Consider the following 110,745-nt stretch of genomic DNA (forward strand, 5'->3'; position numbering starts at 1 on the left):
TTCCTAATCAGGTCTTAGGGGATAGAATTTATTGAGACGTAGTCTCACCCCGTTATGGGACAACATTTCAGGTCCCTAGATGACAGCACCTCCCTCTCCTCCCGTGCATTTTGGTATACTGAAGGAAGTTACAGAAGTAGGTTATCATATTCCGATACACCCTCACCCTGAAGGATTAGAGTATGTAATGATAAAATCCACCGTTTGGGTCGACGTGGGTGAGCCCAAAAGGGTGCCTCATAGGTACCGGTTATGGTATCGTCACTATCATGATGAGCGAAGGGAGGGTCTTGTGTCAGAGTCTGATGTGCCTCAGTATGTTTTAGAGGTTGCGCTTGGGAAGGACACAGCAGATCCTAAGGGTGGATCGGTGATTGATGCAAAGGATCCCAAGTTGGGTGATGATCCCAACTCTCTAGAGTAATCAGCAGTAGACTCCAGCTGGAGCATGGAATCATGTATTGTGTGATCGTTCCACTATCATAGAAATGAGGTGCAAAATTTGAATAGTACTATCAACATGTATCATCATTCACGATGTAATCTGTGAAGCTTTTACATGTTTTTCATATAGCACTAGTGTTTTCCAATAGACTCATTATGTCCATATTTTATAAATGACAATGAATGTCATATGGCATTCATTTAATTTTTGTTTCGTGTGAATCTCTCTTTTCCATCAAAACCTCTCACCCACACCCTTCGACCCCACTCAATCACCCACCTCTACAACTGCTACATGCTCAAGCAACCTCTGACTTCGACCTCATGTCACGAGATGGGTTAGGGCCTAATCAATGAATGACTGGCACATGTCAGAGACGAAAGAGAGAGGAGGCCGACAATGTTGTCTTTATGATGAATGGAAATTGAACATGTAGTGTCGTTTTAGAGCATGTGATGTATTACAAAAGCTCAATCCCCAAATGCAGTAAGAATTTATGCGTTCACTCGATGATAAGACATGAGATGGTGCCTTATGTTCTTCCAAACAAGTATCATATTCCTCCAGACATTGATGTCGATAAGGAACCCGCGATATCCACTTCACTCAGAGATCGCAGAAAGAGAGCCCTGACCTGATGCCAAATTAGCATGGTACTCCCCCAATGAGATTCAAATAATGTCATTCATCAGAACTAAGAAAACTTAGAAAAGCAGTGAAAGCGCATGCTGCTGCTTAAAACTTGGGTTGTCTGGCCAAGTACAAAAGCAATTAACATTTTCTGCAAGGTCTTTTCGATTGCTTCTAATGGTTTTTAAAGTATTTAGAAATGGATAAAGCAGAAAGGACCATCCTAGTACAAGGTCAAAAATTGAAGGCTTTCAATGACTCTGAACGAGTCTTGGTTTGGAGAATACGAAATTGTTCGAGACCACTCCTGAAAGCTAACTCTCGACTCTGGAAATGGCAAACCGTGTATATATGTATAAAGAGATGTACTGAGTGATAAATTGATTGATAGCATATTACTAGCTTTTTTCAGATTTGATGCACCACGAGTCGAATGCACTGATGGGCAAATGAACAGAACCACCATGTCTATGCAAGTATGCCGACTAGTATAATGCCAAGCCAAACCTTTACATGAAGAAATTCGCCAGTAGAAAGTCCAAACCAAGTAAGGGCGACGATGCTGAATATCGAGCTAAAAAGCGTCAAATATCATGAATGCCTACAGAGAAAGTAAAGAAAGGGTTTGAATCCAAGCAGCTCAAGCTTCGAGCCATTAAAAGTCGACAGTTGGAAAGGTCCCCTGAAGTTTGCAGCCTGGGGTTCACCTGCAATGAGGTTCAGAACTAGCGAAATTGGCATATGTGCAGCGTCTAATAGAGCATTTATTCTCATTCCCTGTGCCTCCAGTGAAGGACAAGCAAGATTACCGTCGGTCACAAGATGTGGGGCGGACCCTGCCACCACTCCTGATCCGACAAAGCCGATAGGAATAGCAGGTAGCTTGTCAGATTCAGCTCTGCTCATCATCATCTTAAACCACAGGCGCAAGCACAGTTAGCATCACAACTCGAAGTTGAAACTACGTCGTTCGACTAGAATACACACCGCGACTATCATGTTGTCATTGGCAGTGTGTTCTACCAATGGTAGCGATTATGATCATCTAAACATACAATTACTATCGAAAGAATATTCATGTCCTCTGGAGCAAGACTTGACGAGGCAAATAAAGTTTTTCCATGCCTCGTGCCGTAAGCCGACAAAGGTACCTGCGCTATCAAACAATGCATTTATTTAAACTAGTGCAGATGACAGAATTCACCAAGTAAAATAGTGTGCACAAGCAGGTAATTTGTATTAAGAATCTTATCAAGTTGGTAAGTAGCTTCAGATTGAGATGAATTGTTAAGTTCATCGCCAGAGTAGGTACTATGTTCGACGCAATGGAGAAAAAGTAAACGATATGACACGGAAACATCTCAAGAATCGAGTTTCTTGATGAGAAACTAAAGGTTCCCGTAGTTCGTCACGCTCACTGGAGAATCATCCTGATGAGAAAGACTCTTCTGACAGGAGACTGTGGAGCTGTCTCTTCCTGTTCATTTGACATTTGTTGCTCGGCTACACCATGAATGGAAGGCAAGAACAGTTGAAACCTCACATAACGAAGTGTTCAAAGTACGACAACCAGACTTGTCTAATGGACGGCAAAATTCATAGGCTGAACATCAAGGTCTCCATAAACCGACTTCCAGAAGCAAACAATAATAAACAGATGGCCTCACTTGGAAGAGCCCTCGGTAAGTGGCTCGAGGAGCTGAAGAGATTCATGGAAAAACGTCCCCAAGTGAAAGGTGAGCAGAGGACAATTCGGGCGTAAATTGTGTATCAATTCCGCTTGTGGAGGAACTGATTGTTGACAAGGCGATGCACTTAAGTTGAGGTCATGTGGCACGGATTGCTCCCGGCCATCTGGAACTTCATACAGGTACAAACTCTATCTCCATATTGAGCAAGCTTACAGTGCTGGATACGAAGAATCTCGGCTTATTCTTTAATTCTGCAACATTTTCACATCTGCTCCGAGGACAAAAACCAGCTCTCGGTGGATTTTTCATGGTCATGCCATGTCTAGAGCTTCGGGATTCTCTTCTTGTTCATTGTGTTTTCTTACACAGTCCTGTAGCTATTCAAGTAGAGAGAGTGTTAAATTGATGTTGATTCGACATTTTCCATAATAGCATAATAATAGGCGAAGAACTACGCGAGTGCTTTTTACTGTCGTTGCTCATCCTGACCGTTTACTCATGACCATTACAATTTTCATTTTGCCAGTGAGCTGAGATGAAAACTTTTTTCTACAAAGGCCACTTGAGAATTTATCGAAAGATGATGGAAGGACATGCTCGGCAAAACAATATATAAAGGTTACAAACTAACCTTCTCGGTGGTTTGTTTATGATATCATGTTTACCATATAGAAAGACCAGCTGAAACATGTCTCCAAACAAATCTACTGTAGCAGCGCTACGTGACTGGACGCAAATCGTAAAGTTCATACTAGATATTGAGTTTCATCTCTTTTAGAGATTAAGTTCTTTCAATAAGTTTTCGACTTTGCCCTGTTCAAACTATCATCAAAATCAGGAAGGAAGAGAGATGCTAGTTATTTATGGGAAAAATTATCAAAAAATACTGAACTCATCACATTTTTACCTATTCAGTTGTTAACCTTTCATTTGTGTCAATTGAATTCTAAATCTTTTCACGATGCCAATTGAGTCCATCTAACTAATTTTGTCAGGAAATTACTAACATGGACACCTGTTATTTTACATGGCATAGCCGCGCAAACGTGGAGAATTTTTAATAATATTTTAATGCTTTTTAAAACTTTTTATGAACTTTTTTCCTTTTCCTTTTCCTTTTTTTTTTTTTTTTTTTTTTTTTCTTCTCTTTTCCTCCTTTACCTTTTTTTACTATGGCCGACAAGGCTCACCAAGTCTTCGCTAGCGGCCACGAGGACCCGACGACTCTCATTGACCATGATAAAATAAAATAAAATAAAATAAAATAAAATAAAATAAATCCATTTTAAAAAATTATAAAAATTTATAAAAATTTGTCAATATCAGCACTGACCATCCTACATAAGATGGCTGGCATTCACGTCAACAATTTCTTATTAAAGTTGACTGAATGAACTTAGTTGGCAAAATGTGAAAAGGTTTGGGATTCGATCGGTATAGTTAAAAGATTTATGACGTAATTGGCAAAAGTGCAACATATGTAGGACTTTTTTAGGAAATTTTGCCATTATTCATGATATCTACACACAATGCCTCTAATCTAACACAATTTTAGCGATTAAGAGACTAATTCTTTTTAAGTGTTCACTTAAAAGGGCGTGATGATGATGGTTACTCCTGGTCATTGCTGGTTTTGAAGTCGATTTTCATCTTTGTTGGTCACGCATTGGCTCTGGAAAAGGACAAATACCATCTTGTTGCAAAAGGACACTTATGAGTTATGAAATCGGTAACAAAGAGAGAGCCAATCTTGTACCCTAAAATACGATAACATATGTCGAGAACTTCGACATACACGCTCAAGATAATCCAAGATACTTTTCGTCAAGAGATTTTTCTATTTAATGATTTGACCAATCATCACTGAACATTTTGTTCGTGATATAGAAAGCAATTAAAGGTATCAGCATGTGCTAAATAGATCAATTATTTGGACAAAAAAAATTTGTGCTCATGTTCGTGATTTCTAGAAGGGGAAATTCGCAAGAAAAAGGGAAAAGATACAACATTTTAACAAGTGACCATATTACTATAGGAAAAAAGAAAAAACAAGAAGAACATGTGCAGTTAAAACGTCATTAGATGCCCGTGTGACTACTAGCATAGCCCTTAAACAAACGGCAGAAGTATCAAATATTAATGATTATTTATCTTTCTGACCCATTAAACAAATCATTTATTTTTATTTTTCATGTCATATGTTAGTGAGGCCCCAAGTAGCAAACCTGCAAGATCGCTAGCACCGGGGATTCTTACCAGTCAACGATATTGACACTATGTCTTAACTTCTTTTTTTATTGCTCTTCTTGTTATTTGTGCTTTAGATCCCATGATTTTCTAAATTGATCCCAATCAAAATTGAAATAAATAATTCAATCGATATAGATATACATATATATGTGTATAGATTACATCAAGGAGGATTGAAGAGTATACGCCAACTGAGAGCGTCCTCTACTATGCTGATGCAAGGTGTGCAATTTGACAACCATTATGAGGGAAAAGCAGTTTTTTTATTCATAAGTTAATTAGCATTAATTTGACAACTATTATAAGACAAGCAGTTTTTTTATTCATAAGCTAATTAGCATTAGACATCCGTCAACAACGTCTATTATATAGAAAATCTATTTCTTTCTCTTTTAATTACAGTTTCACTTATAATGCTCATTAGGGCTCCATTTGTTTTGCTGAAAAGATATTTTGATGAAATTTTTTTAAAACTCTATTTGATGTTAAAAATGCTAAAGTCAACCGTTAAATATCTTCAGTAGAAAAGCACTCACCACTTGAAATTTTCATAAAAAAAAACGATTTCTCATTTTGAATAAGAAGAAAACATATTCGTTAGCTTTATCACTCTATTCCATGTCATCGGGACATCAATGGACTTTGACCAAGCTTAGAGCTTCAATAAGAGTCTCTCTCTCTCATCCTTGCTTGCTTCCATAATTGATTTTCTCTATTTATCATCGATAGATCAATCAAAGATCCTCTACTTTATTATAAAATAATTACTTCCTATACTTGATTTCCCCCTTAAAACTATATTTTACAATTGGATAGCACATAAGGTATTTTTTAAAGATATCGAAGTAGATTGTACTTACCACTTCACTTCTTTCCAATACTAATTTCGAAACCGGACGAAAAAGAATGAAGACATTGAATTCTTTCACAAATGTTTAGAATTCATAATCACCAGACTTTACAGCTTCTTCTTCTTCTTCTTCTTCTTCTTCTTCTTCTTCTTCTTCTTCTTCTTCTTCTTCTTCATATTTGCGTTTTAAAGGTATTTCATTTGAAATCTTTTGGCCTTTTATTATTGCTGGATGTCCAGCTTAACAAAAATCATTTCAATTTTTGAAAATTGCAATTTTATTCCAAGGACTTTTAGTTAAATCTAAGATACAACATCACATTCTCTAACCTTAACCTTAGCAAAGTCAACTCAAGATGTCGCCCTCAACAAAAACTTATCTGAATCTTGCAGTTAAGATTACAAGCGAAAGAAGAAAAAAAGCATACAATACTCAAAAAGAACTTGCCAGAACCGTTCAACTCCAATCCCCAGCTGAAAGGTAAGAATTCACTTTTGTTGTGTTGAAATCTATACAGATGTGAGGAAGCCATCACCAAAAAACACTAAAAAGGCTAGTAATAACACCTATAAGGGGGTGAATAGGTGTAAACCAAAATTTTCGCAAAGTTCAATTGAAGCAATTTGCTTATAGAAAATCACAGACTAAGAACGAATTCAGACTTTAGTAATTTGATAAAACTTCAAACAAATAAAAGGAGTTTAAACTTAAACAATTAAATAAAGCTACGAGTGAAAATAAAAGAGTTTAGGGAAGAGAATAAGAACACAAGGTTTATAGTGGTTCGGCTTAGATCAAGCCTACGTCCACTCTGCACATTGACAACCTATTGGCTGGATTCCACTAAGAATAAAAAAAAAAGGTTTTACAACTTGATGTTCTCGACTTCAAGGTGAAAAGATTGTATTGTTCTCTCATGAAGTCTCACAAGGGTTTGCTCTCTTTTTGAGTACGGTTATGAGCTCGGTAAATGAATAGCAAGGAACTAGGAAGCTTCAGGACTTTGAAATTTTTCTTTTACGCAAACTTTCGAACAACTAGAGTCCGTCTTAAATACTCCTTCATGCCTTCACGACCATTGGCACTTTCCAAAGGAATTCTTCCAATCTACCCGTTGGACAGAATCAATCAAGGATATCTCGAGTCGTTAGATGATTGTGATAAAAGCCCGTCAATCATGTTCGTCCATACAATCAAGATCTTGGTTTCCATAAATAGAACTTTCCAAGTTTACTCACCTTCCAAAAGATTTGATTATTGGAATTGATTGAAATAAGGATAATCAATCATGTAGGTGCAATATCCAGCCATAAAAATCATTCATAAGCCATACGAATCCAATCATTGAAGAAATAAAGATAATCTCGTATCTGGATAAGTCTTCATTCTTCAGTCTGGAAATGTTAGTGTGAGCAGACTTTGAACTTAAAGTCTAGCGGTCTCTAGACTTTGATGATAGAGTCTGAAATTCTTCAAACTAGACTTTGGATAAGTTTTGTCAACTTCAAAACTATTAAGGAGTTTTCTCCAACAATCTCCCCATTTTTTATGTTGACAAAACTATCTTGCAGATTTGAAAACTTTTGACTTGCAAAACAACTCTTAGGCAATACATAATATCTTATGAAAATAACTTGATTAGGATATGAATAGTATCGATTCTGCAACCACATAAAATATGTTAATTTTGAAAAGATAAGAGAAATATCAAGACTCAAACAACTATCTATCCATAATCACCATATCACCACAAAATAAGTTGTTGCAAGTGTCAATGTCAAACAGAATCAAACAGAAGAAAAGTTCAAAAGCATCATAAAAGTTAAAATCTGCACATTCTCTCCCCCTTTTTGTCAGCAGCAAAAAAGTGGAGAAAATTAAAGTCAAAAGAACGAATAGAATGAAATCAGGGCTGTCTTAGAATTCGAACAAGCTGGAAATCCTTCATAGACTAAATAGTTTCCTCCAGCTTTCGCACTGTCTCTTTCAGCTTCTCAACATCTTCACTTTTTGCAATCTAAGAAACTTGCTGTTTCAAAGACTGTACATTATCATGGAGAGAAACTGAGGTAGAGTGCAAAATGGATTGAAGGTTCTGGATTTCACATTCTATATTATATTGTTGTGCTTTCAACTCCAAAAGGAGCTCTAGCAGCCTTTGAAAGTTTGCTGTTGGTTTTGTTTATGCACCAGCATTAGCACGTTCAGTTTATGGAGTGTGAAAGGATGAGGGAACGTCAACACGTCGATCACCAAGACTTGGAGAGGATGCCTCAACATCAGCTTTAGGAAAAATGAAAGGCATAGACATCCTCTAGATCTACAGGAGATCTGCTAACATCATCCTTTGGTAAAAAAATGTGAAGAAGTACCTATTTTCTTAGTAGATCCCCCTGTTTCCATGCTTACAGGTGGAGAAAAGAATTCATTCTTCTTGTTCCTTCTCAATATCAGCTCCTAAGTGATGTGCTTTTTCTCTTCCATCTCCTACAATTCCACTTTGAGTCTTCTCAGAATCCTCTGACAAGGAAATTACAAACGTTGGTTCAATAGAGTCATCCTGACCCTCTTTCTCTTCTGCTTCTCTTCCTTCTTTTCTTTCTCTTCTTTCTCTTTCTCTTTCTCTTTCCTCTCCTCTTCTTTCTTCACATTCTTCTCTTCCTTTTCCTTCCTTGTCCTGTGGCTGCTCAAAGCTAATAAAACTTTGAAAAATTTTCAAGGCAAATGCAGAGAGAGTGAGATCATCCTCATCCTCTTCGTCTTGCAGTATCAGGGCTCTTCTCTTCTTGATAGGTGCACTCATAGGCTCCTTGCCTTTCCTTTTTGTTGCAGCATAGTCTTGTTTTTTTTTACTGGGGGACTTCTCCTTCAAGCGATCCAAAGTTTTGTTCAGTTCCTTCAGTCTCATCTTTGATACCATCTTTAGCCCTATGACCATAAGAGCTATGGTTCGAACACAAAGAAATGCTGGAAATTGAATTTGAAAATGTCTAAACAATTTGGTGACCAGCGCTGAGTAAGGGAGTTGTCCCTTATCCTTCACCACAGTCTTGTACATGTGCATCAGGATTATGTGTGGTAGCGAGAACTTCATCCCATTACTAATGGCAAACATCAATTTTGCTTCAAAACAAGAGACATCCGTCTTGGAGATTGATTTGGGTTGGATGTAATTGATCACAACCTTGTGCAGCAAATATTGGAGACAGTCATTCTGGTATAGGTAATGTTGCCTTCAGAAAGTTTTTCCTTCACAAGAAAACTTGTTGCATGATCAATAGACACTTTTATTGATTGGAAACTCCCTCTTTCCACACCAATAACATCCGTCAATGTGTCCACATCCACAAAGTACTCTTTCTCCCTCACAGTAAAGCAAAATCTATTCGCGTCAAGAAATGACAAGTTCGAATAGAAATATGAAGTTAATTCAGGGTAAGCAACAGAAGTCTTGGAACAAAAACTTTCAAGTTGAAGGAGAGTCAGCTTTTCCCTCAAGTTCACCTTTAAAGAATCCAAGAAATCAAAATCCACAAATCGAGGGTTCATCACCCCTCTTTTCAGCAATTTCAAGTAAGTCTTTCCATGGTCTTTAGAATGAAACAAACTTGTTTCATCACCACAAACATCAGCAACAATGCCCATTCTAGGCTGAAAATCCGCATACATTTTCTCATCGTCATCCTTCACCTCTAGCCGATTAAAAGGACTAAAACACGGATCGGTTGGAAAATTAGCAAACGTCTTGTCCGCCGTTTCTTCGGGTGCTATGCCTAATCTTTCCATTGTTCGCAAAAATAGAGTTTCATTCTTGTAACCCCTTTCTTTTAAAAATTCATCAATAAAGGACATGGCAGTACCACCCTGCTTCAACTGATTGTAGAGTTTAAAAAGAAACTGGGGTTTTAATGTCCTTACGGTTTGACGTCTTCCACGACTTCCTCTTCCACCTTTGGTTGGCGCGGAGGATTTTGAGTAGGGCGCTGAGGAGAATCTTGATGTTGTTGTTGTTGAGGAGAATCCTTTTCCTCGATCAAGTGAAAATGAGTAGGACCCTCTGGCATATTCTGTGGTCCCCTGTTTGCGATCCGAGACGACTTCCTTTGGAAAGACATTATTGCAGTTGAGGAGGATTTCTCGAACTCGTTCATTTGAAAAAGGTGAAAACTTTTAGAGCAAACTTGAGAGTAAAAGTGAGAAAGTAGGAATTTTGTATTCTAGGGTTTGTGAAAACGTAAATGGAGAAGAAAGACTCGACGGTATATAAAGCAAATGAAATGGGTTATACGAAGAAAAAATAAATTGCCTTTTTCGAAAATAAAAAATGCCAAAAGTTTGAAAAGGATAATTTCCAAAAATAAAATAGGTAAGTAACGATTCAAAAAATCAATCATACCTGTTCAATTTTTTTTTTCTAAAGTTAAATTACCTGCAATGAGGAGATATTAACTTACTGAAGTTATTTCTGAACTTTCTGAGTCTAACCACCTTCAGACTTTAATCGATAGAGAATATAATATTCAATCTGGTGCGAATAGACTCAAATAGACTTTTCTCCAATGGCTTTGTAAATATATCCGCCAGCTGATTCTTCGAGTCAATGAATTGAATCAAAATCTCTCCATTTTGAACATGATCTCTTATAAAATGGTGTCGAATCTCTATATGTTTTTCCCTTGAATGAAGAATTGGATTCTTTGTGAGATTAATGGCACTGGTGTTGTCGCATTTGATTTCGGTACACTATTCTTCAATTCGAAAGTCTCTTAGATGTTGTCTTATCCACAAGATTTGAGAACAATAGCTCTTAAGAGCCACATACTCTGCTTCAGTTGTTGATAAAGCTACAGTACTCTGCTTCCTTGAGAACCAAGACACTAGCTTTTTGCTCGGCAGTTGACAAGTATCGGAAGTAGTCTTTGTATCAACTTTATAACCTACTAAATCTGCATTTAAATATCCAAGGAGAGTAAAGTCCATTCTTTGGGATACCACAGACCTAGCTTTGGAGTAGTTACAACCTATTTGATGATGTGTTTTACAACACTTAAATGAGATTTTTTGGGATCTGATTGGGATCTAGCACATATACAAATACTAAATAAAAGGTCAAGTCTAGATGCAGTAAGGTAAATAAGCAAACCAATAATGCTCTTGTAAAGCTTCTAGTCTACATTCTTTCCTCTTTCATCTTTGTCCAGCTTCGAAGAACTTGACATTGGTGTTTCTGTCTTTTTGCAATTCTCCAATCCAAATTTCTTGATGAGATCTTTCGCATACTTCTCTTGGTGAATAAAGATTCATTTCTTCGATTGTTTAACTTGCAATCCCAAAAAGAATGTTAACTCACCTATCATACTCATCTTGAATTCATCCTGCATACATCTAAAGAATTTCTTGCATAGATTTTCGTTAGGTGATTCAAAAATTATATCATCGACATAGATTTGAACCAGTAGAAAATCTTTATCTTCTCTTTTTATGAATAAAGTAGTATTTACCTTTCCTTTTGCAAAACCATTTTGGGTTAGGAAATTACTTAACCTTTCATACCAGGCTCGAGGTGCCTGCTTCAGTCCATATAAGGCATTTTTCAATCTGTAGACTAAGTCTGGCTTTCTTTGATCTTCAAATCCAGGTGGTTGTTCCACAGAGACTTCTTCTTGGATAAATCCACTGAGAAATGCACTTTTGACGTCCATTTGGAATAACCTAAATTTTGTATAGCAAACAAAAGCAAGTAATAATCTAATTGCTTCTAACCTTGCTACTGGTGCATAGGTTTCGTCATAGTCTATCCATTCTTTTTGCGTATATCCTTTGGCCACGAGTCTTGCTTTGTTCCTAATCACTTTTCCTTCCTTGTCCACCTTGTTCCTGAAAACCCATTTAGTCCCGATAATAGACTTACCTTTAGGTTTAAGAATTAGCTCCCAAACATCACTGATGCTGAACTATCTGAGTTCTTCTTGCATAGCTTCGATCCAGCTTTCATCAATCAAGGTTTCTTCTATACTTTTGGGTTCATTCTTAGAAACAAGTGCTAAAGCACTAGACTCTTCTCGCCTTTTGGATCTGGTGCGAATTCCTTCATCAATGTTGCCAATGATGAGTTCCTTGGGATGACTTGACTTATGCTTCCAGTTGTTGGTTGGTCTGAGAGTTTGCCGATCTTCTATTTCAGTTTAATCTTCTAGTTCTGCTTGAAGTTGATCTTCAGAAGCTTGAACCTTTCCGGGGGAAATAGACTTTGTAAAGTTTGGAGCATGTTCAGATTCTTCAAGTTGAGTCTGATCCAGTTGATTCTGCATAGAGTCTTGAAACTTGACATTCATAGATTCTTCCACAGATTGAGTCTTCTTGTTAAAGACTCTGTATGCTTTGCTTGATATTGAGTAGCCAAGAAAAATTTCTTCATCTGATCTTTCTTCAAACTTCCTAGTTCGATCATTTGCATTTTTCAAAACATAACACTTACAACCAAACACATGGAAGTAAGAAACATTTGGTTTCTTCCCTTTATACACTTCATAAGGATTTTTCTCTAGAATAGGCCTTAAGAACACCATGTTGATGATGTAGCAAGCTGTAGAAACTGCTTCAGCCCAAAATTAAGATGAAATTTTGCTCTCAATTAAGAGAGTTCTTGCCATCTCCTGCAAGGATTCATTTTTCCTTTCCACAATCCCATTTTATTCTGGAGTGTATGGAGAAGAGAAAACATGCTGGAAACCAAATTCATCACAGAATTTTGCAAAATCTTGATTTTCAAACTCACCTCCATGATCTGTTTGCATGCTTGAAATAGCATATCCTTTTTCATTTTGAACTTTCTTGGCAAACTTTGAGAAGTAAGAAAAGACTTTAGACTTATTTGTCAGAAAGTAAACTCAAATAAAACAAGAGTAATCATCCATGATTACTAGACAATATCTCTTTCCACCAATACTTTGAGTTATGGTTGGTCCAAAGAGGTCCATATGCAGAAGCTGCAAAGCTTGATTAGTAGAAACTTGATTTACAGGTTTAAAGGAACTTCTAACTCGTTTTCCCAAAACACAAGGAGTGCATAATTCAGATTTTTGATAAGCCAGGTTAGGGAGACCACGAATAAGCTTCTTGGATGAAATCTTGGCAATTTGCTTCATGTTAATATGTCCAAGCTTTCGATGCCAAAGATTTACTTCATCTTAAATGGATATAAGATACTGAGAACTTTCTGTTTTGATATCTAGAAGGTAAATATTCCCATGTCTTCGTCTAGTGAAAGATTGAGAGAAGTCTTTACTTGTTCCCGAACATATGCCTTCTTGGAAATTAATTTTAAATTCAGTATCGCAAAGCTGACTTATGCTGAGTAGATTGTAATTTAGTGCTTCCACCAATGAGACATTGTTGATAGTCAGGCTTCCAATCTTCACAGTTCCATATCCAACAATTCTTCCTTTGTTGTTTCCACTAAAGGAGACTTTTCCACCATTTATTTGAACAAGCTTTATAAAGCAACTTAAATCTGCAGTCATGTGTTTCGAACAGCCACTATCCAAATACCATTTGATATTCTTTTTTATAGTGACTGTGATTAAAAGAAGAACTCAAGCTTTCTTTGGTACCCATATTTTCTTGGGTCCAAGAGAGTCGATATTGAAAACAATCTTTGCCCAATTCCTCTTAACAAGTCTTCACACCTTGGGACATTTCTTCTTGAAATGTTCTGAGCTATTACACTTTGAACATTTGAGAGCACTTCGGCACGGGTTTTACTAAAAAATTTTAAAATGATTTTTTTTTAAAATGCCATTGTAGGTCTTTGTTTAATTCTTTTTTAACATTGGGAAAATCAATTAAATGAATAGTTTCTGAAGTCATTCACAAACCAGATTTGTTAAAATAAAGTCTTTGCATAAAAAGAATTTTCTCCAACTTCTCAAATCCGTTTGAAAATCTTTTTATGATATTTGAAATGTCTTCTTTCAAAAAGGCATTTTCTTTCAAAAGAGAATATGAATTTGCTTTCAAATCAACATAACTTTTATCCAAATTTTCAAACTTTTCTTTCCAAGAAGTTTCCTGTTACCTTAGTTTAGAATTCTCCCTCTTTAATTCGGAAATCTTTTTAAGAGATGTTTTGAGACTGAGACTGAGTTCATCTATATACTTCAAGACTTTAACGGGAATTTTTAAATTGCTAACCTCAACTTCTTTGTCTGAGTCTGAGTCAAAGTCTGTTTCAAAGTCTGAGTCTGATTCCGAATTGGCCATTAGACATATGTTGGCATATTCTTCATCACTTTCCTCACATTCGATATCGCTCCATGTTTATGCTTTGAGAGCCTTTTTGTATTTCTCAGTTCTTTCTTTCTTTTTCTTCAACAGAGAACAATTGGGTCTAATATGCCCCTTTTTCTTTCATTCGAACCATATAACATCTTTGCTGATTTCATTGTCCTCAGTTAGTTTGTTCTAGAGTTTTTGAGTGCTCTGCTTTTTCTAGTTGAATCTTTTTCCTTTTCTATTCAACCTACTGAACTTCCTAATCATCAGTGTTAGTTCTTCATCGTCCATGTCATCTTATGAATCTGTAACATTAGAATCACCGTTAGATTTTAAAGTAATTAACTTCTTACATTTGGGATCTTCTTCCTCATTGATTTGCTCCACTTCATATGATTGAAGTGTGCCTACTAGTTCTTCTATTGAAAGAGGCATAATCCTTTGGGTTTCTCTAATTGATGTCTTTATGTGATTCCGGTCTTTAAAGAGTCTATGCAGTAGTTTATTAATCTTCATTGGTCCTGAATTGGTTGTCCTTGATATGCTAGGCCGTTTACAATCTCTGTGAAACGACTAAACATATCAGCGATGGATTCTTCATGCTTTATCTTGAAGGCTTCGTACTATCCGAGTAGAATATTGATTTTTGTTTCCTTTACTCAATCAGTTCCTTCGTAAGTAACATGCAACCTATTCCAAACTTCTTTCGCTGTTTCACAGGAAGAAATTCGATTATACTCAGTAGGAGATAAATCACAGTATAAAGAGTAGATAACTTTAGCATCAAGAGCTTGTCTCTTGGTTAATTCTTCTTGTGTCATTTCGCCAGCATCTACAACTTCCTTTCCTCTTTCTGAGGTTGATGTAGCTTTGGGATTGATCCTTTTTTCTACCACATCCCATTCCAGGGGATCTTTCGATCTTATGAATGCCTTCATCTTGTTTTTCCAAACATTGTACTCCTTCCCATCAAAGTAAGGAGGTCTGGTGTTACTTTGCCCTTCAACCAAACCTAGAGCCAAAATACTAGCCATGGATCTTTAGCTTTAGAAGTAAAAACACTTCAATAGGATAAGCACACAAGCTCTGATACCAATTGAAAGGGCTAGTAATAACATCTAGAATGGGGTGAATAGGTGTAAACAAAAATTTTCGCAAAGTTCAAAAGTTGAAGCAATTTGCTTATAGAAAATCATAGACTAAGAACGAATTCAGACTTTAGTAATTTGATAAAACTTCAAACAAATAAAAGGAGTTTAAATTTAAACAGTTAAATAAAGCTACGAGTGAAAATAAAGGAGTTTAGGGAAGAGAATAAGAACACAAGGTTTATAGTGGTTTGGCTTAGATCAAGCCTACGTCCACTCTGTACGCTGACAGTCTATTGACTGGATTCCACTAAGAATCAAAAGAGGTTTTACAACTTGATGTTCTTGACTTCAAGGTGAAAAGATTGTACTGTTCTCTCACGAAGTCTCGCAAGGGTTTGCTCTCTCTTTTGAGTACAGTTATGAGCTCAGTAAATGAATAGTAAGGAACTAGGAAGCTTCAGACTTTGAAATTTTTCTTTTATGCACACTTTCGAACAACTAGAGAGTCCGCCTTAAATACACCTTCGTGCCTTCATGACCGTTGGCACTTTCCAAAGAAATTCTTCCAATCTACCCATTGGACAGAATCAATCAAAGAGATCTCGAGTCGTTAGATGATGATGATAAAAGTCCGTCAATCATATTCGCCCATACAATCAGGATCCTGGTTTCCATAAGTAGAACTTTCCAAGTTTGCTCACCTTCCAAAAGATTTAATTATTGGAATTGATTCCAATAAGGATAACCAATCATGTAGGTGCAATATCCAGCCATAAAATCATTCATAATCCATACGAATCAAATCTTTGAAGAAATAAAGATAATATGGTATCTGGATAAGTCTTCATTCTTCAGTCTGGAAACTCTCAGTGTGGGCAGACTTTAAACTTAAAGTCTGGCGGTCTTCAGACTTTGACGATAAAAGTCTGAAAGTCTTCAGACTAGACTTTGGATAAGTTTTGTCAACTTCAAAACTATTAAGGAGTTTTCTCCAACAAACACTCCCCTCTTCAACTCTAAATCGAAAAAGAAGAAGAATAAGACAAGATGCACAAAACAATCGAAGATTTACACAGAGATTGACAATGACAGCATGCCAAAGATCACTCAACAGAAACAATAACAGCAGTAGCAGCCAAGAAAAAGGCGGACAAAAAAGGAAGATAGACATGTAATGTCATTCGACTTTGCTTAATGTATTCGTTGTCCAGATACCCTTTGAAGGTGGAGTAGTGCCTGTGATCTTTACGACCGTCTAGTGCTTGCGCTGTCGTCGCCTTTTCTTGATAATTTTATTGTCGTTGCCTTCGCTTTCGTGGGGAGGGTTGTTTGCGCATTTCGTTACGTCAACCTTTACAATGTGGTGATCCGATGTCTCTTTCAATGACAGGATCAAATAAGACCTAGGAACAAACTTATATGGGCATTCTGGTGACGCCAGTATGTAGTCCACTCTCATACCGTATTTGCACGTCCCTTGCACACCTGAAATAGAATAAATAGTTTCGGATTACATATTCGGATAGTAGTCTCTCAAATAATGACTTTGGACTTCAATTTTTATTCCACGGATTTTCACATCAAAGGTTGATATCGACACAGTAATAACAATAACGGGCGTGTAAATGTATGTATTCAACGCAAGCATCATGCTTCAAATGTTATGAATTTCCGTTCATTCAAGCCGATCATGTGATCATCGAGCTAAAGGAGCATCGTGCTCGAAAATCGCCTTAGATTAGCCATTTGACAAAGTGAAAAAGAAAAATTGAAAGATGGGAAAGCGAACGAGTGAGTTCTTACTTTGTCCTTTGGCAATGACAACAACGGACTCTCATTCTCCAGCGAAGTCCTTAGCATCTGTGTGCTGCTTGCTCTTCAGAAACCTCATGACTTCAACCTTTGGGGTTAGTTTTCCTATCTCCTCATAGTACTATAACAAAAAGTGTCCGTGATTACACAAATGCCGTAGCTTAAGCTATCAAGTAATCGAGTTTCGCATGCTAATGGTTAAAAAGGGCATGTGCATACCTTGGCGATGTCAGTCCACCGCTCTTGCGAGTAATCAGTCTCGTCCAGAGAGTTGAGGCCGCCGGCCAAGATGTGGGGGGAGTCGCTCGACTGGATGATGGCGCCAACCTGCTTCATCCGCCAATTCTCGTCAAGATGATCCAGGTGGGTGCACTGGAAGTTCACTTCCCCAACACGAGGCACTTCTATTGTTGCCTTCAGCACATTCCTGTGCAACCAAACACATGAAGTTCACAGCCACTTCGATTCCGTTCAATTTAATACATCGACTGACCATATTACTATCAACTTTTTATATCTTATTTTTGAATTTTCGTGCAACAGAAAAGCATAATCCCTCCACTATTTAAGACGCGGCTTAATTAATCAAACGCAAAACTCTCAGAAATTGATCCATGACGAGCAATTGCTTGTTGTCTCAAGCAAGTTGATTCTATCTGGTCTGTCTCGCTTGAGAAAAATGTACCTTCCTTGAAGATGAGTAGTCCTTGTACAGTCTTCAGGTCAAACATCTGATTTGGCAAATACATAAAATAAAGCAAAGGCAAAATTCTCCCCACGTTACTGTCCTACCTACGTACACCTTACCCTGCCCTCATCTAACGTACGCACAGCTCTCATCCTTCATTTATCTTCCCAACTCCTTATTTAAATACTAAGAGCAAATATATATGATTTAGCAGCTTCCTAAGCATTCTCTTGACTATCTCAGCAATTAATGGAGAATGATCTTCAAAGCTGACTCTCTACCACCCACTAAATGCAACCGGAAATGAAAAAAGAGGAATGATAGATGACAATTGTATGGAGAACCCACATCCAAAATCATAGGAAGGACATTGGGTTTTTTTCTTAATTTTTTTCTATTTTAATTTTTAATTCTGGCTGGCATTGCTCACAGCTGGTGCTGGGATCCTTGGACAGGCCCACACCATCGTTGTTGCAGAGAGCTCTCCGTAAGCTGTCCGAAGGCAAAAGGCTGTAGAAAAAAAGCCTTACAGCCTTGGGCGGTTCTTGAATCTGGTGGTGGGGTTCTCGTGAATAATATTCTAAAATTATTTCCCGATCAATTCTTGGACAACTCCATTCAGATAATTCCAAACAGAGAAGTTAGAAAAGGGAAGGATAAAAAAGAGACGAAATATAAACCAAGTGACGGAAAAATTTTCATCCACAAATTCTGATGGATGGCTAGGCAAAAGCTTACGTTTTTATTTTTATTTTTGGTCTTGCGAATTTTTATTATATCCAACTTACCTTAATTTCAACGAAAATTTTGATTGTCCGAAGTGGATTTGCACTGTTATAGATGGGTCTACCGAAATTAATCTTTTTCACTTAGAAAAATGTAAGAAAAAAATGATATAATATGCCCAGAGGGAATAATAATTATGACATATTACCAAACTTCACTTTCAACGGTGGACGCCTCAAATAAATGAAAATATCTTTTAAAATTCGAAATCGCCCAAGAAGACCACTTGCTCAACGAGAAAGAGAGCATATCATCGTCACCATAATTACGAAAATGATAGCAAGAATAACAGGTAAAAAATATATGAAAAGTAATAAATAAATAAATAAATAAAATAAAACAAAATGACGGACCTGAAATCGGTGTCGTCGAATATCTTTTTGGACCTTCAAGTGCTTGATCGGCCATCGGGAGAGGATGGCGTTGCCGTACTCCAGCGCCTAGCTCTCGACGAACGCGTAGCTCATCCCCAGCGCCGCCGCCCGCTCCGACAGCGGCTTCATCTCCCTCTCCTCCTCTGCCTTCACGTCCTACAGCGCCACTTTGTGACATCTTGAAATTTGATCCCGTTTCGATAAAGTGAAATGGGCATTTCGTCAACGTGCCTATGGTCCTTTTTCTCTGAGCTGATCACTCACGAGTTAACTAACCTATTGGGTGAAGCCGTTAAGGGATATATCCGCGGTAAAATCCCTAAAAGCTATCTAATTGGTTGGATTGGACTAAAATCGCGTCTGATCGATTATAACCAGGAAATTGAATTCGATTTCGGGAATCGAATATTCGAGCGTGTCACAATTCATTTTTAGGATCATGTCTCATCGTCCGTCAAATTATTGACGAGTCCGAAATTTTGGGAAAAAAATTATCGGATGAAAAATTGAAGACCGGAAGAAATTAAAAAGAGAAAGGGAAAATAATAGAAGTAATTTAAATAGTAGGATTTTTACTATTTAATTACTTTTTATTTTCTTTTTTCTCTCCCTTTCTTTTTCTCTCTCTTCTCTCCTCTCCCCTCCCCTTCGTGCGAGCCCCCACCGCCTGCCCTCTCCTCTTAGCTGTCTTCCTCTTTCTTTTTATTTCTTTGACTCGTCAAACCCCTCCTCTCTCTCTTTCCCACTCTCTCTCTCTCTCTCTCTCTCTCTCTCTCTACTCTCTCTGCTCGTGCGAACAAAATCAGAAGCTGAAGAAGAGCGGACGGCGCAGCTCGGCGAAGACCGCCGCCCGCTCGCCGCTCGTCCAGCACGCCCGCACGTCCACCGCTCGCCGCTGTGCACTGCCTGCCCTCTCCTCCGCCCAGGCGTCCTCCCCCATGCGACCTCACCCCTGCTCCACCTCTGTCCAACTCAATCCGGCCACCTCCGACCATTGCCTACCTCCGTCCGGCCACCTCGCAGCCCCCCGGCATCCCCCTCACCCTCCGTCGGCCTCCCCTCGCCGTCTTGGCCACCGGAACAGCTCCGGCCAGCCAAGGGTAGTGACCCAGCGAGTGGGTTTCCAGTAGCTTTAGGCCCACTTTTGGGCCGTTTCCGAGCCCCGAACCCGAGCCGTGCTTTGAGAAGTTTTGTTCCTCGCGTCGCCCCCGTCGGATTGATCTGATTTGCGCACGATTCCGGTGAGTAATCTCACTAATCCTTGCTTAGTGGATTAATTACACTTAAGGTTGTTTAGTTTTAATTAATTAGGTTTAGGTGGTTAGATTAGTATAATTAGTATTTATTAGTCAATTGTGATGCGAATTAGATAAATCGAGTGTGTATTTAGCAAGTAGACGTGGTCTACTATTTATTGAAGGTAGCTAGGGATTTTCCCGACCCCTATTGGGTTTCAATTTGACAATTCGGGCCTATGTGGAATTTTTAGTAATTAAATATTATTTTTCGAAATTAATTTAATTAATTAATTATTTTATGGTAATTCAACCGGGATGGTCGGTGGCCGAATTTTTATGCCGATGATCGTGGTGAAGTCCGTTTATTTAACTGAGCGCCAATTTGAGCTAAATTGGATTTATTGTAATTAACTATTAATTCTCGAAATTAATTAATTATTTATTTATTTTTCGGAAATTCAACTTGGATGGCTAGTGGCCGAATTTTTATGCTGATGATCGTGGTGCAGCCCGTTTATTTAATTGGGCTTTATTTTGAGCTAAATTGGATTTATTGTAATTAATTATTAATTTTCGAAATTAATTTAATTAATTAATTATTTTATGGTAATTCAACCGGGATGGTCGGTGGCCGAATTTTTATGCCGATGATCGTGGTGAAGTCCGTTTATTTAACTGAGCGCCAATTTGAGCTAAATTGGATTTATTGTAATTAACTATTAATTCTCGAAATTAATTAATTATTTATTTATTTTTCGGAAATTCAACTTGGATGGCTAGTGGCCGAATTTTTATGCTGATGATCGTGGTGCATCCCGTTTATTTAATTGGGATTTATTTTGAGCTAAATTGGATTTATTGTAATTAATTATTAATTTTCGAAATTAATTAATTATTTTTTTCGGAAATTAAGGTTGGGTTAGCCGACGACCGAAATTTCGTGATGATCGTCGTGGTGAAGTCCATTTATTTAATGGAGCTTTATTTTGTGTTGAATTGATTATTTGTGAAGGATGGGAATTATTCTTTCATTGGAAAATCATTGGTTATTAATTGAAAAATAACCGGGCATCGGTTGATAATGCCAAAACTATTTGAGCGGACTATAGAAAAGTGGGAGTTATGGAAAGGAAAATATTAGATTTTGGCTAAGGCCAGCCGTGTGCCCACGCATGATATTTTATTGGGTATTTTTAATACGAAGAAATGAGGCCAAGACATTACTTTAATTGGGGAAGTTAAGTGCGAGGCACAATGTCATTGGGCTGTGAGGGATTAATCGTGTGTTGGCTTATAGTTGAAGCAAGATGATTATTAGAAGTTGATGTGATGTGTGTTGTGTTGAGGGAAACCAATGGATCATGAGCAGGTAAAGGACTAAGTACTACACAAGTAGAAGACTTCGCGTGAGTTACCTCTAGTGCCTTATACCACTGCTTATTGTAGTTAAGAGCTAAGTGTTACATGGTGTTGACACCTAAATTTTGGTAACGCATTTAGTCATTTATCGCCTTAAAAAATTACATATTAATTTTATCCCTGAAAAAATATTAATTGCATAGCATATAGATTTAGGTGTATTTGTTTTTAATTTGCATTTTTTTACATTTATTTACTGGACCGGTGGCGGATGTGTCGAATTAGTGGTTTTGGGTTTTAAATTAGCAGGCTGGGCTAGGCCCACGAAAGGAGAAAATTAACCCAAGCCCGTCGTTATGTTTAATCAATTATCTTGTGAAAAATTAAGATTTGATGCGATATTATGATGATTTTTGAAAATTAAAAAAAAAATCGCATTGTAATCTTATCTTTATCAATAGATGATGAAATCGGGGGAGAATATTTTTGAGATAAGGATTTTTGTGATCAAGAGGTTATAAGCAATATTTGTAAGATGAAAACATTAACAAAAAAGATCATGTTTTGTTTCGCCTATAAAAGGATGCGTACGGAGATCAATTAAGGGGGGCTTTTTTTCTAGGGTTTTCTCTTTGTCGAAAAAGAAAACACAAAAGTCAAGTAAAAGAGAGTGAGTTTGAGGGGGAAGCGTAAAGGCCGAAACAGTGAAAGGATTGATTTGACCTTTACTGTTCATTATCTTCCCCAAATTCGCTGCCCCACCTTTGCAATTGACCGGCCGGCTCTTCTTCAAACGCGCTGCACTCGCCTCGCTGTTCGACCCTAGAAACGGAGCCATACCTCACCGCGACTCAGCCGCACCCGCGGTGACCCCGTCGTGTTCACACCCGGCGTCGACGCCGCGCACCCTTCCTCCGGCGACGCCGCAGCCACGCCTAAGCCCTCGCGACGCCGAAGCTGCTATTGCTGCGCTTGCACTGCAAATCCCGAGCCCAGTGTCGACGCCGATCGTCCCCCTGTTTGCTGCTGGAGCACCTAGCGCCTGCATCTGCTCGCCTGCTGTTGCTCTTCCGCCCGAAGCTCTGCCCCGTTGGTCGCCATCCGAGACTGCCCAACACCGACCCGCGCCGCTCGATCCGACCCGACGCTTGAGTCTTCCTCCGCCCGAGCCCACCGTGCCGCGCCGAGCTCTACTCCTACTCCGCCCGTGTTCACTCCGCCCGAGTGCTTGTTGGTTGCCATCCGCAAAGCCGACGCCGGTGGCCGTCTGCCCTCACGTGATCTGTGCTCCGCATCCCTTTGCTACCGCTGGTTCGCTGGCTCTCCTCTGCCGGAGTTCCCTTGCCGGACTGATCAACCGACTGCCCTTGGAGACCCACAGTTACAAGTGGGAAAGGAAAGAAGAAAAAAAAAGGAAAAGGGAATTAGGTAGATTTTTTATTTTAGTATTATTGCTTATCCAGTTATAGTTTTTTTTTTTTTTATTTTCCTTCATATCTAGTTTTGTTTAGTGGAATTGTTCCTCTTAAATGTTTGATCGAGATTCCAACATGAAAGTGTCCCTCAAGTTAGGGATTGACAATCCGATTTTTGCGCCCGAAATCCGACTCGCAATCTCTTACAAAAATCGACAATCCAATCTCAAGCCCGAGATTCGATTCGCGATTTAATTTAAAATTGGCCAACCCGATCTCATGCGCGAGATATGGTTCGTCAATTTTTGGATATCAATCTTATCTTGTTTGATTTGCTGACGTCAAGTTGGTTGAGTCAATCTTATTTTCGTAAAAGAAAAATCCAAAAAATATTTGAGTTAGGATTAGATTTGCTTTAGAATATTCCTTGTTTTAGGGTTAAAATTGCAATCTTATTTCGAATTTTAAATGAGAAAAATCCAAAAAATGTTGAATTAGGATTAGGTTTTTATCTTTTATATTTAGAATAAGAACTTTATTTTGAATCATGGAAAAGAAAACCAAAAAAGAAAGCACATTCATTTAGGATGTTAGTTTTATCATTATTTGAATTGCATGTGAAATTTTAATTTCGAAATTAATATAAAAACACAAAAAATCATCATGCATATAGCATGTTGAATTAGGGCATTCTTTGCACGCCATTGCATGTTAGGATTGCATGTTTATCAATTATAGGTAGATAATCTCTCTAGATAAATTGCATGTTTTGTTAGGAAAATAAAAATGTCCATGTCATATAGAATTAGATTCATGAAATGCACGTCATTTAGTGATTGTTGTTAAGTTCATTTAATTAGAAATTGCCCGTCATTAGATTAGGTCATTTAATATATGTCACGTGACATATAGCTCGCATATTAAATTGCATGTTGCATGTCATTTTAGTTAAAATAATTTTGTGCGTCATTGCATTGCATCACATGTCATTAGAATTAAGTTATTCTGGTTAATTTAGAGTGCATATTTAATTATTGCATGTTCATTAAGAAATCATTAGTTTTTTTTACTCATTCATATAGTTAGGGACATATTGTCATGCCATATCATTTCATATTAGATTAGAAGCATTGCATTGCATATGGACTATATTTTCGTTGGAAAAGAGAAAACAAAAATTGAGTAATTGCTTGTTAATTAGAAACCATATCTAGGATTGTTGATGTGGATTTTAATTTAACACAGCAAATGCTTTCGTTGCTTTGAGGTAAGTCCTGCATTATTTAATTGCTTTCTTGGGTGTTAAATTGATGGTTTGCGCACCCGCATGATCACCTCACATGTTAGGGAATTAGATTTAAAATCAATCCAAACTGCCTGCAAAAAAACATATTTCAAAATAAAAGAGAAAGGTACCGAAAGGGCGTTAGAGAAATCTAACGTAATCAAGTCCCCGTATCCAAAATCTATGGTTCGTAGAAGTAAAATAATTCTCCCGTTATTTTACTTAGGTGTCTAATCGACCTACCATAAATTGATTAGTGGCAACTCATGATTGAAAATCATTTGTATGTTAAGAATTTGAACCTAAGTCATGAATTTGTATGGGCTTGGGAGAGCCCGAGTTAAGTCTAGGTTTAACAATCCATTAGCCAAACCCTAGGTGGTTCACACCCCCGAAAAATTTGGTCGCGACACATGGCGACCTGAGTCGCATGGGAATTACCTCTAGTGCCTTGCAGCATTGTTATGCATAGTGAAGGGCTAAGTGCTACACGATGGCAAAATCTCGTGTAAGTCACCTCTAGCGCCTTACCCTATTGCATTTTGTAGTGAATGACTAAGTACTACAAGATAGCGAGATTTCGTGTGAGTTACCTCTAGCGCCTTCTACTATTGTTATTTGTGGTCAAGGACTAAGTAATGCACGATGACGAGACTTTGTGTTGGGGTCACCTCTAGCGCCTTGAGCCTATATTTGAGTGGGAATGTTGAATTGGTATGTTGAGATTAATTATCGAGTATAGATGGAATCACCGATATGATTTGATTCATTTGTCATGGATTGACTGATTGAACTGAATTGGCCGGGGAAGGGTCATCGTTGACATGTAATCGACTAGGTCAATTGATCATTGTTTTGATATGATGTTGTGAATTGCTTGATTGAATGGAAATGACCGTGAGTGGTCTTGTTGACGTGTAATCGACTGGGTCGATTTGATCGATGCTTCGATCAGTGATGTGATTGCTTGGGTGTCTATTTGAACTGTCCTAATAAGCAGGTGGAATCTAAGGCCAAGGTAAGTCCTCCGTCTCATGTTGTGCATAGGCAGCTGTAAGGTGTATTGGTTTACTAATTGAGTCTTAGTGGGGTAGAACTTGCTGAGACGTAGTCTCATCCCGGTTTGGGGAAATCATTTCAGGCCCTTAGAATGGCAGGACCTCCACCTCCTCGTCCTCGTATGCATTACGGTGTCCCATAACATATTTCAGAATTTGAGACCCATTTCCACGTCCATCCTCACCCAGAAGGATTCGTATACGTATTAGTTCAGTTGACCATCTAGGTTAACGTGGGAGAGGAAGACCAGAGGCCCCACAGGTATCGGTCTTGGTACCGTGATTATTTTGATGGACGTAGAGAAGGTCCTATCCCGGAAGATGACATGCCTTTTGACGTGATGGAAAAGGCGTTCGGAGAGGGAACAGCCGATCGAGTAGATGGGTCAGTAGTGGATGCAAGGGACCCGTAGCAGTAGGTGGAAGGACTGGAGGAGGACGAAGACTAGGGAGTAACTGAAGAGATGCCTGAAGATGAGCCGGTGTCTGAAGCCGAGGACAAAGCTGAAGAAGAGAATGATCTGAGTGAAGAGGAGTCAAAGGAGGATCAGGATGATCCTGAGTATGACCTAGATGAGGATTGAAATCCCATCTCTTGGTGAACCCTAATATATGTGTAGATAGAGTGAGACCTTGAGGTTGTAAATAGTTTGTGATGTGCTATGTCTAATGTCATGTATAAAGGTTTGGTTATAAATTTCAATATGAAAAATATGGCATGCTTTTCTATCTCATTATTTTATTGCCTGGGGATTTATAACTGCTTTCGCATGTGCTTAATGAATGAGAGGGTCGGCGATACATAGTCCTGTGATATCGCATTTTAAAATCGACCAATTAGAAGGATGTGTGCGTGCCCGAGGATCTCTCTTTATTGTCTGGGGATTTTATGATTGTGCCCCTGGCATCCATGTCTTCTGGCTTGATGTTGGGGAAGGTTACAAGAGAACTAACCGCCATCTCCTAAAAGCTGCACAGCAGAAACTATAGAGTTATCCTCAGCTTGACCTCTGGCTCTCTCTTTCTTATCTGAATCATATAAAGAACCTCCACCATCCTTCTCAGCCTCAGTGATCTCGCAATGGGAAAACTCAAATGAATGATAAGCTGAATTCATCACATGAAGACTTTCAGTATTTATACTGGCAGGAGAATCATAAAATTCGAAAGGAAATACAGACTCAAGCTTGCTTGATGTTTGTGAATTGGCAGATGGTGTGCTCTTCCAAATGACAAAGTATTCTAGGACAAGAATGGAAGCAAGCAAAAAGACAATTGCTTGCCATAATTTCCGAATGACATTGCGATTTAGAAGTATGCAGGTAGCGAGAAGTGCAATATATAGCATTGGAATGGCATTTAACAGAACAAAGGAGGCAAGGAGCAAGACCACTATGTTTATTTCGAGGCCAAAGAGATTAAACATGTTCTCCATCCAAAAATTTATATAGACTATGAAGATTGTCTTTTGTGTTTCAAATCTCTCCCTTCTCATGGTGATAATCCTTTTCTTGTTCCATCTGTGGCTTTCGTTGGTGCTTCCCCAAATATATCCAAAGGAATATTTTCTAGCATTGCCACCCCCAGAGCCTCCAGCTTTGGGTACATTATTTGATGCTTGAGAAAAACCAGAGGCTGAGGAAGACAAATTGTTTCTCACGCCTTCTGCTTCACAAGGAATTGCAGGAGAATCTGCAGGTGGTTTGCTTGCCCCGTTTGAATTAAAAGAATCCCTAAACACTTCTTCTCCTGATACAAACAGAGGGCAAGGTTCTTTGGTGTAATATTTGCTCAAAATGTGAGTTGGTACTTTTTGCAACCAACGGAAGACATTGTATTGAAGGATACAAGCAGATATCACCAGCACTTTTCCCCCTTAAACCCAATTCTAGACCCCAAAAGCCTGACTGAAATAACTCAAAACCCAAGAACTTGGCTAAACTAAAGTCATTCTGTCCAGGAAACATTCCTGCCTGGGCACCCCACATCTGAAAGAGATATTCTGTCATCACCAGAATTCCTGTATAAAGAAGGAATAACTTTGATGGGATTCGAGATGCTTTAGGTGAAAGGGAACAAATGACAAGACCGAGCAGATAAAGGAAACCAAAGAGACTAATTGGTGACAATGATGCATAGAACTTTGATATACACACTATCTTGTCACTGTGCCAAATGAGGAAACTCTTAATAAATCCAAGTACTCCAAATTCCATAAGTTTGGAGTCATCAGATTGGATATACTTCCTCTGTCTCCTCTCGTAGGTGTAAAGCTGCATCATAATCAGTATTGCAATAGACTGCCAAATATTCTGCAATAGCGAAGCTTCTGAGTTGTAGGCCATGTAAAAACTGAAGATCAATCAACCCTGACAACCACATCTCAAAGGTGGAGAAATTGCTCAAGCTGTATATGAAGCCAAAGGTATCTTCTCATCCTTTCAATGGGTTGTCTTCCTATGATCCAACATAGGAGGAGCAAAATGTAGCCACACGATATGTAATTGGGTGTCAACAAGTAAAGTGTTAGGAGGATTGTAAAAAAAAAGCAATATACGTGTCACAAGAGCGATATACAAATAGAAAATTCTGCCCCATTGCACCAAGAAACGAAGAGATCCTTCTCTATGGAAATTGAAAGGATATTACATTTTAGAAATGCAAATTACAAATGCCTGTCATATAATTTAGAAAAACAACAAACAAAATCTTCCTCTATAAACCTCTACAAATGAATCTGGCATTCTGAACCGTGCATAACTAGTCAAAAGTCCGCCACCATAACTAAATAGATAAAGGCCAGTCATTACTTGCATGCTATTAAACCAGTGGCTAATCAATTTTCATGCAGAAACTCCATGGGGGGATTTAAAGGGTGTGTTCCTGAAACAAAAGGGAGGAGTCTTGAGCATATTCAAGCAGCCATCGATAGAGAATGAAAATAGCAGTACTCCCAAGTCCTTTACTCAAAAGAGAATAGCAAGTGATGCTCAAAAAGGGACGGCTCGTTCAAACCGAGCATGCTGGTGGTCTAGGGAGTTCACCAGCTATCGTTTCGGTTCGACCAGAAGGTGAGCCCGAAGTGAAACGAGCTATGGTACCGCACGACATTCTTGGGCATACGTCGGGCGCAGCCTCGCGTCCTTGCGTCCTTCGGCCAGCGACCCTCTCTCTTTTTTGTCCTGAAGCTAACGTCCAAGCGAGGGAAGGAGGAAGGAGGAAGAAGAGTGAGCTAGGCCGCACTTGGGAAATAGAAGGAACGAAGCAAGCTAGGCCACGAGGAGGGGGGCACGGAAAGAAAGGGAAAGGAGGGGCCGGGCTAAGGTTGGCCCTAGCCCGGCCCGGCTGCGTTTTTATTTTTGTTAATTTTTTAAAATTTTAATTTTAAATTTTTTTATTTTATTTTTAATACTAGTAATGCAAATGTTCCTAATGTCTATATGCAATGCAATTTAACGAAAACGCGATGCATTTTAGTGAAAATTATTTATTTTACTTTTTAGTTATTTTTAGAGACTAATACCTAATTTTCTATACGACTAAGTCCCAAATAAAAAGGAAAAATTTAGATGTCAAAAACAGACGAGAACATTTTTTTTTTTTTTTTCATTTGATAGAACGACAGTAATCAATCGGTTCATTTATTAAGTGGTTCTATTATGGGAAAGATATGACAATATTGTTCATAAGTCTAACACAATTACAGGAGAGTGATTGTAATATTGAAGTTGATAGTGAATAAGTAAACATAATTTTTTTTTTGTGAACTTGAATACTGCATGTATAGTCTTTGCGCAACGATGAAGTTTGTGAGGTTTTAGTCAATGTGTGTCAGTCCCATCGCTAGAAATTATTGAATTGCTTTCTTTTTTCGATAATGTGTTACACCATCCAAGAAGCACTAACTCTTGTTTGTCCTTTTAATTTTGTTATACAAGTTAATATTCCCTTTAATAGTCTATCTTTGTTACCAATTTTGTTTTTTTTATCAGTAATGAAAAAGCTTATACGGTGAAATACGTCATAATTTTCATCTTCACAATTTATCAAACCGACACTCGTGGAATATTGGCCTTGAAAATAAAATTGAATGCCAATGCCTTACTTGAAAGGATTTAGGTTCAATTTAGAGTACATAACATTCAAATCGATTATTTTCTTTATGAACTAAAATTGATTCCTAAAGAGTCAATTTGCCAAGAAAAGTTAAATCTGAAAACTGCAGAGAAGTTTCTTTTCTAATCAACGTGAAAGCTGCGCCATACATAATTCCAACACCATGTTTTTGTCGCCTTGACTGCAAGGGCTGCAATTTCCACGTGAGACCCACTTTTTCTTCGCTAGACTTTGTGTTCATGGTTGACTTGGAAATTTGCATCTATAGTCTTTGCATGACGACGAAGTTAGCGAGGTTCTAGTCAAGATGCGTCGGTCCATCGCTAGAAACTATCATATTGCTTTCTTTTTTTCATAACATGTTACACCATCCAAGAAGCACTTATTTCTTATTTTCCTTTTACTTTTGCCAAAGGTGGCATTATACAGTTGATATACTTGTCAATAGTCTATTTTTGTTACCAATTTCTATTTTTTTGTCAAAAAAAAAAAAAGCTTAGACGATGAAATACAACATCATTTTTCTTTTCATCTTCACAACTTAACGAAGTGACACTTATGAAATAATAGTCTTGAAAAGAACACTCGAAAGGATTTTGATTCAATCTGGAAAATTTAGAGAAGTTTCTTTTTTAATCAATGTGAAAGCTATGCATAAATAATTCCAATACCGTGTTTTGACACCATGATTGCAAGGACTGCAATTTCCACGCGATATCCACTTTTTCTTCACTAGACTTTGCTTTATTGGTTGACTTGGACATTTGTATGACCGGTGACTCCCAGCTCTTTTCATTCATATTACTGGGCCTCCATCATGTTGCCAATTAGCAAAAACTTTCATTCCATCAAATCAAATGATAGAGAGACGATTAAGTCTCTGAGCTCCATAAGCCTGTTCAGTGTTTTGCTTTTCATATTGTATGTTCTGTTGCTATTAGGACGAGTTATGGTGTGAAGAAGAATCATTTGTGCACCGCTTCATCTTGCAACAATTTTTGCGACATACACTATCACTTTCAATCGAAAGGCGATCCAAAAGGATGCGGCCGCTCTGAACATAAGCTAGCTTATGAAAATAACCGCATTGTTCTATCTATATGCTAGCCAATATTATATGAAAATCGATTTATTACCGTTCCTATCTTAGCAAATATTTATTCGATGGCGAAATCGCGGTGGTTGACGATGGACTGCAAAAAAATAATTGCTCATCCCTTATTACTCATTGGCGTTCTCCAACTTTAGTGATAATGATCCATGCGGTTCGTTAGTTGTGCCGAGGGTCTTCATGAAGTGCTCACAGCCCGTTGCTTCTACTTCGTAAGTCGATACTAAACCATGTATTGAGGGAGCATATCATTCCGATATGCCCCCCCTATTTTTTCCCAAATGAAGGTGTACTCATCCGCCGTCATGGGTTTGATCTCCGAGTAGGGGACGTCAAGGATACTTACACCATAACCATAAAGGCTTTAATACCGCATTGTATCCCAAGGTGGAAAAAGGATCGGTATAATTGTGCGAGCTCACCGTACAAGGACCTCCACAACATGATGGTTGAGGGATTCACTATCTCCCATTATAAACTCTCGCCACCAACAAGTTTCGAGTTTTGCTAATTAGGTTTCGGCTACCAAAGGGAGAGGTGCAGACACCATGATGCCCCAAAGCTGACTTTCCCAATTCTTTCTTTGTTTCTTTCTTCATCCTCATTGTTTTCTTAAATGTTAGCTCTACTGAGGGATCGTATAAAAATTTACTTACTGAGTGATGTGGCACGTTTCAATTGGATATTGTAATAGGTCGGTTCAATTTATTGCGAGCAAAAGATGAGATTATTTTATAGGTGAGTGATTGATTGATCCAATAGAATGATATTTCAATTGACAATGAATAAGTACGTATTAGTTGATTTTTGTGCATGCGAATATTACACCTATAGTCTTTACAAAAAAAAAAAAAATATTACACCTATAGTCTTTGTGTGTGTCAAGAATGACGAAGCAAGTGAATTTCTAATTGAGACCCGCATCGATTGATCATTGGTTGAGAAATTATCGTATTGCCTTTTCGTTGAGATCAATTTGTTCATTCATTAAGTGGTTCAATTATGGAAAAAAGATGATAGTCATATTCATAATTATAGCACAATTACAAAAGAGTGATTTTAAAATTTCAGCATAGTGAATAAGTAAACACCGCGTTATTTTTGTGAATTCAAATGTCGCGTCTATAGTCCTTGCGTGTGTCGATCAACAACGACAACACAAGTGAGTTTCTAATTGAGAATTTACCATATTGCTTTCTTTCTTTCATAAAGCTTCACAGCATCCATGAGCAAGAAGCGCCCGCCCCTTATTTTCTTTCTATATTTGTGGAAAGCCACATTATATGAGTTAAAATCTATGTACCCGTTAATTAACATGATCCTCTTTCTTGGTTACTAATTTTTTTTCTCAAATATGAAAAACCTTATACGATGAAATACATCATCTTTTTTCTTTTCGTCTTCAAAATTTAACGAAACAACACTTACGAAATATTGGCCTTGAAAATAAAATAGAACGCCAAATGCCATATTTGAAAGGATCTTGATTGAGTTTAGAGTACAAAACATTGAAATCGATTCTTTTTACGATACTAAAATAAAGAGAGAATTAATTTGCCAAGAAAAATCAAATTTGGAAAATGCAGAGAGGTTTCCTCCGTAATGAATGTGAAAGCTATCCATCACTAATTCCGAGACCGTGTTTTAGCTGGGCCATACTTTTTTAAGACTTTCTTCGCTAGAATTTACCATATTGCTTTCTTTCTTTCATAAAGCTTCACAGCATCCACGAGCAAGAAGCGCCCGCCCCTTATTTTCTTTCTATATTTGTGGAAAGCCACATTATATGAGTTAAAATCTATGTACCCGTTAATTAACATGATCCTCTTTCTTGGTTACTAATTTTTTTTTCTCAAATATGAAAAACCTTATACGATGAAATACATCATCTTTTTTCTTTTTGTCTTCAAAATTTAACGAAACGACACTTACGAAATATTGACCTCGAAAATAAAATAGAACGCCAAATGCCATATTTGAAAGGATTTTGATTGAGTTTAGAGTACAAAACATTGAAACCGATTCTTTTTTACGATACTAAAATAAAGAGAGAATTAATTTGCCAAGAAAAATCAAATTTGGAAAATGCAGAGGGGTTCCTCCGTAATGAATGTGAAAGCTATCCATCACTAATTCCGAGACCGTGTTTTAGCTGGGCCATACTTTTTTAAGACTTTCTTCGCTAGACTTTGTTTTAGGGTTGACTTGGACATTTCGATGACCCACGACTCCCAACCCTTTATTAAGCCTCTCTCTCGCATTTCCAAATGAGCTAAAACCTCCATTGCACCAGACCAAACGATAACGAGATGATTATTTCTCTCAGCTCCATATTTACACTCCGTGTTTTACTTCTCGATCGCATGTTATGCTACTATTAGGGATGAGTCGCAGTGTGAAGAACAATCATTTGTGCGCCCCTTCATCTTGCGGTGAGATCCATAACATAAATTATCCTTTTCGATTGAAAGGCAATCCAAAACATTGCGGCAACTCGCAGTATGAGCTAACTTGTGAAAATAACCGCACTATTCTATATCTATATGACGGCTGATATTATGTAAAGTCGATCCATTACAGTTTTTATTATGACCAACATTACTTCAATGGTAATATCACAATGGTTGACGATGGACTGCAAAAGGGTAATTGCTCGTCCCTCCCTTGTTGCCCATTGACGTACTCCAACTTCAGTCATGATGATAGATATGCTGGTGGATACGCTGCGGTGGCCTTCATGAAGTGTTCCCAACCCATTGCTTCTACTTCATATGTCGATACCAGACCATGTATTGAGGGATACTCTGTCGACACGCCTCCTTATTTTTCCCAAATGAAGGTGTACTCATACGCTGTACAGAACTTAAAAGCAGGGGATTTCAAGGACTCCTGCACCGTAACCATGACGGCATTCGCATCGGATCAAATCTCGGGGCGGGAAGGGGATCAGAATGGGACCTTAATATACAAGGACCTCCACAACAAGATGGCCGAGGGATTCAATCTCTCCTATCCGATCACCTTAGGAAGAATGTTTTCGTGTCGCTACTTCGGTTTTAGATACCGAGAGGAGAATTGCGGTGACTTTTTGTTCTTTACGGGATTTTCCCTTAAAGGTGTTCTTCCTTCCTTTCTTTCTTTCTTTCTTTATTTCTTCCTTATTCTTCCTCCTTTTCCTAAATCCTAGCTTTACTAAGAGATCTTACCAAAATTACTTACCAAGAGATGTGGCAAGTCTTAGTTGGGGATTTTTAATACAATCCACAAATTAAGACACTATTTCCTCTAAAAACGCAACAGCAAAAAAAAAAATTTGCCACATCACTTAATTTGAAAAGTCTAATAAGATTTCTTTGTAGATTAGGCATGCATTACTCTTTTTAATTTTACAATTTATGAACCTTTTTTCTGAATTTGACACTATTACTTTATATTTGTTTGGGGGAAAACGGTTGATTTAATAGTTGCTCGTGTCCATTGCATGGCTGTTACTCCTATGTAGATGAATAAATTGCACGCGTCCTGAATGATGTTTGTAAATTAGAGATGTGCCACAGTGAGATGTGAACTTATTAATTGTTTGGTACATCTTGAGGGAACAAAAGCGAGATCGTGTTTTTTTATTTTTTATTTAGAGAAAATATCATGCTACCGTAACATGGATTTCCCATGTGAATAGAATAAACTGCGATATGAGCACCTATTAAGATAGTAAATTATTTTTATGTTTAAATGCTAAAATGATAGATTTGATTCTTCATTGATTGATCGTCGATTCTAATTAGTCATTTTCGGTCACCTTAGATTATGCTACGTGGGCCAGGCATTATTATGCACCATATGTGGGTCGGAGCCTCGCCTTTGTCTTGGGTATGACTTCCTAGCCCTTTTCTCCTCACAACTATGAAGATCTCAAGCAGCACTCTGATTAAAAAAAAAAAATTACGTTTAATTTTTTTTTTTTTGCACCGTGCTAATCTATGGACAATTTCTATCCAGCCAACTACGTTGCAGCAAAATTCGTACTCGGAGCTCTATGTGTGTTGATACTTCTAATCTATAAGTGGATGAGAAGGCACCAAGCGATTGACACAAACATCGAAGAATTCCTACAAGCTCACAATAACTTTTTACCCATAAGGTACTCTTACTTGGATATTAAGAAGATTACAAAAAATTTCAAATGCAAGTTAGGTGAGGGGGGATATGGTTCTGTCTACAAAGGAATCCTTCAAAGTGGCAATGAAGTTGCAGTTAAGATTTTGAACAAATCAAAATCTAACAGCCAAGATTTTATTAGCAAAGTGGCCACAATTGGAAGGATCTGCCATGTCAATGTGGTGCAACTTGTTGGTTTTTGCTTCGATTACTCCAAACAAGCTCTAGTCTATGATTTCATGCCGAATGGTTCCCTGGATAAACACATTTCAAATAAGGATGGTGATGATCCTCTTGATTATAAGAAAATGTATGAGATCTCTCTTGGCATAGCTAGAGGGATAGAATATCTACATCAGGGATGTGATATGCAAATTCTACACTTTGATATCAAGCCACACAACATTCTCCTAGACCAAAGTTTCACTCCGAAAATTTCTGACTTTGGACTTGCAAGACTTTATCCCACCGGTCACAGCATAGTATCATTGACTGCAGCAAGAGGAACCTTTGGTTATATGGCGCCTGAGCTATTCTATAAAAGACATTGGTGGCATTTCTTATAAAGCATGTTTATAGTTTTGGGATGATGTTGATGGAAATGGCCGGTAGAAGGAGAAATCTAAATGCATGTGCAGAGCGTTCAAGTCAAATTTACTTTCCTTTGTGGGTTTATGATCAACTTGGCAAAGAAAAGGAGGTTGAAATGGTAGATGTCATAGAAGAGGAAAGAGAAACAATGAGGAAGATGATAATCATTGCATCATGGTGTATACAATTGAGTCCTAATGATCGGCCGTCAATGAGGAAAGTCCTAGATATGCTTGAGGGAGATATGGCTAAACTACAACTGCCTCCAAAACCGCTTTTGTATCCAAGAGAGGCGCCGATTGATGATGTCGACACTGATATAGAACTTGAAATGGTCTCAGCTTCGTCAAGTGCTTCGATAATTTCGGGCGGTTACCAATTTTACCATGACAATGAGTTTACGAAATCATGTATTGTGTGATTGTTCCCCTATCGTAGAAATGAGGTGCAAAATTTAAATAGTACTATCAACATGTATCATCATTCACAATGTAATCCGTGAAGCTTTTACATGTTTTTCATATAGCACTAGTGTTTTCCGATAGACTCATTATGTCCATATTTTATAAATGACAATGAATGTTGTATGGTATTCATTTAATTTTTGTTTCATGTGAATCTCTCTCATTTCCATCAAAACCTCTCACCCCCACCCTTCGACCCCGCTCGATCACCCACCTCTACAACTGCTACATGCTCAAGCAATATCCGACTTCGACCTCATGTCACAAGATGGGTTAGGGCCTAACCGATGAATGACTAGCAAATGTCAAAGACGAAAGACAGAGTAGGCCGACGATTTTGCCTTTACGATGAATGGAAATTGAGCAGGTAGTGTCATTTTAGAGCATGTGATGTATTACAAAAGCTCAATCCCTAAATACAGTGAGAATGCATGCGTTCACTTGATGATAAGACATGAGATGGTGCCTTACGTGCTTCCAAACAAGTATCATATTCCTCCAGACATTGATGTCGATAAGGAACCCGCGATATCCACTTCACTTAGAGATCGCAGACAGAGAGCCCTGATCTGATGCCAAATTAGCGAGGTACTCCCCCACTGAGATTCAAATAATGTCATTCATCAGGACTAAGAAAACATAGAAAAGCAGCGAAAGCGCATGCTGCTGCTTAAAACTTGGGTCGTCTCGCCAAGTACAAAAGCAATTAACATTTTCTGCGAGGTCTTTTCGATTGCTTCAAATGGTTTTCAAAGTATCTACAAATAGATAAAGCAGAAAGGACCATCCTAGTACAAGGTCAAAAATTGAAGGCTTTCAATGACTGAACGAGTCTCGGTTTGGAGAATACGAAATCGTTCGAGATCACTCCCGAAAGCTAACTCTCGACTCTGGAAATGGCAAACCGTGTCTATATGTATAAAGAGATGTACTAAGTGATAAATTGATTGATAGCATATTACTAGCTTTTTGCAGATTTGATGCACCACGAGTCGAATGCACTGATGGGGAAACGAACAGAACCACCATGTCTATGCAAGTATGCTGACTAGTATAATGCCAAGCCAAACCTTTACATGAAGAGATTCGCCAGTAGAAAGTCCAAAACAAGTAAGGGCGACGATGCTGAATATCGAGCTAAATAGCGTTAAATATCATGAATGCCTTCAGAGAAAGTAAAGACAGGGTTTGAATCCAAGTAGCTCAAGCTTCGAGCCATCAAAAGTCAACAGTTGGAAAGGTCCCCTGAAGTTTGCAGCCTGGGGGCCACCTGTAATGAGGTTCAGAACTAGCGAAATTGGCATATGTGCAGCGTCTAATGGAGCATTTATTCTCATTCCGTGCCTCCAGTGAAGGACAAGCAAGATTACCGTCGGTTACGAGATGTGGAGCGGACCCTGCCACCTCTCCTGATCCGACAAAGCCGATAGGAATAGCAGGTAGCTTGTCAGATTCAGCTCTGCTCATCATCATCTTAAACCACAGGCGCAAACACAATTAGCATCACAACCCGAAGTTGAAACTACGTTGTTCGATTAGAATGCACACCGCGATCATCATGTTGTCATTAGCAGTGTGTTCTACCAGTGGTAGCAATTACGATCATATAAACATACAATTACTATCGAAAGAATATTCATGTCCTCTGAAGCAAGACTTGACGAGGCAAATAAAGTTTTGCCACTCCTCGTGCTGTAAGCCGACAAAGGTACCTGTGCTATCAAACGATGCATGTATTTAAACTAGTGCAGATGACAGAATTCACCAAGTAAAATAGTGTGCACAAGCAGGTAATTTATATTAAGAATCTGATCGAGTTGGTAAGTAGCTTTCAGATGGAGATGAATAGTTAAGCTCATTGCCAGAGTAGGTACTATGTTCGACGCGATGGAGAAAAAGTAAACAATATGACACGGAAACATCTCAAGAATCGAGTTTCTTGATGAGAAACTAAAGGTTCCCGTAGTTCGTCACGCTCACTGGAGAATCATCCTAATGAGAAAGACTGTTGTGACAGGAGACTGTGGAGCTGTCTCTTCCTGTTCATTTGACATTTGTTGCTCGGCTACACCATGAATGGAAGGCAAGAACAGTCGAAACCTCACATAACGAAGTGTTCAGAGTACGACAACAACCCAGTGGCCATCCTTCCAACGTGGAAGGGGGAAGTGGGGGGTTCGAATCCCCACCTTTTCATCCTCACCTTTTCAAGAGGTTAGGGTGGGGACGAATTAGTTTCAAGTGTGGGTTTTGACTTTCACGCCCTGCAAGGAGGCATGACAAAAGTCTAAGAGTAAGTATTAGAATAGGAGTAGATTATGACTGACAAAAAAAAAAAACAAGTATGACAACAAGACTCGTCTAATGGACGGCAAAATTCATAGGCTGAACATCAAGGTCTCCAAAAACCGACTTCCAGAAGCAAACAATAATAAACAGATGGCCTCACTTGGAAGAGCCCTCGGTAAGTGGCTCGAGGAGCTGAAGAGATTCATGGAAAAAAAAGCCCAAGTGAAAGGAGAGCAGAGGACAATTCAGGCGTAAATTGTGTATCAATTCTGCTTGTGGAGGAACTGATTGTTGACAAGGCGATGCACTTAAGTTGAGGTCATGTGGCACGGATTGCTCCCGGCCATCTTGAACTTCATACAGGTACAAACTCTATCTCCATATTGAGCAAGCTTACAAAGCTTTATTCATGATATAGAAAGAAATCAGAGGTATCAGCACGTGCCGAATGGACCAATTATTTGGACAAAAAAAATTTGTGCTCATGTTCGTGATTTCTAGAAGGGAAAAGATACAACATTTTAATAAGTGACCATATTACTATAGGAAAAAGAAGAAGAACATGTGCAGTTAAAACATCATTAGATGCTTGTGTGACTACTAGCATAGCCCTTAAACAAACGGCAGAAGTATGAAATATTAATGATTATTTATCTTTCTCACTCATTAAAAAAATCATTTATTTTTTATTTTTCATGTCATATGTTAGTGAGGCCCCGAGTAGCAAACCTTCAAGATCGCTAGCACCGGGGATTCTTACCGGTCAACAATATCGACGCTATGTCTTAACTTTTTTTTATTGCTCTTCTTGTTATTTGTGCTTTAGATCCCATGATTTTCTAAATTGATCCCAAGCAAAATCAAAATAAATAATTTAATCGATATAGATATACATACATACACACACACACACACACACACACACACACATATAGATATATATATATATAGATTACATCAAGAAGGAGTGAAGAGTATACGCCAACTAGGAGATACTCGCGTCCTCTACTATGCTGATGCAAGGTGTGCAATTTGACAACCATTATGAGGGAAAAGCAGTTTTTTATTCATAAGCTAATTAGCATTATCCATCAGTCAACAATTATAAATATATATATACATTACATCAAGGAGGATTGAAGAGCATACACCAACTGAGAGAAACTTGTGTCCTCTACTATGCTGATTAATTTGACAACCATTATAAGGGACAAGCAGTTTTTTATTCATAAGCTAATTAGCATTATACATCAATCAACAATGCCTATTACATAGAAAATCTATTTCTTTCTCTTTTAATTACACTTTCACTTATGATGCTCATTAGGGCTCCATTTGTTTTGCTGAAAAAGAATTTCGATGAAAATGTTTTTTAAAACACTTTTTGATGTTAAAAATGCTAAAGTCAACCGTCAAATATCTTTGATAGAAAAGCGCTCACCACTCGAAATCAAAAAAATGATTTCTCATTTTGAATAAGAAGAAAACATTTTCGTTAGCTATATCACTCTATTCCATGTCATTGAGACATCAATGGACTTCGACCATGCTTAGAGCTTCGATAAAAATCTCTCTCTCTCTCTCTCTCTCTCATCCTTACTTGCTTCCATAATTGATTTTCTCTATTTTTCATGGATCAATAGTAATCCTCTACTTTATTATAAAATAATTACTTCCTATACTTGATTTCCCCCTTAAAACTATATTTTACCATTGGAGAGCACAGAAGATATTTTTAAAGATATCGAAGTACATTGTACTTACCACTTCACTTCTTTCCAATACTAATTTCGAAATCGGAGGAAAAATAAAGAAGACATTGAATTCTTTCCCGAATGTTTAGAATTCATAATCACCGGACTTTACAGCTTCTTTTTTTCCATATTTGCTTTTTAAAGGTATTTCATTTGAAATCTTTGGGTCTTTTATCAATCGCCGGATGTCCAGGTTAACAAAAATCATTTCAATTTTCGAAATTTGCAATTTTATTCCAAGGACTTTTAGTTAAATCTAAGATACAACATCGCTTTCTCTAACCTTGACCTCAGCAAAGTCAAGTCAAGATGTCGCCATCAACAAAAACTGATCTGAATCTTGCAGTTAAAATTACAAGCGAAAAAAAATAAAATATATATATATATATACTTGCCAGGACGGTTCAGCTCCAATCCCCAGCTGAAAGGTAAGAATTCACTTTCGTCGTGTTGAAATCTATACGGATGTGAGGAAGCCATCACCCCAGAACACTCCCCTCTTCAACTCTAAACTGAAAAAAAAAAAAATCGAAGATTTACACAGAGATTGACGAAGACAGCATGCCCAAGATCACTCAACAGCAACAATAGCAGCAGCAGCAGCCAAGAAAAGAGCGGACAGAAAAGGAAGATATACATGTAATGTCATTCGACTTTGCTTAATGTATTCGTTGTCCAGATACCCTTTGAAGGTGGAGCAGTGCCTGTGATCTTTACGACCGTCTGGTGCTTGCGCTGTCGTTGCCTTTTCTTGGTAATTTTATTGTTGTTGCTGTCACTTTCGTGGGAAGGGTTGTTTGCACATTTCGTTACGTCAACTGTTACAATGTGGTGATCCGATGTCCCTTTCGATGACAGGACCGAATACAACCCAGGAACGAACTTATATGGGCAATCTGGTGATGCTAGTATGTAGTCCACCCTCGTACCGTATTTGCATGTCCCTTGCACGCCTGAAATAGAATAAATGGTTTTGGATTACATATTCGGACAGTAGTCTCTCGAATAATGACTTTGGACTTCAATTTTTATTCCACGGATTTTCACATCAAAGGTTGATATCGACACAATAATGACAATAACAGGCGTGTACATGTATATATTCAACGAGAGCATCATGCTTCAAATGTTATGAATTTCCGTCCATTCAAGCCGATCATGTGATCATCAAGCTAAAGGAGCATCATGCTCGAAAATCGCCTTAGATTAGCCATTTGACAAAGTGAAAAAGAAAAATTGAAAGATGGGAAAGTGAACGAGTGAGTTCTTACTTTGTCCTTTGGCAATGACGACCATGGACTCGCATTCTCCGAAGAAGTCCTTAGCATCTGTGTATTGCTTGCTCTTCAAAAACCTCATGACTTCAACCTTTGGGGTTGGTTTTTGATATGAATCGTTGCGGAAGGATCGTTCTACGAAGGCCCAGATGGTGCGAATTGCAAACCTCGACCTCCAATCAAACCTGCGATTGGCAACCTCGGTATGAACGCGACCTATTGACGAACGCGTGTCAACCAACCAACGTTATAGACGCCACGAGCGAAAGAATTCGCTATCTCGCTCGATAAGTCGAATCGACCACCACAAGAGAATCTTGATTAGGTCAAGTCCTCAAAAGAACAGTAAAAGAGAACCTCTCAATTCTTTTTCTCAAAAATAAAATATCTCTTAAAGAAATTCAGTCAATCTTTAATATATAGGCCTTCTAGCAGCCACACAAACCCTAAAAATCTAATGCGTCATATTCTAGAATATTCCTATTCTAGAATATTCCTAAACAAGAAGAATATTCCTATTTGACTTGGTCAAATATTTGGTGACTAGATAATCAAATTGCGCCAAGATTTCCAAGATTCTTCAAAATCTGATCCAAGGTCATCTCCACACCAAAGATCACGAACCATGACACCAACAGCTTACCTAAATTGCTTGGCTCACGCTCGAGTGATCGAACCAGTAGGAATAGACAATGGGTCCTTAGCACCTCCTCCTCGATATGGCTCGATGTCCACATCATTCCCTCCCCCGTGCAAAGGATTTGCCTCAAATCATCACTGGCATAAAAAAGAGTCATGTCAGAAACATTAAATGTGACACTAACGTCATACTTACCTGGAAGATCAAGCTTGTAGGCATTATTGTTAACTCTTTCCAAAACCATAAATGGTCCGTCCCCTCGCGGTAATAACTTAGAATGTCGCTGCTCAGGAAATCGCTCTTTGCGCATATGAACCCAAACCCAATCGTCGGGTTCAAACACCACTTCATTGCGCCCTTTGTTGGCTTGCCTTGTATGTTACTCAGTCTTGCGCTCAATATTTGCACGCGTCTTCTCATGCAACACCTTGACAAATTCAGCTTTCTTTGCTCCATCTAAATCCACACACGCATTAACAGGTAAATGGGTTAAATCTAACGGAGTTAACGGATTAAAACCATAGACAACCTCAAATGATGTAAATTTAGTAGCAGAATGCATGCTCATATTATATGCAAACTCAACATGTGGCAGACAATCTTCCCAAGATTTTATGTTCTTTTTAATAATAGTACACAACAATACCCCTAAAGTTCTATTAACTACCTCGGTTTGACCATCAGTTTGTGGATGACAAGTAGTAGAAAATAACAACCGTGTTCCTAATTTTTTTCCACAATGTTTTCCAAAAGTAGCTAAGAAATTTAGAATCTCGATCTGAAACAATCGATCTAGGCATGCCATGCAAACGTACAACCTCCCTAAAGAACAAATCAGCAACATGAGATGCATCATTAGTTTTATGACAAAGTATAAAATGAGCCATCTTTGAAAACCGATCAACAACCACATAAATAGAATCTCTACCATACTTAGACCTAGGCAATCCTAACACAAAATCCATAGAAATATCAATCCAATGATACATTGGAATAGGTAGTGGTGTATACAAGCCATGCGGTTTAGTTGTAGACTTCGATTGCTTACAAGCAATGCATCTCTCACAGACACGTGTGACATCTCTCTTCATATGTGGCCAATAAAAGTGTTCATGTAGCACTTCATAAGTCTTATTAATACCAAAATGCCCCATTAGAACACCACTATGCGCTTGTTGCACCAACAATTCATGCAAAAAACACTTAGGCAAACATAGTTTGTTTTCACGGAAAAGATAATCTTCATGCCTATAGAATTTATCAAATTTCAGCGTGTTCACATGCTTCATACACCCTCCCAAAGTCATCATCATCAGTATATAAGCCCTTGATATGCTCAAAACCTAGACACTTTGTTTCTAAAATAGTTAGAATCACATACCTTTGAGAAAGTGCATCGGCTACCACATTCTCCTTACCTTTCTTGTACTTGATCACATATGGAAAAGTCTCGATGAACTCCATCCATTTGGCATGTCTTTTATTCAACTTTTGCTGCCCTTTCAAGTACTTCAAGGTCTCATGGTCGGTGTAGATCACAAACTCCTTCAGCCATAGATAATGTTGCCAAGTCTCCAAAGCTCGCACTAAAGCATACATCTCCTTATCGTAGGTAAGATAATTCAATGTTGCTCCACTCAATTTCTCGCTAAAATAAGCTATGGGACGCCCTCCTTGCATCAACACGGTTCCAATTCCTGTACCAGAAGCATCGCACTCTATCTCAAAAGTAACACTGAAGTTCGGTAAAGATAACAAAGGAGCATTAGTTAACTTATCTTTTAGCAAATTAAATGCTTTCTCTTGCTCTTCTCCCCACATGAAACCCACGTGCTTCTTGATAACCTCAGTTAAAGGTTCGGTAGTGGTGCTGAAATTTCTCACAAATCGTCAATAAAAACTCGCTAATCCATGAAAGCTACGCACCTCTCCCACGGTCTTAGGCGTTGGCCATTCACGGATTGCTTTGATCTTTTCTTCATTAACCTGTATACCATTAGCACTAACAACAAATCCTAGAAATACTAATTTGTTGGTAACAAAAGAGCACTTCTTTAGATTAGCATATAATTGCTCGGCCCTTAAAACCTGCAAGACAACTCGCACATGCTCAATATGATCATCAAGACTTCGACTATAAATCAAGATGTCATCGAAATAGACAACCACAAATTGACCAATAAAAGTACGCAAAACATGATTCATAAGTCGCATAAACGTGCTCGGTGCATTAGTTAATCCAAATGGCATGACTAACCACTCATATAATCCATACTTGGTCTTAAATGTAGTTTTCCATTCATCACCTTCTTTCATCCTAATTTGATGATAGCCATTTTTCAAATCGATCTTAGTGAAAATGCAAGAACCATGTAACTCATCCAACATGTCATCTAACCTAGAAATAGGATGTCGATACTTTACCGTAACGTTATTGATTGCTCGGCAATCGACACACATTCGCTAAGTTCCATCATTCTTTGGCACCAACAAAACAAGGACAGCGCATGGGCTAAGACTCTCTCTCACATACCCTCGCTCCAATAGTTCGCTAACTTGCTGTTGAAATTCCTTTATCTCCTCGGGATTGCTTTGATATGCGGGTCGAATTACCTAGACTTAGAACCAGGGAGGACCAAGTCAATTTTCTGCAGGTATGCCTTCCCACAGTGGGCGAACAACTCCCGTTCAAGCCCTTCAGGGACAGCCTTTTAGCAAAAAATCACTCAGCCCTTTAGTTCAGAGCCTAGAAACACCCAGAGATGCCAGGATGGAAACGTTTCTAATCTACCCGAGCTGCATTTCTTGGAAGATCCTACTAGGCTAGAGAAGAAGAAAGACTTTAGAAAGCCATAAAGAGATTTTTCACAAAGCACACACTTTACTTCAGGGGACTTTGCCCAACACATTACACCCTCCTCGCCTTTTATAGACGATAAGAAGTCACAGAGACACACACAAGGACCAGGCTCAAGGGTCCAGATACAAACAGAGGCACCGGAAATTTCCAAGAGGGAATTATTTGCACACTATGAACAGTGATCATACTGTGAACAGTACCTTCCCTAGCCTAGTGCTACAATAAAAGTGAACAGTAACTTACTACAGTGAAATTGTACGGACTTCAACGGTCTCGTCCATCATGAGCATTGTAGTCATAGTCAAAGTCATCCGAGCTGTGTACTATTGTTAAGCAATGTTCATCATACTTTTGTTCAAGTGCTTCAAGGTCTTCTGGGGATAGAATTTGGTTGAGCTGGCGAGATGTAGATGCGGAGGCCTTGTAAGCCCAGTGAGATGCTTCTACTTCTACCCAGTTTGTGTTGTCATTTCCTTCAGTATCGACAAGAATGCTTGGCTGAGGCCAATTGGATGGTTGTGCATAAAAAGATGTATATATGCTGTGGGATAAGGACGAAGGTCCTTAATAGTAGGGGTCCCGGGACAGAGGACCTCCAAAGCGTGCATAGGGGTCCTGAGTGGATTGGACAATATCATATGTTCCTGTCATTTCATGGTCTTGAGATGATGCAGCTTGTCTGTATTGCCTGAGTGTTTCCTTAGCTTCTAGTGCTAGGTCATAATGATCCCATGTAGTAGGCACATTGTTCAAGTCAATTTGATGTTCTATGCCTCGAATTGGTGGTATCCCTCCAAGAAGTTCATCAAGAAAGACATTTTCAAATTCCTACAATAAAGACACAATAGGACTAGGCAAACTTAGGTCAAGATCATTAGTAGAAAACAAAACCTCATTGTACACAAGTACAAGCATTGGTCGATCTAGAACTAAACCTCTCCTCACTTCACTTGATTTTGCATAAAAATTATTTTGCCTATTTTCTTTCCTCTTCTTTTCCCTTGGTTTTTACCACAATCTTTCTCTCGGCCTCTCATTTTCCTTGCGTCTCAGACACACCACGCAAGCCCTCGGATTTCTCACATTTTCTCTCTCTCTCTCGGCTTCTCATTGTAACTTTAACTGATCTTGATACACCTCACTAGGTGTCATTGGTACCAAGGTTGTTGACACCTAAATTTTGGCTACCCGTTTAGTCATTTGTCGCATTAAGAAATTAGGGGTTAATTTTAACCCCTAAAAAAATATTAATTGCATAGCATATAGATTTAGGTACATTTGCTTTTAATTTGCATTTTTTATTTATTTTTAGGACCGGTGGTGGATGGGTTCAAATTTTATGTTTTTGAGCTCTAGTTCGGTAGGCCGGGCTAGGCCCATGAAAGGATAAAATTAACCCAAGCCCATCGTTATTTTTAATTGATTATCTTGCGAAAAATTAAGATTTGATGCGATATTATAATGATTTTTGAAAATTAAAAAAAAATCGCATTGTAATCTTATCTTTATCGATAGATGATGAAATCGAGGAGAATATTCGAAAATAAGAGGATTTTGGGTGATCAAGAGGTTATAGACAATCTTTTAGTCGGATGAAATATTCACATAAGGATTGCATTTTGTTTCTACCTATAAAAAGCAATCGGGTACGTTGAGATGAGGGGGAGTTCTTTGGAAGAAAAAAGAAGAGCAGAAAAAGCAAAAACAGCAAAAAGTAGAAAAAAAGAAAAGGGGGCAGAGGAGAAAAGTACAAGCGGCACACGGACGACTATTCATCGTCTCCCTCACCGCTCGCTCCCCTCTGCAGCTTCCATCCGTGAAGACCCCGCGCCACCGCCGCTCCGCCGGCATCCCGACCGGTCACCGACGTTGTCCGCGGACGCCGCTGTCTCGCCATGCCGACGCGCGGAAGCCGAGGCCAGCCCGACCGCCTCGGTCGAAGCCCCCCGTATCCGCCCGAGCTCTCCCATTCGTGCCGTGCCTACCCACGATCCCGACGGGTTGTTGCTGCCCAACGCCTCCCGGCCTCGCCCGAACCGCGATCCACCTGCTACTCGGAGTCGAAGCTCCACCACCGCCGATCGCCAGCAACTCGCGAAGCTGCTCCCGCCTCGACGTGCCTCGATGCTGCTATCTACGCCCCACCGGACGCCGAGACGATGCCCCCGCAATGTCACTGTTCGCGAAGCCACCGGTGATCTGCCCCGATCGATCGACGCGAAGCCTCTGTTGCTCCCGGCTCAGTCGCAACACCCGCGAAGCCTCTGTTGCTCCCGACGACCCGCGCCACCACGATGCCGTTGGCGCCGCCTCGAGCTCGGCCACCGCCGGATCTAGATCCGTGCCACCCCGGCGCCACCTCCACCTCGATTCCCAGATTTGACACCGCCCCCGAAGCCAGCCGTGACCGCCGCATAGCCCTCGCTCCCTCCGACGCATCCACCCGACGACCCGCGAGCACACCTCCACGGCCCGACGCCGTCTCGGCTGCAAACCGTCACCTCGCTCGCGATCCGAAGCCCAGCTCCTTGCCGTCGTCGATCGGCAGCCCGCAACCTCAGCGAACCTTCCCCGACGCCATCGAATCCGGCGGCCTGCACAACCTCGTCACCCCCCAGCAGCCCGAGCAACGCATCTCACGCCCGAGCGACGCCCGACCACCTCCGTTCCGACTCTCCTCGCCGGAGCTCCTCAACATGCACCTACTGTGCTCTCACCGGAGCTCTGACGCCGGTCATCCTCCAGCCGGCGCCGACGAATTTGCTGTCCCCATTTTCCTTAGGTTGCTCATTTTTTTTCTCTTATTTTATGATATTTTACTTTATTCTTAGTTAGTTTTGGTATTATTGTTTAAGTTTGAATATTATGAGTTGACCTTTAGGTTATGGATATTGTAGGCATTATCGACAGGGATTTTCCCTAAGATTATTGTAATTATTAATTTGACCCGTAAGATGTCGGGTCATTTTTTTTAATTATATTAATTCTTGGGGTTTATACTATTAATTGTTGAATCAATATAATTATTAATTTGATCCGTAAGACTTCGGATCAGATTTTTAATTATTTTGAACTTCTTGTCGTGACCTTCGGGGTTATAGTAATCGTTAATTTGACCTGTGAGATAACATGTTATTTTTTTCGATTATTTTAATCCTTTATTTGATTGAATATCTTGATTGTTTAGATTTAATGTTTAGTTGATAATTGCTTGTTTTTTTTAAAACCACTAAAAAATCTAAAAATATTTGAATTAGGATTCAGTTTGTTTTTGGAATATTTCTTGTTATCTTGCATATCTAGAATAGGGATTTTATTCCCAATTTAGAAAAATATAAAAAAACAAAACAAAAAGTGCGTTCATTTAGGTTGTTAGTTTTATCATTATTTGAATTGCATGTGAAATTTTTAATTTCGAAATTAATATAAAAACACAAAAAATCATCATGCATATATCATGTTGAATTAGGGCATTTCTTTGCACGTCATCGCATATTAGATAAATTGCATGTTAGATTAAGATAATATCTTAGTTTAAATTAGGATTTAATGTGACTTGATCCTTAGTTTAAATTAGATAGAATTTTAATCTAGCTAGATCATTTTTACATTTTTAAATAGAAATATCAAATGCACGTCATTTAGTTTTTATTAGGTTCATTTAATTAGAACTTCCTCGTCATTAGACTAAGTCATTTAATAAATGTCGCATGACATATAACTCTCATACTAAATTGTATGTTGCGTGTCAATTTTGTATGTCATCGCATCGCATTGCATGTCATTAGAATTAGGTCATATAGATTGCATTTAATTATTGCATTTCTTCATGTCATATAGTTTAGGTCATGCTGCCATGTCATATTAAATTATTAGAATGCATCGCATGATTTTCATTAAGAAAAGCGAAAACATAAAATTGAGTAATTGCGTGTTAATTAGAAACCATATCTAGGGTTGTTGATGTGGATTTTAATTTAACACTGCAGATGATTTCGTTACTTTGAGGTAAGTCCTGCATTGTTTAATTGTTTTCTTGGGTGTTAAATTGATGGTTTGTGCACCTGCATGAACACCTCACATGTTAGGGAACTAGTTTAAAATCAATTCAAGCTGCCTGCAAAACCTTTTTTTTTTTTTAAATAAAAGAAATGGTACCGAAATGGCGTTAGAAAAATCTAGCGTAATCAAGTCCCCGTACCCAAATCTCTGGTTCGTAGGAGTAAAGTAAATCTCTCATTACTTTACTTTGGTTTCTAATCGACCCACCAAAAATAGATTAGTGGCGATTCCTGATTGAAAATCATTTGGATGTTAAGAATTCAAACCTAAGTTGCGAATTGGTATGGGCTTGGGAGAGCCCGAGCTAAGCTTAAAGACTTAGTAATCCATTAACCTAGTTTTTGGTGGTTCACACCCGAAAAAATTAGGTCGTGACAACTTGGCGACTCCGCTGGGGACTTGTGTTAAAACACTTAGTGGACTTAGGCAATTTTTCTTTTTAAAAATATTTTTGTTTAGCAGCGAGGATCTCGGTATGTCCCTAACATTCCTAAGGTGTTAAAAGTTCTTGCGAGATGGGAGGTATAAGGGAGTAGTCTTTGCTAACCCCCCGTCTTGCAGGTTGGAGTTAGGGATGAATGTTTGAATTAAAACTATAGAAGTGTTGTTTGCATTTAAACTGTTGTGCATGCTTTATTGCTTTAGCACCACACTATTTGCACACACAACCTACGGTCGGACCTGGGCTGCGATAGGATTTCTAGGATGGTGTTGAGAAGGATACTTCCTCCAAAGCGAGACTGCTATGTAGAGGTTGACCTTCTCTTCCCCGAAATTTCTTTCATGGTGTCAAATGTGTTTGTCCATATCCGCGAGACTGCGTGATTATTGGGTATTCCATTCGACTAAGCCGGAATTAGGGGGACCTGACACGTTAATGCGAGACTGCAACGGTCAGATTATCCTCTTAGCTCCACTTTGTTAAGCCATTTAGAATAGAAATCAAGCCTCACATCTCATGTGCATGTCTATGTGATTGCCATCGATTTTTCTTGGTAAAGTAAGTTTTCTATCCCTATATCATGCAATTTATTTTGTCATGCTTTTGGTCTGTCCATGACAATCTAGGATAGTCATTTGACCTAATTCCTTTCAAAAATGAAATGAATTTCCATACAATGAATCATTTGGAAAATAAAAAAATTGGAAATTTGTTTTCAATTTATGTCTTGGCTTTTCCTAGTTCATGTTTAGGAAATTTCGTCCCTCTTTTGGGGCGTCCCATGTCTTTATTTTCCTAGTCCAATTTTAAGAAATCCTTTTCATTGTGGACTTTTCTTAACTAAAAAATAGATTGTTGTCATGGATTGGTTTTCTCAGTATACCTCGTTCTTACATATTTCCATTTTCTGTAGGTGATCAAGAACTAGAATGGCTGACCAAACCGAAATGTGTGATCGTATCTCCGCTATGGAAGACCAACTCCGACAGTTGCTCGCCTCTATGCAATTCATGACAGCTCAAATCCAATCACTCCGAACGGATTTGACTCCTGCACCTGCTCTCCCTGAGACATTAGTCCTGAAGCAGTCAAGCAAGACCCAAATGAGCAATGGCGACATGCCTGACCTGGAAGATGACCAACTGTTGGTCACTGCCGAAAAAACTAAACTTGACAATGTCCCTAAGATGGGGCAAGATGAAGTGGAAGTGATGGATACTGCAGGGCAGCCTAGCGGCAAGTTTGATTACCTGGTGAAGTATTCGGCTCCTCCCAGCTTTTACTTTGACTCCCGCAACATAGTTCCAAGTGGATGGGATGACATGGACGATCTGACGTCTCCAAAGACAGAGAACTCTGATGACGCCTTGGAAGGAATCACAGGTCTGTTCGATGACCTCTTCATAGGAGCCAATGATGAAGGACTTTCGGAAGACATGGACGTTAGCCTGCAAGAGTAACTTTCGATTGCACCTCCCCGCATGGAAATTCTTATTGCTTTTTAGGAATTTTTTTTCGCTTTTTAGGGATCGTTTTCGATTTTTTCTCTTTTTAGGGGTTTAGGAATCATAATTTTCATTCCAATAATGTAATTCATTTGATTCTATTCAATGAAATTACAATTTTATTTCCAATTTTGAGGACATGATGGAGTATACCAAACCAGTCGAATGACAATATCCAACCATGAAAAAGAAAAAAATCATCCACGGAGAAATCCTGAGGGCTGGACTTTCTCATGCTTCCTCCCAAAAACTTTTTTGAAAACAAAAGCGTTTCACTGCTAAAGAAAAAGGAACAATTTTTTTTTTACAAAGCTTGTAGCGCATTAAACTGTTTGTTTGTCGACTCATTTGCTTCTTGTCTCGAACATGATTCTATAACTTGTTATGACAAGGGACATCGAGAACGGCGTATCAAGTTTCAATGATCATAAACTTGACTTGTGATTAACAGGTTTAGAGCGCACTTGTAATGAAAAAGATTTGGGGCAAGTAAAAAAGGACCATCATTCCCTGGTGGAAGAGTTGACAAATTGGGGCCATGATAGGTTTTGGTAGTGACCAGACTGGGATAAAGTCTCAACCCGAGCCAAAATGGATGTGCAATTTGAATTTACTTTGATGTTGCATAGTATCATGCGATGCACGTTCTCTTGTGCGTGGGCAAAAGTGGATTTTCAGTCTTGAATGATAGGGACAATCCAAAGACATCAACTGCTCAGGCAATTCCCATTGTAGAGGAATCCTTGAATGAATGCTTAAAACCATTTTGCAATATAGAAAACTGTTTGAAGTTGACATGCTTAAAGCTGTTGAGTTCTTTTTTAAAAAAAAAGGGTTTTGCATGATGACTCTTACCTGTTTTATCCACCAATTCCACTAAAGAACATCAAGATGGACTAATTTAATGAATGATGTGGAATTGATTTAGCATACTAAATGAGATGAGTCGGGATGATGAAAGGCAAACCCTATCCTATACACGGTCCCATATTCATACACTTGTGAGATGAGTGTAGGAAGGTTCATATCCATAAGGTAAAGAGTTCTCTCGCAAAAGGTACGGCAACTGAAATGATGAGAGGCAATTCATATCTCTATCCCAAACACTACAGGTGATCCGTTGCTTAACCCTTTTGAGCCCATACACTTATGGATATTCTTTTCAAATCACCCCTATCAAGAATCACCCCACATCGGGGCAACTAAGAGATCAAATGGCATCATGAGGTGAGGAAAATGAATTGAAATTTTTTTGCTCTCACTTGCATCAATCTTCAAGTGATGCTATTACATTGAATTCATGTGTTAATTTAAGTGCCTTAGGATGATGAAGAGCATTTCTTTCTTTATCCCATACACTTATATCCTTTGCATAGCCCACTTGAGCCTGCAATTTCATTTCTTTAAACCCAATTGGTGATCATCCCCCACACTTGGGCAAGGCAAAAAGGTAGATGAGGACCTTTGAAAGTTCAAGTGCCATTCAAAGTGTAATTGCTTGATGCATGCATTGTGCGCAAGAATTGAATTCAAAATAGAACTAAGGGGTGTGATAAGTAGTGCACCTGGTAAAAGCAAGGCCAGTGCCCATGAAAAAGGAAGTGAAGAAAACTGAATGAAAACTAAGGGGCATGAAAAAGTGGTGTGCCTGGTAAAAGCAAGGCCAATGCCCATAGATTAAAAAAAAAAGTCAAGATAGGTGACTGTCAATTGCAAGAATTGAATTCCAATGGAGCAAATACTCAAAGAACTCAAATGGTGAGTTTTTACCATCAATGGGGCATTTCATGAAGACAATCCCCGATGATGAAAAAGAAAACTGGTGGCAATGCCAAGATGATCATCAACTCTCACATTTTACACACATTTTGAGCCTAATGATCCTTTCATTTCTCAACCCATGAACCCAACCTACGTTACGTGCCTTACAAAGTCTCTTCAGATTAGGGCATTTGAATTAACGTAGGAGTTCATATGTTTATAAGCATCGCTCAAAGAAGTGCGAGCAAGATTATTTCTTTTTCATTTTGCAGGGTTCTTGACTTGTAAACCCGGAGATGATTACAAGACTGTTCATTCAATAGCCTTGACTCAAAGAGTCCATTTGTTAAGCCGTTGACCAAGCCCACATTATGGTCCCTATTAAAGACCTCTTAGATTGGTAAGATTGTACCGCTTGCGAGAATACTCGGACCCATGTCGATATGATGAAATTGAGTGATTCGCGTAAAATAGACATTCTAAATGAGAGTGAGTGAAAGTCCTTTCTAACCGAAAGTCTCTCATTTAGTATTCTTAAGAAACCCATGTCATGAGTGAAGATTGCCTTGAATGATAATTCTCTCCAGTGGAAATTTGGGTGATACAAAAGTCATTATGCATAAACCCTGATTGAGTTGATGAAAACCTCACTGAATTTTGAAATGTGCATTCTAGAGTAGTTTAGATTGTCTATCTCTTTGATGAATGCATATCAGTTTTTGCTCTAAATCATGTCTGACAGGTAATTCAAGTTCCTTGCAGAATGTTTCATGATATTAGGAGATGAGAAACCTCCACCATGAGGTGAAAGACCTCCACAGGATATCTAAATTCCAAAGACACATCTCCAAGAATTAGAGATATCACCAGGTAAGTATATCTCTACCCATACTCTCAATACTTGTCATTGTGCAGGTATTCTCTCTCAAGTGCATTGATGCTTGACTCGGTCAAGCTGTCCTTTATATTGACCTGGCGTGCTTTCGTAGCCCAGAGTCCCTCTTTATCGACTCGGCGTGCTTTTGTAGCCCGATGTCCCTTTATATTGACCTGGCGTGCTTTCGTAGCCCAGAGTCCCTCTTTATCGACTCGGCGTGCTTTTGTAGCCCGATGTCCCTTTATATTGACCTGTCGTGCTTTCGTAGCCTAGAGTCCCTTTTAATCGACACTCGATGGAGTTGTCCCCCAAAGATTTTTCTCCAGATTCAATCTGATTAAGGCGACCGAAGAAAGGTTTGGGTCCTGGTCAGATAATCTATGCTGCAACGTTAGGCGACCGAAGAAAGGTTCGGGTCCTAGCCGAGCAAAACCTCAATTTAGGTGACCGTAGAAAGGTATGGGTCCTAGACAACCTTATTGCTCTAATAGGAGACCGTAGAAAGGTACGGGTCCTGGAAAAGCAATTACCTCAGTTCAGGCGACCGTAGAAAGGTACGGGTCCTAGAAAATGATTCCTTATCCAGGCGACCGTAGATAGGTACGGGTCTTGGAAAGTGAATCCCTGTTTAGGCGACCATAGAAAGGTACGGGTCCTAGACAACATCTATTGCTCTAACAGGCGACCGTAGAAAGGTACGGGTCCTAGAAAAGCAATTTTCCCATTCAGGCGATCGTAGAAAGGTACGGGTCCTGGAAAATCGATTTTTCGTCAAGGCGACCGTAGAAAGGTACGGGTCCTAAACACAACCAAACATTGCCCTACTAGGCGACCGTAGAAAGGTACGGGTCCTAGGAAAGTAGTTTCCTTACAAAACCTTGCTGCCCTACTAGGCGACCGTAGAAAGGTACGGATCCTAGGAAAGTAGTCTCTTCGTTACTATTTTAGGCGATCGTAGAAAGGTACGAGTCCTGAACATGTAACACCAACTATCTTGAATCACTCTATCCTCCTTGAAGGTAAGATATTCCAGGTAGGTTCCTTTACCATTTGCATACAAATTGCATTCCAAAATTTTGACATCTCAGTCTGGATCTAGATGTCTCAATTCTCTTCGTTGAACGTTTCACTCTGGATGTGAATGTTCTTCAACTTTCCTCGTTATACCTTAGTCTGGATCTAGGTATTTTGAGCTTCTAAAATCATGACATCTTTGTCTGGACCCAGATGTCTTGATTATTTTCGTCTAAACATTTTACTCCGGATGTGAATGTTTTTTCGACCTTTCTCGTTATACTTAGTCTAGATCCAGGTATCTCGAGTACAAAAATCTTGACATCCCAGTCTGGATCTGGATGTCTTGATTATTTTCATTCAAACATTTCACTCTGGATGTGAATGTTTGTCAATCCTTCTTATTATACCTTAGTCTGGATCTAGGTATTTTGAGTTTTTCAAAAAATCTTGACATCTCAGTCTTGATTTGGATGTCTCAATTTTTTCCATTGAACATTTCACTTTGGATGTGAATGTTCTTACCTATTACGCTTTTCAAGGAACCTGAGTGAGAGTTGGGTACTTGTGGAGTAAATAGGGATTTATCACGTACCTTAAGATGCTTTACCGCACTAATTGGTAAGTAATTGCAGGTACGCTCTTTCCTTTCACATCATGCATTTGCATTAGCATTTACATGCATCAAATGAGTTGCATTTTTTTAAAAACAAATGGGATTCATTTCCCGACAAAAAAAAAAAAATCAAATCAAATCAAGAAATCATTCAATGTATGTGCATAGTCAAAATTTAGGTCTCAATTTGTCTTTGAAGGCAACCTCTTCGAGCTCACCTTCAAAGAGGGGCAGCTATTGACACCTAAATTTTGTCTACCCGTTAGTCATTTGTCGCATTAAGAAATTAGGGGTTAATTTTAACCCCTAAAAAATATTAATTGCATAGCATATAGATTTAGGTGCATTTGTTTTTAATTTGCATTTTTTATTTATTTTTAGGACCGGTGGTGGATGGGTTCAAATTTTATGTTTTTGAGCTCTAGTTCGGTAGGCCGGGCTAGGCCCATGAAAGGATAAAATTAACCCAAGCCCGTCGTTATTTTTAATTGATTATTTTGCGAAAAATTAAGATTTGATGCGATATTATAATGATTTTGAAAATTAAAAAAAAAAATCGCATTGTAATCTTATCTTTATCGATAGATGATGAAATCGAGAGAATATTCGAAAATAAGAGGATTTTGGCTGATCAAGAGGTTATAGACTATCTTTTAGTCGGATGAAATATTCACATAAGGATTGCATTTTGTTTCTACCTATAAAAAGCAATCGGGTACGTTGAGATGAGGGGGTTCTTTGGAAGAAAAAAGAAGAGCAGAAAAAGCAAAAACAGCAAAAAGCAGAAAAAAAAAGAAAAGGGGGCGAGAGGAGAAAAAGTACAAGCGGCACGGGGACGACTGTTCATCGTCTCCCTCGCCACTTGCCCGCCTCTGCATCTTCCATCCGTGAAGACCCCGCGCCCACCGCTGCTCTGTCGGCATCCCGACCGGTCATCGACGTTGTCCGCGGACGCCGCCGACTCGCCACGCCGACGCCGCTGGAAGCCGAGGCCAGCCGCGACCGCCTCGGTCGAAGCCCCACCGGTATCCGTCCGAGCTCTCCCATTCGTGCCGCGCCTACCCACGATCCCGACGGGTTGTTGCTGCCCAACGCCTCCCGGCCTCGCCCGAACCGTGATCCACCTGCTGCTCGAGTCGAAGCTCCACCACCGGCGATCGCCAGCAACTCACGAAGCTACTCCTGCCTCGACGTGCCTCTCGCTGCTGTCTGCGCCCCACCGGACGGCGAGCTGATGCCCCCGCAGTGTCCCCATTCGCGAGGCCACCGTTGATCCGCCCCAATCGGTCGACGCCGCGACCCGTCACGCCGTGGCTCCGTCCGCAACACCCGCGAAGCCTCTGTTGCTCCCGACGACCCGCGCCACCACGACGCCGTTGGCGCCGCCTCGAGCTCAGCCACCACCAGATCTAGATCCGTGCCACCCCGGCGCCACCTCCGCCTCGATTCCCAGATCTGACGCCGCCCCGAAGCCAGCCGCGACCGCCGCGTAGCCCTCGCTCTACCTCCGACGCATCCACCCGACGACCCGCGAGCACACCTCCACGGCCCAACGCCGTCTCAGCCGCAAAGCCGTCGCCTCGCTCGCGATCCGGAGCCCGGAGTCCCTACCGTCGTCGATCGGCAGCCCGCAACCTCGGCGGACCTTCCCGACGCCATCGAATCCGGCGGCCTGCACAACCTCGTCGCCCCCAACAGCCCGAGCAGCGCATCTCACGCCCGAGCGACGCCCGACCACCTCCGTTCCGACTCTCCTCGCCGGAGCTCCTCAACATGCACCTACGTGCTCTCACCGGAGCTCGCGCCGGTCATCCTCCAGCCCGGCGCCGACAATTTGCTGTCCCCATTTTCCTTAGGTTGCTCATTTTCTTTTATTTTTATTTCTCTTATTTTATGATATTTTACTTTATTCTTAGTTAGTTTTGGTATTATTGTTTAAGTTTGAATATTATGAGTTGACCTTTAGGTTATGGATATTGTAGGCATTATCGACGAGGGATTTTCCCTAAGATTATTGTAATTATTAATTTGACCCGTAAGATGTCGGGTCATTTTTTTAATTATATTAATTCTTGGGGTTTATACTATTAATTGTTGAATCAATATAATTATTAATTTGATCCGTAAGACTTCGGATCAGATTTTTAATTATTTTGAACTTCTTGTCGTGACCTTCGGGGTTATAGTAATCGTTAATTTGACTGTGAGATAACATGTTATTTTTTTCGATTATTTTAATCCTTTATTTGATTGAATATCTTGATTGTTTAGATTTAATGTTTAGTTGATAATTGCTTGTTTTTTTAAAACCACTAAAAAATCTAAAAATATTTGAATTAGGATTCAGTTTGTTTTTGGAATATTTCTTGTTATCTTGCATATCTAGAATAGGGATTTTATTCCCAATTTAGAAAAATATAAAAAAACAAAACAAAAGTGCGTTCATTTAGGTTGTTAGTTTTATCATTATTTGAATTGCATGTGAAATTTTTAATTTCGAAATTAATATAAAAACACAAAAAATCATCATGCATATATCATGTTGAATTAGGGCATTTCTTTGCGTCATCGCATATTAGATAAATTGCATGTTAGATTAAGATAATATCTTAGTTTAAATTAGGATTTAATGTGACTTGATCCTTAGTTTAAATTAGATAGAATTTTAATCTAGCTAGATCATTTTACATTTTTAAATAGAAATATCAAATGCACGTCATTTAGTTTTTATTAGGTTCATTTAATTAGAACTTCCTCGTCATTAGACTAAGTCATTTAATAAATGTCGCATGACATATAACTCTCATACTAAATTGTATGTTGCGTGTCAATTTTGTATGTCATCGCATCGAATTGCATGTCATTAGAATTAGGTCATATAGATTGCATTTAATTATTGCATTTCTTCATGTCATATAGTTTAGGTCATGCTGCCATGTCATATTAAATTATTAGAATGCATCGCATGATTTTCATTAAGAAAAGCGAAAACATAAAATTGAGTAATTGTGTGTTAATTAGAAACCATATCTAGGGTTGTTGATGTGGATTTTAATTTAACACTGCAGATGATTTCGTTACTTTGAGGTAAGTCCTGCATTGTTTAATTGTTTTCTTGGGTGTTAAATTGATGGTTTGTGCACCTGCATGAACACCTCAAATGTTAGGGAACTAGTTTAAAATCAATTCAAGCTGCCTGCAAAACCTTTTTTTTTTTTAAATAAAAGAAATGGTACCGAAATGGCGTTAGAAAAATCTAGCGTAATCAAGTCCCCGTACCCAAATCTCTAGTTCGTAGGAGTAAAGTAAATCTCACATTACTTTACTTGGGTTTCTAATCGACCCACCAAAAATAGATTAGTGGCGATTCCTGAATTAAAATCATTTGCATGTTAAGAATTCAAACCTAAGTTGCGAATTGGTATGGGCTTAGGAGAGCCCGAGCTAAGCTTAAAGACTTAGTAATCCATTAACCTAGTTTTTGGTGGTTCACACCCGAAAAATTAGGTCGCGACAAAGGTATAAGTCTTTTGATTCATCACCAATGAATAACGATTAGTATACCCATCATGATGCACCTATCAATCATATTGCCATGGTCTTCCAAGTAAGATATAATCCGCTTGCATAGGTACAACATCACACTCTACCTCATCCTTATATCTCCCTATCTCAAATGGGATTCGAACTTGCTTCGACACTTTCACCTCTCCACTATCATTTAACCATTGAAGTCTATAAGGCCCAGGGTGCTTTGTCATCTTCAAACCCAACTTATTCACCATAATACAACTTGCCACATTCACTCCATCAATTATCATACTACAGATATTACCATTCACCACACATCTTGTATGAAACAAGTTATCTCTTTGTTGGTGATGCTCCTCCTCCTTTACTTGCACACTCAGAGAACGTCAAACCACCAATAAATCTCTTTTTATAGCCACTTCTCCATCACTACAATCCTCCAATGGTGGCATCTCATCATCCTCTTCTTCCCTTTCACTTTCGAACTCAATAACACCATATCCAGTTATGATCATCACCCTCCTATTATGACATTGATTCGCCATATGACCCCTGCCCAAACACTTAAAACATTTAATCTCACGAGTTCTAGTGTTAGGGTTTTTGGTTTTACCTGAAGCCGGATTCGTTCCAACTTTACCGTCCCTCTCCTTCTCCTTTAAGGTTTCGGTTTTTGTGTTGTTTGCTCTCCAATTTGGCTTCTCATCTCTCTTCCAATTGGATCTCAAATTCGGATTTGAACCTCCTCCACTCTTGTGATTTCGGTCCAACTTCAATTGTCGCTCAACTTTGATGACTTTGTCCACCAATTCCTCCAATTCAACATAGTGTTGCAGCTCCACCACCCTTGCTATGTCTCAGCTCAAACCACTCAGAAATCTTGACATTGTGGCCTCACGATCCTCCACCACATTAGCATGGATCATGGCAATCTCCATCTCCTTGTGATACTGTTCCACGCTCTTATTGTCTTGTGTAAGATTTTGTAACTTTTGAAACAAATCTCGATGGTAATGACTAAGTACAAAACGCCTCCTCATCACCGCTTTCATCTCATCCCACATCTCTATCGGTCTTTCACCATTGCGTCTCCTACTAGTTACAAGTTGATTCCACCAAATTATAGCATAATCAGTAAATTCAACAGCTGCAATTTTTACCTTTTTGAGCTCGGATGCATTTCTCCTATTCTAGATACGCATTGGGATCATTCTTCCCTTGGAAAGAAGGAATCTTCATATTGATATTGCCAAGTTCATTATCTTCTCGATGTCTAAACCCTCGAGCTCCATTCCACCTTTCAAATCGAGCATCTCGATCATCCTCCATATCGGCCTCATCATCATCATAATGCCAATGCCTTTTATGTCGTGTTCTAGAGGTGTCTCGCTGATGTTGCGGCCTTCCCCAAGGTAGCTCTCGGTCACCATCAACCCTCATGCCATTCCCCATTATTCGGCCACTAAGCTCCTCCACAACGGCCCTCAATTGCTAGATGCTTTCCACGAGCGCTTCATCCCTTCGTATGGAGTCAACCTCCCTTTGATTCACGCTTTCTTCGCACGACATATTTTAGACCTGCAAATAAATGTTAGTCACAAAAATCCTCACCAATCGCTCCCTCACGTGTTTCTCTCAAGGTGTTTGTCACTCCTCTCGTGTTTAACTCAAGTTTAGGCTTTTTCCACCCTCAATTAAGCTTACACACTCTTGCCTTTTCCCTCTCGTATTCTCTTTTTACAAGCTCTTTATTGGACTCAAAACCTATCTCTCAACCCCCTCATGACAATCAATTGAACTAATCAAATAAGATTAGATCACTATTGATTTTGTTTCAGCAAGTAACAATTTCAAACCAACAAGTATAACTTTCGAAATTTCAATTGAAACGAAAATCACTACCGATTTTGTTTCAATTCAGTCTATTAACAAACGAGTTGCCTTCTTGATTTTTTTTTTATTCGGCTAATTTTTTTTTTTGCCGAATCTGTTTTTTTTTCTTGCGCACTTTTTTTTTTTTTTTGTGTGTTTTCTCTCTCTTCTTTTTTTTTGCGAACTTTTTTTTTTTTACGAACTCGAGATACAATTTAAGATGCTAGAAAAAAAAATCAAAACTAACATGAAAACAACTACATATGGAAGAGCAAAAGCAATCAGATCCCTAAATCAGCTAGAACCAAAATCCTAGCTCAATAAATTTCAAATTGTTGAATGTAAACAGAAAATTAAAGATAAATAGACCTTGTAGAACCAAGCTCTAATACCAACTGATGTGAATCGTTATAGAATGATCGTTCTACAAAGGCCCAGATGGTGCGAATTGCAAACATCGACCTCCAATCAAACCTGTGATTGGCAACCTCGGTATGAACGTGACCTGTTGACGAATGCGTGTCAACCAACCAACGTTATAGACGCCACGAGTGAAAGAATTCGCTATCTCGCTCGATAAGTCAAATCGACCGCCACAAGAGAATCTTGATTAGGTCAAGTCCTCAAAAAAACAATAAAAAAAGAACCTCTCAATTCTTTTTCTCAAAAATAAAATATCTCTCAAAGAAATTAAGTCAATCTTTAATATATAAGCCTTCTAGCAGCCACACAAACCCTAAAAATCTAATGCGTCATATTCTAGAATATTCCTAAACAAGAAGAATATTCCTATTTGATTTGGTCAAATATTTGGTGACCAGATAATTAAATTGCGCCAAGATTTCTAAGATTCTTCAAGATCTGATCCAAAGTCATCTCCACACCAAAGATCACGAACCATGACACCAACAGCTTGCCTAAATTGCTTGGCCCGCGCTCGAATGATCGAACCAGTAGGAATAGACAATGGGTTCTTAGTACCTCCTCATCGATATGGCTCGATGTCCACATCAGTTTTCCTATCTCCTCATAGAACTATAACAAAAAGTGTCAGTGATTACACAAACGCCCTAGCTTAAGCTATCAAGTAATCGAGTTTCGCATGCTAATGATTAAAAAGGGCATGTGCATACCTTGACGATGTCGGTCCACTTGCTCTTGTGAGTAATCGGTCTCGTCAAGAGAGTTGAGGCCGGGCCAAGATGTGGGGAGTCACTCGACTGGATGATGGCGCGACTTGCTTCATCCGCCAATTCTCGTCGAGATGATCCAAGTGGGTGCACTGGAAATTCACTTCCCCAACATGAGGCACTTCTATCGTCGCCTTTAGCACATTCGTGTGTAACCAAACACATCGAGTTCACAGCCACTTCGATTCCAATCAATTTAGTACATTGATTGACTATATTACTATCAACTTTTTATATATATATATATATATATATATATATTTTTTTTTTTTTTTATTTTCACGCAACAGAAATGCATAATCCCTCCACTTTGTTTAAGATGCGGCTTAATTAATCGAACACAAAACTCTGAGAAATTGATCCATGACGAGCAATTGCTTGCTGTCTCAAGCAAGTTGATTCTATCTGGTCTATCTCGCTCGAGAGAAATATCCTATCTGGTCTGTCTCGCTCGAGAGAAATGTACCTTTCCTTGAAGATGAGTAGTCCTTGTACGTCTTCGGGTCAAACATCGATTTGGCAAATACATAAAATAAAGCAAAGGTAAAATCCTCCTCACGTTCTTGTCCTGCCTACATACACCTTACCCTGCCCTCATCTAACGGACGCATAGCTCTCATCCTTCATTTATCTTCCCAACTCCTTATCTAAATACTAAAGAGCAAATATATATATATATATATGATTTAGCGACTTCTAAGCATTCTCTTGACTAAGTCAGCAATTAATGGAGAATGATCTTTAAAGCTGACTCTACCACCCACTAAATGCAACCGGAAATGAAAAAGAGGAACGATAGATGACAATTGTATTGAGAACCCACATCCAAAATCATAGAAAGAAAATTGGGTTTTTTTCTTTATTTTATTTTATTTTATTTTTAATTATTGGCATTGCTCACGGTGGTCTTGGGATCTTTGGACAGCCCACCATCGGTGTTGCGAGAGCTCTCCGTAAGCTGTCCGAAGGCAAAAGGCTGTAGAAGAAAAGCCTTACAGCCACAGGCGTAGGGGTGTCAAGACCCGAACCGAAAACCGAACCGAACCGCGAACCGAATCGAACCGAACCGAAAATTTTGGTTTTTTCGATTCGGTTCGGTTTCGGTCGGTTTTCATCAAAATTCGAAATTTTTTTTTATCGATTCGGTTTTATCGGTTAACCGAACCGAAACCGAACCACAAACCGAAAACCGAAAATTTTTTATCGGTTCTCTCCCGACTCCCTGTCTCGAGTCCTCTCGTGTCGTCTTGGTTTTATCGGTTCCCGTCTGAGTTCTCTCAACGGCGACGGCTTCTAAGAACTAAGAAGGAAGCAGCCCTCGCCACCGTCCCCTCCGATTCTCCCACCATGTAAGTCCTCCCTCCTCTCTCTCTCTCTCTCTCTCTCTCTCTCTCTCTATGCTTCGCCGGATCTCCACTTCCGTCCGACATTTCCATCTCCCGTGCCACGTCGAATTTTGAGCGTCGATTGCTGTTTCCATCGGATGAGGAGTCGTTCGATTGTCGATTCGATAGTTTGTAGGGTGTGTAGTTGTGACTAGATGCGAGATCTTTCAGTCGCGAATCATGGGTGACCGGCCGATCGAGCTCGAGGGTAAGTGAGAATCGGTGTTGGGGGCTTGCGTAGTGAATTGATGTGTGGTGGAAGACTCGCCTGAGAAGTAGCATGCTCGGAATTTTACTTTTCTTCGTTCAATAGTGCACGGACTTCGGGCTCTAGTCTGCAGGTTTCTATTAGTTGAAAAATACAAACGGAGGTTGTTGAGAATTACTTTGGGTACTTGCCGATTCAGTTGTTGTATGTGGGATTTCGATGGAAGTTCCGGGCCGATGCAAAGGGGCTGTTTTCTGGTTTTCTTGGTGGGAATTTTAGGTCCTCTTTCATGTTCAGTGTAGTTCATCCTTGTTTAACATTGTAGCGGTGATGAGCTACAATGTTAACATTGTAGGGAGATTTGTTGGTATGAGCATTAACTTTATGGTGTCTGTGATGGTTGTTCGGTGTAAAATTATTTGCGTATGATCTTTATTTCTTTGGCCTTTCGGGGACTTGGTTTTGATGCACTGATGCTTCTTCCATTGAGGAAAAGAATGCTTTAGCCTTGGCAATAGTTCCCTCGAGAACCTGGTAAGCATTTTGTGTATGACTCATGTCTACTTTTTTTGTTGTTATGCTTGCTTGAGAGAAGTTTGGTGGGTTGACAATGCTGGTTCTTCAGCATTTGGTTACTGTGCTACTCAATCTAAAGACTTCAATCCCACTTTGGATGGGAGCTTGCTCTAGTCTCTACCCAAGTACTAACATCTCTGCGGCTAATGAGAGGCAACGGTAATCTCTGTCTTTATCTTCTATGATTCTGTTGCAAATGAATTCTGTGAGCATTAACATCACGAACTGTTTGTTTGCTGCTGTTGTTTGACTTTTATTACATGGTTAGGAATTCAAAGGGCAATTTCAATGTCTTTTCTTCGGCCTCGGTAGTCCAAAAACTCTGAATTAGTAATAGCAGTTATTTTTGTCATTCATAACGCTGTTATGTTGTTATATTAGTTGTGTTTTGGGTGCTCTGGTCTTTTAGTTAATGACTATGCCTCCATAGATTCAATGGGAACTAATAGTTTAGTTTGAGGCTTTAAGACTTCCAAAAAAATGTCTTTTAGCACATGCATACTCACATCTGCTTACACTTGGACAATACATGGATAGACAGTGAGAACCAGGAAGGATACATGATTTTAAGCAACTAAATTCAATTGACCCCGTATCTTTTTACTACATGTATCTTAGGTGGTAGAAAGAATATACGAGCACTGGTTTCATCATTTTCTCTTCCTCATGGCATCAGCTATGATTCTTAACTTGTTATATCAATCCATGAGTTGATGCCTCTATGTTGCTGTAGTTAAAATTAACATTTAGTTCATGTTAGAATGGCATGTGGACTATCTACTCAGTGAAATGGTCAGAGACGGACATCATATCAGAGTGATATTCTGATTCTATATGTATCGCTGTCTCCTTAAATTGGCTTGACGCTCTGAGTTGTGAATCTGGTTTGCTTGGAAGATACTCATTAGCTTAGTTGTTGTTGTTGTTGTTTTTTGTTTGTTTGCTTGTTTATTTATTCATACTTGACTATACAAGTTATTGCAAACAATTTGTTATTGCGTCATTAGTAGAGAATTCCCAGGATTCTTATAATAGTTAACCATCATTACATAAGACTTGGGGTAAACATGAACTGGGTAAGGCATATTTCATGCTTTGTTTCAAGATATATATTCTCATGGCTTTTCTTAATCTAATTTATTGATGACTTTAGACAACTTTTCAAACTTGTGAATTTAAAAAGGGTTTCTTTCTACTCAAGATAAGCCATTTGTAGATCTCCCTGTCAAGGCAGTAACATCATTTGCAAAGCCAAATATATAATGAGCGAATCTTTAGTAAGTGAATCTAGCGGTACAAATAGAAGGAGACAGAGATCTGTTGTATGGGAACACTTCAAAAGGATAGAAAATAGCCAAGATAAAGCCGAATGTCTATATTGTGGGGCTATTATTGGTTGTTCTACTACTCAAGGGACTAGTGGGATGCATAATCATTTAAATAGATGTAAGAATTATCCATATGCGAACGTGGAGAAAAGGCAAAGAAGTGCCTCGAATGAATCTGTTGGGGTTAGTAGTTCTATTTCAGCCAGTCCTTGGAAATTTGATCAAGATGCTAGTCGAAAAGATTTAGCGGCGATGTTTATTATTGGTGAACTACCCTTTAAGTTTGTGGAACTTGAGGCATTTCGAAAATTCGTGAATAGAATCCAGCCAAAGTTTTTAATCCCTTCAAGAAACACATTAAGGGAGGACTGTTATAAGTTATACTTGGAGGAAAGAAGCAAATTGAAAAAATATTTTTCCGATACTTCTCCAAGGGTTTGTCTTACGACTGACACGTGGACTTCATGTCAAAATCTAAGTTACATGTGTCTTACTGCTCACTTTGTAGATGCTGATTGGAAGTTGCAAAAGAAAATTTTGAATTTTTGTCAAATCCCAGGACATTCGGCTGAGATTATAGGGAAAGGAGTTGAGAAATGCTTAACTAGTTGGGGGATCAAAGGCATTTTTTCTATCACTGTTGATAATGCTAGCTCCAATGACTCGGGAGTTCAATACTTGAAGAAAAGACTTAACTCTTGGAATGCTCTGATATTATCAGGTGAGTTACTCCATGTGAGATGTTGTGCTCATATTTTCAGTTTGATTGTGAGAGAAGGTTTGAAAGATATAGATGATTCTATTGTTAGAATACGCTCAGCTGTACGTTATGTGAGATCTTCTCCGTCGAGATTGCAACGGTTTAAGGAGTGTATTTTGCTGGAAAATATTGATTCCAATAATCTTGTATGTTTGGATGTGGAGACTCGGTGGAATTCAACATACCTAATGTTGGAAGTGGCTTTGAAGTTTCGAAATGCCTTCATCTCATTAGATATTTAGGATAGAAGATTTGCTTAAGAGCTTTCCAAGGTGAGAGGGTTGCCTACTGATGATGATTGGGATTATGCCCGTAGATTTCTTCCTTTCTTGAAGTTGTTTTATGATGCAACTTTAAAAGTATCAGGCTCTTCTTACGTCACTTGCAATGATATGGCAAAAGATGTCTATGGGATTTATATGATGATTGATAAATATTGTGGGGATGAGGATAAGAGTTTGCAAGAAACAGCCAAAAGAATGAAGATCAAGTTCAATAAGTATTTTGGGAATGTGAACAACATAAATCTCACATGGTTCATTGCATGTATACTTGACCCTTGACATAAGATGGAGTATGTGAAATGGATGATTAATAAAGTGTATGACGGCAACCGTGCAGAAACTTTGCGAGATAGAGTGACAAAATCTTTGACGTTATTATTTGAGCAATATCGCACCGGTACATGCCCCCAAAGCAACATGAGATTAAAGGGGACAAGGACAGTGAACGTTTCAATGTCTCCTGTGGTTGGTGCGGACATTATGACTGCAATGTATCTTAGCCAAACGGGACAAGAATATGTGGAAGAAAAATCTGAATTAGATAAGTATTTAGAAGAAGGATGTGAACGGTATAGCTCCACCTTTGATATATTAAATTGGTGGAAAGTTAATTCTTCTAGATATCCTATCTTATCTTCTATTGCTCGAGATATTTTGGCCGTGCCCATCTCCACTGTAGCATCAGAGTCTGCATTCAGTACCGGGGGTCGAGTACTTGATGTATTTCGTAGCTCTTTGACCCCACTGATGGTAAAAGCTCTTATATGTACTCAAGATTGGCTACGGTCCGCACCACTTTCACAATCGATTGAGGAGAACCTAGAAGAACTTGAAAATTTTGAGTCGGGCGAGAAAAAATAACTATGGAATATTTATATTTTCAATATTACAATTGATATTTCAATTCTTATTTTTATTGTGAATTTAATGCAGAGTTGTCATCTACGACCATGGACCTGAATTCAATAGCAATTTCTCTTGATGATTGAATGTCGTCTTTAAGCTCGAAGAGGTAATTTCTCTTGATGTTTTGATGTCCAAATTGAGATCAGATTCCTAAGTTGAGATCACTAATTTTATTTTAATTGTTTTGGTCAGGGTATACAAAAGAAAGGAGCAGCATTGTGGTTATTGGGCTTAGCGTGCACACAACTCCTGTGGAGATGCGTGAGAAACTTGTCATTCCCGAGGCAGAATGGCCTTGAGCCATTGGAGAACTCTGTAGTTTGAATCATATAGAAGAAGTGGTTGTAATATAATGGAGATATATGTTGTTGCTTTGTCTTAGCATCGTGGGGTTAAAGAAGTGACTGAATGGATGTCTAATGTGATTTACTTTTGCTACTTGCCATGACTATAATTTGGATTCTTGCAATAATTAATTGCCCTATGATACTTGTTTTATGGATGAAAAGCACTAGTTTCCTTTGAGTTCTTGTTAATCCGGGATTCTTTCTTCTTCTTTTTCTCTTCTTCTTTGGTGAACAGAATCCTTGTTTGAGAGCTTTGTCAACACCGATTTTTGTTGTACAATAGGGATGCTACACAGCATCTTTTTGAAGTCTCAACAGGTCTTGATTCTCTTGTCCTTGGAGAAGGACAATTTCCTAGACTAAATGGGTATACTTGCTGAGTGAAATGTGATGTGAGGCATAAAGACTATAGTAGAACATTCAGATGAGAAGATAAGTTGTTAGCATACTTTATCACGATTTCATATGCTTATGGCTGTATTTATGAATCACTCGTGTAAAAAAAAACACTTAAAATCGCTACACTACATGTAGGACCAAATATTCCTTCTAGGAACAAATTAAGATTGGAAAAGCTAAAAGCAGGGCAGTTTTTGATCCAGACCAGTTGCCCATGAAACCCAAAAAGTCAAAACTGAAGCTTTCGCTTCCTTTTGAAACCCAACTAGATTGGAAGCAATGCAAAAGTCGAGCCATTTCCAGGCTTAACTGGGACAAGCCCACAAAAGAAACCACATCTCGGGACACCATCCTCCTTCCAAAGAATTCTCACACAACATTCCGAGCTCTCGTCCTCATCGTCGCTTCTTATCCTCCTTGGTTTCTTCTTGCTTGACTTCTCTTCGAAGAGAAGTCATCTCGCTTCTCATGATGTGATAATTTCAAGAGAGTGAAAGGGTTGTAATAAGGGAAGAAGGAAGAGATCTAGCTCAAAGACATAGATGTTTGTTTCTTGAATATAGCACAAAAACTAGAGAGAACATCAATCAATGCTTCAAGGAGCTTATATAGAAGGTAAGCCGTCCCAAAAAAAAAAAAAAAAAAGAAAAAAAAAAAACCGAAAACCGAAACCCAAAATTTGAAAACCGAAAAACCGAACCGAACCATTTACACCCCTACCGGGCAGTTCTTGAATTTGGTGGTGGGGTTCTCGTGAATAATATTCTAAATTCTTTCCAGATCAATTCTTGGACAACTCCATTCAGATAATTCCAAAAAGAGAAGCTAGAAAAGGGGAGGATTAAAAAAAGGCAAAATATAAACCAAGTGACGGCAAAATTTTCATCCACAAATTCTGATGGATGGCTAGGCAAAACTTACGTTTTTATTTTTAATTCTTTTTTTGGTAAAGACGTTTTTATTTTTAATTTTGGTCTTGCGAATTTTATTATATCCAACTTACCTTAATTTCAACGAAAATTTTCATTGTCCGAAATGGATTTGCACTGTTATAGATGGGTCTACCGAAATTAATCTTTTTCACTTAGAAAAATGTAAGAACAAAATGATATAATATGCCCAAAGGGAATATTAATTATGACATATTATCAAACTTCACTCAACGATGGACGCCTTAAATAAATGAAAATATATTTAAAATTCGAAATCGCCCGGGAAGACCACTTGCTCAACGAGAAAGAGGGCATATCATCGTCACCATAATTACGAAAATGATAGCAACAATAACAGGTAAAAAAATATATGGAAATTAATAAATTAATAAATAAATAAAATAAAACAAAATGACGGACCTGAAATCGGTGTCGTCGAATATCTTGGACCTTCCGGTGCTTGATCGGCCACCGGGAGAGGACGGCGTTGCCGTACTCCGGCGCCCAGCTCTCGGCGAACGCGTAGCTCATCCGCAGCGCCACCGCCAGCTCCAACAGCGGCTTCATCTCCCTCTCCTCCTCCGCCTTCACGTCATGCAGCGCCACTATGCCCGCGTCCAGCTCCCGCAGCACCTCCACCACCGTCCTCGTGCTCCTGTACGCCTGCCGGCCGCCGCGGGGGTCGCCGCCGCTACCGCCGTTCTCGAGGCTCACCCTCGCCGTCGCCGGAGCCTTCCCTTTGAAGATTCGACCGATCGACGCTGAGGCCAAGGACGAGTGGGGGGGGAGATGGAGAAGGAGAAGTCGGAGATTCGGCGGCGGCGGCTGAAGCTCAGGTTCCGCCGGCTGCGGAGGAGGGAGATTTCGTTGTCCGGCGGGTTGATGGAGACCCGGAGCTTCGATCGGCGTCCTACGGAGCGGATTCATCCGTGACGAAGCGCGGTTTTGATCGGCGACACTGTCATCGCTGGAGCTGATCTCGCCGCAAGGGTTTTCCTCCATTGTCGGGCGATTGGAGATTGAGCGCCGGCGGTTGGGAAGACGGAGCAGCTGCTGATCGAGGAACTCGTGGCGCGAGGCTCGGATTCGCGCCGAGTTTTCAGAGATATCAATTCGGCTCCGAGGGTAGAGATCCGAAGGCGGTGACATCGGCAGCAAAGGCTAAGAGGACCCAAGTTAAGCCCAATAATGGGCCGGGCCATGCGACAAACGCCTAAGAAGTGGGTAGAGGAAGGCCCAAACGTCCAGCGCTGCAAGGTGTGGACATTTTAAGGCACGAGGGGCAATGACCGGTTGAGGTCATTAAACTAGGCCGGGCCGAGACCCGAGATCAGGTTTAAGCAAAACACACAGGCCCACTCCATGCCTCCATTAAAATAATCGAACATAGCACTTATGGCTAGTACGTAATTTTCGGTAGTCTCCGAAAGCATCACAATAAAAAGTTCATCCATAAAAAAAATTTACAGCTTTTCCCTGTTTGACTACATAACGTACTAGGGCATTCTAACAAAATCGGAACGTTGGCTTTTCACATGTGGTTTTATCATCAAGGAAGAAATTCCACAATCAATCGCGTTATTTCATGCATTTGCAAATAGCCCAGTTAAAATAAGATAACCCGGTCGATTAACAAAAACTAAGCAAAATGAATAGCTTGCTTCTCTCTAAAATTCTCGAGAAAATTTTAAATCTCTACCGGCCCTACCTTGCGTTTCTCACAGCCTCCCCATGACCTCATTTTCTTGATGGTGTGCATCTCCATCCCCAATCTCGGCAGGATACGCACACCATAACCACTCGTTTTTCCTCAGTTGATGCAATTCCAAAACGTTCTTTGCTGATAGTTACCCTTCCATCCTCGATCAGGATTACACTTGGGATCAATCATGTCATGGCTGAACGAAACCATGCCTTACAGCTCTGACTTGGATTCAAGGTCAAGTTCCTCTACCGATGACTCATCACCCTGTGAACCCTGCGCGACTTATCTGAAGCCACTGCTTCTTGAAGCTCAGATTCATCTCTGAGAATTTTCACAGTAAACGTTCTTGCCTCTAAGTCAAGATCAGGCCATTCAGAAACTATTCTCTTCGTACCCTGAGAGGACAACAAAAACAAAATTACATCACAACTATACGAATCATTTTGGCAGTGGGAAAAGAACCCAACCTAATGAACTTACCTGAAGCTTGGGTTCCTTCGTCATAGGATTGTTGCAAAGATCAATGGTCTTTGCCTTGGATTTAGTGGCTGTACCACACCACGACTCACACCACGACCATTCTTGGGGTAATGAGAAGATAGGCACGGTGTGCTGAGCATAATTCGGGAGGTCCTGAAGCATGAGAGGGGCACTTAGACAAACAACTGATATGTTTATGCTCACGGATATTTAAGCAGTGCTTTTACAAATTAACACCTTGCGAGAATCTTTTTAGAAAGTTACAGCTATAAGCTCGCAAAGAATATCTCATGCTGAAGAATTTGCAGTTTATTATCCAACAACTGACCTGATCAAGATTGGACAGACTGTTTGGATCCTTGCTGAGAGATTCAAAGAACACTCTCAGGTTATCTCCTGCTGCAGTCTCTTGAAATTTCTCCAAATCAACAACGTACAGTGCACTGCAGAACGATATCATAATTAAAACCCATATATGATACCAGTGGAGCCAAAAGGATCACGTGGACAGAATGGAACCGCCTAAAAAATCTACCTTATATGATATGGTCTTCCGCCTAAGTGCTCCTTCCAGAAACCCTGTTTTTGTGAGAAAATAAAAGAGCTTACTTAGGGATGTAGACAGCAATTATCTGAAAGGGCAAGAGCCTTCTATTGCTTGTAATAAAACACGAATAGATTGATCGGAAAAGGCAAAGGCATTCTATTGCTTGAAATAGAACACAAAATAAATTGATTCAATATGTACTTGTCTCCAAAAGCGATATCCATCCATCTCCTTGTTGTTGTCACAAAAAGGAGTATATGCAAGCTGTCTTCCTTTCAGATCCATGTCATAAAGTTCTCCCATGTCTGCTCGCACCACCTGATCTGCATCAACAAATATAACCTGTTGCAAAGAGGGGTCAATAGAATTTAGATGTCACAGAGAACTGAAAATAGCATGAGTAGACAGTCAAAGGCAAAGTCATAGATATCACATGCTTACCTTCTCTAGAGAAACGGGAAAGATAACATCTAGGAACAAAATTTTATATGCCCATATATTCCTTTGCTTTTCCTTCTGCTTATGTAGCCATGTAGGCCACTTGTAGGTGATTAATGCATAATCAAAACCATACTCATGAGCCATATGTGGGATCACATCCTGAGAAGTTCAAAGCAGAAAAGTATGCAAGTATAAATCAATACTTCTCATAGTTTTAGCAAGGGCAGAGGCTGCTAAGAGAGACGCAGAACAAACCTTAAATTGTGGGGAGAGATAATTCTTTATGAACCAGAATTTTACAGGGCGCTGTGTATTCTTGAGGACACTCAAGATCATGATTTTCAAAAAACGTTCATACCTGCCATGAGATGCCATGAAAATGTTAAAGCTGGGACAACGAAGCAAAACTATTAGTCATATTACAAAGTACCACAAATGTTTTAATTTGCACTTGATACCGATTGTTATGTCCAATAACAATTATATGTTACGAGAAATTACTTCAGGACGTGAAGTAAGTTTACAAATAAATATTAAGTTATGCATGCAATATTCTCAACAATATAAGAAAGATCCTAATAGGAATTCTTACAGGTGTCCAGAAGCAATAGAAAAAATGTTAATCGGGTGCAAACTGCTTGATTGTGCCTCTGGCATCCATGTCTTCTGGCTTGATGTTTGGGAAGGTTACAAGAGAACTAACTGCCATCTCCTAAAAGCTGCACAGCAGAAACTATAGAGTTATCCTCAGCTTGACCTCTGGCTCTCTCTTTCTTATCTGAATCATATAAAGAACCTCCACCATCCTTCTCAGCCTTAGTGATCTCGCAATGGGAAAACTCAAATGAATGATCAGCTGAATTCATCACATAAAGACTTTCAGCATTCATACTGGCAGGAGAATCATAAAATTCGAAAGGAAATACAGACTCAGCCTTGCTTGATGTTTGTGAATTGGCAGATGGTGTGCTCTTCCAAATGACAAAGTATTGTAGGACAAGAATGGAAGCAAGCAAAAAGACAAGTGCTGGCCATAATTTCCGAATGACATTGCGATTTAGAAGTATGCAGGCAGCGAGAAGTGCAATTTATAGCATAGAAATGGCATTTAACAAAGCAAAGGAGGCAAGGAGCAAGGCCACCATGTTTATTTCGAGGCCAAAGAGATTAAACATGTTCTCCATCCAAAAATTTATATAGACTATGAAGATTGTCTTCTGCGTTTCAAATCTCTCCCTTCTCATGGTGATAATCCTTTTCTTGTTCCATTTGTGGCTTTCGTTGGTGCTTCCCCAAATATATCCAAAAGAATATTTTCTAGCATTGCCACCCCCGGAGCCTCCAGCTTTGGGTACATTATTTGATGCTTGAGAAAAACCAGAGGCTGAGGAAGACAAATTGTTTCTCATGCCTTCTGCTTCACAAGGAATTGCAGGCGAATCTGCAGGTGGCTTGCTTTCCCCGTTTGAATTAGAAAAATCCCTAAACACTTCTTCTGCTGATACAAACAGAGGGCAAGGTTCTTCAGTGTAATCTTTGCTCAAAATGTGAGTTGGTACTTTTTGCAACCAATGAAAGAAATTGTATTGAAGGGTACAAGCAGATATCGCCAGCACTTTTCCCCTTAAACCCAATTCTAGAGCCCAAAAGCCTGACTGTAATAACTCAAAACCCTAAGAACTTGGCTAGACTTATTCTGTCCAGAAACATTCCTGCCTTGGCACCCCACATCTGAAATAGATATTCTGTCATCACCAGAATTCCTGTATAAAGAAGGAATAACTTTGATGGGATTTGAGATGCTTTAGGTAAAAGGGAACATATGACAAGACCAAGCAGATAAAGGAAACCAAATAGACTAATTGGTGATGATGATGCATAGAACACTGCTATATACACTACGTTGTCACCATGTCAAATAAGGAAACTCTGAATAAATCCAAGTGCTCCAAATTCCATAAGTTTGGAGTCATCAAATAGGATATACTTGCTGTGTCTCCGCTCGTAGCTATAGAGCTGCATCACAATCAGGATTGCAAGAGACTGCCAAATATTCTGCAATAGCGAAGCTTCTGAGTTGTAGGCCAAGTAAAACTGAAGATCAATCAACCCTGACAACCACATCTCAAAGGTGGAGAAATTGCTCAAGCTGTATATGAAGATAAACACAATGATTGCATATACTTTTAATGGAAACCAAAGGTGTCTTCTCGTCCTTTTAATGAGTTGTCTTCCTATGATCCCACATAGGAGGAGCAAAATGTAGCCAAACGATATGCAATTGGGTGTCACCAAGTAAACTGCTACGAGAATCGTCAAAAAAAGCAATATATGTGCCACACAAGCGATATACAAATAGAAACTTCTGCCCCATTGCACCAAGAAACGACGCGATCCTTCTCTCTAGAAAATCGAAAGGATATTAAATTTTAGAAATGCAAATTACAAATACCTGTCGTCTAATTTAGAAAAACAGTAAACAAAATCTTCCTCTAGAAACCTCTACAAATGAATCTGGCATTCTGAACAGTGTATAACTAGTCAAAAGTCCGCCACCATATCTAAATAGATAAAGTCCAGTCATTACTTGCATGCTATTAAACCAGTGAATAATCAATTTTCATGCAGAAACTCCAGGGGGCAATTTAAAGGGAATGTTCCTGAAACGAAAGGGAGGAGTCTTGAGCATATTCAAGCAGCATCAACAGAGAATGAAAATGGCAGCACTCCAAGTCATTTACTCAAAAGAAAACAGCAAGTGATGACTCAAACTCGACAAAAGGGACGGCTCGTTCAAACCGAGCATGCTGGTGGACTAGGGAAAATGAGACCAGCTATCATTTCGGTTCCGTCTTAAAGAAAACCAAGCAACGGAGTTCCCAGAGAGAAGTGTTTGACCACGAATATCCCTACCCGGCTCGGCGATGACGGCCAGAAGGTGAGCCTGAAGCAAAATGAGCTATGGTCGGCCGCCTCGACGTTGCACCGAGCCAGGATCATCGAGATAAAAGTGGATCGAACCCAAAGAAAACTCACCACGTGCTCGAGGGTGTTGGCTGGAGATCGCCGGTTTATGTTGGGGATGGCCGTGTAACGCTTGTCCGAGAACGAAGTTCGGCTCCTGGGTCTCTGCTTTCTCTCAGCCCATCCCTCCGCTCACTCTCGGTTCTCTCTCCGCTTCACCCTTTGCTCACTCTCTCGGATCTCACTCTCTCTGTTGCTCTCGCTGTCTCCAGCCTCCCCCGAAGAAGTCGAGAACACAGTTGCCTCTCTCTCCCGCTCTCCCTCGCTCTCCACCTTCTCGGTCTCCCCTCTCGAGCCGCTCTACTCTCCATTGTTTTTAGCCGCACCCTTCCAGAAGCAGCCACCCTCGAGCTCCCTCTCTTCTCTTGCTCGCTCCTTCTCTCTCTCTCTCGAGCTCACCTTCTCACTCTCACCAGCTCTCTCTCTCTCTCTCTCTCTCTCTCTCTCTCTCTCTCTCTCTCTCGGTTGCTCTACCTCGGCCGAACAAACTCAAAAAGACCGGAGAGACTCCTCTTCCCTTTGCCGCCTTTCACTCCCATTTATCTCGTTTCTGTCCCTTTCTTCAAGGACGAGACCAGCTGGCTTCGTACCGCACGACATTCCTGGGCGAACGTCGCGCGCAGCCTCGCGTCCTTGCGTCCTTCGGCCAGCGACCCGCTCTCTGTTTTGTCCTGAAGCTAACGTCCAAGCGAGGGAAGGAGGAGGAAGGAGGAAGTGAGGTCAAAGCAACAGTTCGTTGCTCAGAGAATATTTCATGTTGCCATAAACAAATTGAATTGATTTATATACGCCGTGCAGAACCACAAAAGTCCAGAGGGGGCAAGTAGTTGTTTTATGTACTCTATGTTGACATCTAGGGAAAACAAATGAATTATAGGTGATTCACCCCTACCCTTCCTTAAAATAAAGAATTTATAATCTATATTACATAAAAAGTAATACTATCTTTGGTTTCGAGCCCAAGCTCTTTTTTCTGTCCAATAAAAAAGAAAATTGTAATAATATGTTGTATTCATTAGCAAAGATGTTGATTAATAAGATAAGAACAAAAATCTCTCAAATTAAATAAAAAATATTATTTCATCCATACAGGCAAAATCGAAATCTTTAGATTTTCTTTCTCGAAATATATGTAAATCTTTTCTTTCTTTCTTTTGTTGGGCATAAAAAGTGTTGGGTGATTTTCTTTTTTCTAGTTTTGTATTAAAATAGTAATGGTCAGGACAATTTTTTTTTTTTTTTTCATATCAAGCCTACATAGGAATTTATAAGTAACGAAAATATATTTGTATTTTTATTTAAAAGGTGCAGGTCAAATAATGAACTCAAGTTGCATTTGTCATGTCTTAATAAGTCAATCCTTTAATATTATATTCTCTTGGATCTTCTCTAATTATACATCTTTATACGTATGGCAATCTGTCTTGTTTAGTAAAATATAAGAGCAGGATGAAAGAAGAGTACCAAATGTTCGTTTCCTTAGGCATCGTACTCTTGAAAATAGGGAATTACATGTCCTGGTGGATAAGATTGTCAACACAATCAGGATGTCTAGCTAAAGAGAGGAAAACCAGACCTTGTTTAGTTCTCTGGACTTGGTCGAAATCTTATTCTTGTGCATCCGTGGATGTATCCTTATGGATGAAGCCATGTTCATCAAACAGGTTGGCGAAAATTTATAGTAATGCATAATTGTATAATTATAATCCACAGTCATCAAGAAAAGAAAAATTTCTTGTCCAAATAGAGATTTTTCATTCCATATCGTATAGCAAAAGAAATATCGAGAATTTAGACTAAGGTTATTTTACAATATGGTTCATACATAAATTTCTTTCCCAGCTCACCTCACCTAAGCTCTCAGTTTTTTGTCAATTTCATTTTGGTAATAATCTGTCACTTTTCACTCTTTATTATTTTTGTTTCGTTAGTGCGAGGCTGGCAGAACGATTTTTCAAGTTCCTCTTGCTGATAGGATCATATTTTTCTACACAAATTGGAAGATTGGAGGGGAAATAAAAAAGAAAGAAATAAATAAATAAAGAACGGAGTCCAGATCTCTGAGATTAGATGCAATCATGCAAAATGAAAGTGGCATATGCTCTTTTACAATTAATATATTATTTCTGCAATTAGGATATATCCGCTCCCTCAGGCAATCTAGACCTTCTCTATCAATCAAATTCATTCCATTCCAACAAGTGGATTGATCTTATCAGAAGAGGGACCCGCAAATGAATTATTTTAGTCCATGCCTTTGGGGTTACATATATATGAGGTGAGGCACCCTTTAAATTAGGGAAGGCTGCTTTGTCTTTGAACTGGGTGTTTTAATCACGCTTGCCCCGCTACCCTTCTTCAAGGTGATGATAAGAGTTCCTAAAACTTCTTATATTAAAAGGGTTGTGCTAAATAATCTTGCTGATTTTTATTGGATGCTTAAACGCAGCCACTAGCTTAAAACAATCGCTTGTTGTACGTAGCTTTGTTTAGTAGGGGTTAAGCAAAAATGACTGGCAACCTCTAAAACCTGAATCAGCCTAATTAATTTCTACTTAATTAGACGCTTACAATTACGTAACATTAGCTAAAATATTTTTCTTCCATGTGCTTTTTATTATATTTGATGGGATTTGGTGTCGTGAATGGAAGAATGATATTAAGATATTGAGATAAGGACATCACAAGTATCATAACTGTCGTGCGGTGCTCGCCTAAGTGCCATAACATTGTTTTTCGATTACTTGAGTGTCATGACTTAAAAAAAAAAAAAAAATCTTTACTTGAGTGCCATAACCTTTAATTGATCATTTGAGTGTTGTAACTTTTAAAGAACGTTCACATTGGATTTCCTTATTAACGAAAAATCACAGCACTTAAGTGATCAATTATGACAGTTAAGTGATTGAATAAAAAGTTATGGTAAAGTGGTCATTGTACAAAAGTTATGACATTTATAGTGTCTTTTTTCTTCTAATACATTTGAAATACAGATCTACTATATGCTTATAAGATTAGCATATTTGTTTTGTCTAAGTTTTTTGAGAAAAATATAATGAAATACACCTTATTTCTCATCCCATGACCACCTACCTCTTCTTTTGAAAATAACAAATATCTACACGAATTCTACCATTCAAAAATCACTTTTTCAGTCTGCTTAAACCGTAAGGAAGATGCTAAAATGAGTTTACATGGAGGGGCAAATTAATGTTCTCAATGGGGGTTTTTCTTGGAAGTATGTGAATGATATTTATCAAAACGAAAATATGTGAGTGGCTATTAGATCAAGAGTAAGATATATTTTTGATATTTTCCCTTTCTCGAGCAGGCCACAGCTATATATTCTTGCCGGATTTTGTTGGCCTATTCCGAATCGAGAAGTGAAAGAAGACGGAGATGCAGCAAATGTGGACCAATAAAGTAGTTGGAGAATGGTGGTTGGATATTTTTGGCTAATGTGCTCTGCAACTTTATGGTCCATTCCGTTGTGCCTGTGAATTCTTTCCCGTCGGCTGGCTTCATGGTGGCTGAATACTTTAGATTCATGGGCCTCGGCAGTACATGACGTCCTTATTAGAAAGTAATTCTGTCCATTTTCCGCAAAATTGGCCACTATGGAAAGATGAAAAGCATCCCTTTTTGAAATTCCTGCTATTTTGTCTTACCATTTGAGCAGACATCAAAAGCGTCACTGACCACAAAGGAGGCTATATGCATGCTTTTTGTTCGCATATGTAGTGGTTCTTTTAAAAAATAGAAAAGGAAGATAATGTGTCCCCAGAAGAAGGTCCGGCCGAAATTATCTTGTGCTCATCGTCCAATTGGAAAAGTAATGTTCTAGCAGAACAGTTCTTTTTCTTGATAGTTTCTTATTGCACCAAAGAGATAAGAAACTATTGATTGAGATCTTATCTTTCTTACACGATAAACGTGGGTTAAAGTTGAAGATAACAATGCCTCCATGGAAAAATGGACAGAACTTAATTACTTTCCAGGTTAGAAAAACACTCTGGTTTTCCTAGCCGGTGGTTGGCTGAAAAAGATAGAACTTTGTCCGTGGTTTTTACTTTGTCTTTATCCAGAGCCGTGTCATTGAGAAAATCCAGTTCCATGTTTTTACTTATTCCTTGCCCATAAAGAGCGATGCAGCCCTTTACATCTGTGATCCTGCTGTATTCGGAGACTCTGTTCCATTAGTGATTCCAATACCATTAACGGAGGCGAGTCAGAAAAGCAAAGAGTTGCTTGCCAGTTTGCAAGACTGAGGTCCGCGAGGAATTCCTAGAAACCGCGAGTATAAACCAGTCGGAGATAGGGTTTCCGTATTAGCACTTGGGGTTTCTCATTTCGAGTCATCCATATAAAGCAAGCAGACTAGCCACGTTGGAAAGAGAACTTATCTTCTCTGGAGCTTATAGATTTGCTAGTTTCTTGTCGTAGTCAGATAGAGAACGAAGGAGCATTTTTGTAAGGCGAGCTAGCATGGCGATTAACGAGGACATTGAAAATCAAGAAACTGGGGACAGAGAAGGAGTAAGAGAGCGGCTCCTCGTGCTGCAAGAGAAGGACCGAGCTGGCAAAGATGAAGGAACCGATAAGGGTCGTCCGTGGATGGTCTATTTCACCACATTCGTTGCGGTTTGTGGTTCCTATGAATTCGGGACCTGCGTAAGTAGGAAATGCAATTTCTTTTTGAAAAGTCCAGGTCCAATAGTAGTGGTTAAAATGAAAAGGATGTGATTAATTGAATCTAATGAGAAATTGTTTCATTGGATTTTCAGGCAGGTTATTCATCACCAACTCAGGATGCTATAGTGGAGGAACTTAGTCTCTCTACAGCTGAGGTATGTCGAATTTACCTGCGAGTGTTGAGAAGCACATGTTGCGTTGTCTTTGTTCGTTGCTTCGATTCAATATCGGACTTATCACTGAAGGCGCCCATATACAAGAAAATCAAAGTAACGATCTGCTCATATTCCGGGTCCATAATATGGACGAGTTATATTATCAAAAACTTTATAAACCAGACTCTCTCAAAAATAAGGATGTTGGCTTTGAGGTAGAGATACTTCTTTCTCTAGACATCTTATTCTTTCTGCATTGTAACGAGTGAAATGTATACCGAATTTTCGCATTGAGTTCCATTGTTGGACACCTCAGGACAAGAAAACCAAAAAATGGGGAGATTTAGATTGGGTATCATCAGCTGAAAATTGCGACTGCATATCATTCAGGTTTCTGATCGAAGTGATAGGTTTGTTCAGAATAGCTTTCCACTGAGATTCTCGGACATTCGGTGACTTATAGCATCGTTAGCTAGATGGTAACTGAAGTTCTTGCTCTCACTGAACTCAAGCTGATTTGCAGTTACTCTTTATGTGTCTTTCAACAGTATTCAGTCTTTGGATCCATACTGACATTCGGTGCAATGATTGGTGCAATTACCGGAGGACCAATCGCTGATTTTGTTGGCCGTAAATGGGTAAGCAGCAAACGAGTGCGTCTTTCACAATGTAAAACAGAACAGTGTTTTAGCTTTGGGATTTAGTCGTATCATGGACGGAGGACCTGACAACATAAACATTTCCCTCAAAATGCAGACAATGAGAATAGCGAGCGCTCTTTGTGTAGCAGGATGGCTTGCTATTTACTTTGCTGAGGTGTGTCCATATCCTATTTACAAGCCTTATCATACATGAAGATCGATTAGTCGCATAAGAACTTCAAGTCTCATCAACTCTCTGTTCTGTTTAATTTTGAGTAAATTAGGGAGCACTTGCTCTGGATATCGGAAGATTGGCCACGGGATATGGAATGGGAGTCTTTTCCTATGTGGTAATTCCTCACTTCGTACCACACACATTTGATGTAGCAAGTTGTTCTACAACAACATGCTGGATTCGATTCACAGTGACAGCATGAAGCTCTCTCTTCGGTTTAGATTGGTTAATCTTTTTCTAATTTATGTCCAGGTACCAATATTTATAGCTGAAATTACACCCAAAAATCTCCGTGGAGCTTTGACTGCTGTCAATCAGGCAAAGATTTTGTATGAACATTCTCGGTTAAAATTGCAAGCATGGAGCTATTGGCAAAAGGCCTTAGCTTGTAGCAAATTTTGCCCTCTTGCAAGTGCAAGATGGTGTATATATGTACATCCTACAGAACCTACTAGGCTTAACATGTTCTCTTCTCTCCACAGCTTATGATCGTTGCTGGAGTGTCCGTTTCCTTCATAATCGGGACAGTATTAGCTTGGAGGGTTTTGGCATTAATTGGTAAAACAGAAAAAGTAGCATAATTCAAGTTTAGTGCCAATCTTGCATAGAAAAGTCCAAGTCTGAAACCACCTTGAACATCTGCGGTTTATGCAGGTCTAATCCCCTGTGCAGTCCTACTGTTGGGCCTGTTTTTCATTCCAGAGTCTCCTAGATGGCTGGTAACAAATCAAGATGAACACCAGACTCTTCTTATCTGAATTGTTGGAAGAGAGGGATTTGTAGTGTTGGAATGAATTTTAGGATTCTGCCAAATGCAGGCGAAAACAGGCCGCAAAAAGGAGTTTGAAGCCGCGCTGCAGAAACTCCGTGGAAAGGATGCGGATATTTCTGAAGAGGCTGCTGAAATACAAGTAAAAGGCTTTAAGTCTATACTCATTTCATCTTAGTGCCTCAACTTTATAAGTACGAATAGCTGACGGAATGATCAAATTTGTTTTTCTTGACAGGACTACATCGAAACTCTTCAACTGCTCCTGAAAGCCAGCATTCTCGATTTATTTAGGAGAAGATATCTGAGCTCTGTCGTCGTAATCTTCTCTCTGTATTTACTGCTATGTATCCAATAAAGTCCCTCCTTCGTTGCTTTCTTGGAATGCCCTGTGGATCGGGAGTATGCAGTAGTTGTACTTTTGGTGATATTTCCCATTGTTGTTCTTTTTGCTGACAAATTTGTTAAATTTTGGCCAGATTGGTGTTGGATTGATGGTCGTCCAGCAGTTCGGAGGGATAAACGGCGTCTGTTTCTATACAAGCAATATTTTGAGGAAGCAGGTATAAAGTTCATAGCAAGAAGCTCTTGGGCACCACAATAATGAAACTATGCATTGCATTTTATGATTCCAGAACGGATAACCAAATAAAAAGCAAAGCAAGGGTTCCAATTTATAAAATCCAGTTAATATTCAAATGGGTTAGTAAAATTCACAATGTCGAATGCTTTTGGTCTACTTAATTATCACTGAATGAGCTGTTCACATAATTTAGTGTTGAATCTCACAAGCAAGGTATTAGTCTCGCCTTTATAATCGCATTTGTACAATCTCCTCAGGTTTCTCCTCCAGCGTTGGAACCATAACTTACGCAATCCTCCAGGTCTGTAATTCTCGCCCTTTCCTTTTTGTTGGGGATCTATTTTTATACACGTCACGCTTAAAGAGTAAATTTTTGCAGGTTATTGTCACGGCTATTGGCGCTGCACTGGTCGATAGAGCTGGAAGAAAGCCCCTTCTCTTGGTAAAATAGATGAAAGCTAAGAAATCATGTCTATAGTAACAAAGCTTTTCTGGTTCTGCCCCTTCGCGAGTTCTGCAACTTGAACCATAACCTTCTCTCTCTCTCTCTCAATCGCAGATCTCGGGGACAGGATTGGTCCTAGGATGCATAGTAACTGCCCTTTCATTCTTTCTAAAGGTAAATACTATCAGTCCTAGTATCTTCCTTCTGCTTTGCAATGCTTGTCAACCAGTAACTTTTTGAGAATCTTCTGAGCCAGGTTCATGATCTGGCAGCTGATGCTGTCCCGATACTTGCCGTCACCGGCATTCTGGTAATAATCTCACCTTCCTTGATCTCTTTCTGGCTCTATCTGGTTGGCCGCCACAACAACTCTCCACTATTAATTTTTCTGTTCTGTTTTTTCCAATGCTCAGCTATACATAGCAGCATTTTCCGCTGGAATGGGCGCCGTTCCTTGGGTCGTGATGTCCGAGGTAATCCTAAACATCCCCCGAAGTTTCATGCTTATCAAATTAAAGGGCCGTTTCCATAACTGGTTTTGTTACGAGTGTTTCAAAAAAAATTTCCGATCATGTAATGTGTTGCTGGTGTTCAGATTTTCCCCATCAATATCAAAGGAGTAGCTGGAGGGTTTGCAACACTAGTAAACTGGTTCGGCGCTTGGGCAGTTTCCTACACTTTCAACTACTTAATGAGCTGGAGCTCCTATGGTACGACTCTGCTGAAAACTCTCTTTGAACTGTTGCTCTGGCAGGAGCTCGATAAACATTTGTCATATTGGAACATGAGTTGTTGCGCGAATTCAATCAAACTATAGACTTGAGACTTAGCTTTTCCTGAAAACTTCAATCCTATTTGGAGCTGGAGGTGTCTGCCACTCTGTTCTGCACAGTCTCGAATGCATATTCAGTCCATTTATTTCAATCAATGTGTTTACGGCAACTTCTACCTAGATTTGAATATCACGAAAATTGAGTCGACGGGTCATTTAAAAAAGAAAATAAGTGAATTGTGTCTTTCTGCAGAATGATTAATAGACAGGTAGTGTATATCAAAGCATTCTTCCCATGAGAAATATGTCAGAATATGCTTCCGCAAAACTTGTCGAAAGCAAATAACTCTACCGGCTTGCTTCATAGGTACCTTCCTTCTTTATGCGGTGATTAACGCCGCAGGGATGGTGTTCGTGATCATGGTGGTCCCTGAAACAAAAGGGAGGAGTCTTGAGTAGATTCAAGCAGCTATCAACAGAGAATGAAAAATGCCTGCACTCTTCCATGTAGTCCCATTTGAGCTTACATGACACTCGCAATACCACACATTCGAAGATAGAAAATGATTATGAAGCAGGCAACAACATCCTTCATAAAACGACGTTATTGTTGAGATCTATCAGTTCATTCATTGAGTGGTTTTATTGCAGGAAAGAGATAGGGTTATTTTATAGGAGGGTGATTGATAGATCTACGAGAATAATATTTCAATTGGGTGTTAAATTGATGGTTTGTGTACCCATATAATCATCTCACATGTTAGGGGAGTAGGTTAAAATCAATTCAAGCTGCCTGTAAAACATTTTTTTCAAAAAAAAGAAAAGAGAAAGGTATCGAAAGGGCGTTAGAAAAATCTAGCGTCACCAAGTTCCCGAACTCACAAATCTCTAGTTCGTAGAAGTAAAGTAAATCTCCTGTTACTTTACTTGGATTCTAATCGACCTACCAAAAATAGATTAGTGACGACTCCTGATTGAAAAAATAATTTGCATATTAAGAAACTTGAACCTAAGTCGTAAATTGATATGGGCTTGGAAGAGTTCAAGGAAAGTCTAGGCTTAGTAATCCATTAGCCAAACCCTAAGTGGTTCATTCGAAATTTTGATCACGACAACACTTATGGGATATTAGCCTTGAAAAGAAAATAGAATGCCAATGCCTCACTCAAATGGATTTTGTTCGTTCTAGAGTACATGACATACAAATCGTTTCTCTCTCTCTCTCTCTCTCTCTCTTTTGGGGGTTTAAAATCGATTCTTTTTTAGTAGTACTAAGAAAAGTCAATATGGAAAATGCAGAGAAGTTTCTTTTTTAATCAATGTGAAAGCTACGCATAACGAATTCCAACTTTGTGTTTTGTCACCATAAATGCAAGGGCTGCAATCTTCGCTAGACTTTGTTTTATTGGTTGACTTGGAAATTGCATCACCGACGACTCCCGGCTCTTTTCATTCATATAACTGGGCCTCCATCACATTGCCAATTAGCAAAAACTTAGATCAAACAATAGAGAGACGATTAAGTCTTTGAGCTCCACGAGCATGTTCCGTGTTTTGCTTTTCATATTGCATGTCCTGCTGTTATTGGGGATAAGTTGTGGTGCGAAGAAGAATCACTTGTGCACCGCTTCATCTTGCAATGAGATTCGTGATATACACTATCCATTTCGATTGAAAAGCGACCCAAAACATTATGGCCGCTTTGAGTATGAGCTAGTTTGTGAAAATAATCATACTTTTCTATATCTATATGCCGGTTGATATTACGTGAAGTCGATTAACTATTTTGATTTAGATGATTTATATGATTTTTTCGGTATAATCATGGTGGTTGACGATAGATTGCAAAAAGGTACTTGCTCATCCCTCCCTCGTCAATCATTGGCGAGGTCCAACTTTAGTGCTCATGATCCATACCGTGGTGGTCTTTCGCCCTTAGCTGATCCGGTGGTCTTCATGAAGTGCTCACAGCCCGTTGCTTCTGCTTTGTATATCAATACTGAACCATGTATTGAGGAAGCATCCATTTCTGATACACCCCCTAATTTTTCCCAAATGAAGGCATACTCATACTTTTTGTATGGGTCTGATCTACTAATACGGGACATCAAGGATTCTTGCAACATAACCATGATCACTCTCTTATCGAGCCATGAAGTGGATCAATATAAACGTGCGAGCCCACCGTATATGGACCTCCACAACATGATGGCTGAAGGATTCAATCTCTTATATTCTGAACCTTATTCGTCGGAAATATTCCAGATTTGCACGATAAGTTTCAGATACCGAATGGCGTGGTGCAACCCATATTACTCCTGTAAGCTCACTTTCCCTAAAGCTTTTCTTTCTTTACCCTCTTACTTTGTTTCTTTCTTCTTCTCCATCCTCATCCTTTTCTTAAATGTTAGCTCTACTGAAGGATCTTATCAAAATTTACTTAGTGATGTGGCATGTTTCAATTGGATATTGCAATACGTTTGGTTCAATTTATTGAGTCATCACTTTTCTTTGATTCCCAATTAAAAAAAAAAAAAAATTGCCACATTCGTTTAGTGAAAAAGTTTAGAAATTTTTTTTAGTAGATTGAGCGTGCATTGCTCCTTTAATTATGGAGCTTTTCTGGACGTGACACTATTTCTGTATTTTTTTTATTTTTTTTTTGGCCTTATTCACTATAAAAAAACCCAACTTTAAATTTAGTCCCAATTATGTTTTGAACTTTTTTTATCAGAAAAACCTAAACTTAGGTCCAGTCCAAATTTGCCTCAATCTTTTCTTTGTCTGGAAAAAACCTCAATCTTTAGGCCTAATCCCAAATCTACCTCGAACTTTTTTTGTCTAAAAGAAAAATACCAATTTTTACTCTAATCCCAATCTACCCATTAGCCCTCTGTTCAAAAATGGCCCTTAGCTGTCCCTAATTTTCATATCTTAGAATAGCTTCATTTGAAAGTAATTTTCCATGTCACCTTATTGAAGTGGATTTGTTATTGATGTGGAAATGCCATGTCAAGTTGGGACTCGACCGTGGGGGTAGGTTTGGGAATATATTAAAAGTTGGTGATTTTTAAAAACAAAACAAAATTTGAGGCAAATTTGGGACTGTACCTAAAGTTTAGGGTTTTTTCTGAGACAAAAAAGTTCAGGCTGAAATTGGACTAGAACTAAAGGGTTTTTCAGGGAATTAGGTCTTTTTTTGGGGAAAATTGTTCGATTTAATAATAGCTCATGTCCCTTCAATCGCTGTTAATGTTATGGGGAACTTGTGAACATTTGGTACATTTAGGAGAACAAAAGCAAAAACGTGTTTCTTCAAAAGAAAAGATACTGCAACATTAACATGGATTTCATGAGTGAATAGGATAACGTCAGATCTGGATGCTATCTAGAAAAGTGAAACTCGTTCACTCTTTTTTTATTCTAGACTTCTCCACTTGCAAATTTCAATGAACAAAAGTGTGGCTTTGCACTTTGCAGTGATTGCATGAATTTATCTTTCACTAGGGGTATATCTTAGCGTGAATTGCTTCTTCACTGATTGGTCTTTAATTCTAATTAACCATTTTTAGTAATCTCTCACGAATTCTCTTACTATCTACAGCTGATTCTAGGTGGCATAACACGCTCCTTTTTGCGCTCCGTCTTGTGCCTGTTGCAGTATTGAATCTCTTCTTTTTCTTGGGTATGATAAGTCATTTTTCTCTTCACACCTATGAAGCTCTCTCATTCAGCACTCTGACAAAAAAAAAAATTGTATGTGTAAATTTTTTTTGACACTATGCTAATCGATGGCCAAATTTCTCTGTAGTCCACTTCCTAGCAGCAAAATTCATACTTGGAGCACCGTGTGTGTTGATACTTCTAATCTTGAAGTGGATGAGAAGGCATCAGGCGGCCGGCACAAATATCGAAGAATTCCTACTAGCTCACAACAACTTTTAGCCCATAAGGTACTCTTACTCGGATATAAAAAAGATCACAAAAAATTTCAAATGCAATTTAGGCGAGGGGGGATATGGTTCTGTATATAGAGGAATACTTAGAAGTGGCAATGAAGTCTTGGTTAAGATTTTGAACAAATCAAAATCTAATGGCCAGGATTTTATAAGTGAAGTGGCCACGATTGGAAGGATCCACCACATTAATGTGGTGCAACTTGTTGGCTTTTGCTTCGATTACTCCAAACAAGCTCTTGTCTATGATTTCATGCCAAATGGATCTTTGGATAAACACATTTCCTATAAGGATGGTGATGATCCTCTTGATTATAAGAAAATGTATGAGATCTCTCTTGGCATAGCTAGAGGGACAGAGTATCTACATCAGGGATGTGATATGCAAATTCTACATTTTGACATCAAGCCTCACAACATTCTCTTAGACTGAAGTTTCACTCTAAAAGTTCCGACTTTAGACTTGCAAGACTTTATCCCATCGATCACAATATAGTATTGTTGACTGCAGCAAGAGGAACCTTGGGTTATATGGCTCCTAAGCTATTTTATAAAGACATTGGTGGCATTTCTTACAAAGCCGATTTTTATAGTATTGGGATGTTGTTAATGGAAATGGCTAGTAGAAGGAGAAATCTAAATGCACATGTAGAGCGTTCAAGTCAAATTTACTTTCCTTTGTGGGTTTATGATCAACTTGGCAAAGAAAAGGAACTTGAAAGCATAGATGTCATAGAAGAGGACACAAAAACAACGAGGAAGATGATAATGGTTGCACTATGGTGTATACAATTGAGCTTTAGTGATCGGCCATCAATGAGGAAAGTCCTAGATATGCTTGAGGGAGATATGGATAGACTGCAACTACGTCCAAAACCACTTTTATATCCGATAGAGGCATCGGTTGATGATATTGACATTGAGATAGAACTTGAAATAGTCTCATCTTTGTCAAGTAGTTTCTAGCGGTTACCAATTTTACTAGGACCATGAGTTCACGAAATCATGTATCGTGTGATTGTTCCCTGATAATGAGATGCAAAAATTATAAATAGTATTATCAACATGTATCATCATTCAAAATGTAATCTATGAAACTTTTACATATTTTTCATATGGCACTAGTGTTTTCTAGTAGACTTGTTATGTCCATATTTTATTAATGACGATGAATGTTGTATGGCATTCATTCAATTTTTGTTTCATGTGAATCCTCTTGGTATAATAAGGTAATTTTTTTATTCGTGTCAATGTTTGCATTTTGAGTAATGAATCTCTCTCATTTCCATCAAAATCTCTCATCCCCACCCTTCAACCTCTATTTGATCACCCACGTCGAAGATGGCTACCTGCTCAAGCTATCTCTGACTTGGACCTCATGTCATGGGATGGGTCCAAGCCTAACCGATGAACGATCGGCACATGTAAAAGAGTAAAGACAAAGTAGGCTGACAATTTTGCCTTTATGATGAATAGAAATTGAACATGTGACATTCGGTTAGAGCATATGATATATTACAGAAGCTCAATCCCTAAATGCAGTAAGAACTTGTGCATTCACTCGATGATATGACATGAGATGGTGCCTTACATTATTCAGAACAAGCATTATACTCCTCACTATTGTTCCTTGCACAATAGTTTTTCTACTAAGCTAACATCCCTTGAGACACCGATGTAGATGAGGAACGTGTGACCTCAACTTCGTTCAGAGATCGCAAACAGAGAAGTATAAATTAAGTTTTATTATTATCAAAATAAATCAAAATAAAAAAAATGATGCTAAAAAAGTAGGAAATGCAAAAAAATAAAATAAAAATAAATAAATAAACAAACTTGATCTCTTTTGTGGTCATGAAATTCCACATGAGAATGGTCCTCCATTTTGTGTGAGTGCACACATGGAAAAGGAGTTTGGGAAAATAAATTATTATTTTTTAATATGGAGTTAATATCATAAAAAACCCCAAACTTATATATAGTGAAAAATTTATCCCTAACTAAATTTTGGATCATAAAAAACTTTAAACTGGTAGACGTGTGACATATTTACCCTCCATTAGCTTCCGTGAAATTTTACCATTAAATTATTGAGTTGGATGATATAGACAGTTAACGTGGCAAGTTCACATGGAAATCTATAGGATTAATATTACAAAAATTCCAAATTGGTATATATGTGACAAATTTACTCAAGACTAATTTATGGGTCACTAAAAATGCAAACTGGTATACACATAACGCATTTACCCTCTGTTAGTTTTCGTCAAATTTTACCATGAAATTTTTGAGTTAACCAAACTGAGCTCAATAAACATTTTGTCACATTGGAACATGAGTTTTTGCATGGATTCAACCAAACTTCATACTCGAGACTCAGCTTTTCCTGAACTCTTCAATCCTATTTGGAGGTAAAGGTGTTAATCACTCTGTTCTTCATGCTCTCGAATGCATATTCGGTCCATTTATTGCAATCAACGTGTTTATAGCAACTTCTACCTACATTCGAATATCACAAAATTTGTTCGAAGTGTCATTTAGAAAAGAAAAGTGCGTTTTTCTGCAAAATGATTAATAGACAGGTAGTATATAACAGAGCATTCTTCCCATGAGAAAAATGTCGATATGCATCCGAAAAACTTGTCAAAAGACAATAACTCTGCTGGCTTTGCTTGACAGGTACCTTCCTTCTTTATGCAGCGATTAACGCCGCAGGGATGGTGTTCTTGAAATGAAAGGGAGGAGTCTTGAGCACATTCAAGCAGCCATCAATAGGGAATGAAAATGGCAGCACTCCAAGTTATTTGCTCTTTGCTCTTCCTTGTAGGCTCGTTGAGCTTATATGACACTTCCAATGCCACACATTTGGAGATGGAAGATGATTTTGAAGCAGGCAACAACATCTTTCGTTAAATAAAATGATGTTATTGTCAAGATTTTTCGGTTCTTTCATAGAGCAATTTTACTGCAGGAAAGAGATGACATTATTGTACTTGAGAGTGATTGATTGATCTATGAGAATAATAATTCAATTGGTAGTGAAAAGGCACCTATGGTCTTTGCGTGTATAGGGCAATGACGAAGCAAGTGAATTTCTAATCGAGGCATGTGTCAGTCTATATCTGACTAAGAAATCATCATGTGGCCCTCTTTATTTTCTCGTAACGTGTTGCATTGTCCAAGCAACAAGAAGCACCTACTCCTTATTTTTCTTTTTATTTTCACTAAGGGCAACCTCAAATTCTATAAAATTTATGTTGCCGTTAATTAGCACCATACTCTTCCATATTTTTTTGGAGGTTAGGACGTGCAATAATAGTCTTCAGGTGTTGTTATTTATCTTTCCATTTTCCAATTTTATTTTTGTCAAAATTGAAAAACCTTACACTGCAAAATACGTTATCATTTTTTATAGTATTATATGGCGCTGAATGGACCTATAGTTGATACATCAACTTGCATAATGTATGTCCAAATGTTTTGGCATGCGTGCAAGAGATAATTTAGGATGCTTTGACCAAGAGATTTTCCGCTTAAAAATTAGATTAATCATTGCTGAATATTTAATGACGATATAGAAACCAACTAAGGTATCATCACGTGTGGAGATGCTCGCACAACAAACCAATTTCCAGAAAGGGGAAAATGAAAAATGTAATCAGTAATAATATTACTATAAAAAATTGAACATGTGTAGTTAAAACGTCATTAGATGCGTCAATTAAAATGAACTTGGTTTTATTATATGGAAAATCCATTTCAATCTCTTCAATTATATATAATGGTACCCATTAGCTTGAGAAAAAAATATGATAAGTGCTAATTACAACTATTCGAAAGCGTGTTTGTTTCGCTAAAAAGAATTTCTATGAATATATTTTCGAAACTTTCCAATTTTATGTTCACGGTGGTAAATCGGCTGATAGTCTCATTTAAGCATACATGACACCTCTAATTCCACACATTTAGAGATGAAAGATAATTATGAAGCAGGTGTCATGACCAACCCTTCAGTAGGGAGGGAATTAGGTTTAGGAGTATTTTTTAAAAGATAGGCCTATCACCCTAGTTTTAGATGTGGACTCTCCTAAACGCATACTTTGCATGATGTTGATTATTCAAATTGACGCTATGAGAATTTTCTAATGAGGAGTTGCCATTAGCCTATTGGGGTCGACTAGAAATCAAGTGAAACATGTGAGTATACTTCACTTCCTATGCAACCAAAGAATTTAGGGTCGGGGACTTAATTACACTAATTAATTAAATGCCATTTTGGTATCTAATCTATTTCATTTCACCCAAAAAAAGAAAATCGTCAAGCAGTTTGAATTGATTTTAAGCCCATCCATTAACATATGAGATGATCATATGAGTACGCAATCATTAAAATAATAATCAACAATTAAGGAAAGCATTAAATAAATTATATGGGAAACCAAAGATCTAATATTACCAAATAGGGAGCATGCAATCTCTAACTAAGCTAAAGGGAGCCCATAATCAACATTGAAAGTGCATAATCAAGGGCATTTATTTTTAAGGACAATCAAAATCCTATGGTAAAGCTATAAGGATTTATTCAATTCTTGGGCACAATTTTCTTATCTAGGACTTTCACACGTTTTAAGAGTATTTAATAAAAAAATAACTCTTAAGCTTTTTCCTAATTTTTAGAAAAAAATAAGTTTTCTCTTAAATTTTGTTAAAAAAAATTAATTCCGAAAATAGGGACTCGGGCTGGGCCCCAAGGTCCGGTCCGAACATGTGATGCTATGGGCTTTGCGGGCTTGGACCGGGAACATGAATTGGGCTCTATTAAAACAGACCTCCATTTTAGTAATGGACTCTCAAAGACCCACTTCATGAAAATTTAAACCCAGCCCAAAAATTCACAAATTAAGCCCAGCCAAGTCCGCCTAAGTTAAACCAAACCTAAATCTACCGAAACAAAACCTCAAGCCCATCTTCCTATCCTCTTTCCACGAACGTCTGCACCAGGCCTATTTTCGTAATTTTCTTTATTCTCTCTCAGCCTTTCAACGTCTTCTTCTTCTTCGTGTCGACTCCCCCTGTTACGTCCTTTACCGAAGCCTCCCAAACCGACGAACTCCACACTGGAATTTCGCCGAACGGACCCACGGCAGAACTTTAAACGGATCGACGACGACACCCAAAGTTGCAGGCCGTCACCAAGCCTTCTTGGCTCACCACCGCAAAACCAAATTCGCTGCCAACGTCTACCATCACGCAGGCCGCCACAATCACTCATCAAGTTCAATGAAAAATACACAGCATGTCTCGAACGAAATGCAGATATGCAGTGACTTCATTGCTCGTGAAAATCGAGCTTAACAACTAATGACCCCGGACGAACTGCATCAAGTGGTACCTTCGCATTCGAGCGAAAATAGAAGCCATTTCTTAAATAATTCTCTCAGAAACATTCCATCGAGCAAGTCTTAGGCATTCGACTAAAAGTGACATGGCATACCGATGAACCTCCCCTTTGGTGTCGAGTTCGTCCTCCGACATCTCAAGTCGATGAAAATATGTCAAACAGATCCATGGTATGCTTTCACGGAGACAAACGAAACCTCGTCTCATTTTTAGAATAACACTAACTGAGGCATTATATCGAGCATGAGCATGGATTATAGAGAGGTTGTAAACCCATTCTAGACTCTAGCTCGTGTCCAAACTCAAAAGAGAACAGCAAGTGACACTCAAACTCGACAAAAGGGACTGCTCATTCAAACCGAGCATGCTCGTGGACGAGGGAAACGAGACCCAGCTATCGTTTCGGTTCCGTTTTAAATAAAACCAAGCAATGGAGTTCCCAAAGAGAAGTGTTCGACCACGAATATCCCTACCTGGCTCGGCGACGACGGCCAGAAGGTGAGCCTGAAGCGAAATGAGCTATGTTCAGTCGCCTCAATGTTGCACCGAGCCAGGATCATCGGGATAAAAGTGGATCGAACCCAAAGAAAACTCACCGGGAATTTGGGGGCCGAGGAATAGGTGGTTCGATCAATTCATTTATTAAGTGGTTCTATTGTGGGAAAGAGATTGCAATATTTTTCATAGATCGAGCACAAACCCTTCTAATATAGAATGAGGAGGTAGGGGGATTGGAGTGGTGACGATTTGGTTTCAAGTGTAGGTTTCGACTCTCCACGCCTCTCAAGGAGGTAGGCAAAAGTCTGAGAGTGAGAGTTAAATTAGAAATAGAGTAAGACCGACAAAAAAAAATTATAATATTGAAGTTGATAGTGAATAAGTAAACATTACTTCTTTTTTGTGAGCTGGAACATGTATAGACTTTGCGTGATGACGAAGTTAGTGAGGCTCTAGTCATGTGCATTGGTCCTATCACTAGAAATTATTAAATTGCTTTCTTTCTTTCATAACATGTTACACCATCCAAGAAGCACTAACTCCTATTTTTTATTTTTTACCGACAAAAAAAAAAAATTGTAATATTGAAATTGATAGTAAATAAGTAAACATCATTTTTATTTTTATTTTTTTGTGAGCTGGAACATGTGTGACAATGAAAATTGGTGAGGCTCAGGTCAATGTGCATTGGTCTTATCACTAGAAATTATTCAATTGCTTTCTTTCTTTCATAATGTGTTACACCATCCAAGAAGCACTAACTCCTATTTTTCCTTTTATTTTTGTCGAAAGTGACATTATAAAAGTTAATATTCCCTTTAATAGTCTATCTCTGTTACCAATTCTGTTTTTTGTCTGTAATGAAAAAGCTTATACGATGAAATACATCTTTTTTTCCTTTTCATTTTTGCAATTTTGTTGAAGCAATATGCATGGAGTATTGGCCTTGAATATAAAATAGAACGCCAATGCCTCACTTGAAAGGATTTTGATTTAATTTAGAGTACATTACATTCAAATCGATTCTTTTTTACGGTACTAAAATTGATTCCTAAAGAGTCAATTTGCCAAGAAAAGTCAAATCTGAAAACTGCAGGAAGTTTCATTTCTAATCAACGTGAAAGCTCGTAGTTCAAAAAAAAAAAAAAAAATCAACGTGAAAGCTACGCGATAACTAATCCCAACACCGCGTTTTTGTCTCCTTGACCGCAAGGTGTGCAATTTCCATGTGAGACCCTCTTTTTCTTCGCTGGACTCTGCTTTCTTGGTTGACTTAGACATTTGTATGACCGATTACTCTCAGCTCCTTTCATTCATATTAAGCTAAATTTTTTATTGCATCAGATCGAACGATGGAGAGACGATTAAGTCTCTAAGCTCCACAAGCATGTTCTGTGTTTCGCTTCTCATATTGCATGTTCTGCAACTAATGGGAACAAGCTGTGGTGCGAAGAAGAATCATTCGTTCGTCGCTTTATCTTGTGGCGAGGTCAATGACATACATTATCCCTTTTGATTGAAAGGCGACCCAAAAGGGTGTAGCCGCTCTAATATAATAAGCTAGCTTGTGAAAATAACCACGGCCAATGTTATGTGAAATCAATTTACTACCTTTCTTATCTTAGCAAATATTTATTCGACGGTGAAATCACGGTAATTGACGAGGGACTGCAAAAGAGTAATTGCTCATCCCTCCCTCGTTACTCATTAGTGCCCTCCAACTTTAGTGATGATGATCCATATGGTTCGTCAGCTGTGCCGGTGGTCTTCATCAAGTTCTCACAGCCTGTTGCTTCTACTTCGTAAGTCGATGCTGAACCATGTAACGAGGGAGCACATCCTTCCGATATGCCCCCTAATTTTTCCCAAATGAAGCTGTACTCATGTGCTGTACATGGGTTTGATCTCCGAGTAGGGGACATCAAGGATTCTTGCACCATAACCGTGATGGCTTTAATACTCATTACAAGGACCATCACGTTATTTTTGTGAATTGCATCTATGGTCCTTGTGTGTGTCAATCCATGATGAAGCAAGTGAGTTTCTAATCGAGATGTGTAGGTCCTATTGCTAGTTGAGAATTTACCATATTGCTTTCTTTCTTTCATAAAGTTTCACATCATCCATGACCAAGAAGTGCCCTCTCCTTATTGTCTTTCTATTTTTGCCGAAAGCGACATTATACAAGTTAAAATCTATGTACCCGTTAATTAACATGATGCTTTTTCTTGGTTACTAATTTATTACTTCTCAAAAATGAAAAATCTTATACGATGAAATACATCATCCTTTTCCTTTTCGTCTTCAAAATTTAACGGAGCGACACTTACGAAATATTGGCCTTGAAAATAAAATAGAACGCCGGATAACTCATTTGAAAGGATTTTGAATGAGTTTAGGGTAAAAAACATTAAAACAGAATCTTTTTTATGATACTAAAATATTTTTCTAGGGAGAATTAATTTGTCAGGAAAAATTAAATCTAGAAAATGCAGAGAAGTTTCCTCCCCAATGAATGTGAAAGCCGTCCATCACTAATTCCGAGACGTTTTAGCCAGGCTGTACTATTTAATTTTTTTCTTTCCTAGACTTTGTTTGCGGGTTGACTTGGACATTTCCATGACCGACGACTCCCAACCCTTTATCAAGCCTCCCTCGCATTATCAGATTCGCTAAAACTTCCATTCCATCATATCAAGAGATGATTATTTCTCTCGGTTCGATATTTATGCTCCGTGTTTTACTTCTCATATTGTATGTTTTGCTAATGTTAGGGACGAGCTGCGGTGCGAAGAAGAATCACTTGTGTATCCCTTCATCTTGTGGTGAGATTCATAACATAAGTTATCATTTTCGATTAAAAGGCGATCCGAAACATTGTGGCATCTCTCAGTTTGAGTTAGCTTGTGAAAATAATCGCACTGTTCTATATTTATATGTTGGCCGATATTACTTGATGTCAATCGGTCACATTTTCCATTATGACCAAGCTATATTGGGCACTATCATAGTGGTTGACGACGGACTGCAAAAGGGCAATTACTCGTCCCTCCCTCGTTACTCATTGGCACCCTCCAACTTTAGTGATGATGGTCCATACTAATTTAACCGTCCAGTGGCGGTGGCCTTCATGAGGTGCTCAAAACCTGTTACTTCAGCTTCGTATGTTGATACCAAACCATATATCAAGGGAGCATACTCATACGCTCGACCAAATTGGTTTGATGAAGTAGTAGAGTTCATCAAGGATTCTTGCACCATAACCATGATGGCATTCACATTGGATCAAGTCTTGGGTGGGGGGGCTGGGGCCCAGTTGGGAGCGGGTAGGGGATAAGCCGTATGGGAGCCTATCATACAAGGAACTCCATGACAAGATGGCCAAGGGATTCAATCTCTCGTTATCGTATTCGACCAGTTATGTCTCACAAGGATGGTGTCGCTACTTAAGTTTCAGATACCGAGTGGAGGGCTGCGGTGACTATTACTTCCGTAAGCGACCTTACGTTAAAGTTTCGCTGCTTAGAGGTGTTCTTTCTTTCTGTTGGGAATGGCTGATTCCCGAAAAGCCGGATTCGACACTAAATCGAACCCCTAAATCAATGCGGAAGACAAGCCCGGGAAAACGAACACGCATCACCGATCCTAAGGCACACCACGGATTCGAGCGTACCTTTTAGCCACAGATTAAACACCGACACCGATTGAGGAAGAAAATCCGGTTGAATTCGATCCGATGAAGCCTTGAAGGGAAGAATTAGAAGCCGTATGCTCTATCGTTCTTTTGAGAGAGAAAAACGGGAGAGAAAAGACGTGCGTAATTTCTAATTCCAAAACCGCGTCTTCTCTCTCTCTCTCTCTCTCTCTCTCTCTCTCTCTCTCTCTCCCTTTTATACCTCCCCCCATCCACGGCCATATTCCCGTGGGCCGGGCTCTCTTCTGCCCAACTTGGGCGGACAGGCCTTAAGCCCAAATTAAATAAAGCCTTCATCTCCCACTCGCACATGGTGGGCCGAACAATATTCTCTTTACCTCTCTTTAACATTCATACCGGTGAATAATCTGTGCGACCAGCATACTTTGAGAGCTCGTTGCTATACATCTGTTAGGAATATATAGTAGCTCATTAATGGGCGTCACACTCCGAGTAGATTTAGTATGCAGTACCCTAGATCGATCGATCACATTTATATCTCTCTTGATCTCTTTTAAACATGATATATACATTGTATTCACAATTATAGTTATCACAAAGACAATCATAATTGGTCGACCAGTGAATACAAAACCACAATGTGATTCTCCAAAATCGATCTTCCTCTTTCCTTCAAACTCTCAATTTCAGTCCAGCTTGCTTTTCTAGAAATGTCCCATTAGATCGAATCAACTCATGACCATTGGCAACATCCTAAGATAGCAAACACTAAATAGAAACCTAGAGAATAAGTAAAAGTCATGAGGGCACTAAAATTGAGGAACTCTTTTCCTCAAGAGTCTCACACGTCATAAAAGTTGAGATCAAACTTTTTGCCACTCTTATTGGTCGGCTCATGCATACGTAGTATGAAATACGTATTACGGTATTAACTCCTTTCCCATGGAGCGTATGTCTATACCTTTCAATACCGTACAGATGATAGTTCAGACATACCCAATGTCTAACTTGAGTTCACGTATCTACTCTTTTACATAATTCATCAGAACTCACATCTGGCATTTTAGACAGATAAAGTAAAATATGTGGGATATTTTACTTTCGGACATTGTAAGTATTATGTCCTCGTCTTAACACTCAGTTAAGGCAATATATGTATTTTAAGCTTGAGCTCTCGATTATCACCTAGATAATAAGCTTAAAAACAGTCTCATCTCTATTTATCACACAGTAAATAGAGGCGATTACCCGTGTGAGTGGGCTAATCTTTTATCTGTCCGACATACTTACTCAACTTAATATAATACACTGAGTATTGAGATGCATAAAGATCAAACAAAGATTCATAGGCATTAATAATGAAACAACACTAATTCATAAATGTGAACAACTCAGGGAAATTACAATCCACAAGACATCGTACTCTACGCAATCCTAGAGATTTTACATGACCACAAAACACATCTCTAGGTATTGGCTTTGTCATAGGATCTGCTACCATTCTATGCGTAGATATGTACTGTAAGTTCACATCCTTTCGTGCAACCATATCCTTGACAAAGTTATACTTGGTATCTATATGTTTGGTCTTGCCATGATACTTTGGATCTTTGGTGTATGCTATAGCTGCTTGGCTATCACGGTTAACCAATAATTGATTTGCAGCTTTCAATAACACCTAAATGATCCAAGAATCTCTTAAGCCAAACTCCTTCTTGTACTCTGCTGATAATGCCACGAACTTAGCTTCCATCGTGGATAAGGCTATGCATGTTTGCTTCTTACTACTCCATGATATGGCGCCATTGCTCGCAAGAAAGCAAATCCCGAGGTAGATTTTCTTTCATCTAAATCTCCTCCCAATCAGCATCTGAATAGCCTTCAAGTCGTAGATCCTTTCCTTGGTAATTCAACTTGTAATCAGCAGTTCCCTTCGATACCTCGCATTCTCTTAACGGCTTTCCAATGTGCTGGACCTGGATTGGATTGGTATCTACTCACCATTCCAACTGCAAAACATATGTCGAGTCTTGTACACATCATAGCGTACATCAAGCTCCCAATAGCACTTGCATAAGGAACATGTTTCATTTGTTCCTTCTTTTGTGGAGTCCTTGGACACGCCTATGGCTCAATCCTTCACCTTTTGCAATAGGAGTGTCTATGGGTTTACAATCTTGCATACGAAATCGTTCAAGAACCTTATTTATATAGGTTTCTTGCGAAAGAGACAACGATCTCTTCGAACGATCTCTTGAAATCTGAACTCCAAGAATGTATGCAGCCTCACCCATATCCTTCATCTCAAAGTTGGAAGACAACCAATTCTTGACAGTAACAAACTCCATATTGCTTCCAGCAATTAGTATATCATCAACATATAATGATATGATCACAAATTGATCCTTAGATCTTTTGATATATACACAATGATCCTCATCAATCATCGTAAAATCATATGCCATTATGGCATTATGAAAACGTATATACCATTGTCTTGATGATCGCTTAAGACCATATATCGACATCAAAAGTCGACATACTTTTTCTTCTTGGCCTTTCACTATGAAACCAGCAGGTTGTTCCATATATATTTCTTCCTCTAATTCTCCATTGAGGAAAGCAGTCTTTACATCCATTTGATGTAATTCAAGATCCAGACTAGCCACTATTGCCAGAATAATGCGAATTGAGGTAAATCTCACTACAGGAGAAAATGTATCTTCATAATCAATTCCTTCCTATTGATTATACCCCTTCGCCACAAGGCGAGCCTTATGCCTTTCAATCGAGTCATCAGCCTTTCGCTTTATTTTGAGAACCCATTTGTTCCCAATAGCTCTGCGTCCTTTTGGAAGATCAACCAGTTCCCAGACTTGGTTTGATTCCATTGACTCCATTTCCTCTTCCATTGCATTAATCCATTTTTCATTACTAGGCAATTCCGAGCCTCATTAATATTTCTTGGCTCATCCTCATCTTGTGGAGCAACCATAAAAGTTTCCCCTTCAATGTCAAAACGTCGACGGGGAATACTTTGACGACTTGTTCGCCGTATGGGAGATTGTACACTTTGCACATCATCCCCCATCATGCTCCCACTTGGATTAGGTAATGATGATGTCGTCTCATCACGTGGTTGCAATTGAGAATGAGTTGAATTTAATTCATCACTTCTCATATTACTCCCACTTGACGAAGTCCACTAAGGTCATTATCTTGATCCAAGGTTTCAAATAGGAACAATCTTCCCTATTTCGCCCTTCTTAGGAAATTCATCCTCTAAGAATGTGACATCTCGTGATTCAAACTCAGTTATACTTCCACTTTCTTGCTCACCTATGAACACATATCCTTTCGAGTGTTCAGAGTACCTTATGAAAATACTCTTCTTTCCTCTGGGACCCAATTTCCCAAATTTGTGAGAGGACTTATGTGTATAGGCGGCACAACCCCATGGCTTAAGAAAACTTAAGTCCAGTTTTCTACCTGTCCATAACTCATATGGAGTGGAAGTAACTGATTTAGAAGGCACACGGTTAAGTATATAGGCAGCAGCAACAACGCATCACTCCAAAAAGTAATGGGTAAGTTAGCATGCGCCATCATGGACCTAACCATTTCCAGTAGGTTCGTTTCTTCTCTCCGCAACACCATTTTGTTGAGGAGTATATGGAATAGATAACTGTCTTTCTATTCCTTTTTCATCACATAATTTTCTGAACTCATTAGATAAATATTCTCGACCTCGATCGGATCTCAATGTTTTTATTTTCTTGTCTAATTGATTCTCTACCAGGTTCATAAACCTTTTGAAACAACTTATTGCTTCAGATTTATGAGAAATCAAATAGACATATCCGAATCGAGTATAATCATCAATAAAAGTGATGAAATAAACAGCCCCATGCCTTCCTTTCACATTCATTGGACCACGACATCGAATGGATTAAATGCAGAGGAAATTCAGCTCTTTTTCCTTTTCCAAATGGTTTTCTTGTCGTTTTCCCTTCTAGACAATGCTTACATATGGACAAATCGACTTTTTCAATATTGCCCAACAAGCCCTCTTTGGCTAGTCTATTCATACGCATTTGTTCGCCAATGTGACCAAGTCTAGCGTGCCACACATTCACATCATTATCATATTTATTAGAGACGTGAGAAGGGAATAACAAACATTAGTATTAACATAATTAATATCTAATACAATAAAACCATCCAGAAAATAACCACAACCATAGTAATTTGTATCCAAAAACAAATTCACACCTCTATTATGTAAGTTCATATTAAAACCTAATTTAACCAACACTAATACGACACTAAATTCCGACGAATCTCCGGAGCATACAGCACATCATGAAGGAACAAAGTGCGTCCACCACACATATTTAGTTGGCATGTGCCAATTCCTTTCACTTCAGCTCGGAGTTGTTTCCCACATAGATCCACTTAGTTCCGCTTGGTACTCGTCGGAATTCCACGAAGGATCCTCTATCCTTCGCTACATGGTCCGTCGCTCCCGAATCCACAGTCCATAAAGGATTAGACTCGATTAAGAACATAGAACTCGACACAAAAGTAAAGTTCTGAAAAGTACAAGGGGTGCATACCTTCTTTGGCTCACGATTAGTCGCGAGCATAGTGACCCTTCTTGTCACAGCTTGTAGCATTTCACCCTTGCAAGCTTTTTCATGTGAGGACGCTTCCTCTTCCATGTTGGTTAAATTTGGGTTTCTTCCCCGAAGGACCCGCTTCTTCCTTGCCTTTCCCCTTATCAAACCCGGTTAGGGCGCTTGCGTTTGGAGCTTGAAGCTCCATTTGAGCTAGAACCAGCATAATAAAGTTCAGCATCCGGCTTAGCCGCCAACAGTGGTCCTCTTCCAGCTCAAGATGACGCATTGCATCCTCAAAGGTTTTGATATTTTCATTATGAGTCGGTGCACCTTCATATGCTCCCAACTCGAGGCAAGGAACGAATCACCGCTTGCACTTGCTGCTCATCTCGTGAGGACATGGCCAGCATCTCTCGCCTCGCTTATCATGTTTGACATCTTTCTAAGATGTTGCTTCATGGTCGACCATGAGGCTTCTTATAAGAGTCAAACTTGATAGTGAGCTACCTCGCCTAGTCACCGAAGTATGACCAAATCTAGCTGCCAATGCCTCCCACATTTCCTTGGCATTGTCAAAACGCCGAAACTCTCGCATGACGTCATTTTCCATGCTGCTCAAAGAACGTGATGCGAGCTAGAGAGTTCATTCTTTCCACGCAGAAAAGCTTCTTTGTCTCTTTTGTGTCAAAGGTTCCCTCTTCAGTTCTACCATGGTCATGACAAGAGCCTCAAGTGCTTCTTGCTCTTCCAAAGACATACTTGATTTTCATTTGCCAAATTTCATAGTTGTCTCCATTGAGCTTTTCACCTTGTTCAGCCTAAGGCAACTATGCTCTTTGTGGCTGAAGCCATTGATCCGAACAAATCGATAAATATGCACGAATTATTAATGCCTATCATTTATGCATCCCTATTTACATAGACCCATCATATTAATGAATAATTTCAAGTAAGGTTTCGAATCAAAAGGTCACTATGTTTCCAATCATCCTCCAAAATCCTAACTTAAAACTATCATCAATATAATTGTCTTATGCAAAATCAATTCTATGAAGCTACAAAAACTTCTAAAACTACCCACAGCTAATTACCCACAAAGAACTAAAGAATAACAAAAAGCAATATATAATAGAACATCCAATAAAAAACAATAATGCTTTCAATTAACACAATTAGGTAGTAATCGTTACATAATATGTCCACAAATCACACTTAACATATATCACCAATACAACTAACACCAAGTCGACACACGAACCGGGAAAGATCCTCTTTGTTCAATTTCTTGATCTTTTCCCTTGAAACAATACAGTAATATTCATTTACAAAATCCATCACAATTTTCTTATAGGAAGACTCCGTTGACATCCCATATGCGATTCAACACATCTTGCCATTCAAGTGGAAGAGTATTTATGAAAAATCGCACCATCTCGATCGTGACATAGGACACCATTCCATATGACCTCCGTTGAATTTTCCCGTTGACTTCAAGGACATGATCAATTAAGTCACCTCTCCCCATCGATGATCGCCGCCTCGCCTATCAACTTAGATATTTATCCTTTTGCTCATCGCGAATAGGTGTGCGCAACCTCGGGGAGGCATTGTTCCCGCAACAAATGCAGAAAAATAAGGGATCACATTATAATCCACATAGACTTAATTGAAAAAAAGAAACACATTCTTTTCCTTTTTTTTTTTTGGGTCAATGGTCAAAGTCAACGGTCAACGGTCAACGGTCGTCAACGGTCAACGGAGGTCAACGGTCAACGGTCGTCAACGGTCAACGGAGGTCAACGGTCAACGGTCGTCAACGGTCAATGGAGGTCAACGGTCAACGGAGGTCAGGTCGTCGGGCCGTCGGGCCACGGACCGGCCGGGCCGGGCGGGCGGTGGGCGGCCGGGCGAACCGACGGGCACGTGCCGCGCGTGTCTTTGGGTCTCGCGCGGATCGGGCCGGGCCGGGTCGCCGTGCCGACGTCATCGATGACGTCACCCTAGCGGTTATTGACCATTGGGTGACGCCGAGACGCGTCGGTCCGCGGACCGGCTCGTGCGGCCGGCGCTGCACGACCGGGCGCGTGTCAGCCGCACGCGCCGGGTGAGCCGAGCTTCCGGCGCGTCGCGCCCATGCGCAGCGCTTCGGCCGCGCGCGTGTGGGCGCGTGCGGCGTCCCGGCGGCGCACGACGCATCGCTAGACTCGTCTCGACGTCGCCTTTCTCCCCATGTGTTCAGAAAACGGTTTTGACTTACGAAAACTCGGTAAAATGGCCGAAGAACGCTCGGGTGTCGGGATTTCTGTCCCGATCCGTACGGCCGAAACACTTTCGCGAAAAATCAATCAAAAAATCATGAAATTGATCGGGAAAACGTGAAACTAGGCTCGATACCAATGTTGGGAATGACTGATCCCGAAAAGCCGGATTCGATACTAAATCGAACCCTAAATCAATGCGGAAGACAAGCCCGGGAAAACGAACACGCATCACCGATCCTAAGGCACACCACGGATTCGAGCGTACCTTTAGCCACGATTAAACACCGACGCCGATTGAGGAAGAAAATCCGGTCGAATTCGATCCGATGAAGCCTTGAAGGGAAGAATTAGAAGCCGTATGCCTATTGTTCCTTTTGAGAGAGAAAATGGGAGAGAAAAGACGTGCGTAATTTCTAATTCCAAAATTGTCTTCTCTCTCTCTCTCCCTTTTATACCTCCCCCCATCCACGGGCCATATTCCCGTGGGCCGGGCTCTCTTGGCCCAACTTGGGCGGACGGGCCTTAAGCCCAAATTAAATAAAGCCTTCACTTTCTTTCTTGCTTCCTTCCTTACTCCCTCCTTTCCTTGAATCCTAGCTTTACTAAGATATCTTGCCGAAATTTACTTACCAAGTGATGTGGCAAATTTTAGTTGGGTATTTTTAATACAATCCACAAATTAAGACACAATTTCTCTAAAAACACAACAGAAAAAAATTGCCACGTCACTTAAGTTGAAAAGTTTAATAAGATTTCTTAGTGGATTCGGCATGCATTGCTCTTTTTAATTTTACAATTTATGGACCGTTTTTCTAGATTTGACACTATTACTTTATAAATGTTTGGGGGAAGATGGTTGATTTGATAGTTGCTCGTGTCCCTTGCATGGCTGTTATTCTTATGCAGGTGAATAAATTGCACGCGTCCTGGATGATCTTTGTAAATTAGAACTATGCCATAGTGAGATGTGAACTTATGAATCATTCGATATATCTTCAGGGAACAAAAGCAAAAATCATGTTTTTTTTAGGGAAAAGATCATGCTGTGATAACATGGATTCCCCGAGTGAATAGAATAAATTGCGATGTAAGCGCCTATCTAGGAGAGTAATTTTTTTTTTTTTGTTTAAATGCTAAAATGATAGATTTAATTCTTCATTGATTGATCGTCGATTCTAATTAGTCCTTCTCGGTCATCTTAGATTATGCTACGTGGGCCAAGTATTATTATGCGGCATCTGTGGGTCGGAGCCTCGCCTTTGTCTTGGGTATGACTAGCCCTTTTCTCCTCACCACTATAAAGTTCCCAAGCAGCACTCTGATTAAAAATAAAAATTACGTTTAATTTTTAATTTTAATATTGCACTACGCTAATCTATGGACAATTTCTATGCAGCCAACTACATTGCAGCAAAATTCATACTTGGAACTCCATTTATGTTGATACTTCTAATCTATAAGTGGATGAGAAGGCACCAAGCAATCGATGCGAACATCGAAGAATTCTTACAAGCTCACAACAACTTTTTGCCCATAAGGTATTCTTACTCAGATATCAAGAAGATTACAAAAAATTTCAAATGCAAATTAGGTGAGGGGGGATATGGTTGTGTGTATAGAGGAATCCTTAGAAGTGGTAATGAAGTTGCGGTAAAGATTTTGAACAAATCAGAATCTAATGGCCAAGATTTTACTAGTGAAGTGGGCACAATTGGAAGGATCCACCACGTCAATGTAGTGCAACTTGTTGGTTTTTGCTTCGACTACTCCAAACAAGCTCTAGTCAATGATTTCATGCTGAATGGCTCTTTAGATAAACACATTTCGAATAAGGATGGTGATGATCCTCTTGATTATAAGAAAATGCATGAGATCTCTCTTGGCATAGCTAGAGGGATAGAGTATCTACATCGGGGATGTGATATGCAAATTCTACATTTTGATATCAAGCCACACAACATTCTCCTAGACCAAAGTTTCACTCCGAAAATTTCTGACTTTGGACTCGCAAGACTTTATCCCATTGGCCATAGCATAGTATCGTTGACTGTAGCAAGAGGAACCTTGGGTTATATGGCGCCTGAGCTATTCTATAAAGACATTGGTGGCATTTCTTATAAAGCCGATGTTTATAGTTTCGGCATGATGTTGATGGAAATGGCCGGTAGAAGGAGAAATATAAATGCACATGCAGAGCATTCAAGTCAAATTTACTTTCCTTTGTGGGTTTATGATCAACTTGGCAAAGAAAAGGAGGTTGAAAGGGTAGAAATCATAGAAGAGGAAAGAGAAACAACAAGCAAGATGATAATTGTTGCACTATGGTGTATCCAGCTGAGCCCTAATGATTGGCCATCAATGAGGAAAGTCCTAGATATGCTTGAAGGAGATATCAATAAACTGTAGTTGCCTCCAAAACCACTTTTGTATCCTATAGAGGTGCCGGTTGATGATGACAACACTGAGATAGAACTCGAAATAGTCTCGTCTTCGTCAAGTGCTCCGATAATTTCTGGCAGTTATCAATTTTACCATGACAATGAGTTTACGAAATCATATATTGTGTGATTGTTCCCTCTTGTAGAAATGAGATGCGAAATATAATTAGTACTATCAACATGTACCGTGAAGCTTTTACATGTTTTTCATATAACATTGGTGTTTTCTAGTAGACTCATTATGTCCATATTTTATAAATGACAATGAAAGTCGTATGGCATTCATTAAATTTCTGTTTCATGTGAATCCTCTTGGCATAACAACGTAATTTTTTCTTCATGTTAATGTTTACATTTTGAGCAATGAATCTCTCATTTCCATCAAAGTCTCTCACCCCCACCCTTCAACCCCCGCTCGATCAGCCAGCTCAACAATAGCTACCTGTTCAAGCAATCTCCAACTTCGACCTCATGTTGCTGGATGGGTCCTAGCCTCATCGATGAACGATCGGCACATATCAAAGAGGATAGACAGAGTAGGCTGACAATTTTTGCCTTTACGACAAATGGAAATTGAACACGTGATGTCATGTTAGAGGATGTGATGTATTACAAAAGCACGATATCTCAATATAGTAAGAATTTGTGTGTTCACTCGATGATAGGTCATGAGATGGTGCCTTACATTCTTTCGAGCAAGTATTATATTCCTCGCTGTTTTCCCCCGCACATGAGTTTTCTTGCTTAGCTAACATTCCTCCAGACACCGATGTTGATAAGGAACACGTGATATCCACTTCACTTGGATATTACAGACATAGAGCCCTGACCTGATGCCAAATCAGCGAGGTGCTCCTGTATGGAAGCTGCCAACAAACCATTCATCAGGAGAAAGAGTGCATAGAGAAGTAGCAAAATCGCATGCTGCTACTTGAACTTGGGTCGCCTCGCCAAGTGCAACAGCAATTAACTTTTTCCGCATGGTCTTTTCAATTACTTTAGATGGCTTTTAAAGTATCTAGAAACAGATTAAGCAGAAAGGACCTCCCTAGTACAAGGTCAGAAATTGAAGGCTTTCAATGACTGATCAAGTTTCGGTTTGAAGAACATGAAATTGTTCGAGATCACCGCTGAAAGCTGACTCTCAAATAGCATATTACAAGCTTTTTTCAGATTTGATGCACAAAGAATCAAATGCACTGATGGGTAAAAGAACAGAACTGCCATGTCTATGCAAGTATGCTGACAAGTAATATTCCAAGCCAAACCTTTACATGAAGAGATTTGCCAGTAGGAAATCCAAACCAAGTAAGATCGACGACGCAGAATGTCGAGCTAAACAGCATTAAAAGTCATAAGTACCTTCAGCGAAAATAAAGGACAGGGTATGAATTCAAGTGGCTCAGCTTCGAGCCATTAGAAGTCGATGGTTGGAAAGGTCCCTGAAGTTTGTAGCCTGGTGGCCACCAGCGATGAGGTTCGAGAGATGAGAAATCGGTGCATGTGCAGCGTCTAATGCAGCCTTTATTCTCATTCCTTGTGCTTCCAATGAAGGACGGGCAAGATTATCGCTAGATACGTGATGAAGTGCTGAAAACCTGGAGTGCCAAAACTTGATATAGAGGGACACTTAAGTGTCAAAAGTTAGGAAAGTGATACTAAAGTGCCAAAATCGGAGCAAAATGGATCACTGAAGTGCCACTTCGGCGAAAATCTGGCCAAAATACTGACGTGGTGATTTTCCGACGAAATAAGTACAAAACAGTGTCGTTTTGGTAGCGCATGCAAACGTTTCTGTTCCGGGGAAGTGTTTTTTTTTTTCAGAAATAGTTCTTTTCTATTTCTGTTCCGGGGAACAATTTCTCGAGCAAAAGAACCTGTTTGATAACGTACAAAATTTCTATTTCGGAATGAACAAAAAAAAAAAGAACAAACCCGTTTGATAACCGCAAAATTTCTATTCCAAATTTTAATTTTAAAAATAAAAAATAAATAAGAAAAAGAATATATTAGATATTACATAGAATTGACAAGATCAAAATATTATTAGATTAATATATTTTATTTTTGTGAATTTTACTGTTTGGTATATCAAATATTACGAAAAAAAAAGCACAAGGCATATTGAATTTGTAGTAATTTCCTTAGGACTAAGTTTTTACTCTTTTTAAAAAAAATTGTAATTCGAGTGCATGCGTGGCTTGGGAATTTTTAGTATTGTAATCTTGATATGGATGTCGGGTTGGGGTTGGAAATTTCCCATCTTGATACTACTTTTTACCCATCTTCTTCTAAATTACAAACTATTTTATTTTCGTGTTTCACATAACCTTATAAGGTTTTGGTTAATTTTGATGAAGGGAGATGTTTTTCCTCTCCTCTTTGCTTTTTTTTTTTCTTGAAAAGGATGTAAGCTTCGGATGGCGGTTTGTATGTCTTGAAGTGTCAACTATACAATAGCTTACAATTTGTTTTTCTTTTGTTTGTCCATATTTATGATACATTCAATGGCATTTGTGCTCATGGAGATAGAATTGGATGACCTTAATACTATTTAATAGAAATATATTTATAATAGTTTACAAACACATCGCAAAAGTTTTCACCAAAAAACAAAAACACATCGCAAAAGTCGGAAATAAAAAGTCATGGAATCTCTTGCATATTGTGATCCATTGCCATCATATTTGCAATATTTTTCCTGATCATGTTTATCTCAGCCGCTTCATCATTTAATGTATCATCCACAACATCGTCTTGTGTAGGTCCAAACGGAAACTCCGGATCTCCATATAAGGCAAAGTTCTTGTCCATCTTGTCTTGTTCGCGAATATAATTATGGAGAGTACAATAGGCGATTACAATATATACTTGCTTTCGAATTGAAAATGGAGGCATGTGTCTCAAAATTGGGAAGCGATTTTTAATGCCCCAAATGACCTCTCAATAACATTTCTCAATGAAGAATGCTTATGGTTGAACAATTCTTTTGCTGATCTAGGCCGTCTCGTTCTACCCTATAATCATTCAAATGATACCGTTCACATTTGAATGGAGTTAAAAATCCTGGAAGTGCTTTATAACTGAATCAACTACATAATATTTTCCTACAATAATATATACATAAATTTATTATGATGTACAATAGCTATATAATTATAAAGAAAATCACATGATATAACAAAGCAAATACCTGGTGGTGGTCGAGGAAATTGCAATCGAGGAGTCTCGAGTCCGCTGAGAGAACCCGACAATCATTGCAGATCCTTCCCACCCAAAGATATACGAAAGTAAATCTCATATCAAACGAACAAGCACACATCACATTTTGAGTGGTAGTCCCTTTCCTGCCTCTAAATGAGATTTGTTTCAATATAGGGACGAATGCATTAACGTGGGTGCCATCAATAGCACCAATGCAATCCTGTGATTTTATGAAAGTATAGCGTTAGACAATATTATCGGCTATATATATTTTAATAATGTAAAATTAATATAAAATCATACCTTAAAGTAACGTCCATGATTAGGATCAAGAAGAATCTCTTTCTGGAACAATATCAAAAGAAGGCGGCCTGATAATTTCTTTCGCTAATTCAAGAAATGCTTTCAACACTAGAGTAAAAAACTTACTGATTGTTTGTCCCGAACGTTGAAATCTCTCACATAAATCTCTATTGGAGTTTTTGTGACCAACCGTAGATAAAAAAATCCCAACTTGTTCATCTACCCTTATATCTCGAGTATCTTTCAGCCAACCTCTTGCCTTCATTAAATCACATAGGTTAAGAAAACATGTCTCTAACCTGAATGCTTCATATATCCTATCTGAATGTCTGTAAACAATTTCCCTTACCCATTCGGCTCCTGATAATTTACTGTCCCTAATAGGCTCTCTTGTATGCAAAGACTTGTTATAAGTTTCCAATAATAACCATCCCATTGTTAGGTCAATATCAAACTCATCCATATAATATTCAACTGCTGCTACTTCTTCATTAGACACACTATTTGATTCATCTTCCATAGTACCTATGTCATCACACAAATACAAGAAAATCAATATAGATATATGTAAAAATAAAAATAAAAACAATAGAAACCAATATCATGAAAGCAAACCAAATATAGAAAGTCAACACAATCCATCACAATCCATCATATCCAAACCAACAACATAAAAACATAATCTCAACATCAATATCTTCAACAACAAAATGACAACCAGCAACATAAAAACATAGTCTACTAAAACTCCATGCAATTCCTAGCATCCACTAAAGGTATTGGAGAAGCCCATATCTCATATCAGCTGGGGTTTTGATAAAAGTCTCCCTCCATGTGGCATTAACACAGGCTCGTTCAACTGCTTTGCTGTAAAGATCCGACTCCAACATAGGAATGGCGAGTAGGAGATCAATCACAATAGATACGGAGAATGGGTCTGTAGGTGGTGATGTGACTTGTGAGTTGATGGAACCACTCACAGATTGACTAGCCCTGCTATGGATCATCTCTCGTAAGGCTTTGCAGGTGCTAGCAATGCCAAATGATTCACTTCTCCTTCTCCTCTTACTATTTGGAGTTCTATCCATCCTATGTTTGTCATGACCTGGAGTAGGAGTTTTGTCAGACGTAAAAACTCCCTCATCAAGATGGGGTTCACCAACGTCCTCTGGTCCAATGTCCTCTAGTCCAATGTCCTCTAGTCCATTGTCTGCATCATCACCACCAATGTCAACTTCATCTGACATCACAAAACCTTCGACATTTCCTCCTGCATAATCCCCAGTAGCATATGTATCTCCAAATACAATACACAAGTCGGGATATTGAGGAAACCCATCCTTCTTGAATTTTGCCCACTCAATATTATCCTACAATTTTCACAATGATAACATATATCAGTAATACAATTAAACATATT

General features: G+C 39.1%; 3 protein-coding genes, 1 long non-coding RNA gene and 2 pseudogenes across 4 annotated transcripts; 4 read left to right on the top strand and 2 right to left on the bottom strand.

Moving 5' to 3' along the window:
- The first annotated feature begins 34,356 nt into the window (after positions 1 to 34,356).
- On the top strand, positions 34,357 to 35,746 carry LOC120287677 (annotated as a pseudogene).
- Positions 35,747 to 40,257: 4,511 nt separating this feature from the next.
- Positions 40,258 to 73,385, bottom strand: LOC120287019 (annotated as a pseudogene).
- On the top strand, positions 66,857 to 67,322 carry LOC120287678. The gene is made up of 2 exons (XR_005545916.1): positions 66,857 to 66,930; positions 67,017 to 67,322. It is a non-coding gene; the product is annotated as an uncharacterized LOC120287678 (long non-coding RNA).
- Positions 70,429 to 73,116, bottom strand: LOC104457048 (UDP-glucose:glycoprotein glucosyltransferase). The gene is made up of 8 exons (XM_039300864.1): positions 72,268 to 73,116; positions 71,931 to 72,033; positions 71,676 to 71,834; positions 71,436 to 71,576; positions 71,223 to 71,266; positions 71,016 to 71,130; positions 70,688 to 70,840; positions 70,429 to 70,602 (listed from the first exon to the last, which is right to left on the bottom strand). The coding sequence occupies exons 1-8, from the start codon at positions 72,330 to 72,332 to the stop codon at positions 70,453 to 70,455; spliced, it is 930 nt and encodes a 309-aa protein (XP_039156798.1). The 5' UTR covers positions 72,333 to 73,116; the 3' UTR covers positions 70,429 to 70,452.
- Positions 73,386 to 78,724: 5,339 nt separating the features above from the next.
- LOC104457051 (sugar transporter ERD6-like 7) lies at positions 78,725 to 83,718 on the top strand. Its single transcript, XM_039299253.1, is given in 19 exon segments — positions 78,725 to 79,370; positions 79,484 to 79,546; positions 80,095 to 80,184; positions 80,303 to 80,362; positions 80,472 to 80,537; positions 80,675 to 80,740; positions 80,905 to 80,980; positions 81,077 to 81,141; positions 81,241 to 81,333; positions 81,430 to 81,510; positions 81,671 to 81,754; position 81,857; positions 82,032 to 82,075; positions 82,154 to 82,216; positions 82,334 to 82,393; positions 82,476 to 82,529; positions 82,633 to 82,692; positions 82,815 to 82,929; positions 83,359 to 83,718. Coding segments are annotated over 19 exon segments (1,446 nt in total). The 5' UTR covers positions 78,725 to 79,184; the 3' UTR covers positions 83,478 to 83,718.
- A 21,039-nt stretch (positions 83,719 to 104,757) lies between these two features.
- LOC120287020 (rust resistance kinase Lr10-like) lies at positions 104,758 to 105,786 on the top strand. Its single transcript, XM_039299658.1, has one exon. It carries the CDS (start codon positions 104,758 to 104,760, stop codon positions 105,784 to 105,786), a length of 1,029 nt encoding a protein of 342 aa, XP_039155592.1.
- Positions 105,787 to 110,745: the final 4,959 nt, after the last annotated feature.

Source organism: Eucalyptus grandis, chromosome 8 (genome assembly GCF_016545825.1).
Source record: "Eucalyptus grandis isolate ANBG69807.140 chromosome 8, ASM1654582v1, whole genome shotgun sequence".
NCBI lineage: Eukaryota > Viridiplantae > Streptophyta > Magnoliopsida > Myrtales > Myrtaceae > Eucalyptus > Eucalyptus grandis.

What these genes read in the sequence shown, in the direction of transcription:
- LOC104457048 (XM_039300864.1), bottom strand. Translation starts at nt 72,332, where the DNA reads ATGCCAGAGGCACAATCAAGCAGTTTGCACCCGATTAACATTTTTTCT. An exon ending in ATCTCTCCCCACAATTTAAG is followed by an intron (nt 71,835 to 71,930) that starts GTTTGTTCTGCG and finishes TGAACTTCTCAG; the next exon opens with GATGTGATCCCACATATGGC. An exon ending in CGAAGGAACCCAAGCTTCAG is followed by an intron (nt 70,603 to 70,687) that starts GTAAGTTCATTA and finishes TTGTCCTCTCAG; the next exon opens with GGTACGAAGAGAATAGTTTC.
- LOC120287020 (XM_039299658.1), top strand. Translation starts at nt 104,758, where the DNA reads ATGGACAATTTCTATGCAGCCAACTACATTGCAGCAAAATTCATACTT.